General features: G+C 42.4%; 7 protein-coding genes across 8 annotated transcripts; 3 read left to right on the forward strand and 4 right to left on the reverse strand.

Annotated features, from left to right (window-relative positions):
• Positions 1-11,928: 11,928 nt before the first annotated feature.
• On the reverse strand, positions 11,929-18,274 carry MEOX1 (mesenchyme homeobox 1). The gene is made up of 3 exons (XM_040536913.1): positions 17,524-18,274; positions 13,161-13,333; positions 11,929-12,334 (listed from the first exon to the last, which is right to left on the reverse strand). Exons 1-3 carry the CDS (start codon positions 17,957-17,959, stop codon positions 12,212-12,214), a joined length of 732 nt encoding a protein of 243 aa, XP_040392847.1. The 5' UTR covers positions 17,960-18,274; the 3' UTR covers positions 11,929-12,211.
• A 26,327-nt stretch (positions 18,275-44,601) lies between these two features.
• On the reverse strand, positions 44,602-49,366 carry SOST (sclerostin). The gene is made up of 2 exons (XM_040536921.1): positions 49,016-49,366; positions 44,602-46,518 (listed from the first exon to the last, which is right to left on the reverse strand). The coding sequence occupies exons 1-2, from the start codon at positions 49,233-49,235 to the stop codon at positions 46,097-46,099; spliced, it is 642 nt and encodes a 213-aa protein (XP_040392855.1). The 5' UTR covers positions 49,236-49,366; the 3' UTR covers positions 44,602-46,096.
• A 5,880-nt stretch (positions 49,367-55,246) lies between these two features.
• DUSP3 (dual specificity phosphatase 3) lies at positions 55,247-65,899 on the reverse strand. 2 transcript variants are annotated; one of them, XM_040536909.1, is made up of 3 exons: positions 65,577-65,899; positions 60,104-60,330; positions 55,247-57,670 (listed from the first exon to the last, which is right to left on the reverse strand). In XM_040536909.1, exons 1-3 carry the CDS (start codon positions 65,897-65,899, stop codon positions 57,465-57,467), a joined length of 756 nt encoding a protein of 251 aa, XP_040392843.1. In that variant the 3' UTR covers positions 55,247-57,464. The 2 variants fall into 2 exon arrangements, with proteins under 2 accessions (XP_040392843.1, XP_040392844.1); XM_040536910.1 differs by lacking the exon at positions 65,577-65,899 and adding an exon at positions 63,223-63,444.
• LOC121059764 (ras-related protein Rab-18-B-like) lies at positions 65,866-73,040 on the forward strand. Its single transcript, XM_040536922.1, has 7 exons — positions 65,866-65,999; positions 66,093-66,148; positions 66,488-66,549; positions 68,637-68,709; positions 69,650-69,768; positions 70,576-70,642; positions 71,539-73,040. The coding sequence occupies exons 1-7, from the start codon at positions 65,935-65,937 to the stop codon at positions 71,709-71,711; spliced, it is 615 nt and encodes a 204-aa protein (XP_040392856.1). The 5' UTR covers positions 65,866-65,934; the 3' UTR covers positions 71,712-73,040.
• Positions 73,041-73,178: 138 nt separating this feature from the next.
• Positions 73,179-78,506, forward strand: CFAP97D1 (CFAP97 domain containing 1). The gene is made up of 6 exons (XM_040536942.1): positions 73,179-73,562; positions 75,203-75,273; positions 75,671-75,789; positions 76,264-76,387; positions 77,785-77,841; positions 78,381-78,506. The coding sequence occupies exons 1-5, from the start codon at positions 73,523-73,525 to the stop codon at positions 77,839-77,841; spliced, it is 411 nt and encodes a 136-aa protein (XP_040392876.1). The 5' UTR covers positions 73,179-73,522; the 3' UTR covers positions 78,381-78,506.
• A 951-nt stretch (positions 78,507-79,457) lies between these two features.
• Positions 79,458-101,153, reverse strand: MPP3 (membrane palmitoylated protein 3). Its single transcript, XM_040536735.1, is given in 20 exon segments — positions 79,458-81,093; positions 81,702-81,734; positions 81,736-81,825; positions 82,661-82,769; positions 83,564-83,657; positions 84,850-84,930; positions 85,586-85,750; positions 86,061-86,102; positions 87,062-87,082; positions 88,283-88,347; positions 89,161-89,357; positions 90,419-90,493; positions 92,020-92,105; positions 93,581-93,662; positions 94,639-94,776; positions 95,556-95,636; positions 96,661-96,738; positions 97,302-97,420; positions 98,405-98,515; positions 101,017-101,153. Coding segments are annotated over 19 exon segments (1,761 nt in total). The 5' UTR covers positions 98,430-98,515; positions 101,017-101,153; the 3' UTR covers positions 79,458-80,913.
• Positions 101,154-103,716: 2,563 nt separating this feature from the next.
• Positions 103,717-112,571, forward strand: LOC121059702 (G protein-activated inward rectifier potassium channel 1-like). The gene is made up of 3 exons (XM_040536829.1): positions 103,717-104,907; positions 110,370-110,586; positions 110,917-112,571. Exons 1-3 carry the CDS (start codon positions 104,257-104,259, stop codon positions 111,393-111,395), a joined length of 1,347 nt encoding a protein of 448 aa, XP_040392763.1. The 5' UTR covers positions 103,717-104,256; the 3' UTR covers positions 111,396-112,571.
• Positions 112,572-115,633: the final 3,062 nt, after the last annotated feature.

Genomic DNA, 115,633 nt, shown 5'->3' on the forward strand with positions numbered 1-115,633 from the left:
AATGTCCTGGTTGAACCCGTCCAAGCCCTTGTGCTCCAGCCAACCATTCAAAGGGGTCTTGAGCTCAGGTGCACATCAGCGGCATCTGAAGGGGCTTTCCCTGTTGAAGACCCCTTCATTTTTATGCAGCACATTGCAAAGATTGCATGGGACGTTGTAAGAGATTGTGCTTCTGGGTTTCTTAAAAAATGCACTGCTGGAGAGGTGCTGGTTGATCTCCCAGCCTTGAGGGATTCGTCAGAAGCAGTACAGCACCAGTGCCCACGGCACAGTGCTCAGCACTACCTAGAAATCAACGGGTGTGGGAAGGGAGCTGAATCCAGAGGCTGAGATTTATGCCCTGAGTTCCAACAGGAAAATCCAAAAGACATGCTTATAACTCTTTGATTTCACTGTTGGTTTATCAATACATTTATCTTGTTCACTTGTTATTGTCATAAAAGTGCAGTAACAATGCAATAATGGTGAATGATCAGAAATTCTGTCCCTGTGGAAGGGCAATTGGATCCATTTCCTAAGGACTACCAGCAAGAGAAATTTCCTAGAAAGCCTAGATCCTTTTCCTTAAAAATGCCTGTGTGATAAGATAAAAAGAGATGCAGAATTGAACCACAGTTTCATAATAATATATTATTAGTTATGGCGTAGGCATTGCAAAGCATGGAAAAAAGGATGGAGAATGGTTCGTTACAAACTGGAATTGGGGCAAAAATACCTTCCTCTTCAAGTTAATTATTCTTTCATAAGCAAGTCCTAAAAGTATAAAAATAAATTAAAAAAAACAAGCTGAGGGTTGAGAAGATCTGAGAAGATAATTGTGTTTTCGGATGTAATCCCTGGTGCATGCAGCAGGAGTGCTGTATGCCACCTCTTCCTCATGGGCTGCACTGGGAGTGGGAAGTTGGCAATTTGGCAAAATGACACTGGGCACTTGCTTTTACCTGCACAGAAGTTAAAACAAATCAGCATCTTAGAGTGAGTGGTTAATGTGTAACAGAGGATGCAAGTGAGCATGGCTGGGGTATCTCATGAGAAGAGAGCATGGGCTGAACTTCCCGGGCTAAACTGTAAGGCTTCATCTGTGTATAAAGTACACAGGTGTATTTTTCACCACGTGTTGCCTCCTCACCTGCCCATATAGTTGTGTTCACCGTGACTATAGGGCTAACTGGCTATCAATGCTGGCCTGATACTAAATGATGCACAATAAATGCCGTGAAAGCAAGTCAGAGCTGCCACCATTCAGCACATCTGAGCGTCGCTCCCATATACACAGCTATAGGACAGGCACTTTTAGCTGTTGATGAGTGCTGTGCCAGGCTGGCATGGGGTGGACCTAGTATTGCATGAGATGCACTCTCAATGCTAGCCAGCTTCACATCTGAAGAATAATATTTTTTTTTTTATCCCCATTAAAAACTACCTGCCATTTAACCCTGTCTACCACTGTCTACTTCTGAACGGAGTAACATCGGTTTTTATCTGTGAAACCTCATACTGTTAAATGCGATGAGCTCATCCTGTTTCTTGGCATCGTCTCATCTTGATTTTGGCAGAGACAGAATGAGATTTCAGCAGAGAGAAGACAGTAATAAAAGCTCATTTTTCTCCTAAAAATAATGCTAGTCGAGTTAGTCCTAAAAACTGTGAAGGAAAGTGAAAATCCAAGCCAAGTTTCATATTTGAAGCTGTATGCAGATTCCAAATCCAACATTATTACCCTTGTGTTGTTTTCCAAATGGTGTATTATATTCTTCAGATGCATAAAAGACAGTAAAGCAAGTGCAGCTGTTTTTCTCAGCATCCAGAGGCTGATCTCCAAAGGACAACTGTTTGGCCTCAGAATATTTGTTGTGCTCATCCTCAGCTCTAGAAAGCTTCAGTTGCCATCTCCTCTCCACCTGTCTCTCAGCTTGTTGCTTTGTTCGGTAGAGAAACACACACAGTACAAAAGAATTGCAATAGGAATGGTTATGTACCAATGACAGCGAGATGCTGTGGGCCAGACCGATCTTCCAGACGAATGGAGTTGTTCCTTATAACGCCGTCAGGATAAGAAGGGTGCTGCCATTGATCTACCCAGCTGGGGCTCCAGAAGTCTCGGTTCCCCTACAAGTGCTCTGCCAGCGTTGCCCAAATCCCTGCTTTTCATCTGGAAAAGGAGAGCACCAGGGGACTACTTTTGCTTTCTTCTGGAAGTTTGGTATTTTAAATGACAAAGTGCCTTAAGGCAAGACCCGCTCTGAGCTGAGCACTACAAGGCTCTGATCTCAGCTGAAGTCTCTTGGTGCTACTGAACCCAAAGGATAAATAACTGAGAATACTTTCCACTGAGTTTGTCTCCATTATGGTTTTCTCTGAGTTTATAAATGCCCTGTTAGAATTGGGAGGCTTTTTCTAAGAAATTTTGCAAAAGCACAAGAGCAGGAAGCATTTGATTCTTGCAGTAGAATGACTTTTTTTCCATACTTATTTGTCTAGTGTTTGAATGGTTGGAAATGTCTTCTCAGTATGTGCATTAAAGACTTCCTGCCTGGAGTGTGCAAAGGACTCCAAGCATTCACAGGATATTAAACAGATTCGTAATGGAACCCAACAGTATAAACATGTCTTCAGTGCAGACAGGAATGCCACAAACCCTTATGTCGTGTAATGTAAAACATACCCCGGTTGTGTCTGTCTTCTCTTCTGCAAATAAACAAGGCAGAGACGTGTTTAAAATGTTTCCTTCTGAGACAGACAATTTCTCATCTCATTCTTTCATTCTCTTTTTTAATAGATATATATATTTTTCAGGTGAAGCTTTAAAGGTCTTTGACTTTGCTTTGACTCAGTCCTGCCAAATTAGGGCTATTGGAGCAGCCCGATACAAGTCTGTGCTGCTAGTCCTTTTGAATGAGAAGCCTTATTTTACAGGTTGTCATTTTCTTGGTAGAATGCATAGAGTATAGGGTACATATATGTACGCATTGGCAAATATTTAAATTAACTGTCCCATGACCGAGAGCGTGCTCTGACATGGAATTCCTTTTCTCTTTACTTTCTCCTTGCAAAAATCCTTCACGCAGATTCTCCCCCTCCCGTCCAAGTCTCCTCTGTGCTGTGATATGACTTTTTTCCCTCTTAATGCCCTGCCAGATGCTTCCTAGAGCTGCCCACAGCTGCCCCGGCTCTGCTCTCCCCGGCAGGGCCAGTGAGGGGTTTCCATCAGCTGCGGTCAGGCGGGAGGCACTGGCCCTGTGCTGAGCAACACACCCTGCGGAGGAAAGGCACCCTTGTCCTTCTCTGCTCCTTGTCCATAAGACCAATTCCACCACATTTAAAATCTTCTGTGCAGCACACTGAAGTAAAGAATACATTGATGCTCTGTCATGAGAAATCTGACCAAAAGGAGCATCTGAGCTAGGGCTGCTGCAGAAATATAGAAAAGCAGCTGTGATGTACTGGAGCGTAAGCCTTTAAAAGGGAGACCTCATTTTTGCGTTTTATTTTTTTTTTCTCTTCCCTCTTTGCCATGCAGTGCCAGGATCCTTTCCATCTTTCCTTTCTCTCTACCAGCATGTGAGAGTGCCCTGCCAGGTCTGATCAGGCTGTTCCCTTTGGCTTGTTACCTGCTGTGTGAATCTTGCACATGCTGTACGTAGCCCTCTCGGTCATTGCCAACGCCTGAGCATGTCCAGCAAGTGCCTAAGATGGGCTGTGCTGTGTTTCAAGTGCTCGTGGTGGCAAAGTAGCTCAAAGCAGCCCCAAGGAGTGCATGTAAACCTGTCTGCCTGAGAGCAAAAGCAGATGTAGGTTCCTCTCCTCCCGGTGGCTGGCTTCTCTTCTGGATTTTACCCCTCATAAATGAGGGTAGCAACCATCACTGCATTGAAAGTGGAATAATCAGGGAATGTGGCTGCTGGGTCTATCCTGTTAGGAACGTGGTCCTCTTCAATTTCACCTGCTTTCTCCTTGTTTGAAGGCCTGCTTCCAGCTTTGTCTGAAAATGGCATGTATTTGGTGAGAATGCTGCGTTCTTTCCTCTTTGCAGTGTGCAAAGCTGGAGACTGCAGACTGATCAGAGTACATGAAATTAGATCCCTTGAGTAAAAATCAACGAGTGATATCCAAGCATAGACTGAGGTTAGCCCAAAATAGTCGCAGTGAAGGAAAGAAGAGTCATGCTGACCTCGGGTGTGAGCAGGACTTGACCTGAGCAAGAAATCTCAAAGCACTTTAATGGAGCTCAGTTTCTTGGGCCACATTTTTCCTCAAATCCCCTTTTCAATTAACTTCAAATTGAACAAATTATAAATAAATATCATAGATAGTGATGCTTCTTTCAACTGGAAAATAGCGTTCTGGCGATATTTGTGAGCACCCAGAATGTCCCGAGTCCCTTGTGCCCAACACCAGGACCAGAAGTCTGTCCTCCTCCTTCCCTGCAGCTAAGGAACGTGGCTGGAGCGTGAAATCAGACCATGATGGATTTTCTTTGTCTGAACTTTGTCTGTGCACAGGTCCACATCAGCTGCATCACTTTTCTTGATCTTCTCTCATCTAAGAAATATAGAAAGGAAAGGGCTGAAATGTAGAAATACAGGAAAGAGTCAAAATACCATAGTATAGAATGAAAAGTAGGCAGAAGTATAAAACTGTAAGGATGTTTATTGGTCTAAGAGGAGGAAATGATCCTTTTCTAATGTCTCTTCCATCTTTAACTTCATTATAGTATTGTTGGGCTAACACTCAGCTGTTGACAAACTCCCATGTGTAGGAAATACTCCCCATGTGGGCCCATGGGTGGCAGGTGATCGTGGTACGAGTGCAGGGCATTGAAATCTTTCAGTGAATTAAAAATTATAAGCTGTAAGGAAGCCTCAGTGTCAATTCATCTGTTTCTTGCTCCAAAGTCGGGGACCCACAGTGTGGTAGAGGGAGGCTTGAAAAATGTTTTCTTCTCCAAAAAGGAAAGAAAAAGAAACATGACTCAAGCGTCTGTGGTATGAAGTCACCATCCTCTCTGTTACTCACTCCCATTATCTCTGCAATCTGTTCCCAAAGGGGCTTCCAGACATCCAGCTGCTTACCCTTGGGTAAAAGTTATTTAAAAAATAAAATACCAAGAAAAAAGAATAAAAAATGTTACACTATAGAAGGATGGAATAGTGGTGTAAAAGTCTGGCCCTGGATGAAAACCCTTCCTTCATGCACAAATTAAAACAATGTGGCATTGTGCAGGGAAGGATGGGGAAAGGAAGTCGGAGGGCTCTGCAGACACCTGCCCCTACCCAGTGCTGCAGTGGAAACTGCCCCGTCGTAATTCACAAATATAGTCTGAAAGGTGATAGCCTGGTGCTCAGATTGTTTTACAGCCACACCAGGCAAGTTCCAGTCAGACAGAAGCCCTTCTACTGTAATCACTGAAAGAAAATGGATTTCCTGTCTATCTGCTTAGAAGTGCTACATGGATCCAGTACTCGGAGTCCAGTCACTAATGCAGACATATAATATTTCTTGAAGGGGCAGTGTGCTATCCCCAGGGGAAAGGAATTACCCAAAATACGAGATAGTGGCTGATGAAACTCAATAGGAGTGCAGCTAGAGGTGGGGGGGAATAAAGCACAGTAACAGAAAAATCATGCGTCTGCTCTATAAGCTGCCCTGATCCGCTGTGTGTGCTTGGCTCCCTGAATAGGAAACTCTACTGGAAGTAGGATTTGGAAGCTTTGCTTGTGTAGAATATGACCCAGTCGATGTCTCTGGCTATAAAGTGATTCCTAAAATGGTTCTGTTTTCCAGGCTTTGGTTTGTTAGTCATGCTGTGCCTGTCCTTGGGGTTTCAAGGGCTGCCCTCGTTAGCCTGGGACGGGCTGGGAGCTTGCAGGATTGCTGGAGGAGAAACCTGCACCAGCTGCTGGGCACATGCATGCCTCAGCACCCTGCGTGCTGGCTGGGAGCAGCTGTGACATCTCTGTGCCCCCAGGCGCTGCTTTGTTGCTGAAGGCACTGAAATGAGTCACTTCCCAGTGGCTGCGGTGTGAAGCAATACTGAATCCTTGGGAGAATGAGTTCTGGGTTAGGAAAGGCAGAGTGTTTGGGGTGACGATAGCAGCACGATATAAAGGTGATCAAGTGGAGCTCGGGCTATCCCCAAGACCTCTGCTTTCATGCTGGTAGCGTGTCATTTCCACTGCTCTTGTCATGAAGCTAAACCAGCACTGTGAGCTCAGCGCCACGCACGCTGCTTGTGACCTAGGAGAGGGCTTTGCAAGACATGGAAATACTCATGACTGCAAGTCATGCAGATACTCAAGCTGCCCATTGGTCTCAATGTGTTATGCAAAATGTGGTGCTCCATGAGACAGGGCAGTTCTATAGGTGTTTAAGATGCAGTTGGACTTTCAGGGATTTGAATTCAGACTAGATTTTTCTGTGTCAAATGCTGAGAATCCTCTGATGCTTTTGCCTCAGCTTTGCAGCCTGATGCATTTTCAGCTGAGCGTTTCTCCAGCCTCCCCAGAAACACGGTTCTCTGCCATCTGGTGTGCGTTAACCTTTGCACTCCTTAGCAAAACATTAGGCTTTGCTAGTCATATGATAAGGTGTATCCAGTGAAAAGAGAAAAATGGCAAGCTAGTTTTTTTTTTTTCACATTGCACTGACAGAGAGTGCTTCTACAGCACAGCAGCATCTCAGCAGAGATTAATGCCTTGGTGCGACTCCCCTAGGCCCAGGAAGTAATGGGCTTAAATATTTGTAATAGAAGTCAAAAATATAAAATGCACAGGAGAAACTGAGTTCAAGACCTGATCATACTTGGCCTTAGAAAGGTGGAAGGGGACAGCTCCTAATTCTGTAAGAAACTGCAGGATTATTATCATAATTAATAAGAAGGAAATGCCAACCCTAAGAGTTGCGGGGCAATGCTTTCACGTGGCCCTATCAGATACGTATATCTATACATCTACCTATATAAACATAGATCTATACAAACCCTTGCAATAAGCCTCCTGGAGGAGTTGCGGAATGCATCACAGCGTTTCTGAGTTACAAATGGGCGATTCAAACAGCTTCGCCATTGTGCTGTGCTCCTCTCCTCTCCACAATTCTTGCCTTTTATGCTGTCAGGGAAAAGTCCAAGCAGGTGGTTTAAGAAAACATTAGCAAGAATATGTCATAGCTTTAAAAAAGTGTTTGAAGGGAAATGGAGCTGTTGCTTCCAATTTTTCACTCTGCTGTCTCCATGATGAAATACAGTCATATCCACTTAAGTAATACCTTATGGAAAAGGAAGTGTCGTGTTTTTATTGGACACCTTTTATTACCAGCCTCGGTGAAAAGTGCAGTTGTGAGCAAGTCTCCGCTCCTCCGGCCTTTCACCAGCTTGTAATCCTGACAGAGAAAGGCTCCTTCTCGGGCAGGCGGAGATTTGCAGCAGCAGGAGGTATGGTATATGGGAAAGGTCTGGTTGCTCCAGGCACAGCAATAATTTACGAAGGCTGATGCCACCGTGTGCTGTAAGAGCCTCTCGCTAGGTGGAGCTTGCGATTGAGGACAAGTCGCTCATTTAGTGCAACCCAGTTCCCATCTAGTTGCAACGTATCTCCCTCTCCTTGCAAGACATGACAAAGCGGTAGGAAATTCCCCACCAGCGTGCTAACTCCTGGACTCCAGCGATCGCTGGTCACAGCAGCAATTTCAGGAGGCTCGTAGGAAGCCCGTTTCTGAGCTGAAGCGCATGGGAAGGACAATGTTCTGCTGCTTGGACCCAGGGAGAGCCCTCCAAGGGTCTCGCCTAGGATCCTATCAACTCTAAGGCAATTTGGGTAGATGTTTGGAGAGTCTGGTGGTGAGATGTTTGTGATCAGTAAGTGACAAATAGAAACATATGGGGTGGAAAGAAAAAACAAACAAGGTGAATAAAAATAATCAAACACTGTCCCTGGCTGGTGCTTTGCTGCTTCTAGTGGCATGTGCAAGGTGTTTGAGCCTTGTGATGGCAGAAAATCACTGGGGTGAGTTCATTCTGTCTGCAGCAAATGCCAAAGCACTGCGAGGTGAAATGCTTCAAAGGAAGAACCTCTTCCCAAGGCTGGCCACGGGCCTGCTGACATAAAACTGCCACAGATCTCCAAAGCTCTGCTCCCTGGGGAAAGGAATACAAATGCTTCCAAGATAAGAATCGGGTGCTTCCTTCAGCTCCGCTCGTTTACTGCAAAGTGGTAATGACTGCTAGGGAATGATTTATAATCTTTTCTTTTGAAACAGGTATTCAGAATATAAACTTTTCTCAGGTGGCTAAAGATGACCTTTATTGTTCAGCTCTGAAAGAACTCTTGGAGGGTTAACAGATGAGGCCAGCACAAAAGCTTCAGCAGAGTTCTTTGATAGCACGGTAATCTCATAGCTGTGCACACGAGGTTCAGCTATGTTGACAGTTAATTACTGCTAGCTTCATATCTATTTTATTAATACTAGAGTCTCTTGTAAAACCACTGAAGTATCTGACTGGATGGTGTATAGCATCATCTCTTCGAATCAACTGTAATATGTCTGAAAACATTTTGACATAAACATTAAAAACTAGCATTAAAAAATAACATAAAAAAATTAGACTCAGTAAATAAAAATAAACAGGACTTTTAGAACTGGTAGCCTTTATATTTTGTCGTTCCTTTGGTGAGTGTCTACATTCATTCAGGAATTCACATTTACAGAGGGGCAGCCCCTGAGTTAGTCCCACCTACCTCTGGGCAGCAGCTGGAGTTGCCCAAGCAGATCCATGACTTGGAAACTGCCAGCTCAGTGTTGTGGAAAGCCACAGAGAAACCGAAGGCTAGTGACAGAGGACACACAAACCAAATTAGAGCATCTGCTATGTTGGCATCCAGCTAGGTAGCTGAAAGGTCCACAAAGTCTATGACTGCAAGGAGGGTGCTTCTCTTCCTGTAGCTAGGAGGGGCAGCGCAGACATAAAGGGCTGCAGCACATATTTTCGGGTTTATACAGATCTCCCCGGTCCCTGCAGACAGCTTGCACTGGCCTTGCATGGGAGGAAAGTCTTGCAGCTCTGTGGAAAACCCGCCAGCCCTTCCCCGAGCTAGGCGGGTGAGAGATTTATTGCGAGTCAGGCATGGGAAGCATCGTCAGACATCCCCAGGTAGCTGCCTTCCCTTCCGCGAGGAGAATAAAGCCCGTGTGGATTTCTGGGAGAAATAATTGCAGGTCAGAGATTTTGCTCCCAGACAGACTTTCCCTGAGAGCCTCTTGGCACCGAGGGTTCAGGGGTCAGAGGCTTTGATGTCGGGAGCGAAGCGCTCCTTCCCAAAGCACCGAGGGCTCGGGACAAGCAGATGGTTTGATGTGGAAGCTGCCTAACGTAAAATGCTCTCGCAGGTGGCTTGTGCCTTGTGCCTGTGTGGGGCTGTAGCCCCACAGCCAGCATGAGAACTGCGCCGAGCTGTAATTCTGGGTGCCGAGTGAGGTCCCATTGACTTGCTCTTAAGTGAATTAGGATGCAATAAGCTACTGTTAGCAGCTTCAATGAGAGGGAAGATTTATTACCTTTCTTTCTGATTTTAGTTTATGTTGGTAGCCAAGAGCCCAGAAGTTTTCATCTGCAAAGAAGCTGCTTCTGCAGCTTGCAAGCTTCCAGACCCCAGCGGGGAGGCAGCAGCGGGATGATGTGTGGTGTGGAGCTGCTTTAAGAGCTCACAAGGAAATGAGTACCCAAGCTCCTGCCCTGTGGTGCTCTCTGTGCCTGCAGAGAGGAGCAGATGTTGAGGGTAGCACTGGAGTTACCCCCAAAAGCAGCTTCCTCGGTGCTGCAAAGAGCTTGAGCTAAACCAGTGAACCTAGTCAGGAGCTTAAGCAGAAGCACCAAGCAAGGTTTAAGAGGAGCCATAGGCAATTTCTACTGTTATATGATAAACCGTAGCAGCTTCTCATTTGTGCATGGGCACATTTTTATTTTATTTTTACTTATTTTCTGTAACGTGAATAGTGAGGTTGGTAACCTATTTTTAGCACCAGTTTGTAACCCAAATCACACCTGAGCTTATTGCTGCTGGAGTACTTGGGGTCTGGCCTGTCTGCAAGGCGTCCTATGGAAACATCACATATGGACAGTCCATTTGGATGGAAAATGGGTGATATTCCCTTTCTGTGAAGATCTGAAGATTATATCATAGATATAGCCCCCAGAGAGAAAAAGTACGCTCTTAATTATTTTACCTTATTATTTACCATTAGTTTGCATTAAAAGCAAGCATCATCAAGTCCAACTCCAATTTTCCTACTAGATACAGTGATTCTCAGTTCTTTGAAAAGAATCCAGCATCTGTTGCAAAAGAAACATTCTTATTAATCTACTTTGAGGTCTTTTACAAGTGGGACAACCATGGTTTACTTTACAAGTGTATCATGCAGATATGCAGCTTTATATCCAGCATATCTGCAGATCATGCTAAAGCCCAACAGCAGTTCAGAGTAAGGTGAAGGAAGATAGTATAACAGTATGCCAAGCTGCAAGCTGTGATAATCTTTCAAATATTTAAGCACAAATTTTGGTATTCTCAATAGCCATTATATGGTATGCCAGTGTAAAAGTCTGTTTAAAATATGGCAAAATTGCTTTGGAACACATTAAACAAGAAGACAAAAGAAATGGCAGCAGATGCTATGCTTTCCTAAAACTTCATAATTTGAGGTATTACATGTTTTGGCTGGAAGGGGGGCAATTTCAAGTGGAAGTGGTGTTCAGATATTGGGTGGTGCCATGGCAATTTGTGATCCTGTCCTGGAAAGCTGCTTTTACCTTCTGTTTACACAAGAAATAGGGGCAGCTGGCTGTGTCAGTTTTAGTGGCTCTAAAGATCTCTAGTAAAGTGCCCTGGGGTCGGTCAAACCCCGTCAAAGGTGGAGGTGATCAAACACAGATTAAAACCAAAATGGAAGTACAGAAAAGACACAAGAAGTTGGCATGTTTTGAAGAGCACAGCTACTTTTCATTTGTATGACATATCTGATCGGTTGCGAACATTAACAAAGAAAAATCACAGAAATAACCTATTCATAGAAAGTTTGCAAAAAGGGCTAAGTTGGTCACATAACTGTAAATTTCATAAACAAATATTGATTTAGAAGTCTAAGTAGTTAAGTGTAAATCCACACAATACCTGGATTAACAGATGTATTTGTATGTAGTTTAAATATAGACGTATGCATGTTTATTCTGAGGAAAGTTTTGTCTCCAATGGAAAATGAAACAAGAATTTGTAGATAGTAAACTTGGCTAAATCACTCCGCAGAACATTTTCTGCTCCTCCTGACAACCCTGGATTCACAAGGAAAACTGGGTATCCAGAGAGATTTCCTAAATGCAAAAGAAATGCAGCATTAAGGAGCAGTTTTCCTTCATTTAAACAGATGTGAATGTGGAAAATAAAATAGTGAAAGCTATTGCATTCAGAGAACCTGCTGTGATAGTTGGTAATGGCTGCTTTGAAAAAACATTTCAGACTTAAATCTGGGAATATCTGGGATATCTAGGAATTTGATTTCAGGGTTTATAGTAAGCTTGGAAGAAATATCCCTCTGCAAATCGCTACCATCAGCAAGGCACCTGTCCTCTCGGGCTGTGAACGGGAAGCCAGCTCTCCTCAGGCTGGTCAGCAGAATTGTGTATATAGTTCTGGTCCCAAACCAGAACCGGTTTTAGTTCTGGTTTCAGTTCATCAAAGCACTCATTTCTCTTAGAGGAAAGTACAGGGAGAACAGAATGTGCCTTGCCAAGTCCAAGTGCAGAATGAGTAGAAGTGGCCAGGGAGAGGCTGGATGACAACACAGTTGCACTGTCACCAGCTGGACCCTTTCTTTCTGCCTGATAGCCCGTATTTTCTAAGTGTTCGAGAGCCTAAGCAACATTACTCCTGCTTTATATACAGTGGTTCTTAGCTTTTATTCTGAAGGTAGACCCGTGGCAGCGAGACATGTCCAGAGAGCTAGATTCATTCAGATGAAAATCAAAGTCCTGCTCTCCTTCGGCTTTTTCCCCCCGTGCCCTTTGATTGCCTCTGCCAGCTACAGCATCGTACTCCTTTCGAAGGCTCAGCACCACGGGTTTTGCAGGCGGGGCCGTGGCACGGTGCCGTAGCTGACCCGTGGCAGTGTCGTGCCTGCTCTCTGTCCAGTTCCTCTCCCTGTGCTCCTCTCGCTGCTGCAGGTGCTAGTCAGAGCTGGGGGAGGCAGCGGAGTCCATGTCCTCCGTGTCGTGTTCGTGGGGGGACACGGGCTGCCCCCCCTTAACGCGTTTCCACTTCATTCTTCTGTTTTGAAACCATACTTTGACCTGGGTGATGAAAAGGAGATAATGAATTATGACCTCAGGCTGAGCTGTCTAAGCAGACCTATGCATATATATCAACAGACGTGTTTCGTGAAATTCTGGAAGAAAAATTGGAAGGAACCTCACAAGTTTAAGTGCTCTCCCTCTAACGAAGGCAGGAACAGTTCTCTCTAAGCTGTTCCAGGAGGATGTTACTGAGATCGACAGAGGTAGCACAAGTGCTTTGCCTGGCATCTGTCAGCTATACATGCCAATACAATGCGTACAGTGCGCCTTTTAACATCCACCCCAGCCAGTCTAATCCTTCAGGAATTGCAATCATCTTGACTTAATTGAGCAATTCCTCTACACCAAGCTTGAGAAGGAAACCCTGACTGAGATCCCAGTGAGAAGAGAGAAATATCTGCCTCCGCTAAACTTTGCATTCTTGTCTTCCCTCATCACCTTGAAATACCACCTGACCTGGGAAGGACACATATCAAATGTGCCATCCCAATTATGTCCTGGTAATTAGAGTCTAAGGTGATATCTGTATTCCATCTGTAGGCCTCGATATAGCATGTACCAAGGGGTGGTGGTAAACAACAACTCAGTAGGTGCCAGTTATTCCTAAATGTCATAATTTTTTTTTAGTTTAGAGACACAGAATTACATGTATTAAGTACTTACAGAATTTTTTAACACGTGTTTCAAAAGACCATGGAAGTTTTGTATTAAAATACCTCTGTGCCATTGCATTATACCCCCTCGAGTAACCAGTCTGCTTCATAGCTTTAGGGAGAAGTTGTGGGGGAGGAAGAAGGTGGGGAGGAAGGGGTTGGGGAAGTACTTGTCTTTCGGTGAGGTCCAGGTTCACAGCTATCTCGTATCTCCTGAGCCTTGTCAAGTAGTTGTGGTGGGCAAATTCAGCCTCCAGCTCCCGTAGCTGCTCCTTTGTGAAAGCCGTCCTTTCCTTCCGCGACTTGCTGCTGCTTTCTGCCTTGTTGCTCGAGTTCTGGTTTTCTAAGGGGCAAGCACACAGAATTTGCAGTTACCTTGACCCGTGCGAGCGCGTGCATTGCAGAGATCGGGTGTAAAAGCGTGCGTTGTGCCCCATGAGCTCAGCATGGCATTGTCAGCCTTTGGTTTAAGGGGTGAAGGTGGGACGGGGAGCATCGCCCAAAGCACAGGAGCACAGGCTGGGTCTGCAAGGTCTGTAGTGAGCAGCCATGGGATGGGAGCTCTCATCGCATCTATGAAGTGCTATCAATAATTTCCTTCCCCACCTCTTTCGTTCCATACGCACGTGTTATCACTCCCCCAGTTTTCGCTTTGCAGACTGCCAAGCAACTGGCAGCAGAGGCAGCGCTTTGTGCAGGACGGGCGCTGTGCAGTGAGTGCACGGTGACCTCCTGTGGTGCAAGGGGTAGGGTGAAGCTGCTGAGGAAGCACCCTGGGCTAGCAGAAGGCCTGGGAACACTGGGAGGGGAGAATGTGGGAAAATGAGGAACGCCAGAGAGCCGGCGTCCATGCAAGGTGCTTCAGGCACTCATCTGCTTCAAGTCCGTGCTGAACAACCGCCAGAAGGAGAGCTGGCACCTGTGTGACTGGCTTCAGAACCATCCCTGTGGTTAGGAGCTGTATTTCTAAAGCTAAATTTCAAGCCATAGCCAAAGGGATGCTGCACCAATTATGCCAAAAAGTGAATGCAAACTGACTTTGCCTGAAAAGGCAGCAGTCTTTTTTAATTATTATTATTACGTTCTCCTGTTTTTTAAAGAAATGCTTGTGAAGAATCTCCATGCAGCACAAGGAAAAATACTCTTGCTTTGTGAGCAAAGCCAAAGCTGTGCCAGTCTTTCAGGCAGTTGGTGTTACAAGTTCCTGGCCTCTTCTCCCTCCTCTTTTGCTCCTGCAATTGGCTAGACTCCCCAAACTGAACAACTTAGTAACATTTCTGTTATGTTGGGTGCTAATTACTTAATTCTTGTGTGTAATTAGTGTGCAATGAAGTTTCACATGTCCTAGCATTACCATACATCCTGGTGCATACAGTTTCTACACAGAAATGGTATACAAAGCAGTAGCAATGAGCATGAAATGAGCATCTTCTAGGTGTCTTTTTCCTTGCTGAAAAAAATCTGTGTGGTTGAAGGCTTTGCGATTTATCTGATCTTAGCTCTGCCCACGAGGAACAGAGAAATTGAATATAGCTCACGTTAGTGATGATGTGCACAGGAGCAGTGCACCACGTGCTGCAGCTGTACTGCCCTCTATTTCAAGGCAATTAGTCCTGTTTGCATAGAATCATAAAACAGTTTGGGTTGGACGACACCTTAAAGACCATCTAATTCCAATCCCCCTGCCATGGGCAGGGACATCAGCATTGTCCTGGCTCCCGATCCTCTTGGTTCCAATCTCTCACCAAACACCAGCCTCACTGCATTCCCCAAAACAAATGGGGCTTTGGGGAGGGCAGTGGCTATGCAGGAGTTGAAGCATGGATCCCCATGCTGGATACACATGGGAGTTCACCACTTGCCCCTCTGCAAAGGGCATCCTCTCTAAGGGTGTCACTGCTTTTCATCTCTAATTAATTATATGAATCGTTTTAAATAGCTAAGTGTCTCTGGGACCAGAGCAGGCTCTGCCCCACATGGCATTGCAAAGAGACATAAGGTAGAGAGTTCTATGGCTGGCTGGTAAAAAGTGCTTTCGAGGAAGGCACAAGGACTCTGCACTGTGCATGTGCAGAATTTGGGCACCAGAGATGGTGTCTGTATCACTCGCAGTAGCTTAAACATGGAAGCATGGGACTGACTAATGCCTGTAACACGGGATGCTGCCTGCTTGGTAATGCTTGTGGTGATCCACAGCCCTGAGCAAGGCACGTGGTGTTTGTTGTCCTGCAAACTCTTGCCAGCGCGTGCAATTTTTTCCTTAGTAGAAGAAAGTGTAATAAAAATCTGACGCATCTGCACGTTACTTTTTCCCTATACTAAAGACTTTGAGGGTATATTTATTGGAAGTGGTTAAATCAAGTGGTAAGATGGATTTTGCTGTCATGGAACATAAAATTCTGAAAGCTCTCAGAAACGTTGGCCAAGTGAAGTGACTTCATGAATAGCTGATTCGTTTGGCAGCTGATGATAAAGTAACCAGCAGTTACTTCAGTGAGCACCTCCTGGAAGGATGCTCGGCAGAGGGTGCACACAGGGGGCTGGGACAGATGAAGTTCTGCCCCCAGATCCCTTTACATTGCCTGGGGACCTGCCTGTGCTCTCCTTTTCTGTCTTCCTTAAGTTTTCAGCTGCTACCTGCTGCTTTTTACACCTCCATGACTCTAAACGGGTATTGCAAGCCTAGAAAACCCTCTTTAGTCAGTGGCATGAGGGAGAAAGAATGGCAGGCCAGAATTCAGCTCTGATCTACACATCCTCACCTTTTTTTTTTCCTCCCCCAGAATTCTTCAGTCAAGGGCTGAAAGTCAACAACATACACCTATTTGTGGTTAAGGGAGTTAGTCATTATGCACCACTTTCTGATTAACGTTCTGTATTATTTCATTCCCATAATAATAAAGGCATCTGAATTATTATCATATTCTATGTTATTATATATAATATATATATAATTATACTAAGACCTGTTTCTTGCTGCCTTATTCTTCAGCTTATGTGGTGAGAAGGTTGGGATATCCAAACTATCTGCAACTAGTCATTCTAAAAAACATTTAGCATGAAAAAAACAGTGTTTTTTTAGACCCAAGGTGTTTCTTTAGACCCAACTTTCACCTGAAAACTAGTTCACTTCTACAGTGACTCTTCCTAAGGTTTTAATTCTTATCTTTTGGTTTTAAAGATCAATTTAGAGCTTTGGAGTTTCCTTACTGATTGACTTATGTTTTTTACTTTGTAGTATATGATAGATGTATTAAACCCGAAGTCATTATAAAGCCTTCTAGCCTCTTTAATGCTGTAATTACAAAGGCATTTCTATAAATTATTTGCTAGGTTGTACAGTATTGAATACTTGGAGCCCTCTGCAAGAAAAAGATTTGTGAATGCTAATAGCTGTGGCTTGCGGCAGGGCTGCAGGGGTAGCTGTGAAAGCTCACCCTAGGCTATTTGCTGTCTTCAGGCCATTTGCTGAGCCTGGGAAGTCGGGACCGAATATAGCATCTAAATAATTAAAGCTTGTAGAGGAAGGGAAGGGGGTGTGTGCATTCGTACATGCATGCTTGTAGTAGATGCCACTGTTGCTATTGCCACAACAAAGCTGTTCTCTAGTGGTTCTGAATCTATCCTTGCTTCAAAGAAAGTTTTAAGGATTGACAAGCTTTTTTATTATTTTTACATCAAATAAATGTCTCTCTGTGTCTCAGTTCTCTAACCGTAAGATAGGGATGCTGGAAAATATTCCCTGCTTCATAATAATGCTGTGGGGAAAAGCATACTGGTTTGTAAATGAATACTATAGCAAATGAATGCGTATAAACGTCACATTTTTGAACAACTTCCTTAGGAGAAAACAATTTATGCATATTTTGCATGTCTGTATTTGAAATAGCAGCAATTCAGAGGTTATTGAATATGGTACTGTAGAAAAAAAGTGTTTTGCTAGCTAGGATGACGCAATGAAAACCATCTACATTGTTTTCCACATGGTTAAGACGTTGCACAGATGGGCAAACTTTTGGTATCTCCTGTTTTGCAGTAAAAACATTCAATATTCAGTGAGGCCAAACACAATTTGTACCTAAAGGGAGACTTTGATGCGTCTTATGCTATGAACTGAGATGTCAAAACCCTGGTACTGTATTTCCAGCTAGCCCAGGCAGCTGAAGATGAGGGATCTTTGCCCTTTGACTCCCGTTCTCACACACTTGGGCAAATGGCAGGTATCCAAGATGTAACTCCACGACCTAGGACTCTGAGCTCAGTGTCCACACACCTTGTGATTCCTGCTTAGTTACAGCAAATTTGCCATGTGCTGGTGCATAAAACACCTTGGTCAGTTAACAAGACCTGCAGGAGTGAAACAAACACCGGAGGTCATCAAGGAACAAGGAACTTCATTTTGATGATGTTACTGTGTGGGTTCCCTAGTCAAGAATTGCAAAACGCTTTCTTCATCAGCTTTAGTTCTAATCTTGTAGGTGCTCTCATGCTACAGCCCATACCATCCCACATCCCTGCTTTCACGCCACCTACCTGAGTTTTCCTTTTTTCTTTTGGATGTCTTTTTCTCTGTCTCGATCGCAGCGCTTACCGGCGCCTCATACTCTTCATTCATGCCCATCGCCGCACTCACGAGGTTTGGGCTGCCGCCTTCTGACTCCCCAGAAGCCAAGGCTAGTCCTGGATTCAGCCGTCTTCGGGCTTCGCTTGCCGCTTGGTGCCAGTCGGGGTGGTGGAAAGAAGGGTGCTGCTCCTCGGGCGGGAAGCTCTGCGGAGCCGTCACCAGGCAGGAGGCTGAGAAATCAGAGTAGGCAGCAAAATCTGACTTTTGATGGAAGGAGAAGGGTGCCGGCGGGTAGTGGCTCAGCCCCGCGGCTGTGGGGACGTCTGCACGGGTGCTCCGCAGGCACCCCCAGAGTGGGGCTGGAGCCTGGGGACCGCGCATGCAGCTGCTGATGGTGGGATCCATTCGCCTCCAGCGCCGTCCACACTTCGGTGCTCGGGGCCGGTTGCAGCTCAGGCTTTGCAATCAGAAGAGGGGAAATTTTCCAACGTTACGGGAATAGATTTCCTCTCTAAACAACAGTTTGTTTGTGGCTTTGGGGCTGTTGCAGACTTGTTATTTTGGGAACTCTTCTAAAAGTCTTCATTGTCCCGACTGGAAAAGAGTAACCAGATCTAGGCAGTGATTGCCCTGAATTATTTCCCAAGGCCTGAAGCTTGCTTCCTTGTGAAGTGCTGGACATGAGTGAAACACTTTTTAAATACCGTGCTGGGGAGAGAGTGACAAGTTTGTGAAGTGAAATGTGAGAGAGGGGAGGGAGGGGTTAACGTACACACACCCGCTCCCTCCAACCAAAGCAAAGCAGGCACCTATTAATCATCCGAAACCTTATATGCACATCTAATGGGATTTGCAGATGGAGACTTTTAAAGAAACAATGTCTGTATTTTTTTTTTTTGAGGAAAAAAAAAAAAAAGGAAAGAGTAGCACACACGCACACGCATACAAAGAGGCTTTAATGTTTCCCTGTAACGCTATGAAGTTATTTTTATTGCACTGTTAACAAAATTCCCCAGGTCTTGCATTTGGAAAAAACCCTAATACAGGATTCAACAGATGCCAAATTTCAAGAACTAAAGTGGAAAATAAAAGTAAGAAAGTACTTCATTGATTGTAAATGATTTAAGGCCCAATCATTAGTTTTAAGAAAGTATTGAGTCTGGCTTGTATACATGTGCACATTTTGGAGGGATTTCTTTTGTTGTTAGCTTTATAACCCTTGTATTTGCTGATAGTCAGAGCTTGCTGCCACTGGCAGTTATTCTTTCTGCATTCTACTTTCCAGGGAATTTTCAGTATGCCACTCCTTCCTCCAAGGAAATCTCCTGCTTTTATGCCAATGCGAGACAAGTTTTTCATCTTTTGTTGAAAGTTTTATAGTTTTTCCTAACAGAAAGCAGATTCTTAGATCCTAGAGCCATCACAGTTGGAAGGGCATTAGCAGGGAAGCTGCTCTCAATCCCCTTTTCACAGAGGTGTGGCAGCTGGGAATGCCCCAAACCCTGCTGAAGAGCCACACGAGGGTTACTGCAACTTCTCGCAAGGCTTTTCTCCGTGTTTTTGATGATAATTTCTGCATGCACATGTTCCATGTTTCTGTAACCTTCTTGCAACCATTTCCAGCACTTACTCCGCTACGCCTTGCTACACGGTGTGCACGTCTTTCCCTTCTCCTCCCACCATTTGGGCTGAGGTTTGTGTTCTCTCACAGACACAGAGAGATTTACCAGATGGACGTGGAGCCCCAGGTTTTTTCCCAGGGCTTTATGTGCTACTTTTATTTGGCTTCTGTATAATCCAGAATTGTAAAATTTCAAGGAATCGGGGAAAAAAGGTGTACTCATCCTGATACCTGTTGGGTCTTAGAGCTTGGGCTTTTCCAAAAAAATAAGTGGGCTTTAGTTCAGATCTTTCTGAACAGGAACCTCAAACTCTGTTTATTTTCACATGGATCTTGACTTTCTTGCAAAATACTGCATATCTGATTCACCCTCTCAGAAGATCCCTCCTTAAATAATTAAATCAGTTGCTGTGTCGTAGCGGAGAAGAAACATTCACAAGTTTCCCACTGACCGGCAGGAGGAAAGCCCCAGACTGCTCTGTCCAAAAGGCCAGGCTGTAAGGAATTTATGAATGCTGCAACTGTTCTGGGTGCTGGCAGAATCCAAGTCAGAGTCCAGACTGTTTTTGCCAATGCAAAGTATTTCATTGACATCCTCTGTGTGTGGTGTCATATGTAAAATGCCCACTTGCTGGAGTCACAGGGGTTATTAGGAGTTTGTATGAACTCCAGCCTAGGTCTGCTGTTTTCCAATCCTACTTACGGTCCAGCTAATCATACAATCACCTATATCCCATTTCTGTCCATGTACGTCTTTGGGGGAATAGGAGGGAAGGGAGATTGTCTGTCGATATAATATTTGGTTCAGGCAGGACAAGGTTTAGGTTCCCGTTCAGGAAGCCACGTGGGGTCCGAGCAGGGGTCTGTCCGTAGGGCACGGCTCTGTTCCTGCACATCACTTTGCACTCCAACCGAAACTGCCTGGACCCCGTTTTCCCAGTGGAGCTCTCTCTGTTGTTCCTCTGACTTCAGATGTGGGAAAAGGAGATGGCAAACCCTCCCCAGATGTGGGAACCCCCAGGTCTTGCACTGCTCCAGCACCCTCTGCAGCTGGTGCTGTCACTCAGCTGCTCAGCGGGGGCTTGTTTGCCCTCTACATCTTCCTGACACTTCATTCCTGAAAGAAGAAAAAACAACAATCCTCCCCTCTTGCTAAAACCCATTTGTTGGACAAGGCAGCCACCTTTAACCTCCGCAAAGTCAACATCTCTTCTGTCAAACTCTGCACTGGGCGAGAAAAATGGGATGGATGGAGACCGCTTTTTGTGATGAATGCCCCCCTAACAAGCCGAAGGCTGGGAGGTGAGGATTTCTCTCTGAGCTCTTCGTCAGGTCAGGCTGTGACTTCCCAAGAAAAGCATTTCTCGCCATCTCCCAGACTGGGAAGCCTCCGAGCTCTGGCTCACCCCGAGACCTTGCACAGCAATTTGCATAACTTCAGCAGGGTAAAACCACAAAGGTCGTGCCGTGCCTTCACTTGCTTTTTTCTGGCAAGGTGATTTTCTTTCCTAACGTAGACAGACCCGAACCATCTCACGCCACGCGGACGCAGCCCTCCTTTAAGTGACCTTCAGGCTTGTGCTGCTTGGAGCATGGAGCTCGCTGGGGCAGCATTCTGCTCTGCTCTGCACCTGACCCAGTGCCATTGTCTGGTGCTCCTGCACCCAAAATCCAAACTGATTTCTTAGATTAAAGATTTTTACCCTGATCGCAAGGCCAAGGAAGGTTTACCTTTGCAGCAGAGGTGCCAACGACACTTTTATCGCAGCAGAAGTTTAAGAAAAATATGTAATAAATATTACATGTAAAATATGTAATAAATAAATAAATATATGCTTGTCATGGAAAAAACTCTAGGCATGGAGGTTTCCTCTTGAACTTTTATGAGCTACTAAATTGCAAGTTATTAAAACCCTTCATTTTAAAAGTGTTCTCCAAACATTTTTGGAAAACAAAACAAAACAAAAACTAAACAATGCCATGGTATGGTCTGCCATGCATGCACTGAAGTAGTTTGTAAGTTTTCCCCGATGTGGGCCCTGGACCAAGACTGGGGATCTCCCCCTTGCACGGAGGAGCCCTCACAATGAACTCCATTGCTCATTTTAGCACTGATGGAAGAAAGCTGGAGAGCAACAAATGGGCAATGATTTTCTTACTAAATTCAGGAAGCTGGTGCTTAAGCTGCAGAAATTAAGGATGGAAAAAGTTTGTTACTTAGTCTCCCCACAGGTAGTGGTTTTATTGTTCTCTCCTAGACATTTTCTAGGATATTGCCCAGACCCAAGAAAGTGTCCCAATTTGTCTTTCCTTTTCCCTTTGGGGATGACAATTCTTTGCTCTTTCCTAGTGTCTAGACCCAGTTCTCAGTTTTTCTGACGATCTCATCATTCTGAATCACAGCCTGTTGGCACTACACAGGTGGAGAGCAATTATTCAAGCCAGTTTTAAACTTTTTTTGATAGCTATGTAAAGTCATCTTAAACACAAGCCAGACGTGTTTCAGACTTTTCATCTTTCCTCTAAGTCAATCACCATGGCCTCTTAATCACGTTTCTGAGCTCTGAATTGCCTCCAAGATGCAGCGCTGGGAATGAGAGCTCCCTGCACCGAGCTGAGACCACTGGGGCAGCTTCTCTTAGTGAAGAAGGAAACCCCAGGATCACGCAGCTCAGTTTCACAGGGATTACCTGTGAGATGTTGTTGTGCTCCCCTGTGCCTGGCACCTGCCTTGAAAATACTCCCAAACATCCTATGTCTGCTGAACAGCAGCATTTCCCTAAAGGATGAATGTGATAGGCTCAAAATCCATTGCAGCAAGAAATTCAGAAATAGGAATGAACAAAAATGATCCTGCCAGCTGAGGCTGCTGTATCAGCAAAGACCCAACGATAAGTGCGTTGGCACTGGTCTAACATCACACTTGTAGGCATGGCAGATGCTCCTGGAGACAGTTCAATATTCCATTAGGAAGTCATCTCCTGCCACACGGGTAAGTCACTGCACTGTGAGGAAAAATCTTTGTTGCCTATTCACTGAGCTGTTCTCGTATGTAGGGCTGGTCATTTGGCAATCTCATCCTTGGTCTGCTTTCATGAGTCTGCAAAACTTAAATAATGCGTTGGTGTCAGCACGTGAGCGGGGAAGGAGGATGATGAGTGTGCCAAATAAAAGGCTGGAACTGGCCCTGGGTTTGCTTCATCCTCTGGGCGTTTTCACTTCTGAGAAGAAGCAACTGCCCAGTAAAGTTGCGGATGGTAAACTGAGACATAGAGACATCAAGCAATTCACAGAGGAAAGCTTTCCTCCCAAATACCAAGATCTGGTCCGCTTACTAAAGAGGAGGTGACCTGCAATGACAGCTGGGCCCTAGGAGACAGGAGTCCCCTATTCTGTGTCTGGTCTTCATTTTGTGTTCCTAAGTAGCTGAGTAGCTGAGTAGCTCCCTCTTATATATATATGCAGTGTATATATGTATATAAATACTGCAGTGCATACCATGTCTTGGGATACGCCACTGGCAGTAGCAGGGTTTAATATTGGACACACACACATCTACAGGAATAGAAACCACAGCAGTTGGATTTGCAGAACACAGCATGTGCTAAAAATTGCTGGCACATTTGTTGCAACTGGCGGGCTGCAGGTGTTGAGAACAGGGACGTCCACAACCATCGTGCACAGTGCTGCTGGGGAAATTAGTAGTTGGTAGGTGTGGTAGGAAGTGTGCAAAAAGGCAAAGCACAAGGTGGGAGAGGGGAGAATCGGGTGCTGGGGGCTTCGTGGTGCACACCCCGCTGCAGGGGAGCCTGGAGGACGTGGGGCCAGGGATGAAGCGAGCACCTGCGAGGGGCTGGGACCCAGCTGGAAGGAAATGCCAGGCCCAGAGATGGGCTCTTTGGGTCTATCCGTCATTTTAATAGTTTTCTCGGTATCCTGAAGGGATAAAAGAACAGAAAAAGTGTAAAGCTCGGGCTAATAGAGGCAGCGTACCTAGAAGGGAAAGATGATCTCCTACCAATGAAAGCTAAAGAGCTATGTGGTTAAAGAGCTGTATTAAAGGACATTAGGTATTGGACAAAATGTCAGGAAACATTAACTTGCATTTTGCTGTAATCCCATATGGCAAATTAGTCTGGTTTAAAAGGCCTGTATTTGCAGGAAACCAGTTTTAGGGTTTTGATGATTTGGGGGGAGGAGATGCAGAGAGCGAGAAAGTCTGTGTCACTCCTCGAAAAGGTAGCGGCTTTGTAATAGGGGCGTCACAGTTTTATGATATATTTCTCTCTTCTCTCCAAGCCTCTAGGAACAGGTTTTCAGTCAGTTTGTAGGGAGAGTTTGAGCAGCAATTACATGTGATGTCAGAGAAATAATGTTGGAGAGCAGATGCCAAACACCCAGCTTCTCAGGCTGAGGTAGTATAATGCATACCCTAGGTTACGGGGGTGCTTCTAGCCTGGAATAATTTTGCCAAAAGCCCAGTAAATAAAATAAAAATCCTGTTATCTGTTGTTGGCCACTTTTTCATCATAAAAATCACGCTTCTGCTTCAGCTGCAAAATTAATAAGTGCATTAAACCAGGCTTCTGTTGCACCTCTTGAGTTTTGAGGCAATGTATTTGTCACGTAGTGCAACACTGCTGACTTCTTTGGCACGTGAAGGTGATTTGAAGGGAATAGCCATGGAATTAATGTTTTCATTCTCCTTTTCGTTAAAAGCGCTTGCACATTTTGTGTTTCTCAGCCTCTCTATTTAGTTTTCTACAAATTAAGGCATGTGATAACATGCTCACTCTGAACATAACACTGTTGAAAAGAGGTTGTAACTTCCTACCTCTTAAAAAGATTAAGAACCTGACAATGTGAAGTAAGGTATTTTAAAATACCTTGCTTTTTCCTCAGCTTATCTCTTCATCCCCTACTGTTCTGTTTCAGTTCATCTTTTCTTTTCAGTCTTCAACTTCTGTCCTTCTGCTGCTGCTTTTTTACTTTTCTTTTGTGGCCTGTGCTGAAATCTTCACTTTCTTTAACTTTCTCAGGTTTTCCCCTAAACGTGTTTTGGCCCTGGCAGTAGGATTCCTGGTGCACTCCGAGGGTTCAGCCCTCGTTAGCCAGCCAGCCAGAGCTGTGCAACCAAAGCACCGAGCGGAGCCGTGGAGGCTTTTTTCCTGCCACGCTCCTTCCTTCCCTGTCCCATCAAATATTTCTCGGAGGCTGTGTCTGACTCGCGCCACAGCTGGCACCACTACTGCAAGGATTCTCATTTAATGATAATGTTTCTCTTAGCCCTAAGTCAATATTTCCGGTATTAATTAAATCTGATGGTTTCACAGTAGTGAAAAAAAAAATGTTTCAGGTACAGGAAGCACCAAGATATGTTCAGAGACACTTATGTGATAATTTATTTTAGGGCAGAGAGCAGGAGAAGCAAAAAGCAGAAGAGACAGGCGGCCAGCTCTAAGTTGGGAGGAATAGTAAGAGGAAAAAAACGCTAGTTGGAAACTGCTTAATCACGTTACGTGATGCATAATCTGTCACTTTTAACCTTCTTGTTTGAAAGATGACTGGTTTTGGTTGCTATTATTATTGCTTTTACTACAATGGGGGGTTGGTGGTTTGCAAATGCAAGATGTGATGAGCCATGGGCAAATGGCAGCAGGCTCGAGTTAGCGGGATTCAGAGGGTTCACACACAGCAAAAACTCACTTGCATCTGCAAGAAAAATATTGCGTAAATGAGCTCCAACTTGGCCTTGCCACTTCTCAATTTGTTTTTTTCCCGGTGCTTCTCATGTACCGAGGTGATAACAAAGCCCCAGCTCTTCCCACTGGAGGAGCTGCTGCTTCACACAGCTGTGTAAGTACACACAGGAGCCGAAGATCAAAACCCAAAGTCTGCAGAAGACAAGCAAGCAACTAGCAGGATTACCTGAGCTCTGGGGAAAAACCTCGGGCAGAGACATTGGCAATGTCTTGTTTCCAAAAAGTTGATGTGAAACCCTCAAAAACTTGGTGGTGCTGCTGTGACTGAAAGCAGGGAACTGGACACAGTAACTTCTAGGCTGGGTAGAGGCATGCAGCTTGTTTTTTTACCTTGGATTTTTCCCCAGCTAACTGGAATTTATGTACTAGTTGCTTAAAACATTATCTTTTGGTTTCTCTCCGCCGTTACGGGATGGATATGAATGACAACAGGTAAATATATATATATATATACATATATATATATATATATATGTGCCTCAAGACTTGGCAGGCAAAGCGTGTTCGGTTGTTTCAGCATCCGTGTGCTAAGGGAGCAGAAATCTCTGCTGGGGAGTCCAGACACCAGCTTCTGGGTTCCTTGCTTCCCTCCCCGCCTTCAGTGGCGTGGGATTTTTTCTGGATTTGAGGCCTGGTGCCATGTAAAGATGAGGAATCTCCTTTCCCCGAAGGTCATAAAAGCAAGGAGGGTCCCAGCTTCAGCATTAATTCTTAAGACAGGAAAGACCATTTACCAAAAAACTTTATTTTTATTTTTTTTTAATCATAAAGAGTCCTGCCCTTACACTGTGCATGCTGTTGTGGTTATTCCACGAAGAGCTGAATGTCCTGAACGAGGTCCAAGGCACCAGAAGCTTTCTATGAAATAACAAATATTTGGGGGAAGGGAGAGGGTCAGCAAAGGAAGAGTTAAAGAGTCTGACAGAGAAATTTTTTGAAAAACACAAAATTAGCTCAGCTTTTGGCAGATTGCAAAGCTCATCTGTTGTTTTCATCAGACCACACTAAAGAAACAGGAACCATGGTATCCCCAAGGAACTGATAGGAACAGAACATTCAAACTTTTCGAGCCATTTTTTTGTGGGTATAGATTAACAAACCTATATTTATTTTCAGTGTATGGTTCATGCGTTTTGAGGTGGGACAGAGTGCAACATTTTCATTTGGAGTTTTTGTTGTAAGAGGAATCCCATATGTTTCTGGAGGGCCTAAAAGATAGATAAATTTCAGCAGATTGTCTGCCAACTGATAGGCTTTTTAATGTCTTTTTTCAGTGCTAGACTTCTGCATAACTTTTCTTGAGACCATCCTTTGGTGCTGCTTATGCTGCTTTGCTCCATGAGCTGGAGCGCTTTGCACTAAATGCAGTTAAATGAGAATTATGGAAAAGATTCCCAGAAGAGCATGAATTCATCTTAATGACTGTTCTGGGCATTGAAATTAGGCAAATTAAACGGAAAAATAAAAAGTGTTCTTTAAAGTGTTGTTATTTGGAAAATTGGGGGGGGGGAAGGGGATGGTTTGGAAGAGAGCAGCATAAATTCTGGTGCTAAGGATGTCCCATGGACTCCTAGAGAGCAGCTGGAGTGCAGCCAGCCCTTGGCATTCCCTGTGGGAACTGTGCAGAGCCCCGCAGCTTTTGCCTTGTGCTGTTGGATGCCTCTGGGCTGGAGCAGCCGGGACCTGAGGCTGCTAATTAGTTCTGGAATTAATTGTTAGCGGTGCCACACCTCCCTCCGCTGGCAGCTCTTGTCAATGCAATTGAATGGGTTCTCCGTTTAATAATGTGCCCAAGTTTAATTGTTCTGCCAAGCTTTGGGAAAGCATCAGGCAGAAAATGAGGGGATGCTGTGGGACCCTTCGCCAGCCTCTCTCTTTGCGTGGAAAAAGGTGTTGAAAGAGATTAAGACTGAAAACATGGAAAATGGAAGGGTTAAGCTGTGGAGTCTGAAATAAATCTTTGCATGGACAGGGAAATAGAAACTTTTTTGCACATACAGCCAGTGCCACAAGAAATCAAGCAGGAGGGTTTTTTCCTCACTGTTGTCAATGTCTTTTCAAGCCTTTGGGAAATTCAGAGAATCTGAAACATAACTGATATGCTTTTGTGTCAGATTAAAAAAAATAATAAGTTTTTTGACACTTGAAAATTCTGGTGAAAAGCATAAAAAAAAAAAAAAGATTTTTTGACACCTGAAAATTTCAGTGAAAAGCACCAGTAACACTTGTGAGAATTTCCATAGCAATTTCAATAACAAAGAAATCAGTGTGACAGCCTGTCTATGACCTACACCTGGAAGGACTGAGGTAATATGGTCGAACCAGCAGGTAAAGATGGGCTGTCAGCCGAAAGTTTCTGCAAGGCTACAGGTAAATCTCTTCAGTAAATTCAATGCCATAAAGCAGCTTTCTTTTCTTTTAATTCTGGAACTGGTTTAATAGAAAATGGAAAGAAATGTTTAAAAGGTGACTTACTAATTGCCTGTAAAATAAAAAGCAGACGGGTGTTTTATTGCAGTTGAAAGAAGTTAGTAACAGTAAGGTAAAATGTCAAATGGCAATTGATTTTTTTTAATTTTTTTAACACATAAAGGAGCGATTTATAGCTTCCTGCATGCTGCAGAATAAATCATCTGAAAGTCTGAAAACTGAGGCTAAATAAAGATGAAATCATGGAATTTACTGTCTCAAATGATAGCAGACAACTTCCACGAGCTCCTACCAGAGGCAAGGGAACTGCCGCGGGCAGGGCGAGCTGGGGCTGGGGCACCATGTCCTTGTGCAGGGTGGAAGCCCCCAGGCTGGAGATCTGCTGGCGTGGAGGAAACGTGAGGTGGAAGTTCTGCTGTGCTGAAATCAGGTTCCAGAACTAAAAAAATAACTTAAAGAGGTTTTTGAGTCATTCCCCTTGGCCTTGCAACGCCTTCCAGCTCGCTTCCATTTCGTGCCGGGCAATAAACAAAAGAATGAACAGCCAATCCAGCACAAAATAATGTCTTGTTTAAATAGTTAGAGGTCTTTAAAAATTACAAAATATCCTTTTTTTCTAAAGACTTTTTAATCACTTAAAAAAAAATCTAAATATAATTTTAACTGATTTTAATGGAGCTGGTGGAGCCAGGGGGACAGGACCTGGGAATGTGAGCTGTCCAGAATATAGTTACAAAAAAATCATATACATTGCAGAACTGCGCAGAATTAACCAGGTTGTATAGGCTATGCTTAACTTATTAATACTTTAAAAGCGCCTAAATACTTAAGTAACAGTGGCTTGAGGAGAAGTCAAGGTTTTAGGTCTTGCTTTCTGTATGGAATTACACAGAACTATCTTAAATGCTTCTAAAAATAGCTAAAACAAACAAACAAAATAACTGAAAGATGCTTTAAACACAGACATTAGGAAGTTATTCATGCTGTGCAGGATATAGATCATTGTATGTAAAAAGGAAAAGTGAGCACAGCATCCTTATGTTATACGATGCACCGTCAGACATACGTGAGGTCAGTTTTCCACAAGCATTCCTTTCTGCATTAGCACGCTGCTAACGAGCATAGTTTGCCTTGTAAAATCATTTACGAAGGTAATTTTAATATGTTTTCACCTTTGGATGAAACAGCGTTTCAGGATTATTTTTGTAAAGCTACTTCCATTCCCACCACCAGGTGGAGATGTCCACCTGCGAGTCTTGGTTACATGACCCTGATTTTCAACAGCAAAGCTGCGGCTAAGGTTTAAATAAAATGCAGCCTTCCTCCTCCCTCTTTCTGCTGGAAACTAAGAACGCAGCACAAAGCCTGCAGATACTTTGTTAAGGAGCTATGTTATTGCACGTTATTCGGTTTTGCACTTTGAAAAGCCTCTGGGGCTGCACTGCAGGAGCACGCAGCTTGTGGGAGCGTTCCCAGGAGCGCCAGGGCCCTTGCACGAACCCAGTGGCAAAACTTGGTTGTGGACCTGCAAACCAAAGCCGTGAAAGAAGCCCACCCTGAGCACGTGGAGTAGCTCAGAAAACCCCAAGTGAATGCCTCAGTGGTCAGCTAGCAAAAGCGAGCAAGTTCAGCCCCAACAGCTCATGGTGAAGGGTGAAGGAAATCACTGCTCCAGGCAGGGCAGTTATTCTGGGTTTCTCAAAGCAGAAATGTCAAGGCTTGTTTTTGCAACAGGAAGACGAGGGCAAGCTCCTGAGCTGCTGAGCTTTTTGGCTCCTTGCATCCTGTGTGGCCACTGGGCCCAGATTTGCTGAATTCGTGCTCCCCCCCCTCCCTAGCTCCATCCCTTGGCCCATGGCTGTAGCCTCCTTTGTTTTTATTTTATGTTTATAGCTTCTGCGCTCTAGGCCCCTTCTGCAAATTATAAGTGTGTTTGCCAGATTGTTGTCTGGGCCTAAGGGAAGCAGCTATTTTTTTTCTTGTCACTGGACTGCTGCTATTGTGGGAAAAATGTGTCTGAGGAACAAAATCCTTTGCTAGAAGGTGACCGCGACTGTCACTCCTGTGGTTCATTGCTCGAAGACAGCAAGGCACCATGGTTTCTGCTGTGACTCAGGATATAGCTGTTATGGTTAATGCAGAAAAAAAAAAAAAAAATTGATTTCCACATTTTCTTGGGCACTGCATGTCTTGTTCTTTTTAGTTCCCTGTATGAAAAAAAAAAAAAGGTAAAAAGTATTCTAGTGGATGCCTTACTTTTCGTGTGAAGCAACCGGCTCCTAAAAAGCTTGTGAATTTTGAGACCAGGGAAATTAAGGTGCAATTGCAGAAGAAGCCCAAGTGTATAGGATAATGATGCTATGGGATAGCTTAGAACAAAAAGCCTCTTACACCGGAGCGGGGCAACTGCAGGAGATGGGCCAGAGCAAGGAGCAAACCAGGGAGAGGTTGCTGCGACTGGCCGCTGAGGGAAGGAATCGCTATTAAATTTGATAGAGAACCAATGCATGAGGTTGAATAGATACCAAATTGATACTTGTGTATCAATCCCTTGAGTTAGCCAAGGTTCTTGCCAAAAAAAATGGCTATATCAGCTTCTGTGGCAGAATTCTTAGCGGCAGAAGTGTCTGTAAACAAGAAACCAAGCCTGAGGTGCTGAGGTCTTGGTCTAACACTGAAAGTGTTTCTCATTAATGCACAGAACCCTTCTCTGCCCGAGAGAGGAGAATAAAAATGCACAAAGAAGCAATACAAGCAAAAACATCAAAAAGCTTTGAGTGGAACTGAGCAGGGTTTATTGCTTCAGAATTTGCCGCGTTGCATCATTTGTTACCCAAATGCTCAAGGTTTAATATCTTATATAAAGGACCATAGGTGTGCCTATGTTGGGGTTACAAAGCTTTTTGGAAATTTTGATCCGTTCTAGTGCTGCAGAACCTTCAAATGAGATATAATGGACACTGTCCTGCTGTTGCCAGTGACCTCTGTAAGCAAAGAATGAGAAATAAGCAGTCAGTGCACTCTGAAAGACGCAGTGGGCATTTTCTGCAGGGGCCTGGGCTGCTGAATTAGCTAATTTGCAGTTGTTGCTATTAGTCCTCCTTGGGCTAAAGACAGAAATAGTGAGGCTGGCCATAACAGGGAAGGCAAAGTAGGCACCGTTATCTATAGTGCTGTGAAGTGTTTGCTCGTGCCGAAGTTCTCTCTTCTCCTGAAGACATTTGTCTCTTGAAACTCCCCAGACAGTAGAGAGAATGTACTTTCTCTGGGTTAAAGCTATCTTTTATTCTTGGGAGCTTCCCAAGAGAAGGGCAAGTAAATACAAGTTTGGGTAGTGAAAAGAAGATGCAAAAAATCCAAGTACAGCCATCACCTTAACTATGGGAAAGTGTCTGATAAAAGCCTCATCTAAATCAGAGCTTCGACTGAATGCCCAGCCAGGTGTGTGAGCTTTCTAGGATGATAGTATTTGTTTCCCCAGAATTGTTATGGACCAAACCAGGCAGCTGGAGGGACGTGGCGAAGGGCACAAATGTCTTTGGGGACACTCCAAAGAATGCAGTAGGTGCTACCAAGCGGGGAGGCTTGTACAGTGAGAAAGGCACGTTTCTGGCCGGGCAAGGACCGGATCTCTGTGCAGGCTTTGTCCTGGTCCGGGGGCTCTGCTCTAATCTCCGAGGCTGTTTTCTTTGCTGGAACAGCCTCTGCAGTTGCCATGACAGTGGCTGGCAGGATAATCGTCCAAAGGTGAGGAGGCTGCAAGTTGAAGGAGGCCTCATGGAGGGTTTGATTGATAGAAGAAGTGATTTTTAGCTTGGTAAAGAAAGAGTGCGAGCAGCTCCTCCGCTTGCCCCTTGCTGGGTTCCCAGGGCCCCGAGCCCTCTTGCAGATGAGGAGGTATTTGCCCAGAAGCTATGAGAACAGATCCTTACCTAAATAAATAAATAAATAAAAAGTGATCCTTCCATCTGAAGGATCCCAAACTCAAAAAAAAAAAAAAAAAAAAGCTAAAAACAGGGCTAATTGGACATGCTAGCTCTGGCTAGGAGTGTATATTGCCACTGGCAGGTTTATGCACCCTGATGCAGGTTTTTTTCTGTATCTTCTGTGCATTCGGATGCACTTAGAAGTCAGAGGACTCACTTGTGTTGTAAGGACTAACATGTTAATAAATTAAAGATACAAGACTATATTAAGGGCAAACATACGGGATGGGATTTGGAGAGCGTATTTTGTCTTTTGGCCAGTCGCTCTTGCAGTTAGCATTATCCTTACTCATTAAAAAGAGCTGCAAGTCTTCAGGTTGTTGCCACAAAATGCTGCTTGTGCTACTTTCCACCTCGCTTCTTACCCATATGTTTTTAGGGGATTCATAACAACGTAAAGCTGCTGCGACTCACACCAGCTGAACGCATGTACTGAGCAGAAGCCAGAATACGTTTATAGGGCCGGCATAACGTTCCCATTACCAGCTATTGCAGTTCCTAGAGAGAAAGAGGAGGGCATAGGCTGCCTGCTGAGGTCCCCGTTCCTGCCAGGGCTCTATGCCATCAGGAGCTATTCGCAGGAGCAGCCGCAGAGGACTTGGATGCCTGCTCTGCTCCGTTCTATGCTGGGCTGTCAGCACAACACCATTAGGAGAGGGCCAAAAATAAAGAGAAATGGACATAAAATTTCACACTTTACAATGGTTTTCCATTTTAAAACAATGTAGGCTAGGTCCAATTAGCAATCACTATTTATTTATTATGAACAAGTAGAATTCAAATTAAGCTGATTTGAGCCTCAGCTACCCCCTCAGATTGGATTGGCAATTAAGGTACTAGTTGTACTGGTAATTATGGTTTACCGTGAAATTACCCTCCCTTCTCCCCCCTCCCTCCAAAAAACACCAAATTAGCCAGGAGTGGAATTATATTTATCACAGAGCCCTGTGCAGGAGAGACTTTGCAAGTAAATACAAACAACCAGGAAACCACTCAGCATGCTGTGCCAACACAATAATTAGGGTTTGAAGACAGGAATTTTTGTGGAAGCCAAATTGGCTGGCTTGTCATGCAAGAGGAGCTGCAAGCGCCTTCAGCAGCACCCGAGGGTGCAGAAGGGACAATGCAGAGGAGGAATTTGCTCCCCTGAGGGTTCTCCTGCTACAATCCTGCCACCAGGAGCAGACCGCGGGGTGTTTCACCAATTCCAACATGATGTAGTGTCCCCAGTGGATAACAGGCAGACGACCAAAAGCCAGACCAACACAAGGCTGTTGCCGTGTATTGCAGCAGGCAAAAGTGTGAACAAAGGGACAGCAAGCGTACGCTGAACCTGAATTGCTTTTCTTCGCCCATAGAATTAAAACCAAGCTTCTTGTCCTGACGTTTGAATTCCAGTTGCCCTGCGTGCAGTCTGTTATTTCAGTGACAGTTTCAAAACGTCATTACCTGCTAATGAACTAATCATCTCCTGAGCCTTTCTCTCCCCTTTCCTCTTAGAGTTGAATAAATGCTCTTGTCTCCGGTCTAATCACCATAGAGGCGAACACCATACCGCAGAGCTCTGGACTTGAGTGGATGCACGAACTGTCCAACTCCATCATCACCTTTGCATTTGCTAGTTTGGAGGCTGATACAGTTAGCTCTGTGTACGATCAGTAGAGGATCTTGGACTAAATAGTGTTGTGTGTACATTGGGAGCGGGCAATTTTGGTATATGTCATGCATGCCATGATTATTAAATGTTGTTTGCTGCTGTTTACAAAACGAAGAAACCAAGCTAGCAAGACAAATGATATCACAGATATTCTTCTCTGGTTACTGTCAGGCTTTTTCTCATCTGCCAAGGATTAGGAATTCATCAGAAAGCACTCCGATGTTGCAGTAAAATGGTTATTTCTCACAGCAATGTGTGGTCTGGGCATGTGTCGCGCACATATTCATAAATTTATCTTTAGACTCTGCACACAGGCTTGGTTTTCATGTTCCTAAAAATGGTTGGGTTTGAGAACAAATGATATGTTTGGAAGAAGCAAAAATCTTCTCCTTGCTAACTGTGAAATGAACACCAGAAAGAGGGAAGGCAGTCAGCTACCGCCTGCCTTGTGCCTGCACCAGGGCTGCTGCATGAGCTGGGGAAAAAGGAGAGGGAGGTGAGGGTTTGGTTCCTTCTGCTGCAGAGCATTCCTATGACAGCAAAATTTACTGACAGCTTAGCTGTGTATTTTTTGGGGGGGGGGGGGGGGGGGAAGAAAAGCTCTTTAAAATCGGGGGTGGTTGTTCTCTCTGAATTAATGTGAGTTTTTTGGTGTGGTTTTTTGACTAGCATACCAACTCATAAATCCCATTCCTGAGCCTAAGGCAACTCTTTCTTTCCATTTCACATAGATGTGATTTCTGATCTTGCAAGGACTTAATAATATGGTGAGGAAAGCAATTAAAGAACATGGTGCATTCTGAGTGGCTTCATAAATAATTAAATTAGAATTATTAATAAAGACTCTTGCCATTAAAAGGAAAAGATTAAGGAAAACAATAAATTCACTTCATTAGATTTACAGCATGTGCAATCCAAAATACATGGACAAAAGCAAGCTGTCAGCACAATAATTTGTCTCCCTGTCTGTAAAATACGACCTGATACTTCTTCCCACTTCTGTAAGAAGGCTCGAGGACGCAGACAGCACAGAATAGAACAGTTGTATCATAGTCATTCAAACTACCTGTTTAAGTCAGACAAATGAAAAAAATAGCCTCCAGCCCACACATTGTGGCCTGGCACCGAGTGTCGTCCGAAGATGAATGCAGTTGATGAGATTAATTTGTTGGGCCCTTACTTATCACCTACAGACCGAGGCTCCGTAGATCATGAGCTCATTTCCTGGTGCATGCACAACGTGCTATTTCAGCTCGGCTCCAGCCAAACAGGGCAATTAGCTGTGGCCAGGAGGGGCCAGCGTTACAACCCTGTCACGTTATTAAAATGCTCTCCTAGTTCAGCCACTTGGCCCCGGAGCAGGAGCTCCAGCATGGGCTTCTGCAACAGATGGCACGTGAAATTCTCCTTCTTTTGGGCCTCTCAAATCCCTGTCCCTTTTCGTCCCTTTAACTTTTTTTTTTTTTTTTTTTTTTTAATAGGGGAAATTCACAAGCCCTGGTGCAGGGTTTTCTTGTTTGCACTTAGCTGTATGCTGGGATCTTCGATCATATGCTCCTCACAAAGTCTGACTGTAAAACGGAGTTTCTGTAAGAAACAGGTCACCTAGTACTACGTGGGGTCACCCCACGCAAAACCGTGCAAGGACGGAGCCAGGACACTCAGTATGGCCAAACTGCCATACCCCGTGTCTTACTTAACTCTTCTCCTGAAAAGGTGCCAGTGTGACCTGAGTTGTGCCAGCGGCTTTAACGCACACTTTAGGCAGTTGCATATTAATGTGTTCTTTAAAGGCAGCCAGCACGCTTCCCCTGGAAGGGAGATACTGGCAGCCCTTGCAGGAATCTGAATCCAGCACTTCCCATAGGCTCCAACAGCCAAAAACCAACCCAGAGGTGCTCCATCGTGGCTCCAGCAGACGGGGGGAGCTGTGCCTGCATCCACAAATCAACAGGGAAATTTCTCACAGCTTAGTATCCTGTACAAAAAATCCAGCTTAATGTCTTCTACCTCAAACAGGGAGATCTGCGGGATCTTTTTGTGCAACCCCTGCTATGCTGTGCTCCTGGAGATACAGCAGCACCTCTAATGAGGAGTTTAGTTTTATTTTCTAAAGACGGGGTGTGTTTGGAAATGTGTTAGGTTTCTACTCGACCTATGTCCACCTGTGAATTCATCTTTGCTATAAAATGCCACCAAGAATTGGCATTCATGAAAAGGTTCTGGCAGAGGATGAGAAATGAAATCCTGCCCAGGCCCCAGAGCCACTCTGAGCTTTCTTTAGGCAAGTGCAGAACGGCAATCTGATATCTGATTTCAGAGAAAGCTGAAGGATTTACATATACTGCATTACTTCGCATTGAGCTGTGTGATGTGAAAGTGAGATGTTGCTGCAATGTATTAGAAGTCAGTGACAAAGCCTACAGTGGCTTCGTTCTTGTCCACAGCATTTCCCCCTGGCTCAAGGACCCATCTCTGTGCATGTCTTTGTTCCAGAAACTTATTTTCTTGGTGTCTGTTTCAATCTAACAGCAAATGGCTTATCTTGCACGTGGTAGTGGGGCTCTCTATGACGATATTGGCTGAGGCTGGCTGTGCACCAGGCTCGCACGCGCATGGTTTTGCTTCGTGGTGCACAGCCCTGAGGGTGATACCGCGGGGCCAGTGACTGACAGCAGCAACCCTGTGGGACTGGTTGAGAAAACTTTAATTTATTTGTACAGCATGCATACGGAAGGGTCCCCACCTCCTGTTTTGGTAATGATAAATGACAAGATGTCGACAGTTATTAATTAAACTGCCCGGCGTAGCAACGTAGGCGATAAGGCCCAGGAAGGCACAATGTGCAGCATTCCTCCCACCCCATCATGAGAACGAGGCCCCTCCGCTGTTCTCGGGCACAGCAGAGATTAGACCAAAGCATCAATATTCCTGCACGAGCTGGCTACCTAGTAACTGCCTGAGCACGGGGCCCTAAAAATTGAAATCCTCTCCCATGCAATGTGCGGTAATTAAACTTCGGCATTCCTTCTGCAGGAAATGTTTCTCCTGTGTTGTTCCCACAGGTTGTGCTACAATAACAATTTTAGCCCCATGAACTATTAAGCAATTATAAAGGGATTTTCTCAGTCTGCTTTAACTAAGGATCAAAGGCAATTTTTTTTTATATATATTTTTTTTCTTGCCAGATATTGTAATTTAGGATACAAAACACCAGGCATACGCAGGCCTCCAACCTTTGGTCAGCCAAACAGAATGGGCTCAGGGAATAAGTCACATCCCATTTCGGGTTGTCTGATTTGACTTGCCAATATCCCAGCTTTGTTTCCTTAAAAAATAAAAATAAAAAAAAATCATTGCCCCACAACTGCAATGCATTTATCTTATTCTACGTTCATTTCTATCTTTCATGTCTATATCCTTTGTGTGTGTTCTACTTGCAGCTTATTATATATATAATATATATCCTTTTTGATTATTCAGAATTTAATATGTACCTAATTTCTCACCAGCTTGCTTGCTTAGCAAAGTCTTGAAATTGAAAAGGACTCTAAAAAGAGAACTGTTCTATAAGAACAGCCTGCTGAGCTAACTCAGCTCATACAGATTCTGATGATTTTTGTCTGTATTTTCCACTTACAGCAATAAGTAAACTCTTGGTGCTGTAGCTAGTAGTTAGGAATCATTACTATTTAAAATAACAGGAGCCTCCCTTCAAGTGGGGTCAGCCAGAGCATGTGGCCCAGGGCAGTGTCAGGCCAGGTTTTGAATTTATCCGTGGATGGAGAATCCACAACCTCTCTGTGTCACCTGTCCCAGTTAAAAAGAAATATTCTAAATGGGAAGTTTTTACGTTTCAAATTATGGCATGATTTACTTTAGGTCTTCTGCATGCTATAGGATGAGTTAAAAATTAACAGGCTGTCCAGGAGGAGCCCTGACTTTGTGGGGAAGCCTCCATGGGGTCTGGGCCTCGGCATTCCCAAAGAGCTGCGATAAGTTAGCACCTCCAAGCACGTTGTCAATAGGGAAAACACAATAGCTGACTGAGGAGGCTTGGAATCGGGCACTGCATGAAAAATAAAATGAGATCTATGGTAGGCAATGCAAAAAAAAAAAAGTATTGCATAGAGAAACATGGGGAGAGCAATGGGAAAATGATGATTTCCCCCACAGCAGCAGCGTTTCCAAACTCACCATGGCACTCACACAAAGAGGGTCTTCTAGAAATACATTCACAGCTTTATCACTTCCACAGTTGTTAAAAACAATATTTTTTAAAGGCAAAAATGTTTGAAAACAGAATGGCACATTAAAAAAAAAAAAAAAGCAAACCATCCCCCCTGTAATAAAATAGCCAGCAAAAAAATGGATGTTCTCAGAAACAAAAAAGTAGCTGCTAACTACGTCGTCCCCCCTCACAGTGATGGGCTCCTGACTCACAACCCACTCTGCAATTAAATCTTGCAGAGCCCTCAGGCTGGCGGCAGCACCGACACGCTCTGGAGGGGCACCGTGTGCCTTTCTCAGGCTGAGGCTTTGGTTTTTCTTGGAAGTGCCAGAATGTCTAACTTGCTTTTCTTTTGTTATTTTCTTCTGTTATTATTTTGTATTTCTACCGTACCTTCGCTGGGCACACAAGGAACTTGCAGCCTGAAAGTTTTTCTAAGATACCTGCAGGCTATATTTTACCATGTTCTGTGTTTAGTACAATTTACCTACAGCAAAGCAAATGCTTTATGTATCTGGTGTTTTTCACAGGTGAGTGCTATGACCTCCATAACTAAGATCACATAAAATATCCCAGCTGGTTTTAGACCTTTCAGATTTGTCTACCTGGCTGGAATGAATTGAACTTTTAGCAGTGGCAGCATCTTAACATGTATGACAAAAAGCAATACTGGACGTATAGGTTGTTTGTCAGCTTAAGGGTAAATCCTGCTGCTGTATTATTTAGTTTTTAAAGCACATTTGTTCAACACACCCCTGGAAGGCAACTCATGACCAGGGTCCTCTTCTTAAGAAACAAACCAGTGAATCAGGTCAGTAAGTTCAATTTTATTTATTTATTTATTTATTTATTTATTTATTTATTTATTGCAATTAGGAGACACAGGTTAATTTTATGGTTGGCAATACACAACATTGTGTACAATATTGCCACATTTTCTATGATTGTTAACCATGTGCCTAAGAAAATGCTGTATCGGTCTTCTTGCAGTTTCAGTCAGAAAAAAATGTCCGCACTTCTTTCCTAATGAAAATTAGAAAGTAAAATACTGAATGTGCTAAGGAAGAGAGCTATATTTGTTAATATAATCATAAAAGAAAATGAAACAAATCCTACCTGGTGTCTGTGTAGAGTTCAATATCAGATCAGAGTAAAATTATTGCAAAATAACACAACTATGTGATGATTTCCTACAAAGTTTGGCCACAAGGTTGTTTGTGTTTTAAGGTAAACCGGGTACTTGGCCTTGTTCTTGCTGAGATACCAAAATGTTATTGAAATTGTCAGACAGCAGAGCTCAGCTCAAACCAGCTGGCAAGCTAATCCTTCCGTGTTCGTATTCTGAGAGGCCGTTGAGAATATTTGGGTTTAATGCTGAAGCTTAGCTGCTGTGTGTGTCAAGGTTTTATTTGAGAGATGAAACATTACTGAGAATTCTCAGCCTTGGCTCTCAAGAGATGCAAGTCGTGCCCACGCAGGTAACTGGACTAAAATGCTCCTTTCCAGACACCTGGAAATTTCCACTGGAAGTGTGCTCTGCTGTGTAGCGAACATCCTCAGTGCAGGGTTATTTTTCATAGTTTCCAGCCCCCACGCCCCTTAGAAGCAGTCCCCGGAGTCCAGGTGTTCATAGCCCATGGACTCCAGAAATTCTCTGAATTTTTTTTTTTTTTGTAAGGTGGTTTTCTTGAATGTTTAGATTGTCAGGTGCTGCAGATGTGAAGAATCACTATATTATTACTACTGAGTGTGCTTTCTTTTGCTGATTTGTATATTTGGTGTTTTTTTTTTCTTTGTTTGTGTTTTGTTTGTTTGTTTTTGTAACTAGAAAGACCTTTTTTTTAATGCTTAAATGTAATCTGGGTGACAGTCGTAGGATCCAGGTGTGAAAAATCAATCCAGCTCCACCAAACCCTATCTTGGTTGCAGTTTTCTCTTGGACACAATTTTCCTCTTAGTTATGCTTTTTTTTGCCTTTTTTTTCGTTTTTTTTTTTTTTTTAAAAAAAAAAAGGTTTCCTGGAGCAACTTCTAATGAGCTTTGTGTGTGAGCTCTCACTGAAGGGCAGTGCCAAATACATTTTTAGTAGAGCTGCCACCTCCCCAAAGACAACCCATACATTTTCTATACTAAGTCAGGGGGTTAACAGGAGTGCCCCTCAGCATGACATTTCCACTGCTATTGGGCCATCTGTTTGCCTGCTAAATAGCAGACCGTCTCTCTTTATTAAAAGTTATATTTTCCTTGCTGTTTGCAGAGAAATGCAAGCAAATTCAAGTAATTGAATGTAATGTCTGTATGAAACATGTACTTCAAAACAATGATGGTGTGTTTCAGTAAATAGAGGGTGACAGTACTGCTGACCAAGACGGAATTACATGTTTGAAGGACACGTAGCTTAAAAGTACATGGTATGTGGATGGAGTTTATTGCTCAGTGCAGACCGTCTGCTCAGCCCATGCTACAAATCAGTTGCCTCCACATCTGCCTGTGAGTTTCCAAGCATCCCCAAATCACAGAAAGGTAGCTAGAACCCTTCAATTCAAGACAGGTGGCATTTCCAACTAGAAAAAGGGGCCATGTTCAAGGATATGATGGTCAAATTCTGAAATTACACCAGTTTTCACATTAAAGATATCGTCCTCTTCACCAGTTCTTGTCACTGACGTGTGCTCCGCTGGTAGTTTCCGTTTATTAACACCAGTCTCTCCTCAAAGCACTGCTGTTCGGGCACTTTGCAAGTGCAAGGAATAAGCCTTAGGACCAGTTCCTAGCTCTTGATGCCACATGGCAGATGCTAATAACAAAACTCATTCTAGAAAAATCTGTCTTTCCATTTTTTGGCTCCTAGGAGGACCTTCACCCCTCTGATCTGAAGGCACATTTATTCTGAGGCCCATATGAACTGATAAGCAGGCTGAAATTTCACATGCAGTCCCTCCCTTCATTGGAAGGCTGTGTAATAGCCTTCTCCCCTCAATAACTATTTCCTAAGAGCGCTACTTTGGTTTCCAGACACCCAGAAATTCATAATGAGTGAAAAGTTTCTGGTTCTGACCACCACCCTTAATCTGAAGAACAATTTTAGAAGAAAACTATCACTTTTAGAACTAACTTCTCCTGCTAGTTTGACTAGAAAAAAATAAAATAAAATAAGGCCCTGCAAATAGCAAAACCCTCCAAATGGGAGAGTAATTACCTTAAATTAAGCCTTATTTCTGGTTTAACAAAAAAAATACCCACCCAATTCTAAAAGCATGTTGTGCAGACTGGAGACATTAGAGTTAAATACTGGCCATTTTATAGTGAAAGGGAAGGAAATAGAAGGGAGGAAGGAAGGAAGAAGAGATTAGAGAATCTGACAGATGGAAATAGTCTCAGAGGAGCCACTATGTCCCAAGGCCTCTCCAAAGGGAAGTTTTTGCACCAAAGAATCTGGTAACCTGAATGAAGAATGACCTCACTTATTTATTTAGCCAGAGCCGAGCTGTTTTCTTAAGACATTGAAATAACCTCATGCCACAGGCATTAAATTGTTGGCAAAGTGATAAAGATGTCTGTTTAATTTCGGGTCTTGATAACCACTAAATAAATACACTTTAACTCCTTGGTTTGAGAGTGCATCTTAAGTTGCCTGCAAGGCAATGAAGAAAAAAAAAAGCTCAGGCCTGAAGGTTAATGCCAGAAACTTGGCCTGATGTGGGATGCTGGAATTTGGGTTTGTAACTTGGTCAAAGAGTTGGGGATCCTTCCCTCAGAGAAGGAGGTGATGGTATTACTTCTTCAGACACCAAATACAAGCAAACAATTTTTTTACATCCTTAAATTCTTAAGAAAGGACCAAATTCAATCTGGAAAGCTAGCACCCAAGTGCCAGGAGTCCCAGCTAGAGCTGCTGGAATCTGAGTAGCCAATATATGGCAAAAAAGTGATTCACATCACACCTGGAATAGCTGAAATGGGTGTGTATGGCACCCATGTGAGACTTTGGTATCCCAGCAGTGCTGGGGCTGATACCAAAGGGTTCAGAATACAGTAGATGTAAGATGCTTTTCTGATACCAGTGCTGCAGGTTTCTTCTCTACCTTCACCTGTTGGTCCCTATATGGATTATACATCCCGTCTCTCAGGAGCAAATAAAAGGCATTTACTCTTAAAATGACCAAAATTGTCAACGCTGACTGGCATTTTTAGATATGCCTATTCAAGGACGCTTGTATCAATATACCAGTGAGTTCAATGCACTCCGTGCACGGCTGCAACCCATCCCTGACAAACCCAAACTTTGGTACCTTGGGGAGCAAGAGGATGACAGATAAAAGCAAAAGAACCCCCACACTTTGAAAAGCAAAGAATTGAGCGGACCTAAGACCATCAACCAGGTCAGCAAAGAGGTGGCACCACATCCTAATGCTCTCTGAATCCTTACCTAGATGGAAAGGATGTTGAGTCCGCTGATATGAGCACAGGGTGAGCTGACTCATTGAGCTATTGTATTTTTTTCTGTCTATAAACCCTGATATTAATTGTAACCTGTTTCCTGGGGAGTTTGTAAAGAATAATTAACGGTAACGTGCTTTGGTTGTGAAAAATGCTGTGTAAATACTACATGGTATTGTTTGTTCTTCAAGTGAAGCCTTCTTGCTCTTTCTGTTCTTATCCCATCACACTGCTGTAGCACCACAAGATTGCAGAGCACTTTATGTGCAAATTAAAATAACACTGCCCTTTCCTATGAGCATTACAGTGCAGTTTAACCACACGTTGTGATGCAGCAGGGGTGAGATAGTGTTTTGAAGATTGTATTTTTTATATTTTCATTTCAGAATTAGCAGGGCTTGTGCTAATGAGTTTTGCCTTGAGTTGGGTTTTACAGATTAGTTTTAGTCTCCTTTTATCACTGTACTGACTGATCCTCATAAAAGGCAGAGAGCTTTTAGGGTTGAAAGAAACAGCTTTTCATCATACAGGGTCAGGAATAGTTAAGAGAGACAGAGGGATCAACATCACTTCCTTCCCTCTGGTCTTCAGGTGCAGTGTGTTTATTACGTTCTAGTGTGAATAAAATTCAATTTGGCATCAAAAAATACAGAAAAGCACCAGATGCCCAATTCAGTGAAAAGACAACGAGGCAATGAAACAGTGCAGTTGGACGTTACAGCTCTCCAGCATTCAGAGTGAAAACTATTCCCACAAATCTGGGAAGAGAAGAGAGCTATATGGTTATTATATAACTGGAACAACTTTGTGCAGAGTTGTCCTTTGATGGCTCCAAGACCAGAAGGGGAGAAGTTGCACTGTTCTCTGTACCGGAGTAATATGAGCTGCAATTTTTGCAGCTTTACTTCAAATTTTTGGCTTTGCTTCAAATCATGGCTTGGTTCAAAGGTGGGCTTCCAATACCTGCCTGTCACAGGGATTTCAGTCTATTCAGATGTACGGTGTGTTCAATCCAAACTCAAGCTACATACAAATCTGTGATAATTTAAGACTTTTGAGCATATTTAATATAGAAAAGTAGTTCTGTGCTTCCATATACTGCACTAGTTTGAGTGCAACAAGCTAATTACAAGTTGATGTCATGTGGCTAAAAGAAATACATGTTTATTCCCTCTGTTTTTCATGATGCTGACTCTCTCAATTGCCCTTGCAGAACTCATGCATACTGTGTTTGCTGGGCCAGGGCCCCACCAGACAAAGGTATGTTCTCTGCTGTGCAGTTTGTAATTATGAAGTTGAATCTCATGCAAAATCACTGGGACTTGGTGGTTTTTGCCAGAAAAAAAAAAAAAAAGAAAAAAAGAATGAAGTAGGAACGCTGACCATTTATTGTGAGTATGTCATAGACAATGTGGCGTGGTTCATTGTCTACACAAGTTAGCAGTAAAAAGGGGAGACAGATGTATGCTCAAAGCTGATTTGGAGAAATATCATGATTCCTGTCTGAAAATGCAACTTGATTTTTTTTTTCCCTCTGGACTGCCCATTGGGACAGCTGCTGTCACTGACTGATATATTGCTGTTTCAGCTCAGCAGCACCTAAATGATGTACCATTGTTCTATTTTATCGCAAAAGTGATGATGAAGAAAGTTGCTCTTGCCTGAAGAGTTTATAGTCCTGAAGCAAAACTATTTAATGATTGTGTAAATGGAGTGTGTCCCTTACAAAAACCCCTTTGCAGTTTGTGTTACTCTGCAGTGTCCCATGGATGTCTTGTGCTCATTAAAGTTTCTCTGATGTAAGGACAATCTACAGAGCTACTCTGTTTACAGTTATTTCTCTGGGTACAGTATTTTTTTATTTTTATTTCTGAAAGAACTGGAAGTGTATAGATTTGGTAGAATTTGGATAGAACACATAATATGTGCCAATCTGAGCCTGAAATTATGCACACCTGTATTAGAGTTGTTGTTTTTTTTTTTAAGGAAAGTAAAAAAATAGATTAAAAGCAAAAAAAAAAAAAAAAAGGAAAGAAAGAAAACCCACAGGTGGTTTGTTTGAAGAGAACCTGGATGGGGCTGGGGCAGGCCCTGTGCTTCCAATCTACTGGGAATCTAGCATGAAGTCTTCTTACTGGCTTGGAGGTGCCAAATTCATGAAGCTATAGATCAGTCTGGAAACTTCTGTTCCAGGTTTCTGAGCAGTGTTTGTGTTAGGTTTCTGCACAAGACGTTGAGGAGGGGTAGTGAAAGCACACCTAATGGATTGGCTGTCTTGGAAAAGCTCTTCATCTTCACAGCAGTGTTGAAAGTGCACACCCAGTGTGCAGTGCATCCTCAGCCCTTCCTGACCTCATGGCAAGAGGCCTTTGTCTCAGAGAAAGTGGCCTTACAGATGAAGATAGGCATAGGTCTATGATATTACATTATAAAAAAATTGACAGTTGCTTTGCAACTCTTGAAAGGGAATTCTGTATTTTTATGTATTTCCCAGTGAGACAAATATGAAGCAATCAGATTTCAATCAAGAAATCTTGATTGAAAGTTGATGGACTTCTTTTCTTCTGTGGCTTTACCAGGTTGTGAGCATCTGAATCAGAGTCACTGGGAGGAGGAGGGGAGCTGAAATCTGCTGAGCATTTGTTGTTGTTGTTGGAGAGGTAGAAATGAGAATATTGATGTGGAACTCAGAGCTGCCTGAGAGGATGACAAATGTTATGCAATGAGTGAGAAGTTACAGGACAGAGCTTTGTTAGAGATGTGTAGGTTATTAGTTGAAAATTAAGGACCCTGATGTTCTCTATCACAGATATGTATTTCCCTGATAGGAGTCAAGCCCCAGGCTGTTCTGTAATTCAATTGCTTTGCAGCAAACCAGCTGAAAATCAATGAGTCTTCCTATAATTAATCATTGTTTCTACTTTATTAACAATGTATTTAAAATTCAAAATAACAGACCAATATTTTGAAAGCAGTATTACTTCTCATTCTCTACAAGGAAAAACATTGCATAAATAATTTCTGAGAAAAAATAAATACGTAATTCACTCTGTGAAACAATAGCTTTTCTCTCTAGATTCTGGTCCCACATAAAATTATTGCAAAAATCTATCAACATTGCAAATTTCCATAGTTTATATGATTTCAGCATATATTCTACATAGAAAATAACAACAGTGAAGAACTGTCTTTATCCCAAATTGTGTTCATCTGATACTAGGCCTAGCACTACTACAGGATATATACAGCACGAGACTATTCACTTCCCAATAATATTCTTTAACGTAAAACACAAACATTAGTCTGAAATTTGAGAAGCTAAGTAAAGTTGCTGTCAAACTAAAGACTTACCAAAGCCGCACATACCAAAGACTTTTCTAGAGGAATTCACAACTTTTGAATTAGCAGAGGCTCACTTTTCGTGCAGAACCTTACTCCCAGAACTTGGCTTGCACGGTCTTAGCGCTACAAAGTGTGTGGCCAGATAATTCAAACTCTACAGAATAGAAAATGTAAATTGAGATATCTAAGTTGACACTAAAGTCAATTGTGTGCTAGGAAATAAGGAATAATCAGCATCTCTTTATGTTAAATTACGCACAGCATTAGCTGTTTACAGGACAAACATCAGTGAGGTTATCTGGTTTGAGAGAAGCATCCATTTCATAAAACTGCTTCGCTTAGTAAAATTTGTGTAATTGTTCCTAAAACAAATCCTTGCCCCTAAAACAAATAAGATGGCTTAGTTGTCAAATCTCAGTTTTGAATCTGTTGACCCTAGAGTATTCTAATCAAAAGTGTGAAATAGAATTGTCACGCTTTCGTTTTGAGAAAACAAGTGTTGTATTTTGGTTTTCCTCCCTAGAGGAAGCAACTGGGGCATGAGGACACCTGGCAGGCTGTTCACTTTCCAACAGCCAGAGTTGAGTCACTTTCACCGATAACTTTCTGCAGCAAATTTGGAGCGTGGTGCCTCCCCCGGTGCTCCCCCCGCCTCATGCTTGTCCTGCATCGTGGCACTTGGAAAAGTGGGAAAGGGATCGCGGTGCTCCCTTCACCTACAGGGAGCCGAACGACCCCTAACAAAGTGTGATAGTGATTGTCACCGTAACAGCTTTGCCCTCCTCTGCCTCCCTACGTGTACAAGCCGCGAGGCCTCATGCGAATCTCCCAGGTGTACCTCTCCTCTCAGACTGAATTTAGGAGTTGCTACCACCAGCTCGGTTTATCTCATTCTCTTAGCAGACCATAACTGCTGTAATCTGACAGATTTTGACTATGTGAGCCTTTGACCCAGCTTAGCAGAAGGAATTGGAACCCACTGCAGTCAGAACCTCATTCTGCGGCCTGTAAGTGCCGGTTGACGTTTTGTAAAATATCCAGAGCTGCTGGGCTGTCCCACTTGGAGCGACCTTCTAGTAAGCGTTTTCTAGCTCGTGCTGGTTCGACTTGCTGCTCCTGGCTCTGGACAGACGGGGCTTCTTGTTCTTCTGCGGCCTGGCGGTCTCCTTTCCAAAGTCCTTCAGCTCAGACTGGTTGTGGTAGCGAGTGTAGCGCTTGCACTTGCAGGCCGTGACAGCTCGGAATTTGTAAGTCCGAGTCTCTTCCTCGGGACAAGCCATCTGGATGCGCTGCGTGCGGGTGTGAGCAGGGATGCAGCGGTAATCCAGGGCGTTCTGCCGCCACCACTTCCCCCGGCCGATGGAGTTGGGGAGGAGGTGGGAAGGGACGCACTGGCCCGAGCACACCAGCTCCTTGACGGGCTTGATGCTGCGGCACGGCCCCTCCGTCAGGTAGCGGGTGGTTCGCATTTCTCTGCAGCTGAAGTCGGAAGCATCTGCAAATGAGAAGCCTGTTAACGTCTGGCTACTTTCTTCCCCATCCCCGAGAAATCAGCCTTCTTGGTTCTGCAGCGCCTAGCTCGGAGCTAGGTGCCAGCGGGACATCCCCAGTGATGGATCTGGGGAGGGGGCAGCCCAAAGACCCACTCGGGACGTCTGGCTGCTCCAGCTGTGACCCTGGAATCACCAACTACAGGTTGACAAACGCGATCCTGCCCTTGCCACCAGGCAAGCTCCGTGCCAGGCCATGCCGGTGGGCAGCAGACCTTCTGAGTGCAACCCCAGCGGCAGGGGTCACTCTGAGGGGAATTCTGTTGGGATTCTGCTGGCTTCGTTTACCAACAGGCAAAACCTTCCCCTACAGCTCCTCACGTGAGGCCTACAGCACCATATGAGGTCACTTTATTGACCTCAGAGGTTCACTCCTGATTTAAACTCTTCTGCAACAAGGAAAGTGCTCCGGAAGTGAGTTTTAGTTAGCGTAACATGTTCCAGGTGAGGGAAAGCAGCAGATAACAGCAGTGCTATGGGATTCCCACTCTTCAGGCATTATGTTTTCAAAGTTTACTGCTCTCTAATAAGCCCACAACCCACATAATTTCCTTCAGACAGCTAGAGGCATCTCCTGGCTGATTAGGAGCTTTATGGTGGTTACTCCTCCTCCCTCTTTTTTTTTTTCCTTAATGGATAACTATTGGCAAATGAAACATTAGGAAATAAATATAAAATTTTTAGCATGCAGGATTAAGAAAAAATTTTTTTATTGTATGGCCCTTTTCCAGAGGGGTCTCTTTTGCCAGCTGGGATGCTTTGCCTCTTGACATGTTTGCAAGACACAGAATTTGATTTTTGAAGGTGTTTATCAAAGAACTTCATCTAGATAAACACACGGTGATGTTCTTCTGTTGGTGAAAAGGATGGTTTTAAGTCCGGAACACTGCTTGGGATGGAAATCATCAAGGTCAGCTTACAAATGGAAGGCTGTGTCTGTTAGTCCCAGTCTCTTTGCTGTGCACAAGATATTTCCCCCCTCCCTTGTGCCTCCAAAGAGAATTCTGACCCTGACTCGTGAGCAGCAGACCGGTATTTATACAGATGTTTTCATTCTTGTTTGTCCCATGGAAAGCAGAAACATGTTTTTAGTGTTCAGGTTTATATTCATCAAAGTACAGCGTGCAAGACTTGATGTTTTAAAAGTTTTAAGGACTGCGTTAATGAAATGAAATGGTCCATGTCTGAATCAGGTGCCTTGTACTGTCATAGCACATAGGCAGATATAGTTAAATATAAGGGTATTTATTTGCCTCAGCTGTAGAGGTTTCTTTTCTGTGCATATACCTCCTATCTTGTATGTGCATGGGTTCCACAAGCTGCAAAATCATTCACGGTGTTCTGCAACCTTGTGTGTCCCTGGAAGGTCTGGCTGCTTTGGGGTCATTGTTTTGATTTCTTGTGTTAAAGACGTTAAAGTAAGCATGTGAGACCATTGCATATCCTGAATAATGTCCAATCCCCTTTTCTTGCTCTTTTCCACCTGAAAACCCATGCACATTTCAGTGGCACAGATTCCCCCAGTTGCTGCCAGAGTGGTCAGAGGCTGGAGAATGAAGGTTTTCAGATGGCACTACCAAACCGACCTGCCTTGACCTGGCAGTTGGTAGGAAGCAGAGTGCTCCCCTGTTGGGGATTTCAGACCTTTATGAAGTGGCACTCTCAGAAAGATTACTTCTTTTTTTCTTTTTTTTTTTCCCTTTTAAATTAGTGCTATGCTTTAAACACCCTAACTGACAGCTGGAGCAGAAAATGACAATTCCCTTCCAACTGTCCTCAAAAAAAAAAAAAAAGAAAGAAAAAAAAAGCTAGCTCAGATCCGCAATGCACAGTAGTGCAAACCATATGTTTGATGAGCTGCTATGTGCATTTGGCAGCCAAATGTGTTGGTCTGAAGGACCAAGCTTGCCCAGTTTGCCAGGAAGACTCTCTTTCCAACCACCTGTCTGTTTGGTGCTAACTCCCTGCCTTCTAGCCCTCCTCACAAAGCTGGTGTTCTGCACCATTGCTAATGTCAGACATTTGCCCAAATGCAGTACCAGCTTATCTATGAAGTGTGTTGGTGCCCTCAAAGTAGCCAAATCGTTCCCAAGATTGCACACCTCTGCAAACCAGGATCCCCTCCAATTCATTTGGGCATGAATTCCCACTGGGAGTGCTTTAACTCTTTTTTGGCTACTGGAATGTGGCTGAAAATCTGGCCGTTAGCAAAGGGCAGCAAGCAGCACACCTCTCAACTGGCTGAGAGCAACCTCCCCATGCCTCTTCTGCTGTGTGATCTCCAACATCCCTAGTCTGAATCTTCCTCAACACTTAGAAACCATAGCATTATTTTCACCTCCTACTTAAATCCCTAAATAAATGACAACAATCTGATAACAAGTATACTCTTACAACTGCCTGCTAGGGTCCAAAACAGTAATATAATGTTATTTTTCTTACCATTAGGGTCTGGAGCTTGTTGTACGTGTCTTCCCCCATGCTTTGCCTGGTTCATTGTGTTGTTGTTGCTGTAAGCCTGCTCCATCGGTGTTTCTGTATTTTCGGTGATCTCAGGAATGATTTCTGTAGCATCATTTTTAAACACTTGCCACCCTTCCACGGATCGAAATGCAATTTGGATTAGGACGCAGACAGAGCACACTGCCCAAGAGATCTGCATGGTGGCAGCCCACAGATCAGCTTTTCAGCACCCTGACAGCCTCAGTTCCCAGCAAAGGCAAATTATTCCCCTTTTTTAAATCCTTTTTAGAAGCAAGCCAGCCAATGACTATACAAAGTGGGAAGGGCCAGACAACAACTCATTCATCTCAGCTTTTGTCAGTGTGAAATAAAATGGGTGTGTGGGGGTGGCTTACTGACAGTATTCTACAACTTTGACATGAAAACTTCTCATATTCTTTATTTTTGTGCTTGGCAACGATGCTAATTGACAAGACTAGGGTGAATTGCAGCCTGACAAGTCTTTCTGCAGGTTTTTATGTTTGTTTTGGGTGTGTGTTGGTTTTTCTGTTTGGTTGGTTGGTTGGTTGTTTTAACAATGTTATAACTAAAACCTGCCTCTACCACCATATTTGAATCTTTGGCTATTGTCTTTTGCAAAGGTTTTTGAGACTTTGGTTTTTTTTGACTCTCTTTCTTCTCCCCCCCCCCTCCAGGTATAGAGGAAGCAGACCTAGAAACAGTAGCTCAGTAGTTATGCTTTTCAGTCCCTGCAGGCAAAGGACTGGGGAATTGCTTCTTTTTTTCTTTTTTTTTTTTCCCTTTACAAAAAAGGAGCTCTACATTTTGTGTCACAAACGCTCTGGAAGAAACAGGAAAGAGCTTCTTTTCAAAATGAGAAGTTGTTTTATTTAGCTTTAGTGTGTTTGTCAGGGTAAGCAGCCAGGATGCTGCTCACCATGCTTTCTGAGGTGCTCTCCCTTTTTTTCCTCTCTTTCTTTTTTAATGCTTTGGCTGTAACATCATTGCTTACTACTACTTCTGCTGACATTTTGCACAAACAAGTGGTGAATACAGGACATTTGGTTATTCTAAACACAAGAACACGGCCAGACTGATTTCTATGCATGATGCAAACAAAAAAAGAAAGGGAATTGATGACCTTATTGGGCACCTATGCCTAAGCTTTATTAAAGTATCGTGTTTTAAAATCTCATCTATAGTATTCCTTTTCCTTGCAGAAATAAGATGATAATGTGGACAGTTGCATAACTCCTGCAGTTAAAGAGCACAAACACTTCCGAGGTATTTACAAAAGATGGCAGGCCAAATACATTAATCAGAAAGAACCTCATGTTTTAGGAAGATTAGATACCGAGCTCCTCATAGCTCCTGAAAGCAAATGTGTGCTTAGAGCAGTAAAGGGACACTTAAGCATGTTACTGCAATGTTTGTCACATACATCCTCGTGAAAATATTTCATGTACAAGAGATTCCAAAGTGATTCACTGAGCTTCAGTAATTTTAAAGATTACTCGGAATGTCAATAACAGCCTCTGACTTCTCCTCTCTCTCTCTCTGAATGCTGAAAACAGTTGGGGCTGTCTGGTTTTTCCTATTACTGTAGGGAACTTGTTACCTAAGGCTTGCATTCCATTCTGACAATTCCCCTGACCCGGCAGGGAAAACAGGTGTCACCAAATTTAAAGTGGAGGTGGATTCTCCCTTGGTGTGACCCTGATGATAAATAATACAAACAACAGTAATGACCGGAGGACATTTCACCTCTTTGGCCTTCCACACTCACAGACAGACACGCACAGAGCAGACACATTGCTGCTACTGCGTTGGATGAGCTTTAGCCTACCTGTTCTGGTGGTCTTTTCCTAAAATACTAGCATCTGAAATATACTGTGACATGCTTTCTCTCCTACCCCTTCTCTCTGACCAAGATCAGAGAGATTAGCAAGTCTCGGAAGAGCCTTCCTTTCCAAATCCTCCAAAGAGTCTCTGAAAGCAGTGGGGCATTGTGTTGCTTACAGCTGCGTGCACTCACCATCTCTCCTCACCTTTCCCCTTCCCACAGCCCAAATCTTATCCTACCAGCTCAGGAGCTACACTGTTGTTATAGGGGATGCAGCACACAGTTTTCTTCATACATAAAACTCCTTTCTGCACAGCCAGAATGTGATTCTTTAAGGCAATTGTCACACAATTTGCCTCAGATGTGCTGTTTCCTTTCTCCCTGTAATCATCATCACCAGCACTGATTAGCTTTCATTAATAACTTCCTCTTTTACTCAAAACAGTTAATGATGGTCTCACAAGCCCAAATACGGAGCCATTGCAAAGGTTTTTCCAAGTATAATTTCCCTCACTTACAAATAAGTATTTTTGGCTTAGAGCTACAGGTGAAATCTATTCAACGCCGGGGGCACACAGCTTCACGGGGCATCACCTGATTGCCCACCAAATCAAAGGGTTTCTGAAGGACAGACAGCAGCTTGGAAAGCTGTGGAATCAGCCTTGTAGGATTTGTGTGTTTTCTATTCTTATTTATTTATTTATTTATTTCTTCCAAGAACAGGCTAGGCTGTCATGATTAAGTTATACTTGAAATTGTGTATGACGATTGCTTGAGCTCTGCTTTCAGGCCTTATAATATAGATATGTGATCTTTTAGTTTGTTTGTACTGAATATGGAGGTAAGAACACCCAGGAACTTAACGGGGCTTGTAACTTGTTATTCTTCTTGTCAGCTAGGAACACCACCAGGACAGTGACCTTCTCCAAAGTGGCCCCACACAGCTTGTGGCTCTGCAGAATACAGCCAAAAGGCAGAACAGGAGAGCATGAGAAAGTTAAGTACTCACAATCACTGAAACTTTGCTGTTTGTTACCCTATTTAAATGCATTTGAAACTGTATGTCTTTGCCTATCAAAGCTCAGTTTCTGTTAATTTCTTTTCATGTAATGTCTGCATGGAGAATGTTTCCAGAAGTTATCATTGTCAGCCTAAGCCTACTACAAAGGAGCACATTTACAGTAATCTCTCCCCAGATAAAACATAAAAAGTTTCTTCAGGTAGTTTCTCTAAGTACTTAAACAATCCCCTCTCTTAACTGTCTTAACATTTATCTGTATCACCCAGTGGGGAAATAATACGAAAACTATGAAAGTCAAAATCAGAAGCTATATTTAGCCTCTGGCTTAAAACCTCTTGTCCACAATCCAGGAGAGCAGCCTAATAGAGGCAAGAAAAGAATCCAAATCCCATAGACATTCAGATTCCTTAACTACAAACACATTCTTCCACATCCTGTAGCTGCTTGCCTGCTCACAGCATTTTCTGCACCAAAGGAAGGAGAACGGTCCAGGCTCCAGCCCTCACGAACAATTGATTTTTGCTCTCTTAATGAAGCACAGGAGCAAAACAAACCAAAAAAATATTTGTGACTTATATCAAAGGACACTTTGAGAATGACCTGAGTTTGGATCAACTGCAATCAGAACTGGGTTACTATTTTCTGAGCTGGAAAAACACCACCCTTAACATTGCTAACACAGAATCAGATATGTGATTCTATGCTTCCAAGTTATTAAGGGATACAAGGAGGAAATTAACATCCTATATTCAGCCTGAATCCCTTGCTGCTGCTTTCTTGACTCAAGCCTTGGTCCTAAAGTGCTTGCATTGCAACGCTGTCCTGGGAAGGCATGCCCAGAAGAGACAGTTTCTGCAATCGGTTTGGTCCATGTGTAGCTCCTGGTGCCCACCAGGCACCCCCGTTCCCCATTCCTGGCCTAGGAAATGGGGGTGCACGGTCCCGTTAGGCATCCATGCACAGTCTGAGCTCGTCTCTGAACTCTGACTCTTCATTTACACTTTGCCCAGCAATTTTGTTCCTGGTGTGCTCGTTTGCTTCTCAAACACTTCTTTTCCTAAGATGCTGCTAAGTCACCCTGCCCACGTAACTCTTGTCTCCCCGGAATTCTGCTGAGCCACGTCCCTTCTGCATGTAGCAGCCGGGACGCTGTGATATGGCCTCTAAGTAGCCAAGAATAAATGGAATAAATGGAATCTTATTATTCTCCCACCAGAGACCAGCAAATGCACTGCTAAATCATTCCAGCGGCTCGCCTTTTTAGAGATAAGGATACATCAGATTCCCACAACAGCTCTGCTCGGGGATGGAATGATGTCTGCAGAATGAATAGCAAGCTTACAGCTCCATCTGGTGAGTCAGCTAGCCAGCAACCTTGGCATGCTGGAATTAAAATACATTTAAAAAAAAAATAAAAAAATCCCTCAACTGAATTACTCACACAACCTGCATTTACAGGACTTATTTCCAAAATAGAAGAAATGAATAGTTTGTCCAAAGAATAAGAACTGGAATATAATTACTGTCTATTCAGAAGTTACCAAAAAAAAAAAAAAAAGGAAATGCAACTGTCTCCATACAGCAGTTGCTCTGACACCAGCTTAATGTTAGGTCAATACCATCATAACTGTCCCACATTTTTTGTTGCTGTATATTTTTTTCTATTTACCAGAGTGGTTTACATTTACAGGTAATTTTTGAGTTCCAGTGATAAAAGAAGACTACATCAGAGATAGAACAGGCGTTGTGAGAATTGTGTAGAACAGCTGACAAAGATGAAAGACATGGAAAAAAAAAATCTGTATCAAGTTAAAGGCAGGCTTTTTCTCACTGCTAATGTCCATCTGACCTTTGTAGAATTTATAGATTTTTTAATAATAGTTTGAGAATGGTATTGTAGTCTTCCAAATCCAACTCCTCATGAAAAAATATCCCCCAAAACAAAACTCTGGGTCCCAAATGCTCATCCGTGTTCCGAATTGTAATGCCATATGCAGGATGCCTTAGCTAGCACAGGAATAAGGCCACTAACACTAAGTCCTTTTAGATACCTCCTCAGGCCTGTTCTATTTTCAGATCGACTCATTGGCAGAGCCCAGAAAGTAATTTTAGAAGAAACCTCTGTGCTATACTAAGTGAGATTCCATTAGTCAGTCCCTCTGTGCTAAAACTATTAAACTAAACTAGCAAAACTAATTAAAAAAAATAGGAAAAAAAAGTTCCACTACTAGCATCAGAGATTTAACTAGTTCTGGCCAAAAGAAGACAGCTCGGTGAAAGTATTTAAATGATGATAATAAACATTGCAAATATCCTGTTGTTTTTTTTCTTGTTCAGCAGGAGGAAGAAGCGTCTGACCCACGTTTGTCTTTCAACTCCAGGAGCATGTAGTGCTGTCACAGAGTGCTTTTCATCCTCAGAGCCTTCTATGGAGATTAATTCTCCCAGCACCAAGAGAGGTAAGCCAGATATACTCGTGTCTGGGAGAAAAATGTGTCCAATGCTAACACAGGCTCAGGGTTGAAAAATGGAATTAGAATACAATGTGTCACGGCTGCTAGTCTTGACTCTGGATGCTGTTAATTCTAATTTAGAAAGAACTTTGCAAAATGTGTGCTTTCCAGCAGTGCCCCATTGCAACATCCTCTCATTTTGCAGTTCAGAGGAGCATGCTACATAAAACATGGTTGCTGCCAAGGGGGTAGGTGTAGTCCTAGCTGCAGGACCAAAGAAAGGGTGAGGAATGCACTCAGAAAATGTTGTTCTTGCTTTGAATTTTATTTCTAGGATACAAACTTCTCTCCTGAGCTTATGCAATGGCTGAGAGACTTAGCTCAGCATGAGGTACAAGGCGGATTTGTTTTTACACATATCATCATTTTAGAAGGCCCATTATGTATCTGAACTTTCTTCTTTGTTCCTTGCTATAAAACGACAATAGCTCTCGCCCCCACTCTTCCCCACTTTTTAAGTTCTCTAACTCTTAAGTACAAAAACCCCAAGTTATTGCATTTTCTTGCATTGTGCTGGATTTGACACGGTAGCTATCTTTGTTCTATGACAGATGCATATTTTACAGAGACCCTAGTTAGCCTATTCTAAAAGCAGAGCTAGAAATGGTTTCATTACCGAGTCACCCATCAGTAACACACAATAGCACATACTGTCTCAGAGCTCAGGTTTTTAAATGAATTTGAAATGGTGTCTTCTTTATTTCAATCCATCAAATATTCCAAAATGTTTGTTAAATAAGCTTTGTTAGACTCAGATAAATGGGCCAGAGTATCACTAAAGTTACCACCGGAAGTAAAGAAAGGACATACCAATTAAAAGGGCATACTGAACATAAGAACAAATTCCTTTATTTTTTGATGTGGCAGTATTTCTTGATTTGTCAACATTTTATACAGTTCATTATAGACTTGTAGAACTGTACAAAAACATCACCACATAGTAAACAGACTGCACTTCAACAAACCATTTTGGTTTTATTCAGACAACTATTAGCCTTTTTGTAGTCTGTGCAATGGTAACAAAAGATCTAATGCCTAATATTGTCTTAGCTCTTCAATGGACTGGAATTTTTGAGTTCTAAGTAACAGCTCAAAGCCACAGTACATGCACACGAACCTCCTTTTTTTTTCTTGTAGCGTGGACAGGTATTATGAATATATGGTGTGAGATGAGACAGGAAAAAGATCTGTGCCCACAGTAAAAAAATTAAAAGTGTGATTTATAAGACTACAGTATGGATGAATTATAATAGAATAGGTAAGGCCAGTATTCCTATTCCACAAACTAAGTAGTATGAAAGTAGTAACCAGGAATTTTGAAGCAGCAAATCATTTAATCCTGATACAATGGGAGAAAGCAAACAGGTATGTAATTAGCCAATGAAATTTACTACAGCTCATTATTACTGAGCCATCCTGCTTCAAAGCAAGCACTAAACACTGGCTGACTGTAGGAAGGTGAAAGGAAACAACACTATGTATGCAGAATGTTCTCCAGTTGCCCCTTTAAAGGCCACAAAAGGCAAAGGGCTTCTTGATTTGGCAGTTCCCGTCCTATGCAAGGAAACAGAAATAAGTCCTGTCTTCATCCAGAAGAAACACATCTGCAGTTTAATTTCAAGCAAGTTATATAGCTATATAGGTAGCAAAAAAAACCAACAAATCAACTAGAAGAAAAACAATGTTATGTCCTTTGTGATTCGTTGTTTAGTGAAATGAATGCACAAAACTGGCTCTGGGCTTACATGGATTACTAATACAATAGTGTTTCTAGTTAAAATAGCGTTTAGATTTTAAAATCTAGATCTACATTAAAGCACAGAAAAAGGAACACAAACATCTTAGGGTTTTGTCAGTTTAACCAACAATTCTGGGTTTGCAGTGGGAGATCCTCTGCATTAATAGTGCTACACTAACTGACAGGCACACACACCCCGAGTCAGGCATACTGTAAACAAAGCTTCCTCTCCCATCATTGCAATGACTCATTTCATCTCCACGTCAAACAGCATCAAGACATGATTTATTTTAATAAAAGGAAATGTTTCCTTTTCCACGTGGCACTTAACAATGTTCATTTCTACTTAATGGAACCATGCAAACAATCCAACGAGTCAGTGTACCAACAAACTGTAAGCACATCTGTGCTGCAATACTGGAAGGACTCTATATATGTGATCATTCCATTCTGCATTAATAAACAGCAACAGCAAAGGAGGGAGAGAGACTGTAGTTCAGTACAAACCTCAGGAGCCCTTCTATTCTGATACTGAGGACTTTTTCACACACCCAGTGCAAGCACTCCTAAATACAGACATTATTTCTTCCTTGCTGAAGTCTGATCCTCGACATTTACTCAACATTTTTTTCTAGTGAGTTTAAAACAAAGATAAAAAAGCATTTATCAGACTTTCATGTCAATCACAACAGCAAGAGGTACAAATAGTCTTGGAAATCCAGTGTGCATCAAGATCAGGCGCTAAATGGCTTTACTACCACACACTGTGTATTGCATATATCCACACTAAACACAACACTGCATACTTCATTTCACAAGAGAGTGCACCTGTGCATTTGCATATATGCTTCCGTTCCTTGAAGCTCCTACACTCAAACTTTAGGCACCTGTGTGCATGAAGAAGCTTTAGAAAACACAGTACTTCAATTAAGAGTGAGAGATGTGTTGGGGCTCTCAGAAAATGGTGCTCTGGTGGGAGAAAACACAAAGCTTAATGAGACAATGCAATGTCAATGCAAAGCACGTGTTATACAGTCTGCAAGGGGGCTCTGAAATACTTGCGAAAACAGCTGTTATCACTAGAGTTGCCCCTCTAAATACACCTCTTTATTGCAACAGCTCCAAGAAGTGACACCATTTGGTGCCATCTTGAAAGACAGACCTACAGTTTGAGAAAGATACTTTCACTAGGTAAGAGCAGGCTTTCTGTCTCCCTCACATTCTGTGGCTTAGCTTGCGGGTAGGGAATCTTAAGCACTTAACACATCCTCTGCCGATTTGAGAAACTTTGAAAAATACTACAGTGCTCTGTTTTAGGGCTTCAGTTTGCCCTCCTTCACTAATTGCTCATTTAGCTGGCAAAGCTGCCTTAGAAAGCCATCATTAGGGCCAATCTCTCGCTTCTGCCGGACAGTGATCAAAGCAGACTTGACATCCATGTTCTGGCGAAGCATGAGGTAGGCGATGACCAGGGTAGGAGAACGGCTGTAGCCCTCACGGCAATGCACAAACACTTGTCCTGCAGGGAAGACAGGTCACAAGGTGGGTTATAATGGAATATGTGATTGAAAGGCAACATGAAATAGCTAGGATATAAAGCGTAATAATTAGTCCTTCGGTAGCTTGAGGACTCTAAATTCAGAATGCTGCCAAAGCTATGTAAAACTTGGAAGAAAGGTGCTATCGTTGTTAGTTGCTACCATCTGTCATCACGAATAATGCAGAAAAACCTAGTTCTACATCACTCTACTAAAATGTATTTGCTACCATATTACAAAGGCCAACCTGTGCCTGTCCATTTTTCTCTTATCTTTGTATTTGAGAACAAATCCTGCCCCTAAAGATGACCAGTACCAAAGAGCATAAATAAATAATGCACAGTTTAAAATATGCTGAAGACAACAACATGCTGTTTGTCATACACTGCATCTCTTCAAAGATATCCAGCCTTTATAGTGCACTGCTGGCAATTCTTATGCTAACCCCATGTTGGATCCTACCTGGCTACTTCTCTGGCCGTTTGTGAAGTCACACTAACACTCAAGTAAATGAAACCACTGATTATGCAGCAACAAGAACCAGAAGTATCTAATCGCACCAGTGCCAGCACCAATAAAATGCTTCCAGCTAACTGATTAGGGAAATCATTCCTCATATTTATTGGGGAAATGCTGTAGGTTGGTGTCCAACAATAATTAAGCAAGCCGCTAATCCCCTTGAGAAATTTAACTCATTTTTATTGCTTCTCAGCTGTGTCCTCTTTGACCTGCTTTTCCAGACATAAAATACAGTCCCAGGCTATTCTCCAGGGCAAATTCTTTCCCGAGACAAGAGAACAGATGAACTGTACGTACACTTTTTCATAATGACCACAACTTGCTCTGAACCACACTAGCAGAAAGCCTGTTACCACATTTGCTTTGAGCTGTAGAGGCTTTGCAGCTCAAGGCAAACCTCTAATCAGAAGCAAGTCAAACAGCTAAAACAATTTATTCTTTATATTTCCTGAGGGCCTGTAGCCATGAATTAGCTAGATTTAGAGATCCTTAAGCATGTCTGTAGAAGAGAATTGACCTCCTCTATACAAAAGGGCTTGTAACCTTCCTCTGGGAAAGGCAGTGAGTCTTAGGGGCTGCCTTTAGTACAGCAGACCTGCCTTCATTTAGCTACCTTCCTGAACTTCACGCAGCTACACTGCTAAAACAAAACTGCAGGAGACAATACCACTGCATCCCTTGTCACTTCACTGTCCTTACTCTACACTTCACTGTCAAACAAAGACTATCTAATTTCAGTAGTGAGTTAATCTTAAAACTGGCTCCAACATCACCTAGCCACAAAGTTCCTGTTCGTTTACCGCGGTAAGAAAACAGTGGCAGGCACCGCAGACAATATTAAGGCTAAAAGAATCACCAAGTAGAACTGGTACTGTAAATTCAGATCCATTCTGCAACTGTTCAGAGGACTGCGATGTGTTTTTAGTGTAACTCGGTGGGGACAGTCATGGCACAGCTGGCACTGTTAAAACTCTTCCTGCTGCAACCTGTATCAGTTGGTCAAAAAGCTAATTGCAAGAGCTGTATGTTAATTTTCAGAATTTTTATACGTTACCAAATTGGAGGTAAAACTTCTCTCAATCTGTCCAAAGCATATCACAGCTCTAACTCCCCTTTTGCCCACTTCAGAGAAATAACGCCTAGAATTGTCTAGAATTGTGTCATTCCTCCTCTTTCACATTCACTCATGAAGCAAGAAAGAAATCAAGCATATGTAGAAATAAGTGGTATGCTGAAATAGTCAGACACAAAGCACTGTCTGGCCCACTGCACTATGTCCTCAGATTTCTGTTCTGAGGAAACTCTAGAAAAGTGTGGCAATCAACACCACCACAAATATCATCTGCAACCTTCCTGGAATCCTAGGGAATAACGAGGTAATTGTCACACAAAATAGTAAAATAAAAAATTATAAGGCTAGAGTCTCCATCCTTACTGTACATTTGGAAAGAAAGCACCTAAGAGGTTTTGTGAGTACTACACAGCAATGCAGTACCTGTATCATTTTTGTCTCTAACTTCTAGTGTCTTTAAACAGCGTTTAGATCCTGCATTTATTTTCTGGATTTTTCATATGATTTACAATGTCTAAGGAAAAACAAGAACATGTCTTCCTAGACAGGCACTATTTTAGGATGCAGTTGCTGTTTCACTTTGCAAAGTCACCTCTACAATGACAGACTTCCACTTAACATATACTGGATGTCCACAAGTACAGACAGAAGATTGTTTTATTGTGTACTCAGGTGTCTTTGATCCCAAGTCTTGATCTGAATTACTGACTTGCCTGTTCAGCTGAAAATCTGAGCAATGAACCATTTTAAACAGTGAAATAAATGACTAACACATATGCAGTGCACAGAAAACACGGCAGAAAGACATTTCAGTTTGCCTTACCATCCTTCTGGGAAAGTGCTTTCTCAATAAAATCAGCTGCCTCCTCAAAATAGCGACTGAGGTTAAATTCTTGTGTATCGTTAGCTTTAATGCCATGGTATCTGATGCCTGTGCCTTCATAGAATTCTGCATTAGTGTTCACATGCATGAACGACTTCCCCTCTGCTGCATTCAGAACATGGGTTATCCCCAGGCGCTGCAGCCTCGTAATGTTCTTGGCTATGAACCTGTATGATAAAAAGTGTCAAGAAAACCATTAGAACTCGGTGAATCGTCTCAGTATTTATGATGTCCCCAGAAGCTACTGCTAACCAAAAGCTTTTATTTTTCTGTTGATAGATGCTAAATACACAGTGCTCAAATTAGCTGCATATTCTACATTCACAGAAATATTTAGAGCCCCGGTCACTAATTGTATGAGAGAAGGCTGCTTTCTTGGCTGATAACTGAGCAGAGAACACCTGAAACTTAATCTCTTAAATCCTACTAGAGCATAAAGTTATTACTCTTTCTGAACATAAAATTCTGACCAAATTAAGAAAATACAGGTGGTAAGAGAAAGCCCAGGATAGTCACTCCTAAGATTAACCACTATCTACATACGCTAATTTAAGAACCAGTTATAAAAAGCCTCTGCTGCCTACAACCACTGCTGCAAGGGTCAGGTAAGCAGTACTTGCTACTCTAGCGGATGGTCTGAACATCCATTTTATCTGAACTTTGGTTTATAGAAAAAATAATACATAAAGGAAGATCTATTTGATCACAGCGTGTGGTTGCCTAGTAAAATGCGAGCCCACTGGTCAACAGCAGCAGAACGTGACAGGTTTTATTTGATAGAGAACTCAGTTCCTGCACACTCTGTGAAAAGATGTAGCCTAAACAGACATAAACGTGTTTTTTTGTGTGTGTTTTTTGTTGTTGTTGTTGTTTGTTTGCTTTCTTTTTAAGGCAGCTTTCATTGTGTGTGTTACTGGATGTGGAAATAGAAATCTTAGAAAAACCTCCCCAAGGCTCAATTCGTAAGCTGCAAATTCAAGGAGTCTTAATATTAAGCTCAGCTAAGCATTTGCACGTTATGTTTTTGGACAAGTTTCTAAGGGACAGCAATGCACCTCAGGGTTTTGGCTGGACACCTAGCAATTTTTTTTAAAATTAATATAACGCCCAAATGAGTTAGTCTGCGTTTATATGAATCTCTGAGTCTCGTGTGTTTGCTCACAATCTTCACGTAATTCAAGGCTATATGAACATCTAGAGCGTTCCTTTTCTCCTAATGACTCTTCACCCCTTAAATTATAATGTAAGCACGTGAATCCTTATGCATGAGTGAAGCTCCTACGTTTTCGGCTCTCTGTGCCAAACAACTATGGCGATGGGCCAAATATCTGCAAAGAACTTCATTACCCAAACAAATGTTGACAGATTTTTCCATCTGGCAGGACATCATCTGTGCCAGGGGACAAGTACCAGTGCCAGGGGAATTCTGCTTGCAACACAAAAGTAAATCCTACAGGGCAAGGCCAAAACAAAAAGCATTAATTCAGTTGCGAGTTCCTATGTTTTGTCTGGTCTAAGTAGCAGGAGGTAGATCGGTACATATCTGCAGTAGGAGCAGTAGGAGCTTGTGTCCAACGACATGGCTGAGTCTGGCAACACAGTTCTGGCTCACCTGGAGGCAACCACATTCTCAGTGAATGATTTTTTCTGATTTATAGCTGATTTCCTTACACAGCTGTTGGTGAAAAACAGAATATTTGTGTACCATTTCTTTTTCTCCTTCCCAACAGTCGGATCTCTCCCTGACATTTCAGTCCAGCTGCATGGTGTTCAGCGTTGAAATGCTAGCTCCTACAGGTTGTGGAGAGAAGCTAACATCAGCCTCTCCTGTTTCCCCAGGAGAATTCATGGGACCTTGTCTGTTCTCAATACAGAAGTTCCCTGTTCCTCACCCTGTACCAGAATTAATAAGTGTTTCTTTGAACAGAGATGAACAATTTTACCAACCAACCAACCAACCACAAAACACAGTTCTTAAGAAACCGTGCATCTGGAATTAAGGGTAAGCGATGCTGTAATGGATTGCCATATAGCATTACCCATGCACCTGGTCACCTAAGCAAATAAACCAAGCAAATGAACCTAAATATAAATAACAAATAGCAAATAACCTAAGCAAATAAACCAAGTCCTTAATATGGAATAAAAAACCATCTGATAACACGTTTTAATTTCTACTGTTATGTTCATGCGAAATTGCTTCCTCACCACTTCTTCCCTTAGAGTCACTCAATTTAATGTTAATTTTGGGAGAATGTCTTTCATACTCCTTACAGCATGCCCGTTAAGAACAAGTAATTGCTTCGTGTGTTAACCACACACACTCAAGCAGCCAGAAAACTCAGATGTGTCATCTGCCAACCTGATAAAGATGCGGGCTGTCCAGCTGTCCCAGTCTTTGATTAAGATGCTACACTCAAAGACATCTTGACTTTTGCAGTAATAGGAAATGATTTGTACTTCTGACATATTCTGAATTGTCTTGCAGTGTTGTTGCTTGGAAAATATGTAATTGTGCTAATGTCACCAATATAATAATTCTTGTTTTACTGATAGTACATTTTGACTCATCTTCAGAAACCTTGTCTAATCTCTTCGAAAGGTTAGAACTGTCTACTGTGAGATGCAAAAGCATTATTTTCAAAGTATTTTATCATTTTATCTCTGTTTCATTAATTATAACTTTGATGTATTGCACAGAAGATGCAGTACCTGACAGATAAATTGGTATCTGACACTATGACCCAATTTAATCTCATCCTCTTTAATGTCTCAGTACTGTCAATTTTATCCAAAGATGAGTCACTCATAAGGAGAGATAGCAGCACCTCTATGCAAAATATTTTAAATGGCTTTGAACAGAAGTTTCTGAATCTCACTCAGACGTTTTACCTTCTTCCTAAGAATTCCTGCACAAAGCCTGTTCAAATTTTATGGCTTTTATGCCAGGTATTGGGACTCCAATCTCCCCACATTCAAACTCTCTACAGATGTGGCTAGTCTGTAAATTCAGATTGTTATAAAATCTCTGCCATCTGTAGTCATAAATGTGGCCTTACATTGCAAAAGTGTTTGATCCATCCAAGTCAAAGCAGAGATCTGAATGTCAGAGCTAATGACCGCATTACTTTGTTCTGCTGGACTGCTCTCCCCGACTTCCCTGTAGCACAACGCAAAGTGCTTCCAACAGCTCCTCGGAGATTCGCTAAGAAGATTTGTGCAACAAAGGCCAAACCCGAGATATGAGGCGAGTGCCAGTCTGATGCATACTGTACCGAGGTGGCTGAAAATACGAGCTGTACCTCAAGCTCTGTGGAAGGAACAAGACAGACTAATGATCTGCAAATACAGGGCCCAAAGAAAGCTGAGGCTTTTTTCTTGCGCACGGCAGTAAAAGCTTTCTCGATGCCTTGCACACTGTTGGACCCACATATGCACAAAGGCTGACAGGCCACGTGCAGCGTTGGTTTACTCCCCCAGCAGTTCATAGATGAATGAGCCAGGTCATAAAACCAGCTCTCCCGTTAGCCTTAACACAAGGAGAGTACAGCAGAGGGACACGGAGCTGGGACTGGCACAAGAACAGACCTGCACAGCTTGATTTTTTTCAGAATGACAACTACTATAGCACAACCCCGTTCGGTAGAAAAAACCCTCTTAAGAGCTGGTCTTATTTCCCGTCTGGGGCTATCAAATTCAGCCTGCAGTGACCGAATCGCAATACACAGTCACGCATTCAGTTACAGCACTGCATTATCTTAGCTCTTTGTGGATGCTTCACGTATATTATTGCTTACTAAGCCTCGATAGATGAAGTAGGTTGTTTGTTCCCATTGTGAAATGTTTTCTGTTATTTCTTACCTCTAGCTGTCCTCCCCAGTTCTTCAGCATCCTTTTAAAAACCCTGACAGTAGAACTGGACATCGTCTGTCAGTCCACCCAGCAGTTACACTGCTGTTTTGCTACAAATTGCACTAGTGCTCAGGATGACTTTGACTGTCAATTATTACATAAAAAGTCCTTCTCTGAGCTAAGAATTTCCAACAGCCATTTTCCATCTTGTAACTTACATATGCATCCTCTATTATTATGCAATCTTGAATCTGAATATATTAAAATCCGTAGTGTATAATTAAAATAATTTACTGAACAGTGAAAACTAGCTCGTAGTTGCTTGCTATCCTCAAAATTATTTTTAATTATTTAATGCACAAACCATCTATTTTCAGACCCTGTAGGCAAAGGCTTTATGTCTTCAGATAACTGCTAAAAATACGAAGGAGAAGGTGGCTGTCAGCAGATAATGATTTGGGTCCTATCTCTAGATGAGCGTGTCCCGCATCAACTGGGTGTGACCAAGGCCAAGTCTGGTTTGTCTTGGGAGAATGTTAATGAAAACTGATGGGTTTGACTTACGTTTTTGTAGGAGTTAGAAGCTCCACGTAAGACCAAGAATCTACTGTTCTACACACATATCAAGAGGACAAAGACAGACAGAGAGTCAGCAGGAGATGATGGGAATGAACAAATAACTGAAATAATCTTGGTGCAAAAAATAAACATCACATGGCTGAGGAAAGAGCTGTTGGTGAACCCTGAACAAGCTTTCCTATTTTTAAGGGCTTTTATCCTAGCCACATCTGTAAGCCTCTGGCTCACATCTATTGCTATTTAATTGAGGTTAGTTAGGTCTCTGAGCGCAGAAACATTCATTTGACCAATCACTTCCTGGGGAGGGGAGGCGACTCCTATTAAACCCCTGCTTTATGTCATTTTGCACATGGTTAAACTGCGACCTAACATGCCCATGGCTCCTTTGCTCCTTCTTCTCGTTCCACCTTATTCCTCTGACTCAGGGTCATTGCACTGGCGTTGGAAACGGCTCCGGGAGATGCTCCTGCACATCCACCTCGGGCATCCCGGCTCTCCTCCCTTTTCCGTGCGGGTTAGCGGCGCTGACCACAGCGTATGAGCAACATTAGGAAACACCGGGAGGAAATAAAAGCCCGGCGCCGGCATGTTTCGCTCTTAAAACACAAGTGTGACGTTGTAACCTTGCTTCGGCTCTCTGGCAGCTTAGATTTGGGCACTCGACAGGCCGCCAAACACCTCAGCGGGTGCCACTTAGGGGACGCAACTTCGCCAGGCTCCAGCAGCAGCAGCAGCAGCCCCCAGCCGGACCTCGCACCCTTGGCCTCCCTGCAGGCCCGGCAGGCCCCAGCACCCCACCCCAAGCCCCAGCACCCCCACCCCGGCTCCGGCCTCCTCGCAGCCCCTCGCAGCCCCCCGCGGCCCCGCGCCTCGCCCCGGGCCCGGCCTCGCCCCTCGCGGGCCTCCCTCCTTCGGCCTCGGCCTCGGCCCCGGCCCCGGCCCGCCGCACTCACGCGTTCCCCACGTGGATGCGCGGCACCACCTCGTTGCTGTGCGCGCTGGGCAGGCTGTAGCAGCCGCTGCCGTTAGCCAGGAGGTCGTTGAGCTCCTCCACCGAGATCCCGTAATCGGACATGGCCGGCTCCCGGCCTCTATCCGCCGCCGCCCCCCCCCCCCCACCTTCTCCAACTCCCCCCCCTCCCTCTCCAAGCACCGCCGGGCCTTGGAGCGCAGCGCAGCTCGGCCGGGCCCCGGGCCCGCTCCGCCCCGCCTGGCAGCGGCCGCCGCCCGGTAGGCGGAGCGCCCCCTCCCCGTCAGCTGGTTCCGCCGGCGGGGTCGGGGAGCCGAGGAGCGGGCACCGGGCATTTCGCTCCGACCCCCCCTCCCCCGGCGGGCGGGAGATGGAGGCCTCGGGCCTCACCCTGAAGCTGCTCCTGGTCGGGGACAGCGCCGTGGGGAAGTCCAGGTGAGGCCGGGGGGGGGGGGGGTCGGGGAGGGTGCCCCCCCTTCTCCCCCTCCGGCACCGGGCTGACTTCTGGCTTGTTTGCTTGCCCCGCAGCCTCCTGCTGAGGTTCACCGATGGCTCGTTTGAGCCGTGCCTGAAGCCCACCATCGGTGAGGCCGGGGGCTGTGGGGGGCTGTGAGGGGGTGGTGGGGTGGCTATGGGGGGAACTGGGGGCTCTGTGAGGCGATGGCGGGGGGCTGCGAGGGGGGTGGGGGGCCAGGAGGGGAACAGGGGGCTCTGTGAGGGGAGTGGGGTCTCTTTGAGGGGATGGTGGGGGGCTATGGGGGGGAACACAGGGCTCTGTGAGGGGAGTGGGGGGCTCTGTGAGGGATGCCAGAGGGCTGTGATGGGAACGGGGGGCTGTGAGGGAAGAAGGGGGCTGGCTTCTTGGCCTTGCTGCCATCCCTCCGGTTCCTTCTGACAGGTCTTCCCTTCTTTTCACGTCGCAGGTGTTGATTTCAAAGTGAAGAAAATGGTGGTAGATGGCCACGCAGTGCAGCTTGCAATATGGGTAGGTTCTGTTCCGGACGGATGTGGGAACTTCTTTTTTCCACCCTCTTTGCTAACATCAGCATGCCAAGGTTGTGCACATGTAGTGCCAATGTACATGGGGTGTAAAAGTCAGTCTTGAAAAGGTCAGCTCTTGACTCACAGTATTGCTCTGAAGTGCACCTTTTTCCTGTTTTCTTAGTCTCTTCTCAGTATTTTTACACACACATTTATACGTATGTCACGTTTGTCAGACTGAACACAGGAATTGGGGGCGAAGTTCTTACAGAACACAGATAAACGCTTCGTTGCTCTGGTCTGGGGATTTCCTTCAGTTCCAGTAGAGATCGAGTGCTCATTCCTGCACTTACACCTCTGTGTTTCGGTAATTCTCTGTTAGACTTTTGAAGATGTGGCCTTGCAAGAAAGGCAGGTATTGCGTGCCTGTATGACCCAAGACAGACAACACTCATGTCAAGTAAATTGCAGAGAAGTGATGTTCTGGGGGATAATTTGCATTATTTCCTGTAGGGGCTGTGCAGCGAACTCTCTGTGTAGTATATCAGAAACACTCCAGACACTTTATTTTGGTTAAAATGATGGAAACAAAAGTATACTTAATTATGAACTATGGAAAGGTTGGTCTGGATTTATTGGGAGACTTCAGCATTTGCCCTGAACTGTATTTCCAGAATGTGACAAGTGGGAAATCAGATTGCAGCTATATGTTCAGGCATCTTTATAATATTGTTATAGCTCCGTGTGTACTCTCCTAAATGGAGTGAAAGAGCCCTAGAAAGGGGAGACTTTATGTGTGTGGTCATAGCTATTTCAGAAAGAACACACTATTCAGGATTAAGTAATTGGGACTTTTGAAAGGACGGCAACATGTCTTGGGCTGGTATTCACGAAACTAAGTAAGTATCAAAATGGGCATTATTTCTTTGTTTTCATTCACACTCTGTACAGAATGTAGAGCAAGAGTGTTGAAGTCACGGTTGGTCTAGCCAGTGACCGTACGTGTTGTTTGTATTCTCAACATGTGTGCAAAGCAGAAGCTTTGTTGAGAGTAACCAAGAAATGTTTGGCCTAATAATTACCCAGGGGTGTGCCTCCTTGCTGGGCAATGAAAAGCAGGGCCAGAACCTGCACAAGTCGTATAGCTGGAAAAGGCACTTTGCAGCAGTCTGTAACAGCATCAGGAGAAACTGGTAATTAGGGGGAAAAAGCAGGGCAGTTGTGTGTGTTAAATAAAAACCCCAATGCGTGTACAGAGCATCAAGGCTTTTACTTTGTTATCCACGTGTTCGTGGATACCTTGGAATATTCTTAGTAAGGATACCTGATCTAAGTCAATATATTGCAGGTTCTAGTCTAACTCTTTTTTTTTTTTAATACAGCAAAGTAGAAATAAATGATAACATAGCTGTTAGTCTGTCTATTGTAATCTGTACATATTCTTCTCTGTAAAATAATAATAATAAATTGTGTAACTTCTTTGCCTCCTTGTTTGTTCTGGGGGGGGGGGTCTGAATTTCACATTGCACGTAGGAACTATTTGCAAGATTCATGAGAGTGTGACATAATGCAGTAATAATTTAATAAAACTACTTATTTTAAGTTTCTTGCCTGCTTACAGTCTCAGTAAATTTGGAATAGTTCTAACTGAATTTTCCTTTCCTGTTTGGAAGGAACAAAAGGTGCATTACTTTTCGGGGGAACCACCATTTCTCCTTTCTCGACTTGAAAACCAGTTACTCCCCACCTTGTTCACTTCAGCTGACTGTTAGTTGACTAAACCCAGCTGCTTGGCTTGCAGGAATAATCTTTATTTATTTAAGTCCCATTTACTTAGTTGTTGTCTCACTTGTGGTACAAGTGTCTGTGCTTCTCACTTTAACCTTCAATCCAGTCCTCTCCAGGCTTTTCTACCCCTTATCATTTTCTGTTGCTACTGCCGAAGTTTTCTGAGTGCTTCCCTCATTCTGTTACGGTTTTGTTTGTCCTTGCTGGTCAGAAAAATGTTATTTTGTGTAATTTAAGTTACCTTTTTTGTTCTAAATGTATTTTTTTTTGTATATGTGTGTGTTTGTTTGTTTTTTCCTCTAGGACACAGCAGGACAAGAGCGCTTTAGAACACTGGCTCCCAGTTATTACCGAGGAGCTCAAGGGGTTGTTTTAGGTAGGAAGCATATGGATGAGAAACATGATCGCAGAAGCACGGTCTTACTATCTAAATGTACATGTTGTTCCTCTGATTCTCTCAGTGTTCTTTACAGCATTTCTGAACCGTTAGTTCAAACACTGAATATGCAGAACTACTGGCAGGAAATAATGATTCTTTAAAATATTTTAAATTAAAAATACAGCAGTGTCACTCTGCAAGGGATGAATTATCAGCTTTGTAATAACTATTCTGGTGAATTTCTGGTTATAAAGCAAATTGTTTTTTATGTTTTGTTTTCTCTAATGTCTTTATTTTTTAATTTTTATTTGTTAGAAACTGTGATTAGAATATGTGATTACTATAAAACATGAGGTTTACAGCTCAAGTTATAGATGGCTACTCCCTTTCTGTGTAATTACCAATTTAGAAAAAGAGGGCAGTGTTATTCTCAGGGATTGTGATGGCTGAACACCTTGCTGTACAAAATACTCTTTCTGGACATGATGCAGCTTTTTTAACTTTAGTGATTAAACGAATGCAGTTACGAAGTGACCAAAAGTCACTTTTTACTAACACCCAGAATGGTGTTAATTAACAGCAGTGCATACATGTAATTATATTTTAAATGAGGTGAGAAAATACCTATTATTTTAAAATATTCTGTGTGGCCCAATTCAGAACTAGCAACAGGTAAAAGACTTCAGCTGTGAAGCCTGATTTCCAGTCACAGATGTGTTGCAGAGATGCTTATGTTCTGTAATCCCTAGAGACTTTGGGCGAGAACAGCCAATGTGTTCCAGCTCTGGAAAGACCATATGGCTGCATCTTTCTCCAGTTCCCTACTACTACTTATTCTTTGGGGCAATATGAGATAGTAGGGACTAAGTTCTGCCATGATGAAGTAAACGTTGATCAAGGTTCTACATCTGTTAAGCTCCTTTTCCTCTGTTACCAGTGTATGATGTTACGAGAAAAGACACTTTCACAGGACTAGAGAGCTGGCTGAATGAGCTGGAAATGTATACCAACAAAAGCAACACTGTGAAGATGTTAGTTGGCAATAAAACCGATAAGGTCAGTTTAGAAATGCATCGTCTTACGCTCTTCCACTGATTACTCAGTCATTATAGAGTATAAATGGGAGATAAGCTCTGAAACTAACAGATCTCTTGAGTGAGGAGGTGATATGCTCTGTAACTGAGGAACCTAGGCTAGGCAGGCTCCATTTACTACCTCATTTGGGAAGAAGATCTTGTTAGCTTCCTGGAAATGCTACTGGAGAGATGCAATTAATGAGGGTGATTCTATTAAGGGAAGTCACTGCATATATCTGGGTGGTTTTGACATATCTTAGATGCTTGCTGCTTAGTGAAATGTATTTCGCTGTTGCTTTACTACAAGAGGTTTCTAGTGTAGCTATCCTGAACTACATAACTGGTATTTTTATCTGACTGCATGTCTGTATCGAGTAGTTAATGCTGCTAGTGTCTTGAGATTTTGGTGGCATTATCTTCCTTTGCCATCTTTTTCAGTTATCTTTGGTAAGCTTTTTCAGCTATTTGACAATTAAAGCTTCCTTTCTGGCATGTACCTTGCTCCCTGCTGATTCAGAAGATAACAATACATCTATTTCCTGCTGATTTGATGTTGCTGCCCTTCAGTTTGACCCTCCTTCACTGGCTCTGCCTAATAGCCGTAGTTCTTTGCAGCTTTTAAGCTGACTGTAGAACAGGAAAAAACAGACGATGATTGCTACATGGCTTTATAGACTTTCTCTTTCTTTTCAGCAAAACTTCAGTTCTGCAGTGGTGCTTTTCCAGGGAGTTCCTAAAACTGGCAAATGTAGCTTATTTTAGTCATGTTCTTCATTCGTCTCTGCAGCCTGATCGTGAAGTAGAGAGAAGAGAGGGACTCCAGTTTGCTAGAAAACGCTCGCTGCTTTTTATAGGTAAGTAACTGTGCCAAAAACTTGTACATTCATGTATTTATTTCGGCATCAATAAGTACAAATAAACTGATTTCAGGTCGTCTTTTTGTTTTGGAAGTGAATTAATTTGGGTTCCTGTTGTGGCATCAGTTCCATATGCATGGCTGTAGGCTTTGTTTTTTTCAGAGATGCTCTGCACTGACTGTAATTGAAAATACTTTTTGCTGAAAGTGAGATTTCCTTCATATACTGTGTAGGCATGAGTTCTATATTCTCTTGAATCTTTTTTTTTTAACTCAGAGTCTTAGGGACTGGAATCTCTCTCCTAACTAATTCCAGCAGGGACCACAGATAATTTGTTTCATTTCCAAGTTTGTTGCAGGGACATAAAAGACAGACATAGTATTATAATATTAATAATATAATATTGCTTAGACTGACAATAAAATGTATGATCTGGAAAATAAAAAGATAGGGAACAAATTGTGTAAAATAGGCACCTTTAGGTGAAACTTCTTGAAAAGATTTGGAGAAGGAACTACAGCAAATACATGGAAAAAAAAATGCTATTCCTTCTGCTTTCTTTGTTTCCCAACTTAGTTCTGGAATAATCATCTTGTAGATATGGTATTGCAACCTAAGAACAATTCCAGTTTTCTAGGAGAGAACGGGAAACAGTGGAAGTTTTCTGGGTGGAAAAATTAGATGCTTCAGAGAGATGGGATGCATTTCTGTTTGTCATTATCAATGTAGGTGTGCCATTAAGGGAGAAAGGAGATAAGGTTTACTAGATGAAAAAGTTACAGTATCTTCTCTCTGGTCCTAAAAGAACTTTTTACAAAAAAAGAGTACTCTCTGCAAATAAGATAAAATATTACTTTGTGTGCTTTTTTCCCCTCTCTTTTCCTTTCCCCCAGAGACAAGTGCCAAAACAGAGGATGGAGTGCAACATGCCTTTGAGGAACTAGTCATAAAGATCCTGCAGACGCCAGGTCTTTGGGATAAAAGCACAAAGAAGCAGGGATTCCAGCTAATGGAATCTTCGCAGCAGGAGAAAAGCTTATGTAGTGCATACTGTCCACTTTCTTAAATCTACAGGTGCCTTCTGTCCAAGCTGAGTAGACTTCTGAAAAATAGACTAAGAAATTTCAGGCACTAATCAGTGCCTTGTTTGACTTGCCACCAATTGTGTAGATCTGAAAACCAAGCTAATTAGCAAAATACTCTTTTATTCCATAACAATTTACTTCTCAGTTATGTGCCTCTGATATCTCCAGATACCAGTATTATGCTCTTTTGATAACTCAGATTTTTCACTAGTAAATCATAGTGCTTCTTATATTATGCTTTCGCAGTACAGCATCCAACATGTTCCTTTCCTGAAATTCCTGCTTTAAAATAGTATTCCATTTTGGAATATTAGTGAAAAGCTTATCTTGCCCAGAATGACAATGGAGATTCTCAGGCAGCCAGCTTCACTTTAATGTAGTTACCAGCCAGGAGTCAACCTGAGCAGTGACATTGCTTTTCTATTTCGCATGGTTTTAAGCACTGGAAATTGCTACATGTCCCCAGATAACAAGCTGAGTTGCTACTAAACTTTAGGGTTATAGTATTCACTATAATATTCAGTAACATTCTGTAGGAAGAAAATGCTTCCTCTGTGGTACACTGTAGGTTATACCTTGCTGCTCTTAAATACTTGCATTTCAGAGTCATCGTTTTGGGCCAGCTTACGGTGTGGGTCCTTCCTTTAGTTTTCTGCAAACCCACGTTTCTGCCCTCATTCAGCAACTGCAGGGCTAAAACTATGTTTAATATAAAATGTGCTGGTGATAGATGATTGTCCACTAGCAAGAGTCTGTTGCTACCAGACAGCTGCCTCTTCTTACCTTCCCTCCACCCCCATTGGACTCGCTGCCTTGTCTTGAAAACAAGCCTTGAGTCATGGAAGATGCTAAGCTAGATTCTGTCTGCTCTTGGTAGCAATGCCTCTAGGAGACTTTTGGTTGGGTGCTTGCAACACTGTAAAAGTAACCAAAAATGTAGGGACGGCATTAAAAGCATTTAAAATGTAAGCAGCTTGTAAACAAGTGACAAATCCAAAGACACTCTTATTACAGGACACTCAAATTGGAACAGAAGAGGTCATCCTTTCTTAGGATGGGTATCTTGATTCATTGCTATCTAGTTAAGGTATATTATTAGTAAGAGTGTTTTCCTGAGTAACACCAGTGATTTTGTCATGAGTGCTGCTGTACCACTGTTGAAGACAAGGCGTATAAACTTCAGCTTTGCTTTGGAACTATTCTAGCTTGTTCTCTATACAGTGCTCTTCGGAGCTGTTTTCATCTGTGAAAAGTATGTGAGTGTAATTCTCACTAGAGTAAGTGAATAAAATGCCTGTCTTGGGTTTTTACATCTGTTTCCGTTTGTTTTGCAATGGATGTAAGTCTGTTTGTCTTGCACTGGATGTACATGGCTGCATGGCTGGAATATGAATTCTGTGTATTTCTCTCTGCTGAAACCAGTGTGAGGAGGAGGATGTCAGATTTTGTAGTGGCTTTTAATGTCTTTAGCAATGGAAACACATCTGCTTGCAGCTAGATGAAGGATGCTTCTTATACCACATCCTGGTTTCAGTCTATAAAGTGTCCCTTTAGAATGATGTTTGTTCATATCCACTTATAAGTAAGTACAAGAAAAAGCAGTTTCTGCTGGCTTGACCTACAGCAGCTGGATAGGCCTTCTGCAAGCAGCTCACAGAAGGTATGGACTCAGAGGTGAGCAAGTGGCTATGAGCAAAATGTGAGTGTGTCATAATTCAAGATTGTCTGGAATCTCCAGGTATCACTGTAAACAGAGCATGGACAAACAGGACTAGGAAGTCAAGTTCAGAAGATGGGAGGCCACGGCAACTATAACAAAGCCACAAAAACAGGTGGGAAGGCTAGGAAGGAGACAGTCATGAGAAGATTGAGATGACTGGCCTCTGATCAGTAGGCTGTAAAATGGTCCTGGTGCATTCTCTGCTCTGTTTATTGTTCTGGTGACAGAAATGACTTTAGTGCAGTGAGCCTGTTAGTCACTTCTTTCCTATGTTTCCTGGGGTTAAGAAAGAGACTAAAGAGAAGACTACATGTAGTCCTGTTTAATGTGGGTGAAATTGTTTAGCTGGTCTGTGCTACAGCTGATGTCTGCCTTCTGTAGAAGGACATTGTGCCCTTAATTTTAAGTGAGTTCTTTTTCTGAAAGAATTAAACAGCTGGCAGTCTGTTTAAAAGGAACATAATTTCCCTTTACATCATGCTTCAGCTGGCTGCAAATGCAATCCCACTCAATGGATATTTCCACTATCGTACTGGAGGGGAGGGGGGAAAAAAACAACAGAACCCAAACCCATCTTGATTACTTTATGGAGATGTTTTGCTTATTTATAGTCATGAGCATAATTTCTTGAGGGCAATGAGCTATATGAACTGGTCACAGTCAGGTCTGAAAGTGGTAATGTAAATATCCACACCCATTTTTAATGGAAGCTACAAGAAACACATCTACAGTCCCAGATTTACAAAATGAAATGTAAACTTGGGTGTTTAGGCATGAGTTATTCCTGTTATGGAATGCTTCTATACAGTAAAAATTGTCTTTGTTTTTCTAACCTTAAATGTTGACGAAAAAGACATTACAAATTTGATAGGTGGTACCACTAGAAGTTACTATACTCTTGCTGTAGCATCAGATGCTAGTCTGTGCCACAGTGAAAGTCCTGTAATGAACAAATTGTTCTTGCAGAGATAGGCACTGTGCAATGCTTCGCCTATTCTGTCATAGGTCCAAATTGCAAAGAGCTGTGATGAAAATCTAGGTGCTGTTGACTGTTTGAATTGCAGTAACAAGCTGGAATGTGGCGTGTTTTTAAAATTATTTCACCCCTACACCAGTCAATAACTTTGTGTGTTTTTTTTAATACAAAATGATATTTTCACTGAATACTAGTAAGAATCTTAACCTGTAAGTTGAACGAAGTGGAAAAAATAGCAGTTGCCATCAACATGAAGCGTTTGTAGAGATCCTGCTGGGAAATTCCAGTCCTCTTCACTGCTACATGCTAGTTAGTATGTCATGAAGAGGACTTGCTGAATTACTGTGTTTCCAAACAACTGACTTCTGATGAAGCTTGAGCTAAAAGATGATGGAAAAATCTTGAACCATGTTCATATTTATTTTTTTTTTTGAACAGAAAACTCTTAAGCAATATTGCAGCTCATTTACTGTGAGTTGAGGTGCAATATGTCTTGTTTGGCACATAAATAGGAAAAATTAATGAACAGTGGTTAGGCAAATGTGAAACGGCTACTCCCCTTCCTGCCTCTGCAGGTCTGGAGCATTGTTTCTGTTTCTACTGCTTCTAAAAAGCAATGCAAACCTGCAGTGCTTTTCCCAGTAAAAGCTGTTTCACTGTTTGTTGGGGAACGCTGGCAAAGGAAAGGCTGGATGAAGGGATATGGTGCTCAATAGCTTCGCTTCACGAAACTTTTTTTCACTTAAAACTTTTTTTTTCTTTTCTCCTCCTTTAAGCAAGAACTCGCGTGCGTAAAAAGCCTCCACATGCACAGACCTGGCAACATTTTAACATGAGCAAGATCCAGGTAATGGTACACCTGTATCTGTGTCATGATAATGCCTCAGGCAGCAAGGAAGTCTTCAGGAACATAAAGAGCAGGGTGCTTTCTTTACCCTTTAAGAGTCAAAAAAACGAAAAGTTAATGAGAAAAAGAGTAAGGACAAGAAAATTGAATGCAATGCTGCTTTTATATCCATTTTTTTATATACATAAATAAAAGGGGGTGCTGGGAGAAGGACAGCAAGGAAGTAGTGACAAAGCACAGCAAGAAAACATGGTGATTTTGGGATAGGGGCGAGTGCAGAAATAAGAAGGGTTGTCGTGTTTTTCTTTTTTATACATGTATGGGCAACATAACTGTGAGAGCCAGCCTAGTAGATTCTCATGAGAATGACATCGCAAACTTGGCATTTCTTGCACAGGAGGATCAAAAGCGAATTTGTCAGATTGAGACAGATAATAAGAAGCTGATGGAGCGCCTAGCTGCAATACAGCGAGGGACAGGGAGGGGAGACTACTGGAATGAACACTTTCAAAGGAGGTAGCTGGTACTACCCTTTGTTCCAGGAGTAAGAAGGAAGGTTGTTGCATAATTTTTGGGATGGCTCCACAGTTTACAAAAGTAGAACTGTCGCCATCAGCCCTTCACTTCCACTCATAATGGTTCTGAAAAGCTGCCCTGCCCCTGACAAAATTATAGCCATAGAAGGGCTCTTGTAGGAGTGCTTGATGAAACCTTTCAGCTTCGGTAGGAACCATTTTTAACACTAAAGCACTGAATTAGCACCTACTACTTGGCTGTACCTTCCTACCTCCTCTCCTGAAGAGAAATTCCTGCAAAGAGAGCTCTATTCTGCTGTTGGTTTAGAAACCAAAGCCTGTATCATTCACTGTCTGCTACAGGATCCTTACAGACTTCTGCCTTCACTCCCTTCCTTTTACAAAACGTTTTCCGTCTCCGTTTCTCTCCCCCTTCCGAATTTGTGTTTGCAAATGTGTTCATTTTTGCTTACAGCTCAAATAGAGAAGCACAGAACAGGAAAATACTGACAATCACCGTGGAAAATCAGGGAATTTTGAAAAGGCTTCTTGAGTGTAAGCCTACCTATGATCAAAAGAAGTTTGAGACTGGGTGGCAGGCATGTATTCGATTATTTTTTTTTTTGTATAAATACTATTTTGTTATATCTTCAAACTAAATATATTGTGTATATTATATTCTAAATAATATTACATAATGTGTAATGTGTTTTTACGATAGCTATTTAACTGTATACTGAACTAGAGAAAACTATCTTAAAATCAAAGTAGTGAAGTGTTAGGTGCAAGCAGAGCATTTTCTAGAACAAAACTAAGAAATCTGGGCTAAAGTGCTGAATGTATGAAAGAAAGCATGCATGGGCTTAGTGGCAATAGCCTTGCTGAAGTTGAATTTTGTTGCTATTTTATTCTGACATTCTCAATAAGCATTACCGATATTTTAGTATAAAGAACAATTTGCTATTATATACATTCCAGATTAACATTGTTATATATGGATTTTTCTTGTACGTGCTTCTTTGAAAGTACATTAGTTTTCTAATTCTGAAAAAAATAAAATAAAAACAAGTTATAATTTACCTGTCAACAGAATTACTGTCCTTTCTCATTTTCTGAAAGGCTTAGATTTACAAGTGCAAGAAGTTGTGTCCCAGAAACATAAATGCTGAAGGCACGCTACTCAGGGTTGTGTTTTGTTTTTTTTTAATTGAGTGTTGTTTAATGTGCAGCTCTAACAACTTTGTTTTAAAAGTAAATTTGTGAGCCCATTTTGGACAACTCAATCACTGTGAATTTCTTGGACTGCCCATAGCTTTAGTCAAAGAAGTTGATGTAAACCCCGATGACCAAGTACCCTCCCTGTTCTCATGCTTCTGTCCTGTGATGTTTAAGTGATTCAACCAGGGCCCTGGATTTCATTTCCCTAACCACAATAGCAGCATTTCAGAAGGCCATGGCTCTGTGCTGGAGGTTGGGCTACATTAATTGTATTTTTTCCTGATTCCTCTCTGGCAATGACCATGGCTGTGATTATTCTATAAGACGTGTTACGTTCCAGGTAAGCTTCGGGGGGTGGGGGTTAACTCACTGACTGTAATCAACAGCTACAGACAATTCATGTTTGGTGAAAACTGTCAGGCAGGTCCAGGCTTGCTTTAAAAGGTACTGTATTGGAAGCCCATTCTGCTGGCATTCTGGGACTCCGAACCTGTGACAATTAAGGTAAAGATATCCTAACTCAAGTTCTCAGGTATGGCAATACCTAAAGCCTATGCCCAACTTGGCCATACATAACTACTGACCCCTGAACTGAATAAGTAAGTAACACATAGGTGACTTGACTATGAATGTTGTTATTAATTGGTGTAAAAGAACTGGATGTGTAGGAGTAGGAAAAAATAACATGAATTATACTTCTATAAATTAGGTGTTTTTGTAACAATGCCTAATAAGACTTCATGATAAAACCTGTAATGTTTTTTTTTTCCTTTAGCAGACCACCAGACACTTTAAACAGACTACAAAATGCCGTATCTCCTCTCAAGTGAATTAGGTATACTGTTTTACACCTGGTTTCACTTGATAAAAACAATGCATGTATCGTAAGCTGAGTTTGAGGTATCAGGGTTCTAGACTGTGCACATCTCATAGTCACGTGAAATGTATATATTTTAAATTGTTATTTTAATCCTATTAGAAATTTGGCTGGAGATACAGATTATTTAAAACCAGCTGAGTATGTTTGAGCTCCTCACAGACTGAAATGTGCCCTGGATGTAAACTACACAACTAATTTTAGAAAGGGAAACAGTTTTAAATACAGCCAGTATGGATGGAAAGCTGCCTGAAAACTTCAGGCACTGTAGCTGTTAGCCAAGGCTCATCCTTCAGTAACTACAACTCCTAACAGGAAATATGAAAGGTTACATTCATTTTAGGTGTGAGCAAGTAGGGAGAGGGAAAAATAGTTCAGTTTGCTTAAGTGCTTTGACTTAGGGTTTTTAGCACCACTTAAAAAACAGGACTTTGAATTACATTTTACATTCTGACTTTCTTTATAATCTCTTCTTTTTTTCCTCTCACTAATGGCAGGAACACATACCGGGCCTGGAAGGGACTCAGTGTTTTGTCTGAATTGGAATCTTGTCCTGGTAACAGCAATCTGCTGCATGTACCCTTTTCCTAGGATTTTTAGAATAAATAAGAGCATCAAATGTGTTCTTTTTTCCTGCGAGAGAAGCTCATCTTAGCTACCCGCAAGCTTTAGCATATACTTACATATTCTCTCACCATCATTTACTTTGAATCTAAAATGCCTTCCTTACATCAAAAAAATGAAGTATTTCTGACACTATCTCAAGTTAGTACCTCTATGACTATACATCAATATGGGGTATCTGCGCAGATTTCAAAAAAGATTATTCAACTCATAGTGAATATTTTAGTTTATATTTAATAGCGGTAGTATATCTTAACATCTTAAATTTTCAGTTAATGTAACTTCAACTGTACTTATGTATTTGCATTCTTTGCATATCTCACTATTAGACTATGTTAGATCATAAACTAAATTATTTACCACTAGTCCTTTGGAATATGCTAAGATGTTAGATAGTAACATTGCTTTAAGTGAATTCTGACCCTTTGTCTTACCTCTTTTTCTTTAAATTGTTCTCTAAACAAACTGATGTTTTGCAGACTGTAAAGAAAAGAAAAAACAACCAAGTGTAAGCTGCAATATAAATCTATGGTGAGATCAGTCTGCCTATTTGATACTTTCATAAGTCTACTTAGTTTGAGATGCTGTTACTTAAATAGTTTTTAAATATTACATTCAGTTTTTCACAGGATGAAGGTACATCTGTCACTAAATTTGCCAGTGCGCCTCTAATACATCACATTATCTTTGGTGGCTGTGCTGGGCCAAGACTGTAGCAACTTACTGGCAGAGCTGATGGGCCACCCGTGTGTGAAGGAATCCTTGTGCATTTGGCGAGAGGCCACAGGTCTGGCAGCATATCTACTCTGACAAGACAGAACAGATCTACCAGACTGTGAAAAGCACTATCCTTGCAGGATGATAGAGAGAAGTTGCCAGGGCACACAGGTTTGGAGATGGATGCACAACTTTTCTGGGCTGGAGTTAATGTAGATTCAGTGACAATGGTATGTAAGAAATGTGTTTTTAATAAGCAATGTTGTTAATTTTGCTGATTGCACTGAAACAAGAATAACATCATACTGTTAAGATTAAAAGAATAAGACTGGTGCACCAGAAGGTGGTGTTAAAGGGCACAGTACATAGGAAAGATCAGAACTCAATAGGCAGTAGAAAACAGGAACAAGTTTCAGCTAACACACACCTGCACAATACCCACAAATTCATCAAATAATTAAAAGGTATAGACACTTCCAGAATAATCTTGCTGTGTTTTCTTAGTGTTGCCCACCTAAAAAAAACCTATACAGGTTTCATATTCCTATCTCCTAAAACACCTGCAAAGCCCTCTAACAGTTAAGATTTCCTCTTAGGACTTGATGTTGACAACCACATGCTCTGGAAGCCTTTACTTGATTTCAAACAAAGGTATTCATAAGTGCTGGAAGAATAATTATTCAGTGCTGTAGCTCACCTGCTTGGTACTTCGGCCTCCTCCTTTGAGCAGCCTTTTTAGAGCTGCTATGTTGCTGTCCATGTGGTACCCAAGTAGGTGGCATTTGCAAAGATACCTTGTAGAAAATAAGCTTCTTAAAGTCCTATTTTACATCGTTATGCAATTTTAATGTAGACTAAAGAAATGTCTCTGGTTTATGAGATCGATTAGTCACAAAGGTATATTTACAGGTTGCTTAACATTTGTCCTGTGTCATTAGGAAGAGATTGGGAAAAATGGGCATAAGCCATGGACGAGCATACTAAGTACTAACTCTGCAAGACAGCCAGAAGCACTGGGAAGTGTAGGCTGGGCTTAAAAACAAACAAACAAACAAAACAACCCACAACAACAAAACCACCCCATTTCTCAGCCGCTAACACATATACAATTTACATAGGTGATCTAGGTTTTTTGCCTGATTGGAAAGGATTTGCAACCAGTGATCTTAAGTGCAAGGAAGCCAGCTGAACTTTTAAGTAACTGACAGGGTATAAGCACTCTCCAAAGAATATTCCTTCCACCTACCTGAAGTAGCTTGTTCTGTAGGCAGATTTGTTCCTGGAAAAAGTACCTTGTTCAGATGTACCTTGCCACACAAAGCATCACCAAAGACTGAAACTTCCAGCTGGTTAATGACCTGGCAATGCTTAAATGCTCTGGAAGCATGGGACCCTCCGTGAATTTTTACCTTACAAAATGCAGTATTTACAGTCTAAAAGTTACTTCAGTCCATTTTACTCATCTGTTTAGGCTGAGTACGCACTTTTAAATGACAGCTGCTACTCAGGATTCCAATTCAAGAAGGCAGTGTCAGCTTCTGACTTTCATTTTTTTCCACAGTCTTTATGTATGACTTTCTAGATAGAATAGCCGTTTTGAACCAAATCTGACATATTTCCCTTCTCTAATCCATATATATTTACAAGATACTTTTTATACAATTTTTCCTTTAAACAGATGATAGCAAGCTATGACCTAACCCAGTTGACTGGCACCCAAAAGGAATCCTTGTTTAGCTTCTCTAACACAGTTTTAAGCTGATTACATGCACTCTGGACATCTTCTTTCACCAGTATAGTGTCAATCAAATGGCCATAGTGCTCTTCAATGAATGCTGCTGAATTAATAATTTCCTGCTGTTCTTCATCCTGCTGATCAACACAAAAAGATAATACAAAATTTTCAGTAAGCTTCTTTAATTAATTATAAGCATTTTAAGTGTACGAGCACACTAAATCATTACTTTGAAAGAAATCAAATGAGCTGCTACCACTAGGAAAGGGTATGTAAAATCTTACAACTGAGATTATGGAGACATGCCACAGCTGGAATTTGGCAGGCTGTTTCAAAAATTCAAGACATGTTAGGGAGGGGGAAGAAACATGTTACAAGAGGGAAGTAAGACACTAACACAACATTTTACAAAATCAGAAGTGCTGCCTAACCTAACATCTGGAAATTGTACTCTTCTACAGTTGAAAAGTAGTTTATCTGAATTCAGTAGCATCTTCCCAGGCTGCGCCCTTCAGTGATATACACAGCTCCACATGTAAGATGTGCTCTTATTAATTTATGTGCTCTCATTACTTATATAGTCAAGTTTTAGGGGAGTCCAAAACCTCATTTTAAAGTGCTGGATGTCCATAGGACCCACTTCGTGCCTAACTATGACGCTCACTGTCATGGAAGAGGTGCTCTTCCATACAATAGCCCAAATACCTCTTTCATATTTGAAAGGTAAAGTTAGAATACTTACGAAGGGCGTTGAGATTTCTTCTGACACTGGAGATTTGAGGACATTTTTTTTTCTTTTCTGGAATGAGAGGCTTCACGAAGATAACATAAGGCTTAAATTCAGCAGTCCTCAAGTGTTTCACTGCCTGTGAACAGATATTTTTTGTCAATCCATATTGTATTTATTGCTGCATAGAATGCCAATGATCTGCTCAAGCTGGGTTCAACAATTTCACTTGTACACACTGTGACGTTAAGTCCTGGGCAGTATACGTCTGACCACTATAACCTCTTGCTCTTCAAGAGAAAAATTAATGTCAGTGCCGTGTAAGGTATTAAAAGAATATGTATGCTTCCTGGAGCACGGTCTAACTGCACAGACACCTTGCTTTGCTCTGCAATTCCCGAAACAAAGACATAGCCATAAACATTGAGAAAAGGACAAAAAATTGGTTTGACAGACAAGTTACCGTTTGCTTCTTGTAACAGGCCAAACACTTATTTTAAACCTGGAATTTATCTGAGGTACTATTAGAAGTCTTTTCCTGACTTGTTGCAGGATCCGTATCAAAATTTCAAAGACAGATTAGCATGCTATACCTTGGTATGTATACTGGTTACAACTCTAGCAGTGTTTCAGTAGTAATAAGAAGGAACAAGAATAGAAAAAAAATCATCCATGCTGTAAACATGGACTGGGACTTCAGCAGGCTAGTACAGAAATGTGCACTTCTCCTACAGCAAGATAAAACCCCACAGTGAGCTGTATCATCTAGACATCTAGTAACTGTACACAGTTCCTTGCTTTCTGAAGAGCCCTATTCTGCTCAGCTAGCAGCCAGGCCACCTGTCAGAAACACACACTCCAAGATCATCATTGCTCTCTGCAGAGCAAGTAGCCACAGTGAACAACATTCGTTACTTAGGCTGACAGCCTAGTAAGAAATATTTGCTTTCCTTAAAATAAACTGCAGAACTTACTTCAGGTACCACATCCACCAAACAAACCTTCTTTTTGGCCATCACAGACCGGATTGCCTCAAGACTTGTGCCATACAGATTTTCTTTGTATTCTCCATGTTCCACAAATCTAAAAAGTTAATTTATTTTTTTTAAATACAGTCCAGAAAGAATATTTAACTTTCATCATTTGATAGTTGTTTCCCAAAGTCACAGTAGTCAAATACAGAGGAGGAGGGAAGTCAAGAAAAAAAGCATTTCTTTTTCCAATTATTTTTTTCCTTCTGGTTGCTTAGTAGCAAGTGTCTTCTTCACATGTCACTAATAGTGAATCAGCACTACTGACAGCAGGGGAAGAAGCTGCATTAATTCAGTTGACTGATGTTCAAGCCAAACAGAAGAAAGTTGTTTCTCACATTAAATAGAGCAAGGCCAGCAAGGAAATGGACTTAGATTCTTCTGGGATACTAGCCAAAATCTGCATTTCTAGGAAACATAATTCATCTTCCAGAAAGTCCTTTACATGCACAGATTTAGTCTACAACTCACTTTAAAGTGGAATTACAGATAAAATTCCTCAATGTTATCCTTCACATTAAACAGAGGATAAAGTAGGACCAACTATTTATCTGTTACTTTCACTAGATTCAGTTCTGACCAATCATATTACTTATAATACGCAGGCTTAAATTCTAACTTTTGGTCTTCCTACCACTCCTATGTTGCTTCTAAATCGTCTCTTACTAGATTTCTGGGTTCACACTAACAGTCCAAACCGAGTAAAAACCTTTACTGGAAAGTGGAACTGTTCTCAAACAGCTTCTCCAATTTTGCACCTGATTTTGGTATTCGTATTACATGAAATGTAATTGAACATGTTTTTAAAATACTGCTAATTATGTCAGTATTTTAAAATTAACTCACTTGTTCTGCTGCACATCTGTCTCAAATGATTGCTTAGAGACAAAATTGTATTCTACCCCCTCCTTCTCATGACTTTTCTTTGACCTGGTTGTATCTAGAAGAGAGAGGAAGCGAAACACAGGAGACAAGTCAGATTTTCCTACCCATTTACATTCCTTGAATTTATATTAAGACCAAAACTGTAATATTACTAGTTTGTAGACCAAGAATGATACATTTAGTAGAAAATCATTATAGGTAGACCACTTTTGCTTTACCTTTATTATTTCATCTCTACCTTTCCCTGACGTTCTTCCAATTGAACTGTTTCCTTTAAGCCTTCCTGCTACAGCTCAGTTGATTCCCTGCTAATGCAGGAGAAGAGCAGCTTGATCTGTCAGCAGCAGGCTCAGAATGCTTCTTTTACTGTCAGCACCATTCCCACACTCCATTGAAACTTACACAATTATGTACATCCCTTGCTTTCAACATTGTTTCATTTAATATTTGTTATGAATGTAGGAGAAGCTTTGGTGATCATTCTAGAAATCTATACCTGGCATGGAAGTAATGTCTGGTCTTTTCTGCGTGCACATTTAGATTCAAGTAAAAATTACTCATGCAAGTTCTACTGCTAGCTGATTGAACACCTGCCTAACAGTCCTTTATCAACAATGCCCTTAATGTCATTTTTTTTGATTTCAACAGCATCTTGTTCCTCTATCACTGCAACTGGCTTGTATGAACAGACTAGATACAGTAATAAACAATTCAAAACCTTGTAGAAGTTTTGACTTTTTTTCCTGTGCACATATTAATTGCTCTATTTTATTCTCTTTAAATGTAGTTTATTATATTTTGAAGAAAAATCATCCTCTTTTAAACAAATATACTGAATACTGCATCGTTTTGGCTGAATCTTAAGATATTAGCTTTTCCACATAAGTTGCTTTTTTGCAGCTTACAATCTTATTTTTAGTTTCTGTATTCAATTTCTCTCTTTTTTTTTTTTTAATGTGCCTTGAGAAAAATGCAATCTATTCATTTGGAAAAACACAGTTAAGAAAACAACTGAGTTGACAAAATTCCAGACTGCATATGCATCGAGTTATATAGTCATCTGCTCAGCTATTAAAGGCAAGCATGGTTTATTACAATGAGGAAATAATTTCAACTACTTATGAAACATGCGTATAATCAACAATTGAAATACAAATTACCATTCATCAATGCAACGAGCTCTACACTATTAAACAGAATTTATGGGATAAAGTGGCAACACACAAACGTCAGTAAATTTTACTCACGTGGAACTGCAACACCATACTCCTGTGGGTTCTCTGACACAACCTTCTGCTTGAGCTCGTTTAATTTGGCCCCCAAGCAACCTAATAAAATAGAAATGACTTATAGATTTTTGTGGGGAATGAAATACCGTAAAAAGAATAAATTCTGTTTTACACAAACAATCTAATACAGGAGTGTTCTTGAAGAAACTTGTCCATGAGAGGCATCATGACCTGCCACATTTTACTTTGAAGAATATTATCAGGAACAAATTGAATCCTTGACAGCTTTTGGACAAACATTTGTTAGGCGGTAAATCAGAAAATCTGTAGTACTAGCAGTCAGTGTTATGTGATACGCTTGATTTTCTTCAGGAAACTGGCTAAGCAAAGAGCTGTTAAGCACACTGAATTACAATTACATGGAAAATTTTGATAGGTAATTCTCTCTAACATCCACCTCTTCATCATTGTTCTGACAGCGTAAGTTTGCATGTTTGAGTGAGAAGCAGACCCCAACACTGGAAGTGAATCAGAAAAATTACAAACAGTCTTGTGTCATTATTTCTTGAAGGATTTGGTGAGGTTTTTTTGTTTGTTTTGTGTTTTAAAGGATTGTCACTTAAGAGGCGATAACAAATACTGACTCAAAAATAGATATCTTAAAAAAATTATAAAAAATTAAAATCTCTTGGAGTAGGCGTAAAAATGGGAAGAAGGAGGTATATTAAAAATTTGAACCAATTCTGTATCTTACCAATCAAAACAACTAGCCTCCGTTGATCGCCAGGCTGCTGCTGGTATTTTGTGACTTCTTCGTACGTTAGGAACTCTGCTGCATCTGCCTGATCTGCTTGCTTTGTGTCATTCAGGTTGTTCTCCTTCTCTTTACGACTTAATCTAAAGCTCCTGCGTAAGCCAGCTGGAGAGGAAAAAACATAAGAAACACTAAAACCATGTCTTCATGTATCTAAACTTCCTAGCTTGTTCAGTTAGTAGCTACTGTCTTTGAATACGAGTTAGTCTCACAGGTTTTTTTTTAAGATCAAATCACTGCACGTATGCTAATCTCATCCGTGACAAATCTGTGTATCAGGTAGAAAACCAAGCACCTTCACACAAAAATAATCTAGTTTATGAAATGTTTATGTATGTAGAATTAACTAATTTTTCTTTTTAATTGTTTGGGTTTTTTTCTTACACAGAAGAGGAAGGGGATTTTGGTTTCTCACCTATGTAATGTCCATTGAAATATCCTTCACAGTCACAGTCCTCTGCAACAAAAGAAGGTGGGGAGGGCACAGGGAAGAGGAGGGAGAAAGAAGAGGAAGGAGATATATTAAACAGTGCATTCTGTATGCATCTGGCTGGTTGGTGAGGAACGGAAAAATTTTATATCCGGCATTATATGCATACACTGTTTTTTAACACAAATATGAATGACACCCACACACACACAAAAGTATTTGCCTTACCTAGTATTTTCTATTAAAAACAACAACAACAACCTCTATGTCAATATTGCACAATACTATTGTATGTCTCGGTATTTATGGTCTCCAGAATTTATACCCTTCAGCTTTTATTATGTTTGATCAGTGCTGCTGTTAAAAAGTGTATTTTTCAGGCTAAGTAGAACAAGAAGATTCCACAAACACAGCTCTATTTTAATGAACGAATTTATACATGGATACGATTACATTGCTGCTTCTGACTTTTTCAAAGATACTTGGACTTGAAGAAGGGTAATCAGAGATGACCAAAATAACTTCTCTAAATGTCTTCATTTTGATTACGTTAAATTACCACTGTTGAGTTATTCTTTACTCAAATGGCAAAGATACCATGCTTTTTATCATACACATGCCAACACAAAAAATAATAATAATAATATGCATGTTTAGGTTAAAAAAATATAATAATAATGCCTCCCAACCCTACTACCTCCAAGGCCCCTAAATTATGAAAAATGAAAGCATGATACTTAGCTGCAAAACACTATACTGAAATCCTAAGATCAATACTGAGTACTCATAATTCCCAAATGAGGACAACCAGCTTTGGATTACCTAAAGCAATCCAAATTAAATTAGTTTAAGTAACATGTAAGAAAGAAACCGCTGTACAAACAAGCTATATCTACTACTCCCTTTGCTTGGGGGTTTACCAAACATTTTGGAAAATGAATTGCTTGTTTACATTCAGAGAGAAAATGAGTTAGGAGAGTACCCACCTTTATCAGAAGACTGATCATCTGCAGTTAGCATGAAAGATAGAGTTGATATGATTAAAAGACTGACATATAATTGTGTAGAATTAGAGGGCATGGTAAGGAAGGTTTTTCTGGTCTGATTTGTTTATCAGGTTTTTATATCTCAAAAAAAAAAAAAAACATGCAGTAATATATCCTTACCAATTGATCAAAGACCCTTATGCTAAAATTTAGCAGTAAAAAAAATAATTTAGTATTAAAACCATTTACCTGCTTAACTGTCTCAAAAATGTCTGCCTAAGTAACAATCCTCATTACATGCCTCCTAACATTGAATGTAATGGAAACTAATACTGAAAAGCCTCAATCGAATGAAAAATGCTATGTTATCATTAGGTTGAGCATCTTCACTCAGCATCCTAGCATAAGAGTATTTCTTCAAGAGATATACCAGCATCATGGGTCAGAAGCTGGCTTCTGTCATTGAAGAGGGACACTTTCCAGATTCCTAATCTACGTGAGGGTGGCACTCCTAGCACGAAGTTGGGTTTCACACAATCACATGGCTCTCCCAGGTATCAGTAATAGCTGGGCTGAAGAGCAACAGTAACATTGTATTCTGGGATAATACAGAATGCTTCCTGCCTTTCATCACTATCAATTTCATCACAAGTGGCAGGTTTTGTGTGAATAATTCACTGACAGAGGCTTCAGAGCTGTAAACAAGAATCCTTTTAAAGCCTAAGACCATCTCTGTAACGCTAAGAAATGGACCAGTAAAGCTGAACTCTTCCTGTAGCCTGAAACGCAGATGGGATTGACAGTTCAAATGGTTTTTATCCTCCTTAAAGCCCCAGTTTATTTTCATACGAGCTCAGTCATTTCACGTACTAACGTATGAATTTTAAGTGTGCACTGGGTTATTTTTGCAGCTTTCAAGTTTCAAACTGTGGAAAGATGTGAACACTAACAAATTTTACAGCACTTAAAAAAACGTTTACAGACTCATGTTCTAGAGCAGAAAGAGACAGTCAGCCATGACCATTTTTTAAAACACCAGGCACCAGCAGCACTGAATAAAGCTCAAATCTAAATCCTCCCATGTGGCAGCTTATATTCATGCAAATCAATCAGTGACAGATTACACAAAACATATTCAAAAACATCATCATTGAAATCAGAAAAAATTACTGCCAAGTCAGCATCAACTAAGACATCACTTAAGGAACAGAACAGACTTACATAATGGCTTCTTCACAATTTTGGGATTCTGCTGAGTGCCTATAGTTCTTCTGTAAGTCAGTCGTCTAAATAGAAAATAATTACAATTTAGCCATTTAAGTTCAGAATTATAAAGAGCTTATATGTTATACATATAGCACTGAAAATAAAGAACAAAATGGCACTTCTTGGAAAAAAAAAAATGTCTCTGATTCAACATGTACAGTCCAGAGAAGATAAAACCAGCAATTTGGAGTAAGAATCACATAATAAGACCAGAGGCCAAAATCAGATTCCTTCTTAAATCTGTAAATCCCCTACTACTGTAAATATAAGACATTGGGTATGTTATTTCTTTAGAAGTTACATGTGAAAGTTGCTGTGAAAACAGAGAACGCTTCTAGCTGCAGATGATATCTGGGTCTAAGCTAAAGACACTCTTAGGAGCCAGATGAAATACCAGATACAATCTTTTTTTTAAAATAAAAACAAACAAACAAAAACAATTTAATGCATAAATTCAGAATTGTTAGAATAAATCAGTATTTCCTCATACTATGGAAGTACAAGTTTGCAAAATACAGTGTCTCTATTAGGCAAGAGGCTCAAGAGACTGATATTCCACGTTTCATTTCTAACATGTTTGTTTAGCAAGTGCTTCTGTCCTCATGCTACAAAGCAGTTACAAACTATCAAAAAAAAAAGCTAGGAAGTTTATTATATAATTGGAGAAGATGGAGCCTTCTAGCACTTTCCTCTAAGCATCTGCTATTCACCCTAGAATGATCCTGCCCTTCATTTCCTGTGAACAAAAGCAACATAAAAATGTGTGACACCATATGGTTAGTTAAAGAAAAATAAGGCAAAAAAAAAAAAGCTTGTAATGTTCACTGACAAACCTTTCTTGGAACTGCTTTGAGGGGATCAAGCCTGCTCTGAGGTTGGTGTCTCCAACACGTTTTGCTTGCCACCACGTAGGATCATCTTGGCTTACAACTTCTAGGATGTGTCGTCTCTTAAACGGCAGACCAGCCTCTTGGCAGGGGATGGCTCTGTCTTCTTTGGGATTATAGCAGAAAAGGGCCCTCATAAACACCTTCAAAAGAAAGTAACATATCCTTTCTTCTTGGCCTATTTGGAATTTCGAACTACTGTTAGAAGGCACTCTCCTAGCACATCCTTAACTAGAAAACTATATGCTCTCAACCTCTCCTTTATGCCTTGTGCTACTCAAAAATATTGAATCCTAGCAAGCTGCACCTGTATTTTGACTTACCCGCCTATGCAAAAAAATAAACTAACTTTCAAGCATCTACCCAGTCATTATGTATTGGCACTGTGGAACATGAGACTCAAGAGTCCAAGTCCCAAGTAAGCACATTTCACAGTCTACATAAGTACAAAATGCAACAAACAGGAAAAAATTAAGGGGAGAGAGAAAACAGTAAAGAGGGATTCAAGGCAAAGCAGCCTTATTATAAAGGCTGTCTTTAGAACGTTCCCTTAATGCATCAAAATCTACTATTCATCTTTTGATTTGCATCTTGCCACTACTTAACACATCAAAGCAGAACCACTTTTAAAAGTAATTTGAGACACTTCAAGGAAAAAATCATCAACTGAGAGCAGGGAAGCAGCAACAGAGGTTGACAGAGGAATCCTGGAAGGGACGAGTTGAACAGTACGTCGTTGCTGATCAAGGAGGCCAAATGAAGCACTCAGAGAGGTGTGCTGAAGTTTGCAGTGGCCTAACGTGGTCAGATGATGAATGCAGCTCTGCTCATGGGTAGATCTGTTTTAACTCAAGTGAGTGGCAAAATGCCCAGAGATAACAGACAGATAAGAGTGGATGTGGTAAGAGGAGACTGGCGTGAACTGTGGCTTTAATTACGTGAACCAAACCAAGAGGGTAGATTTCAGAAATGCTATGAATGAGCATGTGCCAAGATAACGAAGACAGAAGTCATCTAAGTAATTATACCGAATAAGCTGGCACTATCTTTTACGTCAAGAAAGTGCCCTACTATCTTTTTAGTTAGATTATGGGTCTAATTCTGTGCTGCCCCTCACTGAATCGGCAGGAATCTTAGAAAATACTAGCATCCCTGTAAATGCAAGTATGAAAACTGTGCTTCAGTATTTCATCAAGTTGCGTACCTTGCTGTCTTTTAGACGGTCTTCTTCTTTGACGGCTGGAATTATTTTTAATGTTATTGATCCCTGAGACTGAGCCTGAGAAAATGAGAAACATTTAAAAAAAAAACAAAAAACTTTGAAAGCACAATAAGGACACAATGCAAACCATTCAATTTCCAATTTAGGAGTAAGTGCCTTTCTATTCTTCTCAAAACTTTAACAGGCAAAGCTAACCCACTATTTAACTTCATTACAGAGACTATCACGATGTTCCATGAATCTTCCAAAACAGCGTCTTCCCTATTGGAGACACACACCAACAGTAACTCCTTAGCTAGAACGCAGTAAAACGTGCATTAAAATTCCCTTATTTCCTTTCAGCAACCAAATTAATTTCTGGATTACAGTTCATACGTCATGAAAAACTTCTGTGGCTTTAAGTTTGATACTAACTTAAGTTTTTGCAGCCTAAACATTTTTGACGTGCTCCATTTAAAAATATTGTTGTTTTCCCAGATAGCAGCTCTTCTTGCTAACTGGTTAGGGTGCAAATATAGACATCTACATTCTTTCTAAGCATTTTTGCTAACAAATTTCACTTATTTGCTACAGTAAATTTAAAAGTGCTTCTAGGTGCTTGGAAATTTACAATAGGTTTATCTAATCTATTTTTAGATACATTCCTTTGTACGAGATGAACTGTGTCCCAGAGAAGCCTGTTGTTCTGTACAGATTAAAAAGCTATACAATCAGCTTGGATAAACATTTGTGGTTCTTCCTCAGAAATAAACCATGAAAAGGAAACAATTACAATGCAGGCATTTAAAACATGACAGATGAATACCATCCCAGGGTCCCCACAAATAAACTTTATACAGTATGGCACAGGATGGGTTTGATTTCCCTCCCCTAATTTGAAAGGGGTCATTCTCCATATTCAGTATAATTTGGATCAAAATTAAAATCAGGTGATGGAACTGATGCCAGATACTTGTGTCTCTAAGGGCTGCTTTTCTTCTTACTGCGTCACTAACCCCACTCGACACCAAGACAAGGGGGAGCCAAGCCGCAAGAGGGGAGTCAGAGACGAGTAAGAGCTATGACACTTTCTGCAACACAACAGGCTGACCACAGATGTGGAGGTTTAGAAAGAGCTATCAGTATTTGTGGGTTAGAGAAGCTTGACGCACAAATTTGGCAATGCCTCAAGAAATCTGGTAATACGGAACAGACTGACAGCTGTAACGGACACACAGCTGACTTCCTTCTGGTTCCCAACATACCATATTATGAATAAACTGCTTCTGTATTAGGAACACACTTTTAATTTGCAATTTGCTTGTCATAAACAAAGCATGAAGGGGACTTTCTTGACAAAGCAACATGTAACTTTATATTTGTATCTTACTTGGTACCGATTCAGTTCCATGGAAGTTTCTGAAGTCAAAAGAAGAGGACTAAATAATCCACGGTGAGAAGAACAACTCTTATTGCAAAGACAAGCAGGGATTCCATCTTTTAGCTCTATACATACATCTTAAACTCATGGTTATATCTCATCATCTATTGTATTTACTAGATCACCCAATAGAAAAGATCTTGAAACAAAAATCAGTGCAGACCAAAATCTGACTTATTTCTTCTGGTCGTTTGTGAAGCACAGCAATACCATTGACTTCTCTCAGTTCATCTCCAACATGGACAAGACCTGACAAGACAAATAAATTAAAGTAAGTCTACAGACTGGAAAGCACCACTCCTCTGATGTCTGACCTATGTTAATAGCACGTAACTCCCTTTCTTCCCCCCCTCAGCTTAGTGGATTTCCTACTACTGCCAAGTGCTTCTGTTGGCAATGTGCTCTTCATCCACATGGCATTTTTTTTGACACACCACGGTCACATATGAGACCAATGTGGAGTCAGAGCACATGTGGCGAGACACTTTGGAAAAATCACTGTCTTTATATTTGGATCAGCACTAAGAACGCAAAACAGGAATAGTTTCCTAAGAATGATCACATCCTGTAAGGTTAGGAGACAAGCTGCCGACTACAAAGGCAGGAATAACATGGCTGTCAACTGACAAATCAACACCACATGGTCCCTGAAAGACTGTTGGACTTTTTTTTAAAAAAAAACAAAAACACACAAGCCATGAAAAGGCCCTTATGAGTTTTAGGTTTGTTTACCCAGGAAAGTAAGAAATATTGCATTTGTATACAGTATAACTACTACTTAGTGACTTATAAGACTTTGTCACAAAAGCAAACAGAAAACAACTCATGATACATTGAAAACACCAAGCATACCAAGATGTAAGATTAAAAGTAAAAAAAACATATCTCTTTTCTTCCCTTTCTTCTAAGGCTTAAACCTACCTCTCCCATCTCTGTTGGCATTTTTCCTAGTGGCTCTTTTAGACAAAAATGTATCTAATTAAAATAATAGATTACTGATGAAATACGGAAATGCTAAGCACACACTCTAGTCATTTCACATTACATTTATCAGATTATGCTAATACGAGAAATGGTAACAGTCAAGAAAAACGCTGTAATTAGCTAATATTTTTTCATCACAGTAATTCATTAATTTAGGGATTGTATTACCTGTGTATTAAAGAAGTGCATGAGGCTTGGATTCTATAAATCACATATAAGGCCAATTCAGTTTAATTTAATAAAGTCTGGATGAGCACCTTCTAGAAAACAAAAGGTCAAACTTTGCATGAATTAACCCTGTAGAATCTGAAAGCATGCTGAAGCCTATGCAGGGAAGCCTCTCCCGCCATTAGACACCTGAAATTCAGTTGTCAAGTGAGCTTACCACGTAGGCTCCCCTTACAGTCAATGGGAAAGAAAGGCAATTCCAGCAGTGGAAACCCATTCCAAGGCTTGTTGGGATGATTCATTCTCCAGCAATGTCCATCTCTCTCCACTGACTACACAGAGAGCCCACATAGTAGTTCAGACTTGACATCTAACAGTTGCCTACGGAGAGTTAGGCAAGTTGCATCTTTTTAACAAAATAGTCTACATATATTTAAATAAACACCATCAGATTTAGCTAGAAGTTACTGCTCTAGGTATGTGTATATAGTGCATGTGTGTGTGCATAATTCTAGGAATTTTTAAACAGTTTACAAATGCTATTTTAAATCCCCCTTTCTTCAGAAATTTACCACTGCGATCAGCTGCACCACCTCTCATGATCCTTGCTACAATCACAGCCCCTGTATGCTCATCTCTTCTGATGGTAGCTCCCTGAAATAAAACATAACCCCCCCAAAAAAAGAAACCATCATAAGAAATTTCCTTACGATACACTAAGCAACAAAATAACGTGTAAGCTAGTACGTCTTCTAAATTGGAATTCATTTCCATTATAGATTTTGTCTTCCTCCTTGATAATTTTCACCACTATTCAATTTTTGCTAGTGCCCATCTCAAATGATTGCAGGAAGATGTGTGCACCCTCTTTTTCTGACCACTATGCTCAGTGTTTACCACACACCTACACATTATAGTCATGATCAGTCACTCAAGTGTGCAAAGCAATACCTTGCAATGAGCTTTCTCTATGTGTCTTCTGAATCTTTATACAATAGAGCCATCCCTTTTAAGCATAAAAGCAAGCAAAGCCAAGTATTAGGGGTTTTTTCATTTGTTTTTCCAAGCTCTGCTGGCAATATAAATCTTTAATCAGGAATCGAGTCCCTGCTTTCTTCTACTACCTACTGTCATGTACAGTTTCAAAAAGCACTTTAGCAGATCTCTTCCCCAGTGCAATTATTTTCTCTTAGGAAATCAATTCTTCCACTTCCATTTGTATAAATTAATATTATATCAATATTCTGTTTACGTATAGCTATCAAACATACTCCTACCACACATCACTGACATTCATGTAAATGAAGGTATTCATTTTACGTTAGCTACAAAAATAAAATAATTAATATGTATAATAAGCATAATTACTTCAACATATACTGCTTCCTCAGAGGTCATATTCCCTGCAAAGTTAAGGTATTCCCTGCAAAGTTAAGGTACGAACACATATCTATAAAGTATCTCATACAAAATTGTGAAGGTGTGTTTACCAAAGTTTTCTTCTCGTGCTATTTTACTAGCTTCAGAACACTAATTTTTTTCAGACTCTTTCACCTACCTCCTCTGTACTTACAATAACTCTTTAGCACTACAGAATTTTATGACTAGACGTGGATTATCTTAAACGTACCAAGGGTTCTTTATTTTTCACTAGCCGAACAATTTTCACTGATTCTTCATCAAAATCATCGTCAAAGTTATCGGGAAGCGGTGGAAGGACTGGGTCAAAGTTCTTTTGTGCTACAGTGTCATGTACTACAAGCATTGCCTGTTTAAAGAAAGTAAGAAACAGTAATGTAATGGAGTATCACAGCTTTCCAGTTCTCATGTTTCAGACACTATGGCAAACTGAAAAACAAAAAAAAATACAAGAAAACCCACACCCCAAAAAGCTATCTTTGGGGAAATCCTACACAGAAGTCCTGTAGCATAAATAAGTGATTTTTTATTGGTCTTCTGGCTACAATACTGAAAAGGCCTGTATTTAGTGTTAAACTCTGCTCTTTTTACACTAATAAAAAGAAATAAGAAGCTGTCAAAGCACTAATATACATGGTGGAAGGATACAGAGTGTCTCCTTTCCCTTCTCCTGGACTTTCAAAGGAACTCACTCACTGACCAACCCATGCTTTTCAATCCTATCTGTCAGTTACTCTTTTCATTTAGTCTACACATCTTTGCACTTGTCTCATTGTGTCTATTCACTTCAGAAAAAGAGGAAAGTCAGAGACTCTCTTACAGATTATCTTATCTACAGATTATCTTATCTATTATTTTATCTTAATCTACAGATTATTTTATGCACCATGTAAATTACATGGTGGTATATGTCGATATATAAAGTAAGTCCAGGCATTAATACTGTGTCTTCTCAATCCCCTTCACATTCTAAAGCCTGCTGTAGGAAACCACAGTGGAACAGAACTACAGTTTGTAGGAGGCTTTTGATTTCTCTTACAGACTCTCCAATATAACTTTTCCTATACAGAATACTGTTGGGAGTTATGCAAAGGAATTCGACTAAGGTCTCCAGTGTATTTTTTTTACCCTGAGATGTGGTGTTGACAACAGCTGAAGAAGCTCTTTTTCTTCGTTATTCACTGGTGCAGTCTGCAATTCTTCTATTACCTTTAAAATAAAAATGAGCAACTTGAAAATAAAAGGTGTCCATAATTCTAGACACTCGATGCAGAATTCACAAATGGTATGTGAAACAACACTCTTGTGTTTACGCTGTGATAAAGCAGTTTAACACTGTTTCTATAACCAGGCAGCATTATCTACATGCATCACACAACAGAAGTTTCCCTGTACTCCTACAAAGCCTGGATACCAAAATGCACCCTGGAGTCCCAATCCTTACAAACAAACAAGAGAGAAACAATGGAAGCATTTTTGCACTTGGCTGCTTAGGTAGGAGGATAGAGAAGGGGCAGGGAGGAGGAAGGTAGAAGCAGGGGAAGCAGGAGAGGTTTCCTTTCCCTGTGAAGAATTCTAGATAGGGAAGTCCTGTAGTCCTGTGTAAAACTTCTCTCTTCTGATATTTAGATGATTATTTTGTACAATTTTGACAGGCAGCAGTGTCAAAACTTCTGGGGGGAGTGGTGGTATGCTGCAGGGTCAGATGGGGCAGTGGTGTCTCCTGGCTTTGTAAAGGGTGGAATTTGCCCTTTGCTATACTGTGGAAGGAAATAGGCACAAACTACTTGTAAAAAAGCTGTCAAAAGGTAGCATGATTTTCATTTTTTTCAGGCACGTGGCACATAACAAATCTAAGATACAGGGTTGCCCTGTGAACAGCAATGCAACCCGGACTGTAAAGGATTTATGTTCTTATAACTGAACTCCTAAGTGGGATACTCTACCATCAAAAAGAACTGAATGCTTCTTCCTGCCTCTCCCTTAGGAAGACCATTAATAACAACCCTCTGCTCTACCTGTCTACATCTGCCTTCACTGGACATATAATGACCTGATATTTTTGAAGCTTTTTTTCTCTGATTAATTATTAGTAAAACTTTCTAACAGACTTCCAAGAGAATCTGGCAAGAGGAGAATTACCTACACATAGAGCACAATTGCTTTCATTTGTTAGAAGAGTAGGCTTAAAGAAGAAGGGGGGAAAAAAAGGAAGACAAGAATTTTTACTCACATCTTCAACTAATCCCGCTGCACTATGTAAAACAGGAGTTGGACTCTGCCTTTCATAATGACGGAGTTTTTCATGAATCTAAAAAAGATTACTCGAGTATATTACCACAGAGAGATACAAAACTTCCTAAATATACGTGGAAGATTTTATGTATAACTTTTCTGAGACAAGCATCAGAAAAATATTCTCTCTTGAGGCCATTTTTTTGTCTAGGAGTTTTTGAGTTTTCTTTTTGCTAATCTTAGTTTCACAGACAACCAAAAGATCTGTTAGGACTTCAGCAGCGTAAGAGAAAAATGAAGGCATTTCACACTGCTTTTTAGCTATTGCCAAAACGCACGTGCAGTACCCAATCACATCAAGTAACCTATGAAGTGTTCTCAATCTAACTACCAACTAAACCCTAGGAATGGCACTTCCAATCTGATTCCAATTACACAATTCAACATGACCACCCAATACCAGGCAGAAATGGTTTTGTTTGAACAAAGTTTCTCGATTTTCATTCAATGTTCTTCATGTTTGTGCTCAAATAAATACATGCTTTGGTCAGAACAGAGTTGCAAAGTAAATGGTTGATAAATCAAGGGAACAGAGAATAAACAAACCTGTAAGTAAAATGTAAATTGGTAAGCTTTTACCTTCATCAGGTAGCTGAGACTCTTTTCACTGAAGACGTCCTTAAGGAATCCCATTTCCTCTTTATGATTTGAATCAGGTCTTAGCTGAGACGTCAAAAGAGCCAAAGTTTCATGTAAACCTAAGTTTAAATTCAAGACAGAACAGAACTTTTATAGATGGCATGTCTCACAGGACCTTCTATTACAGACTTAAATGTCAACTACATTTACTTGGGTACCATCTTGGTTATTATTAAGTTTGCACATAGATTTGTGCTTATCCTCCGCTCATTTTTAATGCTTCCTTCTTAAGCAGTAAACACAGCTTGAGATACAACATATATTAAGGCAAAAAATACTACTACAATATACTATTTAAAGCTATTACTCTTGAAGCTTTCCCCTTTAAGTAATTTCCCTTTGTTCCTGTAACAGCTGGCCCTCTAACAAACTCTGAGTTATTACAGCATCGCAGCAGACTCGCAAGGTGACTGAGCCACCTCCTTTGTTGCACAGCCACCAGCTCTGCTTCCCAAGGAACTTTTTTTTTTTACAAGTGTTACCCTGCCATTTCTACCTCTGAGGCACCTTTTAGGAAGTCAGGTCTGACCAGAGGAGAAAAGGCCTGGTGCTGCGCTGAAAGCAAAGCTTGTGGCTAGTTTTCTAAGTGCTTAAACCGTCAATATCCCCATTTTGCAGTGTACAGAGGCAGACAAACATTAGTTTTTTCCTGGTGGACCATGGCTGATTTTAAAAAAATACAATAACAGGTGGCACAGCAAGCAGCAGAAATGTAGGGCTGATATTTAACAAGCATGCATAGGAGCCTGTTTTATACTGAGAGGTCCGAGTTTGTCCATAGGAGCCTGGTTACTAGCACACACTCATTCAGGGGCTCAAGAATTCTTATGAAACCAGGCATTTCCTGAAATCTTAATAACTTTATCCAATTCCACCTTTTATACTCGACTGTCTTTGTATATTCTTTCATGTAACTCCCATGAAATCTAGTTGAACTGTCTTAATGCTATTTTATTTAACTGCAACATGAATTCATTTCCTCCGTGAAAAACATACGCCAAGTTTTCAGCCACCAGTCTGTTGAAAGCATGCAGATTAGTTACCTGAGTCTTCCGAAAGCACTGGCATGGCTTTGTTCTTAGTCTTAGACACAAATGTTCAACTTAAATCAACACGATTGTTTCTTCTTTCTGGACTGCAATTCAGAGGCAGTCCTGAAATGAGCAAAGACAAAATCTAAGCTCGAGCATGTGAGAAAAATGAAAATCATGTAAAATTAGTAAACTCCTAGTACAACTTTTAAGCATTTGGTTTAACCTGAATCAAGCAGAGTCCTTTGGTTATTCTTCTACATATGCAATAACATACAAGAATGTAAGATACTGTGTTATATAATAACTTTACAATATCTTGGATAGAGTTGATGCTGAAGAGAGCAGATGCTTCCCTATTCTATTCTCAACTTTTAGAAAGCCTAAGTAATTCTCTGAAAAAGAAAAGAAAAAGCACAGTACAGAATGGATGTCTAAAAGCACTGATAAGCACCATATGCCCAGGAATAGCCAGAGCATGCAGGAAGATGCCATCATGAGAATATGTTCTGGCATTCCAATGCAGACTGTGCTATGATTAGATGCAACTCATTAAAGCCAGCAGGAGTGTCACTCCATCAGCCCTGGTCATGGGTACTAAGGATGCTGCAACAAATAAGGCTGACTCCTTTGCACAAAAAATTCCATTAGATGCTTTTATTGCGGATTTCTCTTGAGAGCAAATGACTCCAGAAATATTTCATTTCAAACTGCAAAATTGAATCTACACTTATAATCAATAGTCCAAGATAGAACATTTTGTGTCCTCCCTGGCATTTAAAATCTTGTTCGTGCTCATAAAATTAATCAAACTCATGCTTACAGAAAAAGAAACAGCCGTAACAGCACATACACAAAAAGACAGAGGGATACTTCACTCTTTACTGAATGCAATAAAGGATGTATATTGTGCTTTTATGTGCGTTCTCTAACTGGTGAGCTCACAGACAGCTGAAATTTCATTCTGATTTATGGATCATACCCCAGTGTGTAACACAGGCTGAACATTCATTTAATTAACTTTCAAGACTATTTCTATTACATATTGCTTTGAAGAAATATGCAAATTCCATCCTCTATTTGCCACTTCATGCCAGAAGAAATGTATACACAATTCATTCAATCCCCCTGGTTCATTTACTACTCCATTTAATTTGACACATATTTGAAACATTCTCTGATTATCAAGAGAACTTTAATTGCCCACTCTGCCTTTGTAAGAATGTATGCTTCCTGCAGTCAAACTTACTTAGCACCAAAACCAAAGTAAATCAAGTTATTTTCCAGACTCTTAGCCAAACAGCATCCTACCCGGCAATATGGAAAATACTTGTTTTAAGATCTCAAAAACCTGACAGCAAACTCAAGAGCACTAGACTTAGATGAGTTAGGCACAGCAGTCAAAATGGTGGCTTCCCGTAGAGGCCTTTGCCATGCTCTGTAAAATCCACGTTAGACTCAGTTGCTTGGACTGAACATTCAGAAGACTGAAAAGTATTTCACGTTCAATAATTCATCGCTGGCATCCTCCTGTCAATACTCAGTGCTGGCTTCCAGGTACTAAATTCAGCCACGGGCACGTGACATTTTGCAAGGGGGGCTCAAAATCATTTATCTACCCCTCCATCCGTATAGTATGAATCTGCTCACATATCCTTTTCATCTAAAATTATCTACTCTACACCACAATTCATTTTTTATGTGTGTCCTTGCCCACCTGTTCCTCAGACAGAATGTTTGAGCCACCTCCCTTGCCCAGGAAGAGGCCTGTTGATATGTGGAGAGGGTTAAACACATGGATGCTGTACATGGGGTCAGAGATTAAACAGAGATGTAATATACTTCGTCATGCCCCCATTACCTCAGAAAATAGACCTACTGCAGTTCACAGCCTACATAAATCATCTGTAACCCAGGTATGTTGGTCAAAGCCTTCATAAAGCTTCCACAACCCAGATATATCACAGCGGTAAAAGAGCCCATTTCCAAAAGCAGTGACATTTTAACATCTTCCCAGAAATCACCCTAGTGATGATGAGGCCAGGAAAGGCACCTGCACACTGAGAAGCTCGTAGCTGATGGCTACGACGTGGATTTTCTCTTCACCTTGCCTTTGTGCCCACCGCGTGTCAGGGGCTGACCGAACCAGCCTTTCAGCTGCCGCTTCGCCCGCCTCAGCGCTAACGGAGGGACTGCTCCGGCAGCTGAGAGAAGCGGCGAGCCCTCTCAGGGGCTCTTCCACAGCGTCTCTGCGCTAACCCGAGGGCAGGCAGGCGGCCCGGCTGCCCCGGCATCGCTCCCCGGGGCTCCCAGGCACGGAGCGAGGCTGCTCCCGCACAGCCACGGGGGGGGTTGCGGCGGTGCGGCTCCGGAGCCGCTTCCTCGGCCACGAAGCCGAGCTCTGCGACGGGCTCTGGGACCCCGTCTCCGCTTCCCGCAGCGCTCCGGCGGACTCGCTGCGAGCCCTCTCCCCTCAGGCGGAGCTCGCCCGAGGAACCCCGGTGGCTCCGCGCAGCGGAGGCCGCGTCAGAGCCCGGCCCGGCCCCAAAATGGCGCCGCCCCGCTCCCCTCAGCAGGCACCGAGCGGCGCTCCGGGAGCGGTGCTGCCGCCGGGCGACCGTTACCTGCGGCTGCGGGCCCGAGCCCGGGCCCGGAGCGGTGCTTGGCTGCCTGCCCGCCCCGGCGGAGCGGTTCCCCGGTGCCCGCCTCCCTCCAGCCCGCTGCGAGCCTCGCTCATGCGCCCCTAGAGCCGGTTACGCGCCGCCTCCCGCCCTCCTTCCCTCCCCCGAGCTGCCCGGGGCTGGGCGGGCGACAACGGCGGGGCCCGGGGTGGCTGTGAGGTGGCGGCGTTCCCTGGGGTGGTCTCCCCGGGATCTCCCGGTGGGCCTGGGCCGGAGGTGTTCCCCTGCCCGGTGCCCCACAGGCTCCAGAGCCGCCCTTTCCCAAAGCACTCTCAGGGAGCGATGGCACCGAGATGTCACCTCGTCCCCCGGCCAGCCCCTGCCACATGTGGTAGATGTGACAGCTGTGGCGTTGGGAGACTTGGAGGACCCGGCGGTGGCTTTCTGGATTGTTTCTTCACGGGGGGGATGTGGAATTGGAGCACACATGAAAATACTTCAGGATAAATCGTGGTTGGGGGATGTTAGGTGGCCAGGCATCAAGGGAGCAGCCAGTTTGCTCTTTCAATAGAAACACAAGCCCTTCTGTTTTGAAAGGCCAGCATGTTAGTAATGTATATTCAAGCCCCAGTACGCATCCTTTGGAAAATAGAACAGAATAGTTCAATTGGAAGTGACCTACAATGATCATCAAATCCAACTGCCTGAGCACCTCAGGGCTACCCAAAAGTTCAAGTATATGAATGAGGGCATTGTCCAAACACCTCTCAAACGCTGACAAGCATGGGGCATCAACCACCTCTCTAGACAGCTTATTCCAGTGTTTGACAATACTCATGGTAAAGAAATGTTTCCTAATGTCCATCCTGAGCCTTCCCTGGTGCAGCTTTGTGCTGTCCGCATGCGTACCCCTGTTGGTTCGCAGGGAGCCCAAGTTGGCGTCTCCCTCTCTGTTTCCCCTCAGGAAGCTGCTGAGAAGAGCAATGAGGTCACCCCTCAGCCTCCTTTCCCCCAGACTGTATTATCCCGAGACACAACCCTGCATGTCACTGCTAGTCTCGTATTTTGTCTACAAATTCCATCTGTCCTGGCACTAAGCAACAGGAGTTTGTCTGGGAAGACCCAGGCTTCTACTTTCTACCTGGCATTATGAAGAGCATCTATTAGAGCTGAAGGTCAGGATGGATCCCCATGTATGGGGAATGTGTATGGTTGCACATGCATGGGCAGCCTGGGAAGGGAGAACAGAAGAGGGAAAGCAGAGGAAGGTGCTGCCATGATGGGCATACCAGTATCGTGTGGTTGAAGAAAAGAGCATCAGGTTGGCCCACGACTGAAGATGGTATCTACAGGCAAGCAGTATGTGTTTTCTGCTAATTAACCTCAAACACACCCTGAGGTACTCTTTGCACAGTAATCTTGCTGTTTTGGAACACAGCCTCACCACCGCATGTAGCAGTAACACTGCTACCTGTAGTGGTAAACAGAGATTCATAATGAGCTTATTACTGTTTGGACAGGCTAACAAGTGCCAGATTTGTACAGTGCAAGTAGACAGTTTGCTGAACGGCGCATTTCCCTGGCAAGTTGAAGATTTATCTTCAAGGGAATTGAAACCGTACTCTTCTACCCTGAGTGAACACTTGAAACACAGCACCCATTTCATCTTCAAAAGCCTGAAAGTATCCAGACCTGGCAGTGACCGAGGCAGGAATTTTTAAAGACCTAAGTTTCAACTTTGGTACCTATGGACTTTCATGAATGTAACCCAAAATCTCTAGATAAACTCCATCTACTTAAGCTGAGCCTAGTTAAGATGGGATTTGTGCCACTAACAGCAGACAAATATTGTCCCTTTCCCATACATTTGTACTCTCATTTTCAGTGCAGCACACAAAGAATGAGGAAGAGTGAAAGAATGGATGAGAATGAAGTGTTAAATCCATAATATCTTAAGGCTGACATGTTTAGTTCTTTCAGATTATTATGGAAACAATTGACTGAGGGCATTTGAGAAGTTGTGTTGTTTTGTGGTTTTTTCCTTTAAGGAGATAGGTGAGTGCAGACAGGCTGGTGGAAGATGTTGCACAGTTAGAGAACAATAAAAGAAAGGCAAACACTGTTCTCTGGGGTGGGAATAAGACTGAAAAATCAAGCTTATACTGTGCAGTGTGAACATCTTAAATATACCTGCTTATGCTTTAGCACATGGTGAAAATACCATTAAAAATTAACAGTATTAATTAAAAATTAAAAATGTCCAAAATTAAACTTTGGGCAGACTGATAGTTTATTCAGTTCTCAATCTAGAACTGAAGCAACACACCATCACCTGTTGTTACAGACTTTTTTCTAAAAATGTCATTAACTGCAGGCCACTACTTTGTAATAAAAATGATTTGCTGAAAATTAGGTGTTGAAATGAGTGACCTGAATAATAATACTGTTCTTATATAACTGAGAATTAAATTCAAATACTGATTACGTTTCAGAAGGAAACATTACAAATATTGATATGGTAGGCACAAAATCACTAGCCTAGCCCTATGCAGAGCTTCTAATGCAAGTAATAATTACCATTGCTGATTTCAGACCTTTTCTGTCCATTAAAAAAAACAAGAGCTGCATTAAAATCACTTAAGCTTCTAGGGAGCTGTCTTTCAAGCAGCTTCTCTGCTAGTTGGACCGTAAGCACGAATGCATAACTCAGACATAATTATGGTCTAATGCTGACAGACTTGCCCCTGTTTGCTTGGAATACTTTTTTTCTTTTAAATGCAGGCTGAGGATTAGCATGCTCGCATCCCTTTAAAAGCTGACCTATTTTAGGAATTCCTTTTAAAATCCCTGGCGCTGCTGGCAGCACGGCCTCTCGGCGGATGCCTCGCTGCCGCTCCCATCATTATTCTCACTCTGCTACCGGGGTGCTACAGTGAGCTGAGATTTGGGCAGAGCGACGAGTGACGCGCCGGCTGCGAACGGCTTGGACCAAACCACGGCGGCCAGCTCCTGGCCAACCTGGGAGCGACGCTCAGCACCCCGTTCTCTCCGGGCAACACCGCGCTGACCACCAGACCCCACGGGCCTCAGCGAGCCAGCCCCCGGCCACCGGCAGAGAACTCCGCTCCGCCCCGCTGCCGCCCACCGCTCCGGCTCTCCCGCTGGCTGCGCAGCCTCGCCGGCTGGCTGCAGCTCCGTGGGGATCCCTGCGCTCCCCCGTGGCCCACCGAAGGGCTCGGCGGCATGGCTGCGGTGCGCAGGAAGTTTGGGGATGAGTACCAGGCGGTGGGCCCAGCCGGCGGTGGTGCCCGCAGAGAGCGGCAGCGCTTCGTGGACAAGAACGGGCGCTGCAACGTGCAGCACGGCAACCTGGGCGGCGAGAGCAGCCGTTACCTGTCCGACCTCTTCACCACGCTGGTGGACCTCAAGTGGCGCTGGAACCTGCTCATCTTCCTGCTGACCTACACGGTCGCCTGGCTGGTCATGGCTTCGATGTGGTGGGGCATCGCCTACCTGCGAGGGGACCTGCACCGGGCGCACGATGACACCTACAGTCCGTGCGTGGCCAACGTGTACAACTTTCCCTCCGCCTTCCTCTTCTTCATAGAGACCGAAGCCACCATCGGCTATGGGCACCGCTACATTACCGAGCGCTGCCCTGAGGGCATCGTGCTCTTCCTCTTCCAGTCGCTGCTAGGTTCCATCGTCGACGCGTTCCTCATCGGCTGCATGTTCATCAAGATGTCCCAGCCCAAGAAGCGAGCCGAGACCCTCATGTTCAGCCGGGCCGCAGTCGTCTCGCAGCGGGATGGCAAGCTCTGCCTCATGTTCCGCGTCGGCAACCTCCGCAACAGCCACATGGTTTCTGCCCAGATCCGCTGCAAGCTGATCAAGGTGAGGCTCGGTGAGGCAGCAGGCGGGCTGGGGTACCCCGGTTGTGGTGGGCGATGCTGGGAGGGCAACCACATGCAGTAAGAGCAACCCAGCTGTCCTTCCCGGTGGTGCGTGGGCGAGGGGACTTGGCTGGGATGGTACAGAGTTTCAGAAGAAACTGCAGTGATTGCCTCCAGCAGGAGCCAGGGAAGAGGCAAGCAGGTGGAGGGGAAAAGACAGTCTCATCAGAGGGGGGTTGAGGCTGGTGGGAAGCCAGCTTGCTCAGGAAGGATGTGTGAAGATGCAGGGTACCTGCAGGGAGGAATACCAAGGTGTGGTGACATTGAATTAGTCTCAGTGTTTGCTGAGGACAAAGATCAGCCTTGACCCTCTTTTTCCCATGTGGAAACTCAGGGAGCTCCAACTTGCAATTCCTTACCCCACGGGTCCTGCCAGTGGCCTTCCAGCATTGCAGAGGGTCTGTGTCATGAGCTTGAGTGGCAAAGCCCTTTAACTGTCACCAATATCCATTTATTAAGCGCTGACAGTGGTCAGTGTAATTCAGAATGCAAGAAAGAACTGGAATTCAAAGGAGATCACATGCAAAAAGATAAAGAAAATAAAGGAGATGGTTTGGCAGCCACGGAAGTCCTCAGATACACCAGGCAAGAGTAGCGTGGAAGGAAAATACTGTGTGCAGTTGTGTCATAAATGTTCCCTATTCTGTATGGTAATCCTCTTTTTGGAACAACTGTTTGGCCATTTTAATAATCTGCAGGAACAAGCCTGATACAGCAGATGACAGGACAATGGTAAATGTGAAAGGCTGCTTTTCCTCTGTTTTGTGCAGAATGCTTGACTTAGCTGTGAATTTTTCTTGTCACAGAATACCTTGGAGATCTGCTAAGATTCAAAAAGAGTCTGAATATGTATATGGAAACAGACTGCCCAGAATTATAGAAGAGCCATTTCTGTAGGAATCAGAAAGCCAGATAATCCATTATTTTTGCTGATCGTTCGCATGAAAAATGAGCAGAAAGCCTCTGCTAAAGTATTTATTTCTGGCCCTCATCCAAGATGGAATGCAAGTTGAAGTGGAATAGGAGCAGCGCCACAGTTGGGATTTTACAATGACAGTAATTCACTGCAAACTTCTTTTGAAATAAGACACTGAACACACAGCCTGGTGCTAACAGTTCAGTTGCTACACAATGCTTGGTATATATAGAAAACATAAGGACATTCGAGAGACCTGCTTGGCTGATTCCCACAATAGTTGTTTCATAGATGAGGCAGTGAATCACTGAGGAATATTTGATTTCTTACACGTTAGCATCATGCCCATGACTTGTCTTCAAGCTGCTTTGCAACCTTTGGCACAGCTAAGCTATGGACACGAGAAGGTTTGAAAGGGAGTGTTTGTGTACTAGCTGCACCCTCATTCCTCACTACAAGGGTTGTTTTCTAGCCTCTTATTAGTTCCCAGGTCTCTTTTTAAATCCTCTTCAATTTGTCGAGGTGCCTCCTTCAGCTGGACACGCTGTTCCAAGCAGTCGCAGCGGCTGTTCCAGCAGCATGTGAATTTACATCAGCTGCTTTGCAGGAGCTTCCTTTGTGTGTCCTGTAAACCGATGGTGAATGTGACGTAACTCACAAACCATTTCTCTCCAGCAAGTCCTGCCTTCCTGCGATCTGTGCCTTCAGCTGTGCTGCGTGCAGCGCTGCTGACAGCTGATCTTGCTACACTTCTGCATCCGATTAGATAGCGAGATGTTTTTCCTTGTGTCACAGTGAAACAATGTGAAGGGATATGCCTTATCACGCTTTCCCACTTGAGATAGAATCCGTATTTTGTACTGAACATAGTGTTTCAGCGGGACCAAGGGAACCCCAAGGATTTACCTTTGCAAAGAAAGTACACCAATCTGAGTCTGTCTGAATGGCATTTACTACTAGCATTTTACATGCCCTCAGATATTCGGTAGATTGCACTGGTGCCATCAAGCAGTGCTGGCTCTTTTTCGGTCCAGGGCACTGCCTGGCAATGTGGCGTAGTGATGGCACAGAGAGGTTTGGAGCCCTTTTTGGACCCTGTTGTGGAGAGTTAGAAAACAGAGTTGCGAGACTGTGTGTGCTTGTTTCAATAAAAACTTTTTCAGAAACCTGAGTCTTTCTAATTTGCACTCAGTGCTCTAGAAGAAGGAAAAAGCAAACTCTCGGGGCAAGAAATACAAAAAAGCTGGTTGGAACTAGCTGCTGAAAAAGTGCAGTTCCAGGTTCTGGCCTTTTCAGTGTCACAGCCTGTTAGTTCCTGGTGTGCCTGAGGGACCTGGTGATAACAGCAACAAGCAGCATCCACCATATGGCAATTGGCATTGATTTTTTTAAAAAATTAGCTGTGATACCTATTTTTATCTTTTCTTGATGCGGCTACAGATTTCACTGATAAACACAATAGTGTTGGTTTTTCACACCACAGCATTTCAACGGGTAGTATGGGACATTTTGATTCAGAAAGCCGAGGAATGTAAAATCATCATAGACTGATTTCAGTATGTGCCAAGTAATAGTTTTAAAATTGAATTGTAAGGAACGGTAGTCACGCAGACTGTGCAGTTTGAGTTATGACTGGCGTACACCTATTCTTTGAGCTGCACTAATTAAGTTTTGAATGAGCAGAAAGCAAACAGAACTGTAACTAAAAGTTTGCAGATGGCAGACGATAGGCATTGCAAATAAGTCAGAAGACCAATTATACTGTGGTCTCAATCATTCAATAAGCAGGGCACAAACAGATAGTGCAGATGAGATGCTTTTTAAAATCAAAGAATCATTCAGGTTAGAAATGGACCTCAGGAGGTCTCCAGTCCTGCTCAAAGCAGGGTGAGCTAGGAGGTCAGACCAGGCTGCTCAGGGCTTTATCCAGTCTCATTTTGGAATCATCTAAGCAAGAGACTGCGCAGCCTTGCTGGGCAAGTTCTTCCACTGCTTAACTGTCCAAATGGTGGAGGAGTTTTTCTTAAATCAAATCTGAACTTCACGTTTATACTTATGCCTGCTCTCTCTCTTGCTCCTGCTGTGCAGTGCTGGGAAGAGCCTGGCTCCATCTTATTAATTACATTCCTCTTCGGTTTTGGAAGGTTGCTATTAGATCCCCCTCGAAGCCATTTGGTCTGAAAAAGCCCAACCTTATTATAATAATGTATTATTGTAATAATATAACTGCATCATGTCTAGTTAAAGAAGGATGTGCATAAACAGGGTTTAGAAAAGTACCGAGAATGAATGAAGGACAGGAGTGAAGAGTAAAAGGGCATAAAATGTTTGGCCAGACACAAAAACAGACTAAAGGATGATGTGATGTAAGTCTGCCTTGCAATAAGAAATAAAACAAAAACCCAGTGGCAGAAAACTACAGGTGAAAATATTGCTGACTGTTTACAGCCCTGTGCCCTCTTCTGTGCTCCTTTGAATAAAGCTATATGCAAAAAAATAGCTGATGGCTAGTAAACTATTTTGTTTAGGTTCATTTCATTTCATTTAACAAATAAGTTTCTTTTTAAAATTCTCCATGCCCTGCATAAATCAGTCATGTGTGCAGATGCCGAATACCTCAAGCACAACCTTTTGCTTTCTCCCAGATCTGTAACCTCTAATCCTTGCTGGATTTGTTTACTGTTGAGTGGATTTGATCAAAAACTATTCCCCAGAGAAAAACGGTTTGTAGCTGAAACAGGTCTTAACTCATTCAGGCAGTGATTTTTGCAAACACGCACGTCTTTGGCTAGGGAATTGCATTCGATAAAACTTCGGAAGAATTGGAGGTTTAGATGTGGGTTCACAGAGTTCGTGCTGAGCCTCGTTACCTTAGAGCAAAGATCATCCATTGCCAGCTGATCTGTGCACCTGCTGAACAGTAGCCAGGCAACAAAAGCCGCGGCGTAGTCTGCAGCTCGGTTCTGCTGGCTCCCTCAGGGAAAGAGGAGGGATATTTCTGCAGTAGTTTGATTACACTTTGCGTATAATAGAACATGATGATTGCTAAACAGTAGTGAATTTGATCCCTATTACTTTCTATTGCTCTCCTTTACCTCTCAGAGCACTAATAACCCTCAAGAACGTTTTTACAAGCAAGCAGCCGACATTTTCCCTGGCTAGTGGAGAAGCCATTTCTTGTCTAAGGGAGAACTTGGTTATTTAGATGGGAAGATATTTTTTTTCCTGAGCATAAAACCAGACACATAGCACGTAAATGAAATAATGCATTGTATTTAATAAGGATCAGCACTCCAGCAGCTACCTAACTGGTTATGTAATTGCAGGAAATGCCAGGCAGTCGGATATTTAGCATTTTTAAGATGTAAGTGAAGCAGAGAGATGATCTGAAAGTGCAGTAGTTGCTTAGGGTTTTGTTGTTTGTTTTTTTTTAAAGACAGAAACTTTCTTTGAAGAAAACCAATCAGATCTAAGTCAACAGCAAAACTGCTGGCTTCAGCTTGTCCCCTGTGACTAATGGATGGAGTTCCCAAGCAATGCAACCAATACATTTGTCAGTACTAATGCAACACAGCTAGAACTATGTAGTAACTATGTAATTATCTATCATTTATCATCAATAATAAGCTTCTCAAAGAGTTATGTGCTTTCTAATCAAGCAATAAACAGACAGGAATTTAAACGGGATTTTAAATAGGCTCTGCAAAGCATCAATTTTACCAGGCAATTTCCACCAGAGACCTTTAAGGCAATCAGCTGAGGATCTGCCTGGTCAACTGCAGTACGTTTTCAGTTATACTTTGAATACCAGGAAAATCGTAGGGAGCTAGGAAAGAAAAAGCTAACGTATCAGTATTTTTTAATGGACCTGTGAAATTATACAAGCACGGCACTCAGCATAATAATGACCATAAGAAATACTGAACAGTAGGTGGTACATACCAATTAGGAAGTGATGATAGCATTGCTAATAGTGATTTGGATGATTTTGTGGAATTGTGACGCACCGGACATGCTTTACTATTACTATGCTGCTTACCTTAAAGTCCTTTGAGTCCTGAGAACATCACAGTTTCTGCAAACCAAAATGAGTAACATAAAAGTAATGCAACAGGAATTCAGACAATGGATTAAAATGTGCCTGGCTCATTGATTGTGTTCTCACTAATCGCAACTTTTGCTGCAAGGTGTTCATAGCAAGTATCCGACATAAGGCATGTAGTACCTGATGTTTTTGTCAGTGATTTGTAAAATACATATATGTCATAATACAGTTTGTAGATGATGATGAGATCTGGTGGAATGATGAGAAATGTCAGAATTAGTCATATATATTAGCTTCGTAGTCTTTAGCATTACTTGTATCTCCATATGATGACCTAATACAGAGATAACAATGTCATGAAAGAGGCAGGTTTAAATTTCATTGCATTGCTTCTTGCATTTTGCTTCACACAGTGTTTACTGAACTGTTTTTTCATCTTTAGTCCCGACAGACACCGGAGGGGGAATTTCTGCCACTAGACCAGTGTGAACTGGATGTCGGATTTGGAACTGGAGCTGACCAGCTGTTTTTAGTTTCCCCATTAACCATCTGTCATGAAATTAACTCAAAGAGCCCCTTTTTCTGTCTCTCACAAAGATCACTAAGAAGCGAGCAATTTGAAATAGTTGTCATCCTTGAAGGAATCGTTGAGACTACCGGTAAGATTTAGAGTAAGATGCATGCTCTAATTTTCAGTCTTTGTCTTCAGTCCTGGTATTTTTAGCGAGGCAGTTGTCAATCCTTGGAGGCTCCTGCATGCTCCAGAACATCCTGCCATAGGCTACTGATATTCCCTGGCTACAGAAGACCTCCCTTTGCCACTACTGGTGCTCAAAATGGCCAATACAGCCAAGAAGAGATGCACCCTGCCAGTCCTTGAGTATGGCATATAGAGGAGTACTACACCCTTATGTGGTTCCTGTATTAAGGACCATCGCTGGTCTACTTGCTCGTGTTACAATGTCATGCTCTTGTCTCTGTTTCCACAGGAATGACATGTCAAGCTAGAACCTCGTATACAGAAGATGAAGTTCTTTGGGGTCACAGATTCCTCCCGGTAATGTCCCTGGAAGACGGCTTTTTCCGTGTCGATTATTCTCAGTTTCATGCTACATTTGAAGTCCCCACTCCTCCTTACAGTGTTAAAGAGCAAGAAGAAAACCTGTCTCTGTCGTCTTCTTTGAATAGTCCTATTGATAACAACAAGACCAGAAGAGAAAAGGTTTGTTCACTTGACTGCATTGACATTGCAGGAGAGAAAAACAAGCTCCCTTTTAAACTTCAGAAGATTAGCTCGAGAAAGGAAGACCTTCCGAGAAGAGCCCTGAGAATGAGTTCCAGTAACACGGGGAAGACTTGCAGTACCGGAGATCTCTTGAATATTCAAGAAATGAGTCCCATCTCCAATGGTGAAGACGGTGATGAAAGGATACAGCTGAAAGCCTTAAAAATGAATGCTGAGGCTTAGACTCAGTCTACCAGCGATCTCAAGTTCCAGAAGAAGCCTCCAAGTACGTGTTCTAGAGATGAAACTGGAAGATTATTTGCCTGCCAATCTTTGCAAAATGAACTCCAATCACCTCTCTTAAGAGCAGAATCAACATGAGTCGTTGTTCATAAACTACATGCAAGACTGCTGACCTGAAAGAGTTTTCTTACAGTAATGAAATAATTTGGTTTTGCTACATTCAGGAAGAATGATCCTTTTTGTATAATTATTCTGTACACATCTAATTTAGGTAGCATAATAAGAATTTGAGGGGCAGTAAGGTTAGACTATTGTGCCAAAGAGGTCACTGCCCTAATGTCATTTATCAGCATGCTCGTTGCAAATCTACATCGTCTTCCATATTTGTAGATGCTTTTTCATGAAGCAAGGACCATATCCTTATTGCAGAGTAATATATTCAGAGATCAAGGCAAAAAAGGTGTAAAACCAGCTAAAACAGAGTCTTGTGCTGATCAGATCTTGGACTGTTCCTGCTGTAACAGCTGAACACAGGAAGAATCTGTGATGCTACTCAGTTGTAGTCCAGTTCCCTGCATTACCCTGTTGGAAGGCTGCCCTCCTGTCAGCCGAGAAGCGTGCATCCTTCTTTCTCAATGATCGTGGCATGCCAGCTCCCTGCCCCCAGTCTCCTTCACTGTCACGCAGGTAAAGGAGGCGGTTTGCAACAGCCATTTGTGTCATTTGTCTTGCACAAGCTCTCATAAACATCAGGATGATTTATTCTGTCCAAAATTAGACCCTACTGTTTGATTGCATGGATTATGCGTTGGATATTAATGGCTGCATCACCACTCACTGTGAAGGGAACGTGAGGTGAGTAGCTCAGAGGTCAATACCTCAAGTTAGTGGTATGTTTCATACCTCAACTCTGTAAGTTGTTAGTTTGGAGACTCCTTGTAAGTAAATGAAAACAAAACACTAACTAACTTTCAGTCATTACAGGAATAGACAATAGTACGATCACACCTCAGAGTTTCACTAACGGTAAGGGTCTTTGATGTGGCTCGTTCTCTTTTGTTATGTTTGCCTTCCCTACTCATGTATGATTCTCTCATTTTGTGGATTTGAAATTTATAATATGCAATTTATTGCAAGGTAGAACTCTGCAATAATAGTAAATTAATATTAAATAAATATATTAAGATAGTGAAACAAAAGACATCACAGGTCTGTAACATGACAAGTGTGTGGTCAAGAGAGGCATTCTCAAAGTGCTTTTGCTAATAATGGTAATTTCAATTGTTGAATATTTTAGATTATCCATGGAATATATGATGAAATGACCAAAAAGATGTCAGCGAAGATCTACACAACAGGTTTTGGTATTCACTATTTCTTTAAAGTGTCATACAGCATTTTCTAGGTGACTGTCCCAAATAAGAGGGAAAAACACTCTTCTGGTTTTAAAACAAATCTTGCATAATGGAAATCGTTTGCCTTACTGGATCTCACAAAATGGCGAGAACTAGAATTTGATTTTCTTAAATTTCTTACAGAATAATCACAATTCTCTTCAGGTGTCCTGCTGCCTGTCTTAACCCGTGAAAGCGATCAGTTTTCTTCCAGCGGGTAGTGAGCGAGCACAACCACACCTTGTTTTGTACAACACGACGTTCCGTAGCTCAGCATACAGGGCACTTATCACTCGCAGAACCCTCTGTGACAGAACGACCCAATTCTGCTCTGGCTACACGGACAGAATTTGGTCAAATTAGAGGGGGCTGCTGTGGCCCTAGCAATTGGCAACGTGTGCTGTGTAACTGAAGCGGAGGTAAAGGAGGTGAAGATTTATCCATGCAGGTAGCTTGGATAAATCACTACCGCCTACTTTTTGTCTCCTGCCCATGTTCAAACTGGTATTTTGCACAGGTTAGGGTTTGCTTGGTGTGTTTTTTTGGCCCCCAACACGAACTCGAGCATTATACACACACCGAAATCTCTTTCCGTATACCAAATGCACTACTCTGGGATACTCAGATCCCCAGCAACGACTCTCCGCACGGCCAGAACTGACATAAAATGGGCCTCAAGCGCTGCCATTTCCCACAGACGGTGAGAAAAGCACTTTGCCAGCGGCTCTCGGGCCCCGTGAGCCCGGGGAGGCTCCAGGCGGCCGCCGCCTGCCCCCTGGTGCCCGCCGCAGGCCGAGGCAGGCGGCGGCCCCGCCGCTCAGGGCCCACTGCGCATGCTCGGGGCGCACCGCAGCATGCCGGGATATGTAGTACGTGGGGAAAGAGGGTTGCAGTCCGCCATGTTGTGCCGCGCGGCACGCTGGGATATGTAGTCTTCTGGTAAGGGACGTCCCGTCGGCCATGTTGGGCCGCGCGGCATGCTGGGGTGTGTAGTTTGTTGCCGCCATGCTGCACCCCGTTGCCTGCTGGGAATTGTAGTTTTTTTGCTTGAGGGGACAGCGCCCCTGCTGTTCTCAGGGGTTCCTCACTGCGGGGGGAAAACGGGCTGGGCCGTACCCAGAGAGGGGCCAAGCCCCCCAAAATAGCCAAGGCACCCCAAAATGGCCCCACATCCCCAACATCGCCATTTCTGGGAGCCCCCTAAGCGCGTGCACAGAGCCTGCGAGAGAGCCAGGGACAAATATTTTTGTCCTTTGCTAGACAAAGTTCCCTTTCCGTTACCGAGACGGGGATGCCGAGGCCTCGTTGGTCCCTTCCCAGGTGCGGCGGTTTGAGGGGTGCCCTTCTCACTCTGCAAAATGGACGCCTGCGAGGGGAAGGATGAGCTGGAGGTGCTCGGTGGTGGCCGGGGTTGCTCCCCGGGTGAATCCCTCACCAACTGCTGCGGTTTCCCCAGAGGATCACTTTGCCCCAGGAGGCTTCTGTCTTGCTGCGTCTAATCCAATAACAACATCCTAATTGGTGTATAAACACCAAGAGATTTCTACCCCTTCAACAAGGGCACAAGTCAATCATCACACTCAGGATTTATGGAAATGGTGACCAGGGATTTGCATCCCCCTGGCCAGGATGGCCCCACACTTTACATTTCACAGCTGCCATCATGGGTGCATTCGCTGCTGCAGTTTCCCTTTCCCTCGCCATGCAGCACGAGTGTTTCCCATTAACACAGAGAGGGAAGATGGCTCATGGAAATGGTGTTTTGGTGGTCAAGGGCCTGATCCAGCCCCAGGCACTGCTGAGCTCAGACCGCCACACCGCAAATCACAACATTGGAGCGATGCTGTTTTTTTGACCAGCAATGATAATCTTCAAGGTCCTCCCCAAGCCTTAAAATCACAGTGGGGCCATCCAGAACCCACTTGGGGATCCACAAGATCCTGTCTGGTGAACCCCGGCCTCCTGGGGAGCAAAGTAGTCTCCTCTCCCTGCAGCCACTATCTAGGAGCCAGTGACAACCAGCGGGGTGAAGGCTTGGTGGCACCGCCACTTTCCACCCAGTCAAAACCAGATGAAAATAGGCCCTTTGTATAGAAAATAGCCTGAGGGTGATTCAGACAGAGCTGACACCAGCGGCACCAACTGACATGCTGCTTTGTGGCACGGGGGACACAGCGCATCTCCCACAGTCAAAGCAGAACCCCCAGTCCAGCCTCAAAATGAGGAAATTTTGTGGGGTGAAGTCCAAAATCCCATTGACCTGGCTGGGGACAAGGAATCACACCTCTGAAGCTGGCACAGAGGCTCTGTATTTAGGAAGGTTAAAGCTACATGGTCACCCACATCTTTTTAAGCTGCAGTCCCCGGCTCGGCTGCACCACTCGCCATCCAGTAGCCACCAAAGAGCCCAGGGCAACTCAGAGGGAAAATCCACAGTCATTCAAAAAAAAAAAAAAAAAAAACAGCCTGACGTGGCTGGTAAAAAAAAAAAACACCCAGTGTCATCAGCCCTGAGCCACCAGCAGTGCCGGGCAGGATCTGATAGCCATCGCAACACACAACAGCTACAGTAAGCCCCCCCCGGACCCTCCTGCTCGCTACCAGAAACGCGGCTTTTCCTCCATGCAAAGCAGCCAGAAGCGTTTGACACCTCCGTGTGCCCCAGGGGTCAATGTGAACAAGGCCACGGAGGTTTACCCTGCAGCGGCACGGAGCTTGAGCGCGCTAACAGGCAGCAAAGGCAGCGTCTGCCTTTCCCAGGGCTGCGAGCTGCGACCGTCATTGAGTCTTCAGCGATGCTGCAGCCGTCCACCGCATTTTGGGGGGGGGGGGGGGACATTCCTC

Source organism: Cygnus olor, chromosome 25 (assembly GCF_009769625.2).
Source record: "Cygnus olor isolate bCygOlo1 chromosome 25, bCygOlo1.pri.v2, whole genome shotgun sequence".
Classification (NCBI taxonomy): domain Eukaryota; kingdom Metazoa; phylum Chordata; class Aves; order Anseriformes; family Anatidae; genus Cygnus; species Cygnus olor.

What these genes read in the sequence shown, in the direction of transcription:
- MEOX1 (XM_040536913.1), bottom strand. Translation starts at nt 17,959, where the DNA reads ATGGATCCCACCATCAGCAGCTGCATGCGCGGTCCCCAGGCTCCAGCC. An exon ending in AAGAAAAAAGGAAAACTCAG is followed by an intron (nt 13,334 to 17,523) that starts GTAGGTGGCGTG and finishes CTTGCCCCTTAG; the next exon opens with AAAACCAGAACTCGAGCAAC. An exon ending in TGGACCTCACCGAAAGACAA is followed by an intron (nt 12,335 to 13,160) that starts GTACTTCCCCAA and finishes TTCATCACCCAG; the next exon opens with GTCAAAGTATGGTTTCAAAA.
- SOST (XM_040536921.1), bottom strand. Translation starts at nt 49,235, where the DNA reads ATGCAGATCTCTTGGGCAGTGTGCTCTGTCTGCGTCCTAATCCAAATT. An exon ending in ACAAGCTCCAGACCCTAATG is followed by an intron (nt 46,519 to 49,015) that starts GTAAGAAAAATA and finishes TCTCATTTGCAG; the next exon opens with ATGCTTCCGACTTCAGCTGC.
- DUSP3 (XM_040536909.1), bottom strand. Translation starts at nt 65,899, where the DNA reads ATGCCCGGTGCCCGCTCCTCGGCTCCCCGACCCCGCCGGCGGAACCAG. An exon ending in CCAGCGCGCACAGCAACGAG is followed by an intron (nt 60,331 to 65,576) that starts GTGGTGCCGCGC and finishes TTTATCATACAG; the next exon opens with GTTCATAGCCAAGAACATTA. An exon ending in AGCACTTTCCCAGAAGGATG is followed by an intron (nt 57,671 to 60,103) that starts GTAAGGCAAACT and finishes TCTTCCCTGCAG; the next exon opens with GACAAGTGTTTGTGCATTGC.
- LOC121059764 (XM_040536922.1), top strand. Translation starts at nt 65,935, where the DNA reads ATGGAGGCCTCGGGCCTCACCCTGAAGCTGCTCCTGGTCGGGGACAGC. An exon ending in CAGTGCAGCTTGCAATATGG is followed by an intron (nt 66,550 to 68,636) that starts GTAGGTTCTGTT and finishes TTTTTCCTCTAG; the next exon opens with GACACAGCAGGACAAGAGCG. An exon ending in ACGCTCGCTGCTTTTTATAG is followed by an intron (nt 70,643 to 71,538) that starts GTAAGTAACTGT and finishes CCTTTCCCCCAG; the next exon opens with AGACAAGTGCCAAAACAGAG.
- CFAP97D1 (XM_040536942.1), top strand. Translation starts at nt 73,523, where the DNA reads ATGGGAGGCCACGGCAACTATAACAAAGCCACAAAAACAG. An exon ending in TAACAAAGCCACAAAAACAG is followed by an intron (nt 73,563 to 75,202) that starts GTGGGAAGGCTA and finishes TCCTCCTTTAAG; the next exon opens with CAAGAACTCGCGTGCGTAAA. An exon ending in AGTTTGAGACTGGGTGGCAG is followed by an intron (nt 76,388 to 77,784) that starts GCATGTATTCGA and finishes TTCCTTTAGCAG; the next exon opens with ACCACCAGACACTTTAAACA.
- LOC121059702 (XM_040536829.1), top strand. Translation starts at nt 104,257, where the DNA reads ATGGCTGCGGTGCGCAGGAAGTTTGGGGATGAGTACCAGGCGGTGGGC. An exon ending in TCCGCTGCAAGCTGATCAAG is followed by an intron (nt 104,908 to 110,369) that starts GTGAGGCTCGGT and finishes TTTCATCTTTAG; the next exon opens with TCCCGACAGACACCGGAGGG. An exon ending in AGGAATCGTTGAGACTACCG is followed by an intron (nt 110,587 to 110,916) that starts GTAAGATTTAGA and finishes CTGTTTCCACAG; the next exon opens with GAATGACATGTCAAGCTAGA.